General features: G+C 38.0%; 11 protein-coding genes across 23 annotated transcripts; 5 read left to right on the top strand and 6 right to left on the bottom strand.

Annotated features, from left to right (window-relative positions):
* Window positions 1–2,547: 2,547 nt before the first annotated feature.
* Window positions 2,548–10,376, top strand: RB195_016758 (uncharacterized protein; the record flags this gene model as incomplete). 2 transcript variants are annotated; one of them, XM_064183443.1, is made up of 9 exons in its annotated part: window positions 2,548–2,593; window positions 6,067–6,209; window positions 6,270–6,440; window positions 6,876–6,964; window positions 8,151–8,343; window positions 9,017–9,090; window positions 9,144–9,259; window positions 9,332–9,456; window positions 10,206–10,376. In XM_064183443.1, 9 exons carry the CDS (start codon window positions 2,548–2,550, stop codon window positions 10,374–10,376), a joined length of 1,128 nt encoding a protein of 375 aa, XP_064039324.1. The 2 variants fall into 2 exon arrangements, with proteins under 2 accessions (XP_064039324.1, XP_064039325.1); XM_064183444.1 differs by lacking the exon at window positions 2,548–2,593 and adding an exon at window positions 5,481–5,547.
* Window positions 10,377–12,171: 1,795 nt separating this feature from the next.
* RB195_016759 (uncharacterized protein) lies at window positions 12,172–12,941 on the bottom strand (the record flags this gene model as incomplete). Its single annotated transcript, XM_064183445.1, has 4 exons — window positions 12,172–12,250; window positions 12,409–12,506; window positions 12,701–12,809; window positions 12,898–12,941. The coding sequence occupies 4 exons, from the start codon at window positions 12,939–12,941 to the stop codon at window positions 12,172–12,174; spliced, it is 330 nt and encodes a 109-aa protein (XP_064039326.1).
* Window positions 12,942–13,040: 99 nt separating this feature from the next.
* RB195_016760 (uncharacterized protein) lies at window positions 13,041–17,158 on the top strand (the record flags this gene model as incomplete). Of its 2 annotated transcripts, XM_064183446.1 has the most annotated exons (8): window positions 13,041–13,074; window positions 13,760–13,768; window positions 13,825–13,895; window positions 14,697–14,816; window positions 14,887–14,991; window positions 16,414–16,514; window positions 16,971–17,058; window positions 17,126–17,158. In XM_064183446.1, 8 exons carry the CDS (start codon window positions 13,041–13,043, stop codon window positions 17,156–17,158), a joined length of 561 nt encoding a protein of 186 aa, XP_064039327.1. The 2 variants fall into 2 exon arrangements, with proteins under 2 accessions (XP_064039327.1, XP_013296148.2); XM_013440694.2 differs by lacking the exons at window positions 13,041–13,074; window positions 13,760–13,768 and having other exon boundaries at window positions 13,827–13,895.
* A 1,403-nt stretch (window positions 17,159–18,561) lies between these two features.
* RB195_016761 (uncharacterized protein) lies at window positions 18,562–18,864 on the bottom strand (the record flags this gene model as incomplete). The annotated part of the gene is made up of 1 exon (XM_064183447.1): window positions 18,562–18,864. The coding sequence occupies one exon, from the start codon at window positions 18,862–18,864 to the stop codon at window positions 18,562–18,564; it is 303 nt and encodes a 100-aa protein (XP_064039328.1).
* A 3,422-nt stretch (window positions 18,865–22,286) lies between these two features.
* RB195_016762 (uncharacterized protein) lies at window positions 22,287–26,672 on the top strand (the record flags this gene model as incomplete). Of its 2 annotated transcripts, XM_064183448.1 has the most annotated exons (7): window positions 22,287–22,334; window positions 22,452–22,612; window positions 23,189–23,409; window positions 23,519–23,679; window positions 25,042–25,119; window positions 26,277–26,407; window positions 26,519–26,672. In XM_064183448.1, the coding sequence occupies 7 exons, from the start codon at window positions 22,287–22,289 to the stop codon at window positions 26,670–26,672; spliced, it is 954 nt and encodes a 317-aa protein (XP_064039329.1). The 2 variants fall into 2 exon arrangements, with proteins under 2 accessions (XP_064039329.1, XP_064039330.1); XM_064183449.1 differs by lacking the exon at window positions 22,287–22,334 and having other exon boundaries at window positions 22,542–22,612.
* A 386-nt stretch (window positions 26,673–27,058) lies between these two features.
* RB195_016763 (uncharacterized protein) lies at window positions 27,059–42,604 on the bottom strand (the record flags this gene model as incomplete). 2 transcript variants are annotated; one of them, XM_064183450.1, is made up of 12 exons in its annotated part: window positions 27,059–27,210; window positions 27,312–27,395; window positions 27,919–28,035; window positions 28,431–28,493; window positions 31,523–31,671; window positions 31,802–31,861; window positions 39,570–39,715; window positions 40,348–40,488; window positions 40,716–40,777; window positions 40,932–41,074; window positions 41,139–41,214; window positions 42,577–42,604. In XM_064183450.1, the coding sequence occupies 12 exons, from the start codon at window positions 42,602–42,604 to the stop codon at window positions 27,059–27,061; spliced, it is 1,221 nt and encodes a 406-aa protein (XP_064039331.1). The 2 variants fall into 2 exon arrangements, with proteins under 2 accessions (XP_064039331.1, XP_064039332.1); XM_064183451.1 differs by lacking the exons at window positions 39,570–39,715; window positions 40,348–40,488; window positions 40,716–40,777; ... (1 more) ...; window positions 41,139–41,214; window positions 42,577–42,604 and adding an exon at window positions 31,350–31,414 and having other exon boundaries at window positions 31,603–31,671; window positions 31,802–31,845.
* RB195_016764 (uncharacterized protein) lies at window positions 38,628–40,163 on the top strand (the record flags this gene model as incomplete). Its single annotated transcript, XM_064183452.1, has 3 exons — window positions 38,628–38,664; window positions 38,783–38,883; window positions 40,074–40,163. 3 exons carry the CDS (start codon window positions 38,628–38,630, stop codon window positions 40,161–40,163), a joined length of 228 nt encoding a protein of 75 aa, XP_064039333.1.
* RB195_016765 (uncharacterized protein) lies at window positions 39,760–67,352 on the top strand (the record flags this gene model as incomplete). Of its 4 annotated transcripts, XM_064183455.1 has the most annotated exons (23): window positions 39,760–39,841; window positions 40,074–40,186; window positions 42,757–42,765; window positions 43,003–43,021; window positions 45,228–45,387; window positions 45,450–45,607; window positions 45,709–45,860; window positions 47,080–47,205; window positions 47,266–47,331; window positions 55,719–55,776; window positions 56,526–56,540; window positions 56,582–56,595; window positions 58,049–58,183; window positions 63,583–63,666; window positions 63,790–63,900; window positions 64,059–64,158; window positions 64,660–64,814; window positions 65,142–65,237; window positions 66,072–66,202; window positions 66,264–66,352; window positions 66,502–66,568; window positions 66,990–67,107; window positions 67,329–67,352. In XM_064183455.1, 23 exons carry the CDS (start codon window positions 39,760–39,762, stop codon window positions 67,350–67,352), a joined length of 2,082 nt encoding a protein of 693 aa, XP_064039334.1. The 4 variants fall into 4 exon arrangements, with proteins under 4 accessions (XP_064039334.1, XP_064039335.1, XP_064039336.1 ...); XM_064183456.1 differs by lacking the exons at window positions 39,760–39,841; window positions 40,074–40,186; window positions 42,757–42,765; window positions 43,003–43,021 and adding an exon at window positions 42,772–42,820; XM_064183454.1 differs by lacking the exons at window positions 39,760–39,841; window positions 40,074–40,186; window positions 42,757–42,765; ... (7 more) ...; window positions 56,526–56,540; window positions 56,582–56,595 and having other exon boundaries at window positions 58,055–58,183.
* A 781-nt stretch (window positions 67,353–68,133) lies between these two features.
* Window positions 68,134–75,122, bottom strand: RB195_016766 (uncharacterized protein; the record flags this gene model as incomplete). Its single annotated transcript, XM_064183457.1, has 12 exons — window positions 68,134–68,301; window positions 68,833–68,883; window positions 68,952–69,019; window positions 69,282–69,378; window positions 69,464–69,615; window positions 70,309–70,388; window positions 71,029–71,182; window positions 71,461–71,605; window positions 72,912–73,022; window positions 73,081–73,223; window positions 73,320–73,427; window positions 74,948–75,122. The coding sequence occupies 12 exons, from the start codon at window positions 75,120–75,122 to the stop codon at window positions 68,134–68,136; spliced, it is 1,452 nt and encodes a 483-aa protein (XP_064039338.1).
* A 7,998-nt stretch (window positions 75,123–83,120) lies between these two features.
* Window positions 83,121–83,482, bottom strand: RB195_016767 (uncharacterized protein; the record flags this gene model as incomplete). The annotated part of the gene is made up of 2 exons (XM_013445073.1): window positions 83,121–83,220; window positions 83,376–83,482. The coding sequence occupies 2 exons, from the start codon at window positions 83,480–83,482 to the stop codon at window positions 83,121–83,123; spliced, it is 207 nt and encodes a 68-aa protein (XP_013300527.1).
* A 44-nt stretch (window positions 83,483–83,526) lies between these two features.
* Window positions 83,527–124,103, bottom strand: RB195_016768 (uncharacterized protein; the record flags this gene model as incomplete). Of its 6 annotated transcripts, XM_064183461.1 has the most annotated exons (45): window positions 83,527–83,655; window positions 83,716–83,829; window positions 84,239–84,338; window positions 84,632–84,723; window positions 84,829–84,916; window positions 86,768–86,894; window positions 87,101–87,225; window positions 87,294–87,380; window positions 87,460–87,638; window positions 87,782–87,898; window positions 88,745–88,939; window positions 88,998–89,143; window positions 89,213–89,336; window positions 89,736–89,849; window positions 90,106–90,204; window positions 91,114–91,217; window positions 91,272–91,460; window positions 91,521–91,671; window positions 91,763–91,836; window positions 93,986–94,252; window positions 94,350–94,479; window positions 94,536–94,724; window positions 95,495–95,641; window positions 95,706–95,791; window positions 97,606–97,702; window positions 97,786–97,992; window positions 98,276–98,437; window positions 98,508–98,651; window positions 108,148–108,212; window positions 109,111–109,276; window positions 109,350–109,406; window positions 109,473–109,579; window positions 111,654–111,816; window positions 113,665–113,778; window positions 113,867–114,031; window positions 114,307–114,404; window positions 114,469–114,683; window positions 115,917–116,005; window positions 116,102–116,306; window positions 116,442–116,596; window positions 116,715–116,826; window positions 118,293–118,414; window positions 118,893–119,065; window positions 120,392–120,671; window positions 123,076–123,276. In XM_064183461.1, 45 exons carry the CDS (start codon window positions 123,274–123,276, stop codon window positions 83,527–83,529), a joined length of 6,270 nt encoding a protein of 2,089 aa, XP_064039339.1. The 6 variants fall into 6 exon arrangements, with proteins under 6 accessions (XP_064039339.1, XP_064039340.1, XP_064039341.1 ...); XM_064183458.1 differs by lacking the exons at window positions 108,148–108,212; window positions 109,111–109,276; window positions 109,350–109,406; ... (12 more) ...; window positions 120,392–120,671; window positions 123,076–123,276 and adding an exon at window positions 100,831–100,872; XM_064183460.1 differs by lacking the exons at window positions 108,148–108,212; window positions 109,111–109,276; window positions 109,350–109,406; ... (12 more) ...; window positions 120,392–120,671; window positions 123,076–123,276 and having other exon boundaries at window positions 98,522–98,527.
* Window positions 124,104–144,179: the final 20,076 nt, after the last annotated feature.

Here is a 144,179-nt window from a genome sequence, read left to right on the forward strand (position 1 = left end):
CGGAAATACATGTCCACTAGTTTTAACATAGGAAATGTCGGGTAAAATGGGTTGGGGGTTGATACTCAGTGCGCCCTTATTTCTCGAAACAAATAATCAAATCAATCGGATCCCCTAGGCCTAAACATTAGTCTTAGAGGATCTATGACATATAAGCAAAAGTTACTATGAGAAAAAAGTAAGTTAGAGCGTCGGGAAATAAGGGCACCAGTGAGTGCCCCCACACCCTAACTACATTTTTCTCGGAAATGTCTATCAAGTAAATAGGTCCCACAACGTATTACCATCTCAGCTAGACCAAATAATATTGGACAGTAAAGGTTGAGAAAGAAGTTTTTTTTTTTTTCATTTCCATCATGGTTTTCCTCACAACCACAAATATAGTGGAGCATGCACAGGTAGCATCATGATTTACGCCATCATAATTCGTTTCGGAGATAACTCACTGTTCCTCCGAGTCTAAGGTCAAGGTTGTTTGTTGTATTCTTCACGAGAGTTATGTTCACTGGCTGAGCGTGGTTTCTTCTCGGTGAACAAATTGCATTTCCAATGGTCGTCGCGTAAATTATGATTTGTACTATTTGTCACATTAGGTTTCTTTGTTATCACCTTGTATGAATGATAAAAACACCGAGTAGTTGGCGTTATGATTCTTCTTTTTGTAATGTTTGAATGATTGTTTTTATTCTTTTTTTTTCAATTAAACTGCAGTAAACTTGCGTATTATGACTACCTTTCAGTCTTGTTCAATTATTTCCCTGAAAAAAAAAAACCGTTAGAGTTTCCAAGGGATTCTGGTCACAGCTCACTAGACACCACACATCTCACATCATTAATCAAACATCCACTGCTGACACAATTCTTCCCTACGTTCTTCTTCTTTTTTTCATTTTGTTGCACTTTTCCCCTTCTGGAATTTTGTTCATAGCACATTTCGATGTGCTCAAAGAACACTCAAATTTTCCACTCGTATCAGGTTTGTAGATGTCAGTTTTGTTATAACCAAATTTCCATTTCCAGTATTTAAAGGGTTCTCTTAACTGCTCTCTGCTCTATTTACTTAGAAGTTCACTTAACTTTGCAATAATTTCACTGCCTTTGTTTTCTAACGTTACTGTAACTGTAAATCTGTTTCTATTCACCATCTGAGGGCCTAACCCTTCCAAACGTAGGTTTATAGAGGAAAAATGTTGTTGGGGCGTGGGGGACGCTCAGTGGTGCCCTTATTTCTCAACGCTCTTACTTTTTTCTCATAGTAACTTTTGCTTACATGTCATAGATCCTATAAGACTAATGCTTAGGCCTTAGGGCCTCGATTGATTTAATTATTTTCTTCGGGAACAAGGGCACCACTAAGTGGTTCCCCTCCCAACTACATTTTATTCGGTTTATAGAATAAATAGTTTTTGTAAATTGGACTCTTTGCGTCTTTCATACGCCTTTTTATTCATTTTGTCATAGGTGAAATTTTATCGCGTTTGGACACAACGAGATTACTTAAAAACACATATTTTAAGATGTTTGTGTAGTAACTGACGATGTTTACATAATATCGGACATTTGATGGTGACACTTACACTTATAAAACATACGTTTGAAAAAAAAACCAGCACAGAAAGAGTTACATTAAAAATTTAAAAAGAAAAAACAAAGCACAACATTAGGAAATGACCAAACACATCATTGAACAGGCAATTAAAGATGAAAAATTACAAAAATTCGTTGTGTTGTCATGTGAAATTGTATCAGATTATGTTATGTAATTCCATGTTATGCGATTATGACATAACATCGAATGGTAGCTAAATGTAGCTGTTCCTCATACTCATGAAAGCTGTCCAGTAAGAAAAGAAACGAAGTGAAATCGAAAAATAAATAAAAAGTGAGATTAACAAATGTGTGATTGATAGTCGTGATCTCTCGAGAATCATTGGTAAATCTAAAAAAAAATCATATTTAAATATATAAAAGGATGAGAAATCGTTTTCCCGAGAAAAATATTGCATTGCATAAAAAAGGCAACATTTGTTCACGGTGATTCTGTAACAGGGTCAAAACAACATGAAGTACGGTGCAGTTACGTAAACGGTTGCGCTCGAAGCGTGCGGGGGAGAGTAACGGTTGGAATCGAGGCAGGACCATCGCGACCTGTAGCGAGGAATAGTGCGATCAAGGGTCCCCCTAGATTCCGACCGCTACGCTCCACCGCAACGCTTCGAGTGCAACCGCTTACGCAACTGTACCTTTCTTCATGTCGTTTTGACCCTACTATATGTCCCGCACATAATCAATACGATCTCTCTTGCCATATCCGCACGAGGATTTGGCACGTCCCATTTCTCACAAGAAGAGAAATCAGTCGAATTCTTTTCTGTGTCTCCTCGTCACTTTTCGGCATCTTCTTTCAGCCGTTTATCTTTGTCATCGGTGATGTTGTGTTGTTGCGAAGTGTTGTGAGGTAGCGTGCTGAGGTTGTGAGTGATTGTCGATCGTCACCCCTTATAGAGACGATCGAAACAGTCCGTCTAAAATTTATTCGTCATTGCAATGACATCGCGTTCGGTTATTGGCGATTCGGTTGCTGATTTCTTTGGTAAGTCCTATTTACTGTCGTGTTCTCTGCTGTTAAATGTGCAATAACCTTATACTTATTTTTAGTAATCTAAGGGAAAAAAATCTGTAGTTTCTGTAATTTTTTTGAACAATTACTTTAATTCCTTTGCTATGCTACATTATGCGCATTCCTATGCTATTGTGGATTTCGCTCCTTTTGTAATCAGTTGGTCAAACCAGTTGAACGAAAATTCATTAATTCGACGGGAATAAAGTGTGTTAAAGCTGGACTTGTTAACGCTCCAAAAAAAGAACATGAATTCCTGAATAATGTTCCTGAGGATGTGAAAAGCGCCTAGAGAACAGCAAAGGACATTGAAATATTCCTTTTGGAACTTGATTTAGAAAAAACGGGTCGAAACGATCTGAAGCCTGGTGAGGTTGATGCACTCGAGGCGCCGCCGTCGAGCCAGAGGTTGCCGTCGTCTTGGGACCATCGTGTCCTCTGCACCCCAACTGCAATTATCATTTTGACCTGAGTGTTGGAATGGTGTAATGAGTGCTGTGAAATCCAATCAATAGGTTTCTGGAAATCTGTAGTAGTGTTCTCAAAAGGAACGTAACTTCTAGTTAGGAACGCTTTCATTCCTCAAAATGTTTGTTTTTGACAATCTCCAAGTCTTCTCTTCTTGAAACCTCGGCATTTGAGAGTGTATTTATGTTTTCTTGTTTTGGCAACGAGGTTTTGTTTAATTTTGAAGGTTGTAGTTTATTTGTTTGCTCAACTTTTTTTCATACACTTCTAATATTACAAAGTGGAAAATTTTCCATCTCGAGGTAATACTCAGTTAGCGACGTGAGATCTTCGAAGGAGATCTATTGATCAGATAGACAAAGATCTTTTGTTGTCTATGAGAAGTGATTGATTCTGCTGTTTTTGTCCAATAAAAAAGGGGGAAAGTGTGTTCTCAGAATAAATAAACAAAAATTCACATTTTTGGAATTAACTCTATTCAACGACGATGGGAATAAGTTTGCAATCATTTCGTATCGATGCAATGAGATCTTCCTTTCTCTCTTTTCTTTTTTTGTTCTCTTTCTTCTCTCTCTCTTTTTTTCTGTCTCACTCCTCCTTTTTCCTGCTCTGATTTTGCTACTACTTTTCTGTGTGGCTTGCTAACCATAGCTTTTTTTGCCATTCCTCTTGTAGAACCTTTTCGCTGTTCATTTGTTGATTGTAATCAAGGCTACCTGTTATCTGATTTACATTTTGTTCGAACGGGAAAAGCATGGTGGGCCTGTTTGATGAATGTAGCGATTTGGTTTCGATGTAGGATCATCGCGAATTACAGCGATGAGTGTTGCCAGCAGGGGTTCCACATCAATTCTGATCGCTACGTTCACCGAACCGCTGTGAACGCAGCAACGGACGCAACTGCACCGTGCTTCATATCGTTTTGCCATACCTACCATATTTAATATGCCTACCATATTTAATATTTGTGAATATTTTGAAGTGTTCTTTAGTTCATTAGCGACAGCGTGCTGTTTAGTTCTTGTGAGGCAGGGGACCGAAGCGTTATTTTTGATCTTGGCTCACCACCACCCGTGTGTCTTACTGTTCCTAATGGCAGTGTTTATGCATTGACTCTTCTTTTTTCTTGTTTTTTTTTTTCGTATTGTTCAATCCTTATTCAAAAATATTGGTGCATGAAATGGATTGCGTACATAATTACGTACTGTCCATCACAACTAAATAGATGCGAATCATAGGTCCTACTATTCCCTGTGCGTTTAGAAAAAGGTGAAAAGAGAAGGTGTTTTTAATTGTTTCAAAGTTAATGCTAGATCACTAGATTTTATTGAGCGGATAGATATTTAGTTTATTTATTTATTTATTTATGTGATACAGACTGCGGTGATTTTTTTGCATCTTTTTAATATATTTTTTTTCAGAAGCAAGGCTTGAAGTACTATTGCCTGTTTAGAATTGGGTGATTAAAGAATTTAAATCTCCAGCTGATTATATCGTTTTTGTCCTGATTTCTGTTGTTTAAAGATCGTTTATCAACGCGCCTTGATTTTTGTGTGACATTTAAACGTTTCCTTCCCCCACTATAATCAATCATTGTTTTTCCTCGCGATCTGAACTGTGAATTAGAATTTGCAAGAGTTTCTTCGGCAAGTAAGAAGTTTTTTTTTGAGCAGTAATCACATTTTGTTAGTAGGTATAGTTTGGTCGAAACGACATGAAGCATGGTGCAGTTGCGTAAGCGGCTGCGCTCGAAGCGGCACAGTGGAGATGGCGGTTGGAATCGAGGTGGGACCATCGCAAACTGCAACGACAAAGAGTGGTAGCATAGGTCCCTCTTCGATCCTAACTGCTATGCTCCACCGCACCGCTTTGAGCGCAGCCGCGTACGTAGCTGCACCTTGCTTTATGTCGTTTTAAAGTTTGCTCACCGTGAATATGACGTGACATGGATTTCTCATGGAAAGCTTCTATACAGGGTCGTAAATTGCGGTTTACCACATAGTTCCGCTCGTCTCTCCATGACCGTCGTAAGAAACGGCATGGGAATCGTTTTAGTTCCAACGAGGTGCGTTAGAACGCTAAAACGAAACGCTAGAAAACGAAAAGTTAGAACTCTATGTACACGTTCCGTTCGCTTCAACAATCTGTTCATTAGTTTAACTTGAAAAAGCTTGTGAGGAGACCTTGTTAATCCTCGAAGCCTCGCTCGTTGATGCGGCGCGTGCGTAAGAGTGGCGCGTTGCAATGCAAGACGTCGTAAAAAAAATGGCGGCTTCTAGATCGTTTTTTACAGCGACTACTGAGAGATAAGCGAAACCACCTGGTTTTCCGTAATTTACGACCCTGCATAGAAGCTTTCTATGGAAAATCCATACCACGTCAAATCCATGGTATGCCTTTGATCCTACTATATGTGAGTTTAATTGTGTTGTTCTGTTCATCCGCGTCGGTGCCTTTCTGTCAGGAGCAAGCCTAGTTTTTTTTTTCACTTACGGACTTGTTGTTTTCTTCGGGCTTGTTTTTATCGACGTGTGTTATCGCAACCGATGGTGCTTTGTAGTGCCTGTCATAGTGTCGCTGGGACTTATGTTTGTGCAGTTGACTGCAACTCGTCCGCAGCAATTTCCGCGGAACCTTCTTTGCCCCATTCTTAACAACGAGGCGAAAAGCGGTGCTTACATACACCCAATCAATACTTTGGATTTTTTTGAAGCTATGTAGAAATAGAACAACGGGGAGCAGAGTTATTGTTCCTGTTCTTCTTTTATTTTTTTTTTGATCGCAATCTCAATGACTTCGACATTAGTTGTTTATATTAATCGAAGCCTTTACGCCTCTGTCGTCTTCCACTTACTCTCAAAAACTCCTTCGTTCCTTTCTTTTCTCTACCTAGAAAGTGCACATTAAAATGATTTCCTGTGCTTTTGTGGAATATTCTAGAGATCTGTTGAAAATTTCATCTCAAGAATTTTTTTTAGCGTCGAATTCATCGTCGCGACGTGGGTCTTATATAATAACGGCGATGACTTCTAACGATCTCACCTCGAATGTGTCTGTCCCAAATTCCACAACGAGTAACGAACGCACTAGAAAATTCGGAGCACGGACAAATGCCCTAGAAGTTTGTTATTTGAATGCGGAATACTCGGAACTTCTAAAGATAATATTCGAAACATTACAGACAATTGCTGACGTTGATCTTACGGGTAGGACAGTTCTGATCACTGGGACAACGTCTGGTATCGGAACCGAGACGGCCAGAGCGCTAGCTCTTAAAGGAGCGCATGTCGTTATGGCGAATAGAAATATCGTACTGTCTGAAGCTCTGAAGAATAGGATACTTGTTGAGAAAGTCAGTTTTTTCTTTGCTTTATGAATATTTCGCAATTTCTCTGAAATATTCATTAATTCCATAGCTATGTTTGATAGGTATTGGTAAATTTATATGTGAGACTTTCTAAAAATGTACGAATGAGTCCTTGAACGCGAGATTTCGAAAACTACAAGAATATCACTTGATGAATGTCATAAATAGACGGATCATAACGACTAGGGATCTGGTGCAAATGCGTAAGTCGCTGCGCTCGAAATAGAGCAGTGGAGGTAACTGATGCAATCAATTTTTGGCCTTACTCATCACTCCACCTCAGCTGCAGCCAAAGAGGGTCCCACATCCCGATGGCAACCACTGACTCCACTGCACCACTTTGAGCGTAGCCACCTGCGAAATTACAGTAGTTTTGAGATCGTTTTGACTTGACTATACGACTGCTTTGTAATGTTTTAGCCAGGTGCAAAAGTCGACATGATAATGTGTGATCTCAGTTCACTACAATCAGTGCAAGCAGCAGCGAACGAGTACAAAAGCAAACATTGGTACGTTCCCAAATGTCTAAAGTATTTCTAAGAGTTTTTTTTTCTCGAAATGAAGATTGCAAGAGTCAAACGTGTTTCACATAGGTGAAATTTTAAAGGATTTTGACAACAGACATGATAGATATGTTTACACTTCGACGCAAAACAATCAGCGCTACGCGTCAGCAACATTCCTAGTGTAATTTTCACTTTTTTTTTTGCTCCGCCTAAAATCACAAAACGTTTATCGGTGAAAGTTCGCTTGGAGGCTACTGTAATGTTTCGAAGTTTGAACACAGTCCTAGAGGATTGCTAGTTTGAAGCATTTTGGGCCTTGGTACTACCAATGCTCTTCAGTATCCATCCAATAACTTAATTTCACTGGTATTTTCTACCTGAATTGTCATGATGCCGATTTCTGTCGTAGAGATTTGGATGACCGTAGCTGATCCTCATACTTATAAAGGCTGTCCAGTAAGAAAAAATTCAAGTGAAATTGAAAAAAAGTGAGATTAACAAATGTGTGATTGATAGTCGTGATCTTTCGAACATCGCTGATGAATCTTAAAATATATATATATATATATATTTGGAGTTAAAAGTGGCTGCGAAACCGTTTGTCCGAAAAAAAAAAATGGCATTCCGAAGAAAGAAAAAACAACTGTTGTTTTGATGAATCTATAGTCGGGTCCAAACGACATGAACCTCGGTGCAGTTGCGTAGGTGCGCTCGAAGCGGAGCGGTTCGAATCGGGATGGGACCATCGCGAACTGCAGCGAAGAATGGTGCTAGCGAGGATCCCAATTAAATCCCAACCGCTAAAGTCCACCGCACGGCTAGGAGTGCAGCCGCTCACGCAACACCATCGTGCTTGATTTCGTTTTGACCCTACTATGTACTGTAGAACGCCTGCACAAAGTTTTCCCACCCATTAATTAGATTTTAAAAACATACGATATCTTTATAATTGATTAACGATGTTATAACTATAGACTATTTTATTACCTCTATTACTCAAGTAGATCCAAGTGTTCCTCCAAAATATTTCCAAAATTTTCATCAGTCAGTTACTTATAGTTTTCTTGTGTAAGCAAATGTGAGGAGGTTATGAAGATAACCGTCCACGCAGAACTTTTTTTCTTTGTTCAGAGTTTTTGTTCATTAAGGTATTAGTGACAGACATTGAGATAATGATGATTCGCCTTAGGCCTCTGCATGCGCTCATCCTGAACGCGGGTGTTTTTTCTCCCACTCAAAAGATGACCATTGATGGATTGGAGATGACATTCGGCGTGAATCACGTCGCTCATCAGTACCTCGTCCGTGAACTCTTGCCTCTTCTAAGGCAATCGAATGCCAGAGTTGTTGTCGTCGCATCGACTTCACATTGCCATACGGGGGTGAGTGTTCGTTCGAATCAGTAGCTTGGATGTAAATTTAACTAAGAAAGGTAAGAACCATCAGAACCATTACGTTTTTGACAAAGAGGTCAGTATGGTAACAATTTGACCAGAACTCTCGGATAACCTTTACGCTTGAAAAAGCTACGATATCACAAATAATGGTTCAGCCGAAGCTGAAAATGTTGCAAAGTGTATATTTTTATTTTTATAATTATTTTTATTATATTTTGTCATATATATTATATTTTTATTGTATAATATATATATATTATATTTTATTATTATCGCATTATTTTTACCTTTTTACCAGAAATGTGGTACTTGGATGACGATTTTTTCTTGCGCTTTTAAATCAAACCCTGGAATGGAGAAAAAAAGTGTTAGCATCTAATCGATGTAGGTACACAATGATTTTCACACTGCTAAGCTTCCCATACAGAAAGGGGTGGGGGGAGAAAGATTGTAAAATTAGGCTTTTCTTTCACAGTCCTTCCATACTGTAACTAGAGATACTCCTTCAGATCTTAAATTTTTTTGAACTGGACTTCATACTTAACATGTAAGTCATCAGGATAAAAAGAGAGTTAAAGATAGAATTTAAAAATAACAGTGAGCTTCGTCGTTCATTAATCTATCGTAAGCTGTCAATGTTAGCTGCCTTATATTTCAGCTGAAGGCCGAAATGTCTACAGATGAGAAATTGGCCAAGTTATGCCCAAAGGAGAGCGTAGAGTATGGATGGAGGTACAGGAATTTGAATTTGCTTTTTTTAAACCTGAATAAAAGAATTTTTCCAGGCTTTATGCGTATTCTAAACTATGCAATGTGTTGATGGCTATGAAATTACATCGAGATGAGCATAAGAATGGAATCTCAGTGTATGTCCTTCATCCGGGAACGATGATTGGGACAGGTTCGTTTTTGACCATGAAGGTTAAATGGTTCCGCTGATGAAAGAAATCACAATATTCACTGGAATTTGAAGATATCTCACGAAGTTACGGATTTCTTGGGAAATTCTGGAATTTGATAACAAAACCATTCACGAAGTCACTCGAGCAGGGCGCGGCCACCACCGTCTACTGTGCTGCATCGCCTGAGGTTCACGAGGTGGGGAAGGTCCTAGTGTAATGCAAAAGTTCGTATGGACATTAAAGATCCTTGTAGCGTAGTTCAGAACGCAGCTTCGAATGGAGATCTCTAGCTGCGAGCTGATAACTCATCTTAGATCTTAAAATTTTAGGACTAGTTTTAGACCAGCAGGTCAAATAGTTGTCGATAGAATATCTGTAGCGCAGCTGATCATCTTTTCCCGCCATTTTTTGAGATCTATGCTAGATTGTCCTTTGCTTTGCTGCTAGACTGTCATTTTGTTCATCAGTTCCAGAATAGTTCTTTTCTTTGTGGATTTATTTGCTGGATTGACTTCCTCTTTTCTCATTCCTAAGTATCATTTTCACTTTCACTTTTTTTATTCCTTTCGTTTCCTTCTTTCATTCTTTGCATCTTTCTTTTTCGTTCTCAATTCCCCTAGGTAGAGATGCACGCCATAATCTTTCAACTATTATAGCACTTCCTAAGATGATTTTGATGGTTTTTTTTTCAGAAAGAGCTTGGACGCCAACTTGCGAATAGTATGGGTTGTCAAGATTATTAAGTATGTAAAATAACATCCTTCATTTTTTGTATCGATCTTAGTCGTAGCAAAAAAAAATTGTTGTTGTCCTCTGAACTTTTGGCGCAGCCAGGTACTCACTCGGATGTTTTATATAGAAATTGTTTTCGACTCTTTCCTTTTTCGGACTTATTGACTGTCTTACTTATATTTCATATATCCACAATTTTTTTTTATTGTTAAGGTGAGCGGCAAATATTGGGAGTCATGTTGGGACGACGAGAAGAACTTCGACGAACAACTAGCTAGAGATGAAGAGCTACAAGATGCTCTTTGGGAAAAAACCGACAAGCTACTGGATAAATTTGAATCGGATCGGCAACCGATAAAGACAGTGACCGAAGCTGGGAATTAATGAGGAGCTTCGATGTATTTTATTGAGAGTTCCTAAGAGATTTTAATAATTTTCTGATATCACATTTTGAATGTGTAGTCGCCCATATGTACATTAATGGAGATATCGACTAAGTGCTCTTAACCTTTTTTCTTTTTCCTTCTTTCATCCTGAAATTCTTGTTTTGCATGGAATGATTTTCTTTTCTAAAATTTTTATAAGATACATATTGAAACTGTATTTGTGATAGATTGACTTGTTCATTGGGTTGATGCTAAGAGTTCCCCTCGTTTCTTAAAGTTTTAAATTCAGATGTTACATAAGTATTAATAATTATGTATAATATTTACAAATGATCATAACGTAACTCAATACTAATATCTGCAGATTTCATTATGTATATTAAGATTTATGTTATTTTTTGAGATAAATTTGTTAAAGTTTCAATAGTTTATCCTTCAGTCTTCTATTAGAATACTTACTTGTTTTTGTAAATTTCAAAAAGAAAACATATGCTTGAAACTTAGTAGTTTCACAGGTTTCTCCTGACACAAAGAATGGAATGTCATTTTATGCAGAATGGACAATTTCTATTTGTATTTAACAAAGTATTGAGTGGAGGATGTTGCAGGCTAGCGTATTATTCACTTACTGCATGCTCATTAGCCGATTCATTTGGAATTTATATGTACTTTCAAAACTGTTGATATAATATCCACAGTTCTCAGCCTTCTATTTTTAATTTCTCGTTACCCATTCGATAAACGTTGCATGAAAGTTAGAGAATCAAAAATCGAAAATCTTCCTGACTTGGTTTATTTTTATTATAGATATTGCGTCTTTTTTATTTCTAACTTGAACAAGACCTAGAATGACGCTTTTACTGCCGCTATTATTTTATTATTGTTTAACTTTTAACTTTTAATTGATTTCTAAGTTTTAACAGTGCAGCTTTAACTTTTAATTTAACTTCAACTTTTAATTGCTCAATCTAGTACTAGTAGAAGGTTTTTCTTTATCTTCCTTTCCGCTGCTCCCTTATTCTTTGACCAGTTTTTGATTCTACTGATCTCTCTCAATTTTTCTTTTGAGTGCGTGGATCTTGCCGATGTGGACCGCTGCACATGCATATCCTATCCTTAGTTTGGTCAAAATGGCATGAAGTGCGGTGGAGTAGCGAGGCGGCCAGGTGGAGAAAGCGGTTCGAATCGAGGTGGGACCATCACGAACTACAGCGATGGAAGGTGCTGTCAAGGATCCCCTAACGATCCTAACCGCTGCCGTCCACCACCTCACTGCGACGCAGCCGCTTACGCAACTGCACTGTGCTTCATGTCGTTTTGGCCCGACTATACATAAGTCGCACCAAATATTGATTTCGTTCGTAAATCTTGTCCAGAATGTGCATATGGAATCCGTTAACACGGTATTTACCGACATGATAAGTGGCTTAACAAAAACATCCACCTTGTTCGCTTTATTCATTAAAAAAAACCGAATGGAGACACATTCACGTTTCGAATTCTTCGATTCGTTGTCCGCGAATACGATGAATGTATGTTGCATTCCATGGTTCAGTTTGGAGTTAATGGCTCCAGGACTCTATTCAATTTTGAAATAACTGCTACACTCGTTCGTAATTTGGTGGTGACACATCAGACTTCATTAAACGTTTTTTTAGAACACATCAATAATAAGCGAAGAAGGTATTTCGAAGAATGGGTAATCCCTAAGAAAAATAGAGCATCATGGTTAGTTTATTTGAACAATAGTCAAAACAAATTAGTAGAGGGAAATAAATAAATCCGCGATCGTATCACATAAATGAAGCCCATGGAGGTATGATCGGTTGAGGATTTTGAAGATAACTCATAACGACAGCCGAGACTGATAGCCTGAACAGGGACAACTTTAAGATGATAAAACTGGTTTTGTTCTCGGCAGTCGCAATAGAAACAGTAAAACGTCTCCACCAGAATTAAAAAGAGAAAAGCACGTCTGTGAATATAAGTGGTGTTGAGAATTTCAAATTTTCTACAAATTAAAAACTCACATGAAACTGCTTACGATTTGCTTCGCATCATCTGATGACCTTGTGTTTGCGAAGCTAACGCAAGAACACAAGAGAGCCATCCAAGCACACCATTTCATCTGAAATATGGAATAAAATTGTCCGTCGTTTAATAAGGCGAGCGCTCTGCCAAAATTCCCCTTTCCAATTACGACCACACTTGTGATCAATTGAGATGGGGCCACGATGAAGAAATATAAACAGGAAGAAAAAATAGGAAAACAGAAAAGAAGTCGAGTGGTGAGGTCAAAATTAACGTAACGACGTTCCATACCCTCATCATCAATCCGCACATACTGAAAATCATTCCTAGTACGTTCATATACTCAGGAAGAGGATCGTCACTGACCGCATTGTTCGTCTGCGAGTCTGTAGCTTTGAATCTGAACAATACGGTTAATTAGAGCGTAAAGATTTAATGGTAGATGAAACTCTTAGGATAATTAGAACATTTCCATTGAACTAACAGACCTCACTATTCTATTTGGCCTTCGTGGATCAGGCTGTGATTGCATTGTGGATACGGAATATACCTAAGGCAAGTAGACGTACTGAAAAACACCAATTTTGGAAAGAAACTCTTGAACATGACGCTTTAGCGAGTGAAAAGCTAGATGATGAAAAATAATCAAGAATGGATGATAGAAGGTGCATACTAGTAGTAAATCTAGCTGTGGGAATTTTCAGCACTAGTAAAAAATGAAGAAACGAGAAAAAAAAACAGCAGAGAAATCACTTCAAATCATTCAAATCAAATCACAAGTAGGTAAAATCAGATTTCATACTACCAAAGGGAAGTAAATGTCACTTTATTATAGCTAATGTTTTGTTATAGTTGCCTTCTTCAGGGGTTAGAACAGTTCTGTAGTGCCGTCCTCCCTCCCACCTCTCTTTTCGCCAAAGAACTGGAACTGAACGTTGAAGTCAAGACTAAAATATACCAATTGCTAAGTCGCGAATGAAGCAAAGTCGGATTTTGCCACACGCAAGAATGACAAACGTTTCAAGTCCAAAAATATGCTCCAGAACTCCTCACTGGACCACACTGGACCGATCACGCAGAGGAACAGGTGTTCAGCAGTAGAAAAGAAAGAAGAAGAATAGACCCTAAATAAGGGAGCTTAAGGTGAAAGCTAAAGGATTCCATTGCAAGAGTTGATGCAGATCGAGAGAATTGTTTGAGTGATCGGGTGAACTCTGCGGTCAGCCCAGGACAGCGATCAGAAAAGAGCAATTCTATTCCAATAATTGTTACGGTTTCTGGTTATTTGTGCACTACGTCTTCGGCAACAGAGAGACGTCGATCCATAAATCATCGTCCTCTGGCTTTGAGCTAACGTGTGTCAGTTTGTTTGTGCTTGTTATTATTGAACTTCCGATGAATTACCCCTGTTTCAGGCATGGAAGATTCTTTAGAAGAACGAATAGCTGCTGTGGAAAAGGTTTTGGGTATTGACGACTATTCGGATGTGAGTACGTTGATTAATTTTGCAGATTGGATAGGTTCTTAAAAGTATAGTACCTCTAATGAATGTTGGGTGTCTGTATCTTTTCTCTTTGCATCGCTCTTGAAATAGTAGAATTGTGACTTTTTCCAAGGATGCTACCAAGTCATGGATACGCTTCCTTTAAACTATAATCCTTCCTGACAAATTTCATCAATTTTCAAATATGTCAGTAAAACGGTTACATCTGTCAGCAACTAGGTGGTATGATAATTTGATTTCGGTGTTGGCTTTTTTTGAAAAATTTGCAAATCATTTCGTTATGTTGTAAGCTCTGCTATTAATAAAAACTACAACTCAGGCATAAACCTGGCTTTCGAAGCTACACGCTTTAATGATAAAGTATTTAAAGCGTATTTGATAATTAAGGGTAGTTAAAGCGTAGTTGGGGGACTCAACTCTGCTCTAATTGAACTGTACTCGACCTCCGATTAGAGCGCAATGAAACGTCAATGGAGCGCAAAAGCCGTTCTTGTCAGTCTTTCGATCAGATGCGAACTGATATGGAAAATCCATATCTCAGTCTTGAACGCCGCTTCCCCAACCAAATTTTCGTCACTAAAGACACGTGTTACGAACAACATTATCGGATACTGTTTCAGCAAAGAATTTGGTTGTTTTTATAGCGAAACTACGAATATGCCGATTATTTAGGTGGGTGACCTTCTCTGATAGCACCTTCAAACTGTTGTGTTATTCAGTTTCCACTTTACAAATCAAATATTATGATAAGTCTACGATTCTGAAAAAAAAAGAATTATTTAGGTAAAGAAGGCGGACTTTGACGTTGCTTCATTGCAAGAAAAGATGACGTGCTTAGGCCTTGACCGAGTGATGAAAATACCGTTGTCAAAATTGAAAAAGCTGAAAACTATCACTAACAAGGTTTGTTTCGCTTAGGTTTTTTTTTTCTTGAAAACGGAAATATTTGCAGTAGTTCATGTGTTTTTTGTAGCCGCATACCCAATCATTAACGGAAAGACTGGCTACAATAGAATTTTGCGAGAATCTAATCAGGCAAAGGGCTGAATTGCTGAAGGAATTCGAAGAACGACTTCAGGTATATTGCACTATTTAATATTTGTTTTTTAAACTACTGCCAATGTCAAGTAACGTAAATTTGGCTGTCTAATTCTGCGATCTACGGGGTATTTGCACAATAAGGCTGTCGACTTCGGTTGCTTATTCTAGAGTGCTTTTTATTGCTTGGATCACCTTTAGTCAGCTACTGTGGCCACCACTACTCAGTTACTTACGCCGTGTGAGTGATATCCAACAAACTGGGATCTGCGATTGCTCGCGTCATTGCTGGCGACCATTCGCACTGCAACAAGCAACGCCTTAGTTTTATCAATGCATGGATGAGAGGTCTATCGATTACCTCGTTGCCGGCTCGCGATGCAACTGGATGTGGTTGCGCATCAGATTCTTCGGGCAAAGTTCTCCATTGAACCATGTCCTCCTTTTGACAAGTTGAGAATTCTGTGAAATTCTGCACATCTTAGTGACGAATGTCAACTCGCACTAGTTATTATAGAGAGACGCTTACATGCGAAATTGTCTGGCTGCTCCCGTGGCAAAGACCACCGCACAAAAATGTTCACACGATTCTTCTGAGCATACCTCAAGATTATTTGAGTAGACCGTAGTCATCTAACATATCATGCGAGGATGCTTCTGTTTTATTTGGTTTCTATTTTTGTTAAGTGTTTTATTGCATTAAGGACAGCATATGTATGATCATGGACGACGTTGAGATATCTCCACGAAAAGGTAGAGTTAGAGTTTAGACCATGAGTATGAGCGTATTCACGCTCTATTCTGCTAATCGTCTTCAGAAACGGCGTGGGAAACGTCCTTCATGTTCGAATTTTCTAATAGGTGTCTTGTAACGTGCCACCTTTGACCCCGCTTCCCTCAGCAACCTATGTACCCGTTTTGCTTAAATAAACTATTGAGGGAACCTCACTTGTGACTTGTGTCCGTTTAGATACACCGCCTATAGAGCGGCGGCGCGTTGTAGGGCGCCTCGTAGGAAACTCGAACACGAAGGACGTTTCCCACGCCGTTCCTCAGGACAATTAGTGGAACAGAGCGTGAAGACGCTCATACTCATGATCTAAACTCTTAACCCTATCTTTTCGCGGAGAGGTCTCAACATCGTCAATTTCTTTGTATGCTGCCCTTAACCATGGATTTTGAAAAGTGAAGAAGTGTCGCCTAGTTATCGCAATGAAGTCTCGGATGTTGGAACTAACAGGCAAGAAGCAGCTTAAAGTAGACCTGAAAAAAAAAACTAGGTAACGAGAAGAAATGGACTGATACAGAAAAGGGGTCACAGCGGCGGTGATCATTGAGGATCAGTTATGGGAGAAGAGTCCAACCTTCTAAGGCGTGACTTTTTTCTGCTCTTTTTCATTTAGCTTATTTTGTTTAGCCCCATTTATTGAACTAGAAATATTTTCCTCTGTAATTTTTGAAGGTGGTGCTGAACGCTGAGAAGATTGGTTTGGTTCCTCAACAAGAAGCTCAACTAGATGGAATTCAATCAGACATCCAAAAAGGCTTGGATGAGTGGAAACAGTGAGCTTTTCTGGACATTCATCTTATATGTACAGTCTATAAGGCAGTTTTTATTCTATGGGTTGCCCAACGTCATTTGTATAGTTGTGTCAAAACGACATGAAGCACGCTGCGCTTGCGTAGGCGGGTGCGCTCCAAACGACGGGGTGGAGATGGTGGTTGTAATCGGGACGGGACCATCGCGGTGACCAACTGCAGCGATGGGACGTGGTAGCGAGGGCCCTGGCTCGATAATAACCGCTACGCTCTACCGCATCGCTTCGAGCGGTGCCGCTTACGCAACTACACGGTGCTTCACGTCTGCGTTTTGACTCGACTATATAGAGAGACACAGTTGCGTCGTGAGGGTGTGATGCGACGAACTCGCAATAAACGTATTATGGGATGTATTCGGACTGTTGGTTTTGCTGCCCAATTCTTTTTTGTTTTTTCTTTTTGTTTCGAGAGCTCTTTTAGGTACACATTGGATCTGGAGAATTTTAAAACGGAATATTTCTCTGTCATAGCAGCATTGCAAGAGCGTCTTGGAGAGTTGGAGAGAATGGTAAGGTATTATTGTTCTTCATCATTTTTGTGATTGATCTGAAATGTATAGCGTTCAATTTTTGTAGGTCACAGCACTTGAAAACGAAACAGAAGCATAATCATCTGTAGATATCACTGTAATTAATTGTATATCTTCGTGTCGCTAGTATCCAATGTAAACAAAGAGTTCGATGCGCATTATTCGTATTTCGTTTTTGCACTTGGATAGTTTATAATAATGTTAATATATAGCAGCACAATTGGTCGTATGCTTATGCAAAATCCGCAAAATGACGTGTATCTGCACTTGTACTCGTTGATGTCTCTTTTTGGCTAGGAAATTCTATGGAGCTGCATCATGTGTTTAGATTCAAATTCAACTGACGATGTTTTTCTGGTTTTACTACGCTTTTTAAATTCAAAATCAGGACAGTATATGCTTTTGAGTTATTATAAGTTGCTTATCGATATTGCATGGCCATAGTACGGTTACGAAGGGAAATAGTAGGCTGAAGATTCGTTCGAAATATAGTATGATTAGTCATTGAATTCAATTTTATGGATGTGATGGCATTTTAATAAAATAGTCTTCTCGATTTGTTGAGAACATCGTATGTATTTCGTATGTGTATGTGTTTCGCCAGTCTGTGTAGCATCTAAGTTACTAGAAACCATAGGAGAATCAGATGTTAAAGACATTTTTGTTGAATAATTTTGTAAAATATGCGTTTAAAAGTCGGTTAAGCAGAGATGGTACGTAAGAAAATTCCAGAGTTAGTTCGAAAAATAATAGGTTCTGAGTGAAATTGATGTCTGGGTACAGGAATATTACGCCCAAATAGGGTGATTCTGTCAGGATTTTCTTTTTTTTTAAATCTTTTTTTCTTAGATGGAAAGTAGACTAGATAATAAACCACAATATTTCTATTACAAGTGCGAAGATCATATTTGCATGTATTTATATGATGCTAAGCATCAACACAAGTAAAAGTTTTTTCTTTTTTTCAACACTTAAAGTTTATTCGGCTTTTTTTCCTGCTTGAACTGTTTGTTGTGTTAGCTCTCTATTCTATTTCGTTTTTTTTTTCTGTTTTTTTTTTGTGTTTGCGATCTGATCGCGAGAGCGATATCAAAGACATCCTAGACTTCTCTGGAAGATCCAAAAAGTGAATGGTAATGATTTTTTTGATAAACCACTAAATGTACAAGAAAGCAATAGGCTGAAATGCGATAAGTAGTTGTTGTAGTAGGCGATGGTCGCTTTAATTCTAGATCATTCATGACCTACGACTAGCAACTCGTCCTTCGTGCTTATAATTAAGCTGATTGCATGCATGCACCTGCATACACAAGTTCTTTCATGTGGTTTGTAGTGAACAGAAATATTTCACTAATACTGTAGTGAACGCTCACGTATTGTTGGAGGACTTGTTTTGGGCTTCGGTAGTTGACGGTCTCGTATTATGTGACACGCGGGATATTACTTAGCAACTTTATTCAGCACCACCTCAAGCTTGAGTAATTAAACGCGGCCCACCGATGTTTCCTGATTTTGCACTCCAGGGTCCGGATATACTTGTACTCCTGTTTGAGTTCTCATTTTCGTCGTCAAGACGTGTTTTTGCATCTCAAGACGCGCGAGAAATGTTTCCGTTTTGGAAAGAAGCGTGTTGACTTTTTCGATGTGTTCCGAAACGCGCTTTTCTTCTTCACCTCCTGGTGGCATTTCTATGCTGTCGACAGTTTCGGCAAACGCGTAAATGGCGTTTTGGAGAGAAGTTTGTACAGTGTGAATATATACTAACGCTGAGTCTATTTCGCACATTTTTGCCGTGAAATCTCCGTCCACGGAGGAGTTTCACCCAGACTGGCATAATTTTTCAGGGCGTCGGCTAGCACATTAAATTGGCGAGTCACGACCTCTTTCCGGATTTTGAGAGAAGTTGCCATTGAGAATGTGGATGTACAGATCTATTGTGGCAATGAAAGATAGTAATTGTTAACAACGAGTAGACGATGACTGATGATAATTGCACCGATGGATTCACTGCTCACAATATTAGTGAAGTTGCTCCGAGATTTTATAGATAAGTAATAGTAATAACCAAAGGAATCGGAAGCGTTAGCATGCAAATTCACAGTGCAACTTGTCTTAGTGCTAACAGCTTAAGCATTTATTTTAAAATTTCGAAAACAGCTGTGAAATTCTGGCAGGCCACCTATCTCCTCACAATGCAGAACTATTCTGACACGAGGTAGAACTCTTCGTAAAAACATTTCACTGTCCAGCAGAATTTCAAAAACAGCTCTGAAATTCTGGCTGGATGCCTGCCTGGAATGTGTTAATAGTTTTCACAAAAAAGCGTTTTATCAAGAATTCCCATTAATGTTTATGAAGATGAAAATATCTACAGTTTTTTCGGTGTGTTACAAGAAAAATGTTTTTTTTTCTCTGCAGTCTGATTTTTTATTGTAGATTTGTATTTTGTTTCTTTTTTTTGTTTTTTTTTTGTTCCTTTTTCTGTCAATTGCGTTGAAATATCTCATTAGGTTCAGGAAGGGCGATTAACTGAATCAAAAACCAGTTAATTTTTCTATTCCAGATAATCAATCATTCATAAAACTCATTTTTTTCCTTCATTTCGGAACCTAATCCAAGAGATAAGTTTCTTTCAACGTTTTTGATTCGAACACATATCATTCTGATGCCTGATGAGCCTATTGATAATTGGATTGAAGCGGATTAATTAGCTATGACGTATAGATTACTGGGAGGACGTGAAGAAGGAACTTTTTTTTCAGATTTTGCGTATTTCTTATTAGCGAAGAGATTAGTTTAGTCTCAGTAAAATTTAGTTAGAGTTACTTAGATTTATACACCTGTGAATAGAACGCGTGAATTTCTTTAGCTGTGATTCATTTAGTTTAAAAAATGTGCATTCATGTGCGAAATTGGATCCGTAAATATTATTTTTTTTTACGTAGAACTGTAATACGCAGAAAGTTTCTTGGAAGCGTAAGTTGGTTGATCCTCCTCGCTGTGAGCTACAATTTTCCATCTTTTTTTCCACTGCTTTCTCACTTTCTTCGTTTTTAAAAATCATAAATAGAAGTATTTACTATGGATGAAAAAAAAATTTACAGGATTAACGGATAAAAGCCTATCTATACTACTGTTTTGTTATTGTTTTCTTACGTTTTAAAGCAATGAGAAGATGGAAGTTTAGAGAGGATTTTTTTTTTTTGAATCAAGAGAAAATGATGAGGGAAATTGGGCAAAATCATTGAAAACACACCTTAATAGGAATGTGTTTTGAAAAACCGTACATCACAAAAAGTTCTACATTCTCTCCAAAGTAGTAATAGTAGTAGTAGTAGGAGTAGTAGTAAGTTCTTTAATGTGTATACACTTTTCGAGATGTACAATTGTTCAAAACACATTTAAGGAGTACTTTCAGTATTTTGTCCATTTTCCTATCATTTTCACTTGATTCACAAAACTTTCTTTGTTAAATTCTTTCTTAAATCTTTTTATTGCTTTATATCATTAATATATCACATATATGCATGTTTATAAGTTGTGCCAGAAAAATATCGGAAAGAAGTTGAGCTGCGCTGTGGTTTGGTTGTTATCTGGTCATAGCTACGTAGTAGAACGTAGAACTCAATGTTTATTCGCCGCTGACAGATGAAATTGAAAAATCAGGCGCCTAATGTCCGTGGTAGCAGAGATTGAGCAGTTAATTGTATAGTTTCACTCCTTCTAATGAGATTCTAATGACTTTGAATGAAACGAAAAAATTCATATGAAAAATTTTACTTCAACATCAATTCCAGTTTTTTTTTCTAGCTTTACTTATAAACTTACATATCTATAATATATTAGTGAACTCCGCAGAAATTTTCTTCGAAGAACAGGAGAGGAAAAAAAATGAAGAAGGCAATGGAAAGGAAAACGGTGGCATGGATGTGTAATTGGTTACGATGAGCTAATAAATAGAATAAAATTATTTGAAATTATTATTATTATTGTTATTATTATTATTATTATTATTATTATTATTATTTTTCCTATTCTTTTATTCCATAAATTATTTAAATAATTGTATTATTTATACATTATTTACCATTATTTATATTATTTGAAGATTTATTAAGTATTACTAAATATTATTAAGTCCATTATTATTATTATTATTATTATTATTATTATTATTATTATTATTATTATTATTATTATTATTATTATTATTATTATTATTATTATTATTTCCAAATTCAAATTTCATTTCAAAGACAGATATTTTAATAACATAGATAAAGTTAGAGGACCAAAGAAGGATGCTGTGGAGTCTTATTCGGAAAAAAAGAATTTCCAGGAACTCAAAAAATTTTTTCTTTGACCCACTCTCGCGGATATAAAGCTTATTGTGCTGTTTACCAGCATGCACCTGCAATGTGTGCAATCGTTGATTTCTCCAGTTCTTGCATGAGTATAATTTTTTTCCCCTGATCGTCATAACGTCGTAACGCAATTATTAGGTGATTATATGGTTAGTGCGATAAATAGTACCTCAAGACTCGTTCCTATAATCCTACGTACAAAGGCCTCATAGCAGCTTTTCTGCATGGAAATTTAATTCAATTTCCTTTTTTTGCTCTTTTTTTTAAAGAAATAATATTTTAAAATCCCTACTGAACTGAACGTGGTTCATGTTTATGTTTAACGGTTCCTTCATACCGTTTTTTGGTTTACTCTTTATACTGATGTTTACTATTTTGTAGTTTTACTTCAATTTTCTTTTTTTTCTCATTTCTTTAAGATTTTTTTTTAAATTTCAAAGATCAAGAAGCTGTAAATTCTCACGTTCAAAGGTCCTCTCATGCGTTTTCAATTTACTATATATATATTACTGTTTACTGTTTTGTTGATTTTACCACATGTACTACTGTTTACTTGTTTTTTTTACTGTTTATCATATCTAACTATACTATAACATCCGTTATATGTGTAATAAAAAATTTGAAAAATATGAATGAAAAAATATACGAGTAATATGAATATGAAAATAAAATATGAAGCAGTCATTAATTCTTCCTCCTTTCATTTTTATTCATTTTTTTGCACGTATTTTTCTACACGCTTTTTTTTACATTTTTACATGTTCCTACTGTTGACCTTGTTGTTTTACTGTTTTTGACCGTAACTCCCGTAACTCTTTAATTTTTTTTTCTCGTAGGTGAGCAATGAAAGAAGAAGTGGAGAATAATATTGCGATGATATGTTGTGGAATTGTGCGTAAGAATCATTTTTTTTCGATTTTTTATGCAAAGACTTAAGAAATTCTGGTCGTGTGGAGATCAAACCTGGAAAATGTTGACCTACTGAAATCGATTTTCCCTCTGATTCAGCTCGGTGTGGTCGGATTATTTGTGAATGGCTCTTGTGTATGGTTAACTGTGATGATTAAATCGCTTAACACATCTTTCGGGTATTTAACGATGTTTCATTCCTTATCAAACGGCCTTCTAGTATCGTCCTATATATTTTGGGTTGCACCATGTATTTTCTTGTGAGTTTTCCACGTTTTTTTTTCAGCATAAATACAATAACATTAATGGGAATTTGTTAAAATATGACAATTTGTTATTTCTTTTGATTTTCAATTTATTAGAAAACTTTATTTTGAAGAAATTTCCATGGTCTTCCACTTCCAGTGAAAATCAAAAGTTTCAAATGATCCTTAGTACTTTTTCGTTTAAATATTGTTTGTATTTACGTAGCGTTTGTATTTATTTTATTTTTCTTGTATTTTTTTCTTCCTTATTTACTTGTTCTTTTTTCCACAAATATGTGTGCACTACTCATATTTATTTATTTATTTATTTATTTACTTATCTATTTATTTATTCATAGATATTGCAGTGCATATTTCCGTATACACACTTGTTTTTGGTTGATTGGTACTAGAACTTAATATTGCTATGTACTATACTAGGATTTATCAATTTTTTTTTAAATATTGATTGTGTTTATTTTTGCATTTTTCAATATCATCATGCATTTAAATACATTAAATAACATTATAAATAAAAAATAAGAAAATTTGGAAAATCGGCGCTAAGCACGCTTTATTACGGCGATTCAGCGATTTCTCCTCTTTGTTCGCCGTGAATCGATCCGTTGGTCAAATGACGATAATCGCTCAAGCTGGTTCATATTTTTCAATGTTACTACTGTCGTTGAATCGTTTCGTTTGCGTTTTTGCGCCCACACGATACATGGATTTTTTCACGAATAAATCAACTTTTATTTATATATCTATAATTACTATTATTTGTCTCGGCTATGGTTGTGTTTATTTTGAAGGTGAGTTGAGACGTTTAGAACATTGACGAATGAGAAATTTCCATTGGAAAAAAGAGCACAAGGATGCGGTCCCATGTGGAAATTTGGCGAAATGATTGATCTATTTCAGCTCCATGTTTTTTCATTTTTGATCGATCAACGCTAGAATTTACGTTCAGCGCAAGTTCATGTGGACAAATTCTTTCGAAATTTATGGATTTTTGGTTTGGTATATCCTTATTTTCGCTTGTCTGCTGCCTCGATATATTGACACTTATTAAATTGAGATTGGTTGGTTTGATTTCTTTTTTCTGTTATTTTGTTTTATGTTTTATGTTACACATCCCATCATGAGCTTATGGATCATTGATTGATTTCGACATGATCCCCTTTGGTGCTGATCACATGCGGTATTTGTCATGGCTCTTAATCCCTTTAATAAAAATGGACGAGAAAAAATGTTGGTATCTTAGATCCGATGACTTATGGATGGATTAGTTGCTGAAAATCAATCTCTTAATCTATCGATCGATTTTTTTATTGGATTAAATTTTGGCTCTAAATTACGATGTCGGCGTCAATCTTTTCTGCTAATATCCCAGTATTTGTAGGATTCGATTGGTCCCTTACTTGAAATAAGGAAATCAATGCCGATCGGCGAATAAGAATCCAAAAATGGCGTTATAACCGTGTGCACCCACGGGTTACTGTAGAAGTGCCGCCAGCAACCAGAAACTCTGCAGAATTTCACTAAATATACGTGTTAGAAGCTATCACAGAAGTTTCTTTCCAGCTTTCCTTTAAAAATTTTCTTTTTTTTTTGCTCAACAACCGAGATATTTCAATCAACAGTGTGGTCATCAAAATTGTCGATGATCATTCGATCAATCAAATAAACTGTTGATCTCTCTGGCCCAGATCTTGGATAAGTATGAGTTGAAAAAGTGATTGATCGTGGATGGGAACTCTTAGGACAATCAAGCCAGAATATTCAGTGGATTGCTCTTCTTCCTATTTCGTGAAATTGGAGCATATGCTGCTAAGGTTTCCTGAAGAGTGTATTGATCCACATCTTCTCCACCGTAAACTATCGATTAAGGTCGCTGATTGTTCGAATGAGTCGACATTTATCGTCGCAATCTTGTTTGAGAGCACTTTAGCTTTCTCACCCTCTTTTAATGTATTTTTAAGGAAATAAAGTCTTAAGGAACGCTTATTCGCTGCAAGCTGTCTCGTCTTGGTCACTTCGATCACGTCACCCTCGATCTTTTCTTTTTATGGAATAAAATATCCGGAAAAATCTTTTGGTGCTAATGTACGTACGTGCGTTGGATGAAAAGATGGTCGTGATATCCTTCCTTCTTTTTATTTTGGGCTTGGGATAACTTTGGGTTTTGCTTGGCGATCCAAAAATACGCTCTGTTTCTACGTTAGGTTTCACAAAAACCCGGGAATACTATTCGATTACGGTATTGATTCGATCACCAGTGGACAAAAGAGTTCTACCGGTTCTTATTTGATCCATCTTCGAATATTTGTCCCATTTTATCATTTCATTCGCTTTTTTTTAAAGTGGAGATCATGAATCTGAATGATATAAAATATTCAAATATAGTCCGTCACCTTATTTGATTATAAGAAAAGAAATTTCAGGTGATCAGAGACAGAAACGTACAATTAATGTATGGATCTACGAATCGATTCAAAAAGGATTTGCGCCTGTTTGCTCAGGTGAGAATGGATACTGCCGTTGATTTTTAACACAGTCAGTAATCGAAGCCAGAAATTACCAATTAAATTTTGCTCTTTCAATTTTTCTCAGAGATCCAGAGCACCTATTTAAGCTTAAATAAAGATTTGTTCCTTCCTTATTGCACCTACGCTAAATTCTACCAACTCTACGTGTATTTCTGTACTTCCGTGTTCTATACTTCGCGTATTTCTTTTTTTGTACTAGTATTTCCATATTATCCTAATTCTACTTGGAGTTGCGACAGTTTTCCTGTCTTTGGACGCAGCATACCACGAAATTGACGGCCTTGAAGAGGAGATGGTGTTACGGGTGTTAGATCATGAATACGAGCACAAAAACGCTTCATTTCCTCTAATAATTCTAAAAAGCGGCGTGGGAAATGGTCGTGGCGATCGAATTTTCCTACGAAAGACCTAGTGACGTATTATGAATGTCTGTGAGAGCAGCCATACACGTTGCATTTTGAAGCGGACGGTAGAGACAGATTCAGTAACCCGTTGACCGTCCCCTCGCCAAAAGGCGCGGCGTACACCTGCCTGCGCTCGCAGATGTGGAGCGTCAGTCGGTGCCTCGTAGGAAACTTCGATCGCCAAGGTCGTTTTCGACGCTGTTAATAAATATGAAAAAAAACATGAATGTAAAAATATGCAATAAATATGAATATTTTATAATATGTGATAAATATGAAAAAATATGAATATAAAAAATATAAAATAAATGTGAAATAAACAAATATGGAAGTTTGGTATGATCGCACTCATACTCATGATCCGTATACCTATTTCAATCATTCATTGTGGATAGATTCCAAAAATCGTCAATTTCGCGGTATGCTGCCTTTACGACTCTTAATATTACGTTGATTACTATCTTTTTCTCGAACCACTTCAAAAATTAACAACTTTTATCGTACAAAACCAAGAAAAAAAAAGAAATTGTGAAAAAAAGGGGATCTAGCCAAAGTGTACAGAATTGATCCGGACACATTTTTCCCATTTCTTAGCCGAAAAATCGATACCTTGTTCGAGAGAACTCGATCGTTCAACGTGGAAAAATCCGCGAATTTTCGAGAAAAAGAGCTAAATGGTTGGTAAAAAGAAAAAAACGCTTGCACACTAATTCCACATTGTTTCAGACAATCTGTACGACAATTCTATTTTCATTCACCGTTGTTTGTTTTCATTATATTTCAACTAATTTTGTTGATCGATTCACACGTTTTTGCTCTACAACGCTGATCTGGGGGATCAATCACACTGGTGCCGGGTTCGTTGTTACGTCGGAAGACACACGACTTTTCTCCCTTATTTTTTTTTTGAACGATTTATTTTGAATTTTAGTGTTTTTTTTCTTGTGTTTTAAAAGATTTCTCTCCAGAATCATTGTGGCCGTTTTCAATAATGAAATTCGACGTAATATCTTCCGGCCGCTACGGTCAAAATATTCCTCTTCGGCGGTGGTGACCTCTGTTGTTCTGCATCGTACGAGAACCACCATCAATCGTAGAGTGTCCACCGTCCAGAGAAGCTAATACGGTTTTTTTTCACGCCGGAAAAAAAATCCTTTTAAAGGATTTTATCCGGTAATATTTTTCTTCAGTGTTCTAGGTAAAGTCACTTCAATTTATTATTATTTTTTTATTTTGTCAACTAGTTGCTCAAATTACTTCCAAAGAATTATTCCTGCTCCGAAATAATTAGGAATTTCTAGTTTTTTTGTTGATTTTTGATAGTTCGTTCTAGGAAATAGTTTCTGAAAACCTCTCTGTCTCATTTCAATCAATTTTTCTCTTGAATCGATTCATATGAAATGCGTTTACTTAAGTATTCGCATATTGTGTCATACTATCAGCATATTTACATACAATTATTATCATCGAATGTATGTGCATCATTGAGTGTTATTGTGTGACTTTTCCTACTTCTTCCCGATTGGGCCAACCGGGGCTACTGGACCAACGGGGCCAACAGCACCCATGGGACCCATGGGACCCATCGGCAATCCATTTGCTATGCAACGACCGAGGTAGCAGTTCATTCCGGGTGGACAGGAAACGCCGTTTTGACAAGCTGCAAAGAGAAAAGTATTTTATTTAAAGTTATCTGTTCAGGCTCCAATTTATCAAAACAAAAAGAGGTGTTTTGTTTTATTTGTTTACTTATACACTTACCAAAAGTGCTTGACATCGCGTTTTGCATGCAGACACCTCCGATACAGTACTGACCAACTGGACAAATCGCACCAGTCAAACACGCTTAACATTCTCATTTTGTTGTGGGTGAAATCAACTATAGGCGCCATCACTTATGTTTACCCGGGCGACCGCGATGTGTGTTCGGCGCGCGCCAGGGTAGAGTGCGCAGAGTGCAAAGAGGAGAGAGAAAGAGAGAAAGAAAGGAAAAAAGAAAACGTTGAAGAGATGAGGTTGCGCTTGTTTGCTATGAAACGAGAATCTCTTTGCGTGTTGTCAGCCATAGATGCTATTGGAGATGCGTCGCGGTCATCCGAATAAACATAAGTCCGAGTGAATAAGCATATTTTTGGCGCAAAAATATGCTTATATAAAATGAAAAATAAAAGTAAAAATAGAAGGAAAATACGAATATGATCAAAACTGGTTGCATTCTGTTTTTGAATTTTGTTGATTTCTTTGTTATTAGGTGAAGTATTAAGAGAAAACTGACTCGATAATAAAAGGATGTAAAATGATCTGCTTAAAATGTGAAATCTTTCTCCTTTTTTCCTTTTTTTTTTCCTTTTTAGAAGAAGATACTCACTAGTTTGTGTTGGAACGGTTTGACTTCCGCTGTATGCCACATTGCTTCGGGTGCAGAATCCGTTCACACATATTTGACCGTTGAAGCATTGCTGCATTAAATTGCATGGTTGTGTGCCTAAACAGATTTTGTACACATTTATAGGAGCCATCAGGGACTACCATGCGTACGGGATTAGGGGAGCACACAAAACTGGGGAGGGTGGTCCTACACAGAAAAGCGTACGAATTACTGCAGAGGCGTCGCGGTCTTTTGGGCTAGGATAAGTGACCATGCATACTCAAAAAGTCCCTAATACTTATAGCTTACCGACTATTATTAATCCCAATGTCTTATTATTAAGCAAATTTTCTGATAATAAGGATATTTAGAAAGTTCAGATAAGTATACAGCAGATAAATATTTTGAAAACTTTACCTAGGAGTAGCTCTGATTTTTTGAGAATATTATTCTTCTCCTTTTAGCCTCACAGATCAGTTCACTAGTTTTTAAAAGAGTGAAAATTGACATACCGCTAACGATTCCCGTCCCTAGAGGGCCGTAGGCTCCAACTCCTATTCCGGCTCCATACAAACCTATAATATAAAATAAAACAAATTAATGAACTAAATAAATTGTTGCAATATAAGAATATGGTCGTTTAAACATTGAGTTCCTTTCTGGATTATGTTTCTCCCTATAAAATCAGCTTGTAAGGGATCGTTCACAGTGATTTCTTTGTAGCACCAGTCTGATCATATCTCTAGCGAAATTCCTGGCAATTTTCATTAGTCTTAAGCCGGTATTAGTTATCTATAATGGTACATGTGTTCATTCGTGCGAATGCGTTCGACTCGGGCAGCATTCCAGGAGCAAAAAACATGCATCAAGCAGAAGGAGCTGCGCTGCGCCGCGGATGCGTCGCGGTCGATTAGTGGCACGCGATTGTTATCGATTATAAGTAATTTGGAGTAACAATGTAATTTCTGTTTTATTTTGTGAAGATTTCTTTCCAAGGATTTTTGTTCATAAATCTTCCATCCGCTTCGTTCTATGAAAGCAGGGTTCTCTGTGAGAAATAAGAGTAGTGCAGAAAATAGTAACTTACTTAGATTTTATTATTATTTTTTATTTATTTCAATTTCTTTCTATTTCAATTTCAATTTTTTATTTCAATTTATTTGTTAGTTTTATCAAGTAATTTTTACTATTTTCGTTAGCAAATTTAGCGCAGGTTCCTTTTTTTTTGTGAAGAAACATACCGACCCCTTAGTCGCAGTTAATCAACCCAGTCTGCCACAAGGCTCAATGATCATATCCGTCGATTTCGTACTATCCTATCTTTCCAGTCAGGATCCAGATCCACATCCGGTTTTGATCTCGATAAATGCACATCGATGTCACTTCGCTACGAAGCTTCGCTTTCGGATTACGTAATTTTTTCCGCTATTAACCACATCGTAACTAGTCAAACTGGCCGCTTGATTCGTATTCGTAGTTGCGCAATACGGTAATTATCTCGCATTACGCCATATATACGTATACATATATGTCAAGAGAAAAAAATGAGAGATCAACGGTTCCATTGGATGAAATTTCCGGATACTTCCAGCTGGCTTGACGCATGAATCCTGGCGTTTTTTAAGCGAAGATTTTGGATGAAAAATTAAATATTTTGTATCCAATGAGTTCTATGTTATTTAAAAGGATAAAGTCGCCGGCTTATCAATCCACTTGGGATCCACCAACGCGTTTTACTGGAATTCGTGATCGTTGAGGTTTTGGAACGCGTGTTGGCCTTTAGAATAACTTGCAAGGGCCAGCCGATGATCAAGTCAGTGTTTTTATTCCCCCAGACAGGTATGGTACCAATTGATCGACCCTGAAGGGGTGAAAGGCTTGGTTGGCGCTGGGGCGGTTTCGAACCATCGACCGTGTGGTTACAGCACACCTCTAATCGACTCATCCAAACCTGCCCCTTATCTTATTTGATAGAGGATTATATGTTCTACAAAATAGTGGGTTTGGCTTTTTTTCATGCTGATATACTTTCTGTCCTTTTCAGGTCACTAAAATTGTCAAGTTGACAAAAAAGAGCATTTCGGACAACTTCTACTTTTTGTGTCTAATTGTTTGGGTGCCTAAACCACTAATTCAGCCGAATAGCCGGCTATTTCAACCTCAAAAACATCGCATCGCAGCGGTGGCTCCGGATTCAGTTCGGTGAGGAGCGCCTGAATCAGTTTATCCACGCGAAAATCCACGACGATAAGCGACGGGGGAATTGTCAGTGATAACGTGGAATGCTCCCACGGTACCTTAGAGCGTCACGTTCACCTGATGGAGACGTAAACTAAACTGAACCCAAGGGCTTATGAGCGGCAACCCCATAGGATCTAGGTCACGGAGTTCCCATGACAACGCCGGATTTTGTGCGTCAACCTATAGTCAGGTCAAAATGACATGAAGCACGGTGCAGTTGCGTAAGCGGTTGCGCTCGAAGCGATGTGGTTGAAATCGAGATGGGACCCTTCGCAAACTGCAGCAATGAACGATAGTAGCAGTGGTCCTCATTCGATCCTAATCGCTTACACAAATGCACCGCGCTTCATGCCGTTTTGACTCTAGTATGTGTATGCATAGACGTTGAACCATGCTGCTTCTTCTTTTCAGGACCAGAAAACAAATATACCGTTTCCACCATTAACTAGGTGGTCGATCTGATCACAATAATTTCAAAAACGATTTCTTAGTGGCCAAACAAGGTTGTGAAGTGAATATGGACAGGATCTAGAGTTTTTCTTGAATACTTTCTTTTTCCTTTCTTTTATTCATCAAGGAAAAAAATATATGATTTCATGTCAACGCAAATCCACGCCGGTTTCACATCATTTCACTTCTGATTGAAGTTTGTTTTAAGCGAACATCTTGAAGAGCATTCAAATTCAAACCATGAGTAAATAAACTGCTTTTTGAGACTAAAACAGCTCAAATTTAAGTTTTGAGTAGTTATCCACTATTAAATTTTCGAGTCTATTTTAACATTTTTGAAACCAGAACTGCTCAATAATTGATCTCAACCAGTCAATTTTTATAGACTTATAGATTTTTATAGATATATTTTTTTTCTCTCCTTCTTTCTTTTTCTTTCATTCTACAGCTCATAAAAATTCAAAAAAAAAGTTGGACCAAACACCACAAAGAGAAAATAATGCAATTGTTTGTTGTTACGTAAATCAAATAGGGTAGCGAGAAATAATTGCTCGATAAAATGTGACCATGAGCCGGGAAAAATAGCGCTGTCGATGCGATGCGATATTGTAGTCAATTATGTACGTAACGCACTATGAACTTATCGATCGATCGATCGATGATCGATGATCGGTGATCCGTGAAAGACCTCAAAAAATTCGAATGAAAACGCTCTGCACACCCCTCTGTGAACCTCTTACCTCTGCTTCCACCGAGGCCGTATAGGGAAGCGGCTGAGGTAAGAGCACCGAGACCGCCGAGACCTCTAAAAAAAACGGATGATTTTCAGGTAAAAACGAAAAAAAGAACAGGAAAAAAAAACTTGAAATTGGAAATAACGAGGAAGACTCTTGAAAAAGAGAAAAATCTCAACTTGCACTCGTCATTCCACCCGTACTTATACAATTCCCATTCCAACAGTATTGTCCGAAAGGACAGGAAATATAGCGACACATGTCCGATTCACCGTAACCGGATAACGCATTGTATAAGGAGCTACCGAGAAATTGTGCAGTGGTTAGGCTAAAAATCGGTTTAAAAATAAATTTAGAAAATAAAAATCGATGAATTTTCGTGGAAAATATAAATAGGAAAATGGTCCATGGACTAGAAAAGAAATTTTCCACTATGACCACATGGCCTGAACGTTAACCTCAGAATCGTCAGATGTCCTATGAACGCTGGCGTTCCTCGCATTTTATTGATTCGAGACCTGAATGAAGTATGATGCAATTAAGAGATGAGGACTGGTTTATTTTCAATCCGGAGAACTTTTCAAGATAATTATACCGTCATGAAACGTCAATGAGTTATGGAGGTTAAGGTAGCATTATTCGGAATGAAGGTTTCGTGAAAAAAAATCGAGAAAAAAGTTCGGAATCGGAGAATCGTACGCACCGCAAAAAACGTCAGAGTGGTTGTAGTGCTCAGAGACTTGAAATAAAATTTAGTGATGGTGGAGAAAATAAAAAAATAGAACAAAACAATATTAGAAACAAAATAAAAAATGCAGAAAATGTAAAATTACAAAACAATAAAATAATAAAACAATAAAAATAGGAAAGAACCCTCCTCTATTTACTACTTATTGACGATTTCTACACAACCGCAGGATTAGATTCGTTTCATTTCATTTTAGGTTTTTTTTTTGTCGTGGCTGCCCTTTATGTCTATCCAAGTAAATAACCAAGTAAATAAACATAAAAACAAAACATACTGTATTTATTTACTGATTTATTATTTATTTATTATTTATTATTCTTCATTTATTTATTCCGTTCGTTCAAGAGGAAATTCCTATCGAAATCGTTCTTTTTTTTCTAGATACATATATTGGATAATTTATTCTCTTTCATTCTCACATTATACCGTAGTCTCACCTAGGTAAAAGGCTGAACAACGACCGGTTTCGGCAAATCCGGATGACCGTTATCGAGGTGGATTTCGCAGTTAACGTTCGTAAACATAGTACACGATTACTTTTAGCGATTTTTATTCAATTAAAAAAATTTTTGCATTTTTCTTGTAGAGTGTTTTTACAGTACGCCTACATTCGCATTGACGCTTTGGAAAAGTCAAACAGTGTTTATTCTTTTTACAAAATTTAATAGTATAAATAAGAAAGTAATATAAAAAGGTGGACTAGAGCTCTGTCGATAAAAACCTATGTGGGTGTTCTGGGAATAAGCATGGGAGATTAAATTGTTGAGTTTTCTCATACAATTTCGAATTTCGTCGAAATTTTTCAAAGAAAAAAAAACGGTTCTGCGTAGAACAAATTCTAAAGTAAAAAATAAATTACAAAATTAATTGTTCCTGTGGAAAGCAGGGAATTGATGAAAAATTCTTAGTTCAAGCTTCTCCCGACTTTAAAAGGGAATGAACGCCTGTAAAAATAACATAGCACCACAATTCAATACATAGTTCTTTGAAGCATGAGGAAATGGAGAACACTTATCGATCGGATGATCTACGAAATAAAACGTGAATGATTGTAATAAGTTCAATTTCGAGGAATGAGTTTAATTTTAATTTTTTTTTGAATTTAGAACTAGGAAACGAAACGCTAGAATAGGTGAACTGTTGTTTTTTTTTTGAATTTTATTTATTTATTCACTCACATCAATGGTGCACCAAAATAAAAGAAAAAAACACTTATCTGTGTCAGAACATTAAAAAAATAAGCAATCTTATTATCAATGGAGAAGTTTCATGATAAAAGAATGGGTTTAAAAATTTTATTGCTTCAATTTTCACTTCAGTTTTCTGCTTTTTACTCGTGACTGGATTTGGTGTGGGAAATTTCTAGATTTCGGAGAAGTAGGTATAAATTAGATCTTCACCAACAATATTTATACCTCTGTATAACAGCAGAGGAAATAAAAATAGTAGAAATAATGTAATATGTGAGTACTGTAACCAGTAAGATTAATTTAAGCGATCAGAACCCCCTGTACATCACGTTAGAAACAAATACATAGATGGCTTGATTACGGTATAACTAAGGGTATTACTACGGTATTATTGGTGATTACAAAGTTGAAAGGAGGTCAAGTACTAAAAATCTCCTTTAGGAAAATAAATAAAATAAATAAAAATAGGAACAGCGTCATATCCACACGACCGAAATAAAATTAACTGGTAAACCGAGAATCACGCACGCTCCACGATTGTTCACCGATTTACTGAACTGGCCGGGCACGCGGTGGGCGGACTGGTTTTATAGGTAGACGTAGAAAAATAGATGGGCAAGTACTTTGGAAAAATGTTGAAGTTCGGCTACGATTTGGTCCTACAGCGAAAGAGATACGGTAGGGAAAGCATGGCGATCTACTACTTTTCTGTTTTTTTTTTCGGGATTAATCTCATACGGAAGTTAGGAGGATACTGTAGAAATATTTCTTACGATTACGGAATCATTTGGCTAAAGTTTTCAGCAATGTGACCTACTCAGATTTGGTTTTTTTTCATAACAGGTCTAGCTGATAATTTCACTTTTTTTTTGTATTAAGGTGAAAAATTAAATGAATTTTCCAAATACGAAGGTAACAAGATCACAAAGTATTTGAGAGAATCAATAATTTTTCTTAGAAAAAAAAAGTACTACGAAGGGGAGTTACCTTATTTTCTAACATATTTGTTGGACTTCTTACTGTAATGCATAATTGAGCGTATTTTTTATTTAAATAATTCACGAAACTCGAAGAAAATGAGCAAAGATTTATTGAGCACACGTGCAAATATCAAAAACAACAGGTTAAGAAAATTAAAAGCAAAAAAAAGAAAAATAGTAACAACGGTGCTTCACTCATTCAGTTCATCGTAAGTTAATTTTATTCGTATTTCTAGCCGCACTAGGCCCATCCCATTGTTGCTGCAAATTTCTGAAGTAAACATCGCAATCATCAGCAGTGATTTTTCGCTCCACTAACGTCGTTATTGGACGTACGCGAACCAATTTGCCTGAAAATCAGGATTCCGTCCATGGTACACATTCCTTATGAGAACCTAAAAATTGCCGCCCACGGACGAAATATTAACGACATATTAATTCTAGGGGATGCTATGATTTATTGCTCTAAGCTAAAGATACATAGAGAAATCGTTAATCGCAGAGAAATAGTCACCGGGACTTATGTTTATGTGAGCGACCGCAACGTGTGCCTTTTGATTGGCCCTCCCTCTCTGTCTCTCTCTACCTGTCCTACACTCTTCGCATCGCTTCAATCGATTCCGCATCGCGTCGGGATGAACATAAGTACTTCATTTATGTAATATTTCCTAGTCATTAAGGTCTTCCTTATCATTTCCCGGCATTTTTGAGTTTTACGTTTATTATTAATTATTAATTATTAATTTACTTACTACCGCTAGATTTCAACGCACATTTCACCTTTATTTATTTTGTATAAATTTACTAATCGTATTTACTTTAATAAGTTTACATATTTACTTCATATCCTACTTTTTATTGAGGCAATTAGTGCGTGCAGAGACTTTTCTAAAATCTCTTTATTACTTGCTCTTTGCTTATTATTACTTTTCATTGATTGTTTGTTGTTTACTCTGTATTTGGACAAACATCTGAAAATTACTAAAAGCAAAGTTAAACAACACTTTTTAAGAGGAACTTGTTATTTTTCCGCCAATCCCTTTCGTTGCGATCTGTTCTAAGAGCGTTTAGGTGCCCCAAATCTTATTGATTAGTAATCGATCCAAAAAGTTGTGCAAAATTGATGCGCTCGAGAACTTTACTGATCCGAAGAAGCGGTTGAGGTTAATGGAAAACTGTTCATTCTTCAGGTCTTCAGGTCTTAATCTTTCCTCAATAGTTAAGGATAAAAGAAATTGGTGACTAGGTAGAATAATGGTTAAGATCAAAGCTGTTCTTGATCTACCCCGTCAATATTTGGCGGGTTCTCGCGGTGTGCTGCGCCGGATTCTCACACCCCGACACCGCTGTGCCGCGCCGCTGGTTTCCTCTTTATATTTTACCTCCTTGTCTTTATTTATAAGTCAAGGAATGAGTAAATTAATTCTGCATCCTATTCTTTTCCTCCTTTCTTTGCTTTTGGTCGAGTTTGAGCTCTCGTCTCATTGGGATGCATTGATTTTCACATGTAAGATCAGCATCTTCACATCTTGAATTGTTGTTGGGAAATCTTTCGTGGACGTTGGGTCCTGTTGTCTTCTTGTTCATGGTTTGGATGATATCGATTTTAGGGCGGTACGGGTAAGAATACGAAAAACGCTCCGCTCCTTGTTTTGTTCGATGGATTAAAGGCATCACCCCATGATTCTGAAGTGGTACGGGTTCCAGGTGGAGTATTCGTATACGGGATCGTAGATTATGAAGACAAGGGTGATCCCGTCCATTTCTTCTTAACTGCCGTGAGAAACGGCCCGGAAGACGCGGCTTCGGGTGTGTTGTTTTGTGTTGCGCTGTTTTCTACAAGGAGTTCGATTGGAGCGCTCCAGCCTTGTGCACGCGCCGCATCTTCCGGTCCGTTTTTTACGGTAATTAGCAAGAAATGGACGGAATCACCTCCATCTCCCATCCCGTATACGAATACTCCACCTAAAATCTGCACCACCTCAGATTCGTGGGGAGATGCCTTTAAAGGTGTACGGATTGAGTATTCGTATATGGTATCGTAGATTATGGAAAGAATTGTCCATTTCTTCCTAATTGCCGTAAAAACGGCCGGGAAGATACGGGTTCGGACGTTTCTTACGGCAAGTAGAAAGAAATGGATGGAATCACCCCCTTATACTCCTCCCGTAGTACCCCAGATTCGTGGGGTGATGCCTTTAAGAGGGGGTGCGTGCATCAGGTGTCTGGCGTTAAACAATCCACTTGGGATGCCCCACCACTGTCGTTCACTTCAATTCACAATCGTTTGGGGTTTACGAACGTGTAACTGACCTATACAATGACTTGCGGTGGCTAGCCGATGTTTTTATCTTCCCAGACAAGTTTGGTACCAATTTATCGACCTCGGAGGGATGAAAGGCTTGGTGAGCACTAAAGCGGATTCGAACCTCAGATCGATCGTGCAGACACAGCGAGACTACTTGCCGACTGCGCCACATCCGCTCACGCATCAGGAGGAACTCGAGTTAATTGAATGCGACCGACAAGACAAGACAAAAGAAGACTAGTTAAGAAAAGTTAAGACAAGTTATGACAGAAAGCTTGACAAGAATGATCTAGAATCTCTAAAATGCAATGAAATGAGTAACCAGAGACAGCTTGAAGCCAACCTTCTACTCGCAGGAAAAGAAATTTATCATATACATATACTCCAAATATACTTCTTATATTCTTCTCCGTAACTTAAAGCGAGACATTTCACGGCGGTACTCGTTGATAGTGGTTGTAGTGACATAACTATTAGGTTCCAATTCTTCTTTGGAATCCGTCATTCCGTCCTTAAAGGCGTCACCTCACGAATCTGATGTGGTACGGGTTTCAGGTGGCTTATGTCTATGCGGGGTCGTAGATTATGGGGAGAAGTGTGATTCCGTCCATTTCTTCCAAATTGCCGTAAAAAACTCGTTGTGGAAAATAGCGCCCGGAACGTTTGAAGCTGTATCTTCCGGGCCGTTTTTTACGGCAATTAGGAGGAAATGGACGGAATCACCCTCCTTCCCATAGCCAATGACCCCGCTTAGGCATAACCCACCTGGAACCCGCACCACCCCAGATTCGTAGCCTTTAACAAAAGCCATAGTTATGGCGAACCTCTAGAGTAGTCCTTCCTCCCATGGATTTTTGGACCGATCATGGTGAAGCTTTTGTATGTAATTTAACAAATGAGCAAACTTTAAAAGGATAATGGATAAAGTCAAAGGGGCGTAATTACAATCCACTTGGGATGTTCGACCTAGCGAACGATACGCCACATGGAACCAAAGAATTTTCAAGAAATTAGATAGATTTCCATAGTTGTGGGAATTCTGCCATGGATTATTAGACAGGGTAAGAGTGAAATCTCCGACTAGGCCTCTGTCAATATGAAAAGCCCTCGTATGTTCGTATGTTTACCTGGGCTGCCGCGTCGCGACATTTCGGCTGCGATGTGTGCACAGCGCTGGCGCTACTTTCTACAACGACTTCGGTTGGGGTGCTGGCGCGACGTAGAAAGTAGCGCCCCGGAACGCTCGAAGCTGCATCTTCCGGGCCGTTTTTTTTTAGGGCAATTATTAACAAATGGACAGAATCACCCTATTCTGCAAATCTACGACCCCGTTTAAGTATAACCCACTTGAAACGAGCAGCACCGCAGATTCGTGGAATGATGCCTTTAATCTTTCGTCGGCGGATTCAATCCCAAAATTTGAAATGTGTCGATTAGTTTGTGTTAACTTGTCTTTACTTGTCTTGTCTTGTAGGTTGTATCCAATTATAGTAGGGTCAAAACGACATGAAGCACGGTGCAATTACGTACGCTGCTGCGCTCGAGGCGGTGCTGTGGATCGTAGCGGTTAGGGGCGCACTGGGACCCTTGCAGGCACCACCCATCGCTGCAGTTTGCGATGGCCCCATCTCGGTTCCACTTGATGACTCCACCTCACCGTTTCGAGCGCGCACGCAAATGCACAATGCTCCGTGTCGTCTTGATCCAACTATAGCCGAGGTACCTCCTGAGCGCTTCCACCCCCATTCAGAGAGTGGTTAATAAAAGAGGTATAGAATGATGTTATTGTTCTATCACTCTTTTGTTAACCAGACTCTGATGTTTTGACATGTTATCCTACCGTAATTTTTCGCGTATCCTTCTCCTTCATGTATTGGATAACTCGCATCATATGCGGTTTGGTTTGCGCTGTTGCAGCACTTAAGTTTGCTCGGATGACCGCGACGCGTATACGGAATCAACTAATTCTATTGTTGTAAATTTAAACTCTAGAAATAAGCACGAATATTTGACAACATCTCAATATGTACATTCCTTAACATTAATGAGCAGACGGAGATGCGTGAATTGCAGTGGACGCGTCGCGGTAAACGAGGTAAACATGATTCGACGCATGCACTTTTGCGTCATACCGTTTTTCTATAGTTTCGGATAGAAGAATCCGCAGTGCATCGTCATTATTGTTTGTAGAAAATATAATTTACTTATTACAGATTGGCTAATCGTAAAAACAAGGCGGTTTTTTGGAGGAAAATGCGGACCCACCAAATACTGGCATTGTTCTGGCGATGTTTTTGTAGGTGTCATCGCTGAGGTAAGCAATTATCGGTATAGAAGTTGCATATCTGAAATCCTATCCATTTGAATGCTTTCTCGTTTCTTCTCTGCAACTATTATGTGTTGTAAAATTACGGATTTATAGAAAAGCTCGCTTTTCTTTAAAAAGAACGTCTTAAAAATTATTCTTCTAACTTTTAATGGTGCTTTTTTTCCCCCTTTCAGCTATTTTTAAACACTCCTGTATGCTAGTGGACTTAACTTGCAGTGCTGGCTTGACAATAGCCTTTCACAAAGGGGAAAAAAGCACCATTAAAAGTTAGAAGGATAATTTTTGACGCGTTTTTTTTAGGAAAGTTGACAAAAATTAGTAATACAGCTATTATTTATTAAGTATTATTTATTAAGTATTAGTAGTAGCGAAGATCACTGAGGTTTATGAGCACAATGCATTTTTTCTTGCCATTTCACGGATACTGAAATGTAGCACTGTTGCTAGAACTATTCCGTACGTTCCCTGGAGAAAAACCTATCTTCAAAAAGATTTGTTATTTTATTGTTTATTTTGTTAATTTTGTTTATTTTGTTATCCATTCAAAGCTGCGTATTTTATGCGTTCTCAATTCCGTTAAGCCTTTTAATTGCTACCGAAATGGTTTTCTTTTCTTTTCTTTTTTTTATTGTGGAAGGATCGGATATTAAATTAAAGTTTTCCAAACTCACACTGCAAGAGTGATGTTGAAAAAAGCATCGTAGTAGTGTGCAACGATATCGCTGTAGAAGTGAAGCCATTTGATTCGAACACCAGTGTAGAGAATTAGGCCGAGAATGTTCAGCAAACCACACATGATGATTATGTTTCGCAGCAACTAAATATAGTGAGCAATCAGGTTTCACATAGTCAATGTGGCGTATGTTCATCTGGACAACCACGACGCGTTTGCAGCGACGCAACTACTGCGGCGATGCGCAGTTGATTAATGGTCAAGCTGTGGGTAGGGGAGGGATGGGAGTGTGTGCATGTGGATAAGCATGTGTGCATTCATGTATGTGAAGCGTGGAAACTGTTCGCATTTGCTGCGGATACGTTGCGGTCGTTCCTGCAAACATGAGTCCCAGGACCTGGAAGACCTAAAATTAGACATGACACTGTGACAGCATAATCATTGAGTTCCTCATGCGTTCATTGTTCGTTGGAAGCTACAGCAACTCTTAATTTCCCTTCAGAGTTACATTTCCTGGAAATTCACTGTCTTTTTTCTGACAACAAATCAAATCCTCTGGAGGCGTTCGTGGCGCATCAACCTACTACAATGATAGCGCATCTTCGCATAGCTCAGGTAATTTCTTGCTAATTTCCTATTGTTTTAATACTTACATGCGCCTATTTGCAGTGACAAAATAGTGAGTGCTTAGATTTTTCTTCGTCACGCTTTTTTTTGCCTGACGCATTCAGGGCTTGTGATAACAACATAAAATAAAAAGCAATAGGCAAACTTACTTTCATCGACCGCAAATTTTCGTTCAGTTGAAAACGGATACTTAACGTATAGTGCATTGTTAACGTGCCGCAACTAATCTTGTGGTCTTCGCTTAGTCGTCGATAGCGACGTTGATTCTTGTAGAGTAGAAGTAAGAATAACTGAAAAATTGAGATTTTATAGCATTGTGATCGTAGCCAGTGTATTTTTTTCCTATGAGTATAAAAGCTGCACATAGCACGTATGGACTTATTTTTGCTCGGACAACCGCAACGCCTCGCTATTCCCCCACTGGTCGCAGGAACGCGCTTCGCGGTTGTCCAGGTGAACATAAGAACTCCGTCTGCTATAACTTCAACGAGGAATGCGTTAAAAGAGAAATGCTTACGGATGTTGCAATAACACTTGACGGGACGATGATACCAATGGCAATAACCGATGGGATTATTTCTGTAATAAAAAAGGAACCAGTGTGCTGTAACAGAGTCACCGAGGGCAAATTAAATTAATGTTAAATTTAAGTTTTTTAAAATTAAATCGGGTAAATTCGATAGGCCTGATTCTATCTCTAATCTCGAACTCTAAAGTACACCAAAGAACATACCATAAACCGCAGTAGGTACTAGTAGAGCCGATATTGTTACAGTAAAAACGCTTAACGTTATTCCGATATATCGTCTAGGTTTGCGTTCATAGTCAGCAACAAGAACGGTGGCAAAACACCTTTCGATAAAAATGTTGGTGATTCTAAAATACTTTTGAGGGAAGTCACTCGAAATCAATTTCAAAAGCTCAATGGCAAGAAGCTTACCCGTTACAAACTACCCCCATATAGTACGATCGACAAAATGTGCACCAAAGAACCACGGGATCAGATTCAAAAGTGCCTGAAAAGGAAACTTTTTAGGGAGAAAATAGTCGGCATCATTTGTTGACAAAGAATCTTGTGCTGCATATTGCTGTCAGTAGTCAGTGAGAAAATTAACCTCTATCAGAGTTATTTTCTTTCGTGTTTGCATTCTAGGAGTTCTCATATGGACCCTAGGAATTTTTGTGCTTGAAATTGCGACACTTCTCTGTTTCGCCTTTTTTTCCTGTGTTTAAGAGGATGAGTGAGTTGCTGCGTTGCGGTTGCCTAAGCAAACACAGCTGCCTGCAACTATGGACTCTGATCCCAGTGCGATTTTTGTCCTGTGGCAACTTCTTCCTAGAATGGATTTACGCTTTTGTTATCATTTGAAGTTAACGGTGAAGTTTACTAATCTCATCAGAGAGATCGTAGATTTATGTCATGCGAAAATTTTTTTGAAAGGATGACGATGAGCTTTTGCGTACGATATTTTGCAAAAATACGCTATGTGTTGATTCTAAAGTAGAGAACTGTGCACTATTGGTGGTAATCTCGGAAAACGTGAAGAAATCTCTAATCTTTCAGTCTTTCAAACGACAGGGTTTCTTCTTTTTTTTCGGAAAAAATCACCTACTATGGCATAAATTAGTTATAATTATGGCATTATTGCTAAATTGATAGTCTTTTTCTGCACAAATATCTCAACTTGCTCAATAAAACAAATTTGCACCCACCCTGAACAGGAATTAGCTTTAGTTGAAAAGAAATCAAACCAGCACGCGAGAAAAGAGACATATAATATTGTGATAGTACTACAATAATTAACAGTCGAAGATTCCAATGAAACGGTGCTTGAACGGCTACATATAAGGCAGCAGCGAATAGAAATATGCTCATAAAGAGCAAAATTGATTCAAGTAAGGATAAACTGCATAAGATACAATAATTAACAGTGTCGATTCCGGTCCAATTTCTTAAGAGCAGAATCATTCCTTAGTGCTTTTTAATACCGTTGATCTAGACTATAAGTGAACGTTGTGGATTTACCTGAAAGTGATTGTTGTAGAGCAGCGTGAGGAAATAATGTGTTTATTTATTCATTTATTTATTGTATTGCGCTCAATGGCGCACCAGGAAGGACATGGCAAGGACAAATTCAGGACAAATACAGTAAATGCATAGTGAAAAGACGGGAAAAACAGTACAAATGACCAAGGATCAGTTCCGATTTTTTTTCTGCGATCAGTTATGATTCCGTTCTAGGTGATTTAGTACTCGAACAGGCATTTCAAGCAGACAGCTCTTGCCAAACAGCGAAAAGGCGTGCGCTGCGGCTGAGGCGTCGCGTCCATCCGGTTGAACACGTACGGAGTCGACTATAGCAGGCTGATCAACGGACCTCTAGCCTCTTTTTCGAACACAGCCATGGCTGAACGGACAAAAAAAATGCACGCCACGGAAAAAAGACTTCCTGGACATTTTCCTTTGTCAAATTTTTTTTTCTTTTTTCTTCGTAAATGTATAGTCATGAAAAGAAAATTTGTGCTGAATTTCTGATCTCGTTAGTTAGTTATTCCAGACTACATTGGTATAAATGAACGACGAAGTGCGTACAACATTGGAACAGAAATCACTGAACTTCAGTGAGTTCTGCTAGTTAATTCTGATTACTTTGCAGGTGGAACGAGGCCAGGTGAATAGTAGTCTCATTAATATTTTGCGCTGAATCTACGCAACTTTGTATCACTCTCCATAACGAAGCATTACCTAGCCGAAAATTGTCATTCAAGCATGGGAAAAAGCATTCAGATTGGACAAATTGTAGAGAAACCGACGATCTGAAGGTAAGGTCTCCTTCTCAGAGATACTGCACGGTATTCAATTATTTGAGAAATTTTACGTTGATATCCCTGCATTCGATCTAATTTACGAAAAAAATCGAATTTTAATTAGCTAATCTAATAAAGGATAATATATCTATGTAGATTATACATAACAAACAACTATAATATATGGGTGGGTGTAGCGCAGGTGATGTAGCCGATGGTTCGAAACCGCTCTTGTGCAAACCAAGGCTTTTATCCCTCCGAGGGCAAACAAATCAATACCAGACTCGTCTGGGAGGTTAGAAACATTGACTTGATACATCGGCTAACCTTCGAAAACCACTCTGTAAGATAGTTATACTTTCGTAAACCTCAAGTGCTTCTGAATTAAAAGCATCATCCCACGAATCTGAGGTGGTACGGGTTTCGAGTGGAGTATTCGTATACGGAATCGTAGATTATGGAGAGGGGGGTGATTCCGTCCATTTCTTCCTAATTGGCGTAAAAAACGGCCCGGAAGATGCGGCGTGTGCACACGGCTGGCGCGCTCCAATCGAACTCGTTGTGGAAAATAGCGCGCTAGAACGTTCGAAGCCGTATCTTCTGGGTCGTTTTTTGGCAATTAGGAAAAAATGGACGGAGCCCCCCCCCCTCCCTTTCCCCCCCCCCCCTTAAAAAAAACCCCCCCCAAAACCCCCCCCCCCCCAAATTTTGGGGGAAAAAAATTAAATAAAAAAAAAAAAAAAAAGGAAGAAAAAAAAAAAAAAAAACCCCCCCCCCCCCCCCCCCCCCCCCAAAAAAAAAAAATTGCGCAGTGGAGCGTGCGGTTGGTTTTTTTAAGATTCTGCTACCGACAATCTCGTGCGCACCTGCACGCACGAACTTAATTTTGTTATATTAAGCACAAGTAAATAATGGAAATGTTTAGAACCGCATTGAATCGATACTTTTTTCCAAACTACTTTACCTTTTATTCACGATCGTGAACCTATAAAACGATTCTAGTTTAGCCAGTCTAAGAAAAATTCCCATTTCGATTTAGGATCCACTCTTTAGGGAATTAGGAAGAACGAACCGTTGTTGGCCCCAGCAAGTCTCAAGCGGCCAATGATACGATCCTACAGGACGATGTCTGAGTTGAAATAAACGTGGTGGCGCATCCCAAGCGGAATGATAGGGCAGAGACCATATACTTTTTATACTTTTTTTTTTTTTTTAGGCTCTCCCCCCTTTTTTTTTTTTTTTTTATAGATACAATACATGTATAAATTATTAATGAATCGAGCTTGAAAAAAATGAAAACAAGAGAATAGCAATGCACAGTGAAGGAGAATGGGAAATGCTTTCGCTTCTAGCGTCGCAGTCGGCGACGCAAACATAAGTGTCAGTGAGATCTTTGATTTTCGTTTCGTCGATTTTTGATCTTTCACCTAGCTATGGATTTCTCTGGAAACACGTGACAGGCATCATTTTCTGCTAATGCTATGACATTTCCGTTGCGAGGATTCGGATATTGTATCTTTTGTGTGCGACAACGTCGATAATCCGCCGAGATATCCATTCGGAGAAAGCATTCCTCCTCGAATAGATTAGCATTAAGCCTAAAACGATGAGAAGCGGTACTCTATTCAAGACCGCATCGACGTTGATGAATTGGCTTTGACCAGAACCTGTCATCTGTCCGACATTGTGAAGAAATGTTTCTGTTTTTCATCTGTCTGTGTGTTCTACACCCGTCACATCATACGACATTAACACCATGTATCGAATCGACGTCATATACTGCACAAGGTGAAAGGATGATGTTATATGAGGACTCGCCAGTATTTCAAAGGAATATTTTCGTTTTTTATTAACTATATTCATTATTTTGCGTTTTATTAGTTTTTTTATTGATATTATTTTGTATTTTATTAATATTTACTATTTCATCAATGATTAGAAATGTGGAGCTTCCCTGGAGGGCCTATTTTGCCAGGATGAATACCGCGTGCGCGATCAATTGGAGCAGGCTTGGGGGGAGGGCGAGTTGCTGCAGATGCGTCACGGTTGTCTGTGTGGACATAAGGGCCAATTAATGTATTTGTTCGATGTATGTATGGAGTGTAACCCTAATGTTGCACTATTTTATGCCCTTCATAAATATCCAGTTTTCTAACGATTGTATTGACTTTTTATTTGGATGATTTTTAGATCTTTTTTTTTTAATTTAGATGTTTTATAGCTTATAACTCGTCCGAAACGCCTATTGAAGTCGATTGTGCTGAAGGAAGTGAAATTGGTGCCGTAGAAATTCAGGCAATGGGAAAGAAATGGCAAAAAGACGGTCAAGACTCATTTCGAACGAGCAACATGATTTTTGTCGAGAACAATAGAAGCCTAAGGTAAGAATTTCCCTACTTATTGATCCGCTAAACGTTAGCGCAAATGACCATGAGGAGTTTAGGTTCACAACGTTAGCCATGGAAGACAGCGGGGTTTACACTTGTTGTGCGAAACGTTCAGAGAATAATTATAAATGTTTTGATCACTCTTTAAATGTTATACCGGCAATCGATGACGCTACGGATCTTCTTCTGCACAACGATAACAGTACAGGAAGTGGTTAGAATAATTAATTAGAATACAGTAATAATTAATTAGAATACAGTTGATTAGAATACAGTAATCTGGCAATTAATTTCTATTGGTTCTACTTCTTTCAGAAAATAGGACGGAAACCATCTGGAGCGTTACTCTAGCAGATGATCATCTATTAAACGCTCAAGAAGGAGACACTTATTTCGTAAAATTGGTCGACGGGAACACGTCGGACGTTCGTTGTCTTTCGGATACGCACGTGAACTCAATTCTTACGGTATGTTTTCTTTGCAAGAGTCTTTTTTGTATTTTGTGTGTTTTTGTGTATTCTATTCTCACCACCATTCTTGCGATATTCTCCTCTTTTTGTTCCTAAAGTAACGATAACCGAACACTGTTTGTCCGTTATTGTACCAGCAAAGAATGAAGAATTGACACAAGGTATGTTAGGAGCGAACATACAGTTCCATACATAGTTCCATACAAAATTTAAGGACGAAAATAGCTTTCGTACATTGCTTCCACGTAACATAGCTGCACTGCAGTAACTGCTACAGTAATAGTCCTTTCTCTGTGTGGTCCAAGCTTCATCGAGCATGTTACTGACACATGCGAAGGTCACGTCCGTTCTTGAGTTTTGCACACCATGCAGTTACGCAGAGAATAAATATTATTGGGAGACTATCTTATGCTCTATGAGAGTAAATTCAAAATGAATCACACCCAAAAACGTCGAGTAGCTCAAAAAGACCACAGAAACACCAAAGAGGTATACTGTAGTTCTACGGTCTTCGTGCTCGAACCGCCCTATGAAATATTGTCTTTACTCGGTTGATTGCAACGCGATTGCCTCTGCTCAGCGCGCACTTCAGCCTTACCCTCCGTTGCACACCAATCGAAAATGGTCGGCGGTTGTAAATACAAACAAAATCACCGGAGTCTATATTCTCGGACATGTGGGCTTCATAAAACTGACAGTTTCCTAGCTGTCTTAGCGAAATCCTCGAGATTATTTATATAATATGGGCGGCTGTAGCGCCGTCGGTAAGAGGTTCGGAGAGGATATGATCGCATGATCATTTTAAGGTTGGAAATGCTAGAAGTGCCGACAAAATCCTTCATCCTTAAGGGGTCGATAAATTGGTACCACACTTCTGGGAGCATAAAAACACTGACTTCATACATTGGCTAGCCCCCAAAAACCTTGCAAAGTCCCACGTTTTTAAATCTCAAACGATTCTGAATTGAAGTAAACGCGGTAGCGTATCTCACCCTATCTCACCGCATTGATTGACGTCAGACACTTTATCCTTAATCCACCTTTTTTCATGTGATTTGTTTTCTTGGCCGGTTGAAACATCTGACAAAATACATTCATTTCTAATGGTTCCGTATGCTGTTAAAAAGATCAATCAAAGAGACTACTATCAGCGTCAAATCAATCCTACCTGTCCGACGTTTTTCCTAATTAATTGTCTTTGATGTATTTCTTGCAGACTGTAAATAATCCCCACGAATACGGTCATGTTCTGATTCGCAATTTTAACTGCAGTATTCACTGTGGTGGCTACGCATGTAACATCTCTTACACTCATGATGATAACGTAAGCGAAGAAACAGAGGTGAAAGTTCTCGAAATTCCTCGCTAACATCACATCTTGTGTACCTAAAATTATTTTCAGATTCTGTTCACTGTTGTGACGTCATCACGACCAAATATCTATCAAAATGTGCTTGATTACAATGCGGTTGCTGAACTTCTTACACGAACAACCTCTTCAAAATTTTTGGTCGACGTTATTTTTATAATTTTCTTGTGTTTCATGTCGTAAACCGGCGTTGTCCTCCATTTCTTTATCGCGTGAAGCCAATTTGTATCTATCGCTCTTTTTGTTTTTTTTTTGTTCTACAATGCTTTCTTGCTGATTTTTTTTTTGCAGCAGATTTCTGAATTCGTCCAGTTTTAGGAAATAGCATAACATAGCAAACATAGAGTTTGATAGAAAAAAATGACTAGCAGCACCTGAACTTCGCAATGTTCCGTTTATTCATGAGTGTGATCGCTTTTATAGAATAAAGGATTATTTTGCTAGAATGGGGGCGGGTGTAGCGCAGTCGGCAAGTAGTCGCACTGTGTCTGCACATTTCGATCGAAGGTTCGAATCCGCCCCAGGGCTCACCAAGCCTTTCATCCCTCCGAGGTCGATAAATTGGTACCAGACTTGTCTGGGAAGATAAAAACACTGACGCGACACATCGGCTAGCCCCCGCAAGCCATTGTATGGGCCAGTTACACGTTCGTAAACCTCAAACGATTCTGAATTGAAGTGAACGCGGGGGCGCATCCCAAGCGGATTAATCACTGACTCTTTATCCACTTTTATTTTATCCTTTTCTAGAATGAATCTATGCATACAATGCACATTGTAAGAAGTCAAATTCTCAAAGTCATTTCTAAGTAAAAGGTGGAGTTTTTCTTGATTAATTAATCTCCAAATTGCTTTCTCAACTCGTTACGCGTTTTAAATATTATTCTTTTCAAACGTTCACGATGAAGAGTTAATTACAGACAAAAATGAAAGTTTTAACCATTTTTGCTTCTTTTATATGAGGACTCAAAGAAATTCGTCTTCTGAAAGGTAGAAAAGGGGTTTCCATAGCGATCCAAGTGACATTCAATAGTAAACCTGCAGTAATAGATTGTTTTGAGTAATTAAAGTCACCAAAAAACGCTTATGAGAAAGTCAGGTTGCACTTATGTACTTCAATGGTTCCTTTACTTCACATACTGCTTTCCTAACTTTGCTCCAACCATAATTGTTTAATTTTGAATTTATGTTTTCAATACGAAATGTGTTTTGAATAAGCGGCTCTGGAAATCCTTTTTCCACGATTACTCAGTAACAAAAAATTTATTCCTGAAAAGATTTTTGAAGAAAAAAACTACGCCGAATTCGGAGCTGTGCCTTTCTCTGAGAGAGATGGAGAGAGAGAATGGCGTTTTTTAAGGGATATTTCAAAATTTTTTGAGGGGTAATTCAAAAATGAGGCAGAAAAGAAACCTGGAACCATAAGAAAATCTGTCTCTGTTTGAGTGGACTTCACCCAGAGTATTTCCACAGAGTATTTCCTAACTTCAAAATTGTCTCTATTACAAATAAAACAAAAAAAAAAATCCGCGAACTCATGGTCATTTCCCTTGAAAGGATGTGTCTTTGAAGCACATTAGTGGAGCTGATGCATAATGAGGATTAACGAGCGCTATATACCTCTGATCTTCTCCCTTGTTTCAATAAACCTAGCCGCTTTATGAATAATTAGGCCAATTTTCATGTAGTTGTTATTAGAATATAACAGCTCTTCATATAATAGCTAAAATCGTAACAGAAAGTGGAACCGGGTGTTGAGATCGGTAAAGTTTCTTTCGGACTATTTTCAGATGTAGAACACGAGTATAACAACATAGGAAAAGTCAAAATATTCAGGAAAATCCCAAAATCTCCACTTTTCTTTTCTTTTCAAACTTTGCATGTAGTTTTCGAGGAATAAATACACAGGTTGGCCACGAGAAGCAGTTCAAATCGATTTCAATCTTTTCTCTTCTCGAAGACTGCCCATCTATTTTATATGTCGTATCGAAATTTTGGTGAATGGATACCATATTCGTCCCCAGAATGTGAAATATCCACAAATGTAGCCTCGGATAGATAAAAATTTAAAGAAATTGAACAATAGGCAAGTGGCCCTTTCGCGCCTTCACCTTCTCACCTTCGCTGTGTCTGCTGCGCAGTCGATGGTTCGAAACCGCTTTCGGGCAACCAAGTCTTTTATCCCTCAAATAAATACAAAGAAAATAGAATCGATCAATTGTCTGGAAGGATAAAGATACTGACCAGCGGCTAGCTCCAGCGAGTCACTGTATAAATCGTAAACATGCTCAAAAAAGAGCAACTATTCTGGGTCGGAGTCAAACTCGTTGATGGGTCCCAAAGCGAACTGATGAACGCGAAACAATTTCTCTTTTATGGTTTATTTCTTATAGGGAATTAAATGCTCGGGGGAATTTTGTCTGAGATGATGTGTGTGGATGCTCGGCGTTCGCTTTCGATGCTAATTTATCACATCACGATCGCAATAGAAACGCAACTAATTTGTCATTTGCATTTAGCGCATGCCCGCGCGAGCGCGCAATCAACCCGAGTGACCGCTCTCTGCGTTCTCTGCTCGTTCGCCAACCGCGTACGTTCCCTCGCCGTTCTCGTTTGTCTCTCCGCGTGGATCGCCGTTGAATTGAACTCGGTTCATTCGGTTACCGGCGGCTAAGCGCGAACCCTCGCGCAACATCCCGGCCGTGAGTTCTAGGTTTTGAAGTCGTGTTCAGCGGCTGCTAGCGGCGCTTCTCCTTATCCCTCTAGTATCGTGTACCTCTAGACCCCAAAGATCCTAAAGGGGCATAGTCACGTGATCATCGACTTTCTGATTTCTCCTCACTATCATTTGCTTATTATCGTCCAGTTGTATTAGGTTGTACTCGATCTGAGGTAAAGTGTAATTAGTGGAGGGGGTAGAGGAGTTCTATCCTTATTTTTTTTCGTTATTATTTTTTCTGTTCGTTTTTTTTTCTTTCTTGTGAAAGTTCTCTCGCCCTTTTTTCTCTTATTAACCTAAGAATACCATAGATCCTCTTGACAATATTTGGGTTATAGAGCCCCATCTGACTCAATTATTCACTTCCGGAAATAAGATCACGGTTAAAGGCATCACCCCACAACTAGGCGCATTAGTATCGTACGATGGGAGACTTAAAGGTGTCCATTTCTTCCAACTGCCGTAAAAAGGCCCATGATGCTTCGTTTGCGCACTATTTTCTAAGTTCGACTGAGCGCGCCACCTTTGCGGTGCTTTGCCGTTTTTAGATTAGGAACTGCACGATCACCCCTTTATCCCCTCGAACTGTACTTGTACTGAATCGTACTCTAGCCTCTATCAATTCTTTGGAACATTAGTAATCGACGTCGGTATGTGCCTCGGGGGTAGGGCGAAGTGGCCGGAGTTACGGTTTTCCTGAAAACAGATTATTGCGAAATAGTGGTAGCGAAGCTTCAACTATGTTTTTTTGGTATTTTTATTTAGTTTAGTATGTAGTAATTATTTGGTTTCAGTTTTCAAGAAAACCGTAACTCTGACCTCCCTCGTCCCTCCTCCGGGGTACACAGCGACCAATCGACTGAACCGGTGTGTCGATCCGTTCAAGAACGGCACAAAAACCTATGTCTCTATCATCCAGTAAATAATCTCTATCATTGATTGAAGCGAAACATTACTCTGTTGTTTCAAGCAGACATGTATCTTTATGTTTATTTATTATGTGTTTATTTGGTAATATAACAAACATAGTATAATAATATTGGGCGGGTGTGGCGCAGTCGGTTAGAGGTCCGTTGTAGCCACACAGTCGAGGGTTCGAATCCCCTTTAGTGCTCAACAAGCCTTTCATCCCTTTGGGGTCGATAAATTGGTACCAGACTTGTCGAGGAGAATGCTTTGATCATCTGCTGGCCCCCGCAAGTCATTGTATAGGCCAACACGCATTCCAAAACCTCAACGATTACGAATTCCAGTAAAACGCGTTGGCGCATCCCGAGTGGATTGATACGCCAGTGACTTTATCCTTTATCCTTTTAAATAATATTTGATAATTAAAAAGCGAAAATCCAAAAAAGGGGAAAGTATCATCTAAGAATAGCAGGGGAAGTTCGAAAAATGGTTCCGCTAGACACAAGATATCCTCTTTAAGCGTATTAGTCGCACTGTAGCTTTTCGCAGTACCGGAGATCGTATTCGTATTTGCGTTCATACCATGATGAAGCTGAATAAACCACAATAAAATAGATAATCTAGTAATTTCCCCAAGAAGTCACCAATTCAACTCGCTCCGTCACAATATATTTGTTTATGCTCTATATTTCTTCCATATACCAGAAATAGTAGGGGAAAATTGAAAATTCATGCAAAGCTCCCACAGATTTTCCCAAGCTGGGTCTCAGAAATCTCAGAGGAGTCACTTAACCACGGAATCCGCATCTACAGTTCATATCCTTCATATCGGAGAAGGCTCAGCCCTAGCCGTTTGGAGCAGTTTTGGATTTTTTTTCTCGAAAACCGTCCACTAATTAAATTTATGTGCCGAACTGATGCTATACTCGAATCTAAGAGTGTGAAACATCGCCAGAAATGATCCCGATTGGGTTGGAGATTAAGTAAAATGAAAATTAATAGGATGGAGCTATGTTTTCAGCACAACCTCTTCTTTCTCTTTCTCTCCCCTTTGTTTCTACTGTAGTCGAATTAAAACGACGATTGCAAGGGAATCGGATTGCGGGGATGAATTGGTGGGACCCGCTGGAAAAATCGAACTGGGACCTTCAACCACCTTTACTAGACTTGTCCGAGAGGATAAAGGCGCTGACTTGATAAATCCGACTGACTTCTGGATGTCAATTGTACGCCTTCAAAAAAAAAACAACAAACAAACAATAACGTTGACAATAAACAACAAATAGTACTACAAAAAACAATCTACTCTGAAACAAAAATCGAACTCATTGGAGGGTTAGGGTGGTTGATGACGGAGGCACGTGATGAACGGAATATAAACGTAAATGTTAAACACAACTTTTTCAAAGAGAAAACGACACGGTTCGCATCCATAACTAATTGTTTTCGACTCCTAAGTGGTCAATTTGTTTTTATTTGATCGTTTCACCTTTTCGGCACCGGATGGAAATTCTTTGTTATTCAGGAAAAATGTAACATTGAATAAATGAAGCACGGAAGAAAGTAAAAACTTCCTGACCTCGAATCCAGCCACTCCACTCTCTCGTCTCTTTCCCGGGGTTCTCGAAATTTCTTTCAATATCGTGTTATCGTGACGGGACCAATACATCACTTCAGTGTTGTCTCCATGGTCCCCTGTGATTTCAGTGAGAGGAGTGAACGGCCGGCGATTGTTCATCGATGCGAGATTAATGTCATTCGTAATCGAAACCATGGGGGTACACACACATCCGAATTGTCAGTCGGGCTTAAATTCAATGGCTTTGTCTTTCTTTCGCTGTTCTGGAGAGGACCAATTGGTCCTGATACGATTGTCCTGTCTTGTCGCGCTGGATTATGACAATCCGATGGTTTTTTTTTGCCAGATTTGCCCTTTTTGAGTAGATTATATCCATCATATTTTATAAGCGTACTTATTTTCTAATTATCCTAACATATTCCCTTAAAGCTCTAAACTCGTCCATGATTATTCTATCAGGTCGTTTTTCGTTCTTTTTCTCGGCGGAAGAGCTGGTCCTGATACGATCCTGTCGTGTCTTACAACGCAATGATTTGCTTTCTTTCCGCCTGAGACGTTTTTCTTTGGCAGATTGTATCCGTATTATTTTATGAGAGCTAAATACTACGTACATACAATACTGCTATACTAAGTACTATACATACGTCTACTTACATACTTCCTCAGAAATTTTAACTCCTTCGTAATTGTCTTGTTAGTTTATTGTTCGTTATTGTACCTCTTATGTGTCGATTTTTTCAGTGTTTTTTCAAAATTTTGATCGAAAATCATAGCAATAAGAGATGTGTTTATGTTTGCTTAGATGGCCGCGTTGCGGGCTCGATTGGAGCGTGGCAGAGGACTAAGGGGAATATGTTTGTCGCATCATTCTTTCCAAATCTTAAGCTTTATTAGGACTTTCAAGGTGGAGACGTTTCTAACATCACCGCCACTGTTCACTTTTTCCGCTTTAGTCCAAAATTTTCCAGATATGTTGCTGTTTTTGGATCTATAAATGAAATTTTTCGAAGAAAACAAAAAACAGCCACAAATCCATAGTTTTTCTTGGTTTTATTTTTAGTGTTGGAAATATCATTTCTTCCACATTATCTGCATATTTGTAGACCCTAGCGATCGTTCATAAATGTTCCAGTTAGGAGCACGGAATTACGTCACAAAGGCTCGTATCCACTCGTCTCGGGAGGGGTCAACACTTCTTCGTAAAGGATTTGCAGTAATTTCATTTCTCTCGGTGTATTCGTACGCGTCACACGTACACGGCGATTCCTTGGACAAACTCGTACAATTTCCAGAAATTTCCAGAAAATATTCGTATTGTTGTTCCGGTCTTCACAAAGTTGGTTTTATTAAAGATTAACCCAACCTGAAAGGTACAAGGAAACAGCGGTTGAGAAAGTTAGAGAAAAGAAAGTTTCGGGAGAAAATGGTGGAACAGTTTCAAAAATTGAGTTCTGTTCTTTTGCGGTAGATTTTATGGTTTTTTTTTCTTTGTTTCTTACAAGCACTCAAAGACAAAAAACCTCAGAAGTACCTCCGAAAACATTGTGACAAAGAGATGTATCAGTGAAAGACAAAATGCTAAGAACGATGATCGAAGATGATCGAAATGAATTTCGTTCTGCCTTTACTCTTAGGCAGGTTTAATTGGAATTTGCTTCAGGTTATGATGAGAACTTCTACAAAACAAGGATATTCTTTTTTCTTTACGTTGATTCATCGGATCCCTACTGCTTTTTCTAAGCATTAAACTTCAATCATTCGCATAACTCGAACACTTCAACGAAATAACTTGAAATATGATAACTCTCATCGACTTGCTAATTTCGGGTTTCACTCACTTTCATCCACTATTTATGTTCTTAACTTGAGCTGGACACGAGGTTCCCATAATCTTTTGTTCTTGGCTAGCATATAGGGAGTTAACCTGTCTTCGGAGCCTGAAAAGGTAAGATTGAACGCGATTTATCCGCTCGAACGCCCTGGACCCTTAATAAAGCAAATTCTAAGTCTACTGCTGGATAGCTTAGTTACAAATGAGAGTGTAGATCGTACCGTAGTACCGGAGGATTTCCCTGCCGTTCGTAGATATCCGTGGTTCGGTAATATCGTGATCTTATCTCTAAAGTGTTCACCAAGCCTTTCATCCCTCCGGGGTCGATAAATTGGTACCAGACTTGTCCTGGAGGGTAAAAACACTGACTTGACACATTGGGTAGCCCCGGCAAGTCATTGTGCGGACCTGCTACACGTTCGCAAACGTTCTAAAACGATTCTGAATTGAAGTGGAACTGTTGGCGCATCCCAAGCGGATTGATTAACGCCAGAAACTTTCTCCTTTCCTTCCTTTTCCTATCTTCAAAATCTTCTCCGTTATGGCGACGTACCCTATGACCACCCATGAGATTAGACAGATCAATGAGTGTGACAAATGTTACAGTTGAGTCAAAACCACCTAAGCCTGTTGCAACTACATAATCGACTGCTCTCGAAGTGACGCGATGGGACCTTCACCAATCTTTGCACGCCAGTTGGGCCTGGCGAAGGTCCCCCGTCGATCGTAGAGTCGCTTACGCAACTGCACCAAGCTTCCGGGTCGGTTTGACACGGCTGCACTCAGGTGGAACCCATTATCAACTCATAGCAACAGTCTTTTACATGAAACTTTAGATCATAGTGGTGTAAATGTAGAAATATTAACATGTCCAACCAAATTCATTTCAAGATTGACGTTTTTTCAATAATCGCTATTGTTTCCCATGTTTTTCCTGTGTTTCCCATCATTTTCCTCCATTACGCTTTAATTTTCGAATATTTTTGTCTTTCACTTCGATTTTTAGCTTTTTTTCTATTCTTCGCTCTTCTCGTATCTAGCAGAAGCTGACAGCCACGGGACTATTCATCATTTTTTGAGCGTAAGACGAATTCAGGAGTTCTCCATCCGCCTATGTCGATTTTTGGTTCCTTTCCAGATAAGGTTCTAGTTAGATTCTTAGCTCTTAAATGAGGTTTTTTTTGTTGAACAAAACTAACAAATCTTCGTGATCTCATTATCTTACGACACGAATTTCCTTACGGAAGGGAATTGTTTTATCAATGGTGTCCATGTTCGTCTTTCCCTGAATCTTGACATGATTTAATATGTAGTTTTGATTGATTTGCTTGAAGGCGGTAACGACGAAACGTTAGCAGCGTTAGCTGTTAGCTGGTGAAGAAGATGAATACCAGTCTTGATTACGGCTCAGGAAAATCAATCAAAACGGTCTTATCAATATTTGAAAGGCACTGAAATCTATTACTCATACTATTCCTCTGGCGGGTGTGGTGCACTCGGTTAAAGGTCAGTTGTAGCTACACGATCGATGGTTCGAAACTCCCGTAGTGCAAACCAAGCCTTTCATCCCACCAGGGCCGACAAATTGGCACCAGACTTGTCTGGGAAGATAAAAACACTGACTAGATCATCGGCTGGCCTCCGCAAATCGTTGTATAGGCTAACACGCGTTCCGAAACCTCAACGATTATGAGTTGGAGTAAAAACGCGTTGGCGCATCCTAAGAGGATTGATACGCCAGTGATTTTATCTTTTTTTTATCCTTTTAGTGTTTACGGACTCAAAGTCGGGCTGGAGTGACCTGAAAGCTGTTGCAGTCGTGTAGGCGGCACGTGGTGGAGTCGGCGGTTGCTACCGAGTTGGGACCAACGCCAGCTCCACTCGCCTGTGCAGTCCGAGTGGAGCTAGCGATGGTCCCGCCTCGATCGCAACTGCTGGCTACTACTGCTTTGCTTCGGACCGCGTACGCAAATGCACCTGGCTTCAGGTCTTTTTAACTCGACTACAACTCTATTCCTATTCCTCTATACCTATGAAATGGCACTCAGTTAACAGAGGAACGGTTACCTTCTTTGACGTGTTGTTTCTGTCTTGCGGAGTTTTTTTTTTTTCTCGTTTTTTTATTTCGCCTCTTCGTACGTGCAGGAAGACTATCCTTTTAAGTTTTCTTTTTTCCCCTCGGCGTCTTTGCATCAATTGTTACAGCGCAGATGCTTCTTTCCCTTTTTATTCTTTCCCTGAACTTTTCTTTTCAGGCTATGAGAATGATGGTTCTTGTCCTATTTTTACCTATTTAGCTGATGTGCCACAGGAAGAAACGTGAAGGTAAATCAATTCCCTGATACATTATTTTTTAAGTGCTGATTTTTTTGTTATTCTAGCATATTCGGGGATTTAAACCGGTAAAAAGGTTTGTGATTGGAGGTTCGAAGTCAACTAGAGAGAACAATAACATCATTTTTATCAACATTATTATTCACCGAACACATTTCTGCGTTGTTGTGTCCCTAGCAACTCGGCCACATGCCCTCCACCTTTTTCAAAAAGGACTCGCATCGTGATAGTACGAGCAAATATAGGAAAAATAAGTCTCGGCATTCGTAATTATTCTTTGCATTCATGCGATACATTGTAGCAAAAAATGTAACATTTCTTCACTTTTCCCCTTTTCCACTATATTTGTTGTTTTTGGTTAATTTCAATTGAAGCAGTGAATCCTATTATTCTTTCCAGTTGTGCTAAAACCGAGAAAATGTTTGTTGCCAAAATATTGAATAATTAATGGAATGTTTTGTGAATGAGCCAACATGAATATCCAGACAAACAAACTACTTTTAACTAGGAGGGTTCGTTAGTAACATTTTGCCATTACAGCGCCAAAATTCTGCTTGAGTGTTGTTCAGTTGACCAGTATTATTTTGTTGTTGTGCTCCAACAAAGAGTTTTCTGCACCGCAGACAAACAACAACAATCCCTGTTCATTTCGTCCACGATACTTCGAGAATCTGCTTTAACCTCAGAAAAAGTCTTCCTTTGTTGCTTTTGTGATTAACTTTCAAATTGTTTTCGTTAAGTGGATAAAATGCACAAATTGATAACATAAACTACATTGAATAGATAAAATCGCAATTGATCTTTTTTCTTCAAAGAATTAGCTTGAAAAAGGCCATAAGGGCCATATTTGGGGCGAACCAGTAGAGTGGTCCTTCCTCCTATGGATATTTGGATCGCGATCATTGTGAGTCTGCTATGCTCACTTAACAAAAGATGTGATTTGGAAATAAGGAGCAAAGGGTACTGTAATGAAAAAAGGGCTAAAATATTTGACGTAGCTGACGATATGCCACATGGAACCAAAGAGTTTTCAAAAAATTAGGTAATTTTCCATAGTTATTGGAATTTCGTCATGAATTACTAGACAAGGTAAGAGTGAAATCCCAGATTGGGGCACTATCAATATGAAAAGACCCTGTATGTTACGTATGTTTACCTGGGTTGCCGCGACACGATACTTCGGCTGCGGCGCTCGCAGAAAAAGAGTCCCATTGATGTGTTGCGGTCGCTTGCGCAAACATAAGTGCCCTGTTAATATGTCTTTCAAAATAGTTTTAGACTAGCATAAGTAGTGACATTTAGAGTTATAATTACGTAAAAATAACGCTCCTACTATCTTTGGTAGGAATGAGCGCTATGTTTTCTATATGTGATGTCCTATTTATGTTCTTCTTTGTTTATTTTTGCTCATCTTCTTTCACGTTGTTTACTCGAGGATTTTAAGCGAGCAATGGAAGTGCGCGAGACGTTGTTCTCATGTTTCAAGGCGATTTCCGATTTCTCGACCAGCCAATTCCATCTTTCATTCGAGACATTCGTCGCTATAGCAGTTTTTGCTATAGCTGGTCTTGTATTTCTGGTGAGTTGCCAAGAATACCTTTCTTTTATAAAGGAGAAGATTTTTTTGAAGGAGTTTAGTTATTATGTGGTTTACGATTTTTCTGTACTGTATCCTCCATTGCATCACACAATTCTCTCAAATTCTGCAAAGACCTTAGCAATAATTTATGTTTCGGTGGATTTTTAGCGGAGTAATTGAGCTAACTGGAACTTCGAGTTGGGAGCGTGCAGAGGATGATTTGCAAAGGATTCATTTCGTATGCTTAGCGTAGTTCATTAAGAAAAGTACGAGTGCAGTAAAATTAATAGTAGAAAAAGAATTGGAGACACAAAAAAACTGCTTAAAATGTAGAAAAGGGCAGTAAAGAGAAGTATACGTGAGCGAAAATTACATAACCTATGGTGTAGTATTACGTAAACGTTCGCGCTCGAATCGAAGCGTTCATTGCTGTCGGTCGACGATCACTAAAGTATTGCTCGGCTGATACGTCAAGTGGGTGGACCCGCAACGAAGATATTTGCAAGTCACTCGCCAGTTTAGATTCACAGCACTAAGACCGAACATCGGGATGGGAATCCTGTGTCGAATTTGTATCATGTTCAAGTGATCTGCTAGAACTGTGAAGAAGAAAACAGTTCTCAGCGCAAATTTTTCAGACAGCTAATGAAATCACGATTTCTTATGTCATCCTATGTATCGAGATGAATATAGGGTTTGGTAGCAAAGTACGGGAGGTGTTGATCTTCTTGAGAAGGAATGTAGATGACGAAAAACGGCTGGTTAGTGCGCAGGGCGTCACCGTCCTGGATCCTTCTGATCGTAATTCAATTAATTACCAAATGCGAATCAAAAGAGACAGAAAAACAGAAAAAGAAACTAAGGATCAGCTTGATATCCACCATAGTTTTCGCTGTTCATAGAGTCGGATCAAAATAACCAGAGCCCATATCCAATAAAATTCTTCAAGCTGGTTAAACGCACCCTAGGAAAAAAAAGTGCCTTGGTTGGATACATAGTTATAAATTAAAAATTTTTGCCGCAGATAAACGCACTACGCGGAGAAAATGTCTTCCCACTAGCTTTAGCACTGGGAAAATTTCAGCAGCAATCGCCCAGGTCTCGCAGCGAAGCGCCGTTCCACCGAGTTTGCGTGGGCAAACCAGCGAAATAACTGGAGAAAAAAAAGCCCTGATTGTTTCGTTTCTATCCTATCTGTCATCCCAAGGACAGATATACTTATTCTTTGAAGGGCCAGTCTTGTTGTGTAAAATTCAGGCGAAATTCTAGTGAGCTCTGTTCCATCTTGTTTTCCTTTTCTTTTATGGCACACCTGCAGGTGTTTTCAATCAATAAATAAATCAATAAATAGATAAATAAATATACTTGATGCCGGCTCAGAAGCCTATTGAAGCAGCGCAAATTTGGTCTGCAATTGTAATCGAGGTCTTAGTCACAGTGGCTCGACTCTTCTCTGTAGTCATAGTCCTGCAAAGAATGCGCCGCAGAGGTCAAGTAACTAATCTAGGATGAAAGTACGCTCGGCAATCGAACGCAACACGGAAATCGATTTTTTCAACCTTACTGTACCAAAGTTGCGACAACGACGATGTTCCACATACTTGCTAAATGATACATGTTTAAGCTCTCGCGCTAAGTAAACTGCAATAATATTCGTACACTATTTCTTCTTTATTTATTCTTCGAAGGCAAGTTTTTTTTTTGTCGAGCATTTCCTTTATGAACCATAAATTGTTTTGCATCCTTGGAAATTATTCAATTTCATTTCGTTCTATTTCACTTCTTAGCATAGAACGTTAGGTTATGAGAAATGATTGTTTTGCTTTTGGAACAGTACTGTATTTGATTTCTTCACAGTGTTCTTTGCTTCCTTGACGTGTATCCCTCAGATTTGACGAAGTTTGAAAAAATGGCAATTTTTTAGGTAACTGATTCTTGTTGAAGCATTTATCAACTGATTTAGATTTATTTAGATGCGGTTAGATAACGATAGCTGGCGATCTTTTCCACTAAAGCCAAACTTCGCTGAAGCATCCTTTTTCGCTGCTTTTTTTCAAAGTTATTTGCTTGTTTATTTTATGGTTATGCGGTGTGTATGAACCAAGTATGCAGATAACAGGTAACACAAATATTAGCACAATACATTACACAATTAAAAAAATTGGTAGTGCATAAATACGTTACTCAATACAACCCAAAAAAGCCTCTAGTTACTTATTTCCTTAAGGAATCCGCCAGTAGTCTTCTTAAACAGTGAAAGCTTAGTGGGAGTGGGTAGCTTCCTGAACATAATTGCGTATGTTTATGAATTAATTGAACTAATTCAAATAACTGAAAATACGATGAAATATCATGATAATATGTTGTCGATCACTTAAAACTCGCTGTTTGTCTGCCGATGGTTGTTACAATTTGAGTTCTAGAAGAACTTAGTGGATCAGAGACGAGGAATTCTTTGGCTGTTGTTTTTAACAACGGCAGTCACAATTAAAGCGAGAAGTGGAGAGAGCGAGAGTGTTTCACTGTTTGCATTTAGAAAAAAAAACCCACAACACCTAATATTTGGCAAATGTGGTCGGAAAGACGCAAGTAGTTAAGAAAAAAAAAGGAAGTTACATGTATAATTTACATGTAAAATTACATAAGGTAATCAATCAATTAACAACCTCGTTGGCAGCTGATCAAAAATCAATATATGGAAGACGTTCATAAAGCTAGAGACTTAGAAATTTTGCCATCTCCAATTTCTGTTGTACGCATTTAGGAGTTCAGCATATAGATTTCTTTTTGTCGTTTTGGAATGATTTTTTTTCGTTTTCAAAGAACAAATTTGTTATTACGTCCCTCTTTTTGAGAAACTTGTTGGACTGTCTCATAATTACATCATTTTTTTCCTGGTGTACTCATTAATCGAGTCTGTTCCGCTGGGCTTTACCCTTCTCGAAAATCCAATAAACTTTGTTTTCCGGGCGCCGTTATAGAAGATGAAGAAAGGCTTCCGTCTTCGTCCTCATTTCTTCAAAAGCCTATGTGGTAGGGTGAAGCCAAGTCGCCGCGCAATCTGTATGATTTACTCGGAAGAGTTAGTTGTCAGTTCGGCTGCTATTAATCCGCTGACTCGTCCGGCTTTGTTTTTCTTTTCTGGTTCATCGATGGTTATGGCGAAGCGAAGGCGGCTTGCCTTGTCGCTTGAAGTGTGCGGGACTGCCGTCGGGTTTGTTGTGCCCCGTTTGGGGCCGTCGCTCTTTCTCTCTCACCGCTTTAGTTCATCTCATGGGAATTTCACGCATGTGTTTGCTCGAGTTTCAACATTGCCATTCTCTATTTAAATTGCCAATGTTCACCATTTCAGGATTTGCCACAGTTTTTTGATTTGAGGAGTTTATTTTCTACGTTTTGGTATTTGTTCGAATGTGTTTTTGTGTGTATTTCTAATCAAATTACTTTTTTCCTTGAATTTGAACTTTTTTACTCCATGGAGTAGCATATACACGCTCAAAGTTCCAAGTATTGAAGGGGATTTCTTTCAGGATGAAACTGCTTATAATTTAGTCTATTACCTTAGGTTTGCTATTAAAGATCTTCATTCTTTCCTGTTTATTGATTGACTCCCTGGTCATCCCTGCATACCTCCGTGCACACATACTTGATTTATTGTGCACAAAAACCTTCGAAGTTTTTTTTTCCCGTGAAATTGTTCTTTTTCAATCGCGCAACTTCGTATTTAAGCCGGGATTTCTGCATGCTATGCATGGATCGAAAGGCTGTCCGAGTTGCGGCGAGAATCTCGCCATTTATTCCCTCTTAAAGTGCATCCATCTCATTTAGCTTAGCTGACACATTAATCACATGGCGTATGTTCTCCACGTGCTGTTTTTAAACCATCTCTCTATGGATTTTTGCAGTTTTCATCCTCAAACGGGCATCTCAACGCCTTTGACTCTCAAAGTCAAATTCTTTTTTTTTCTTGTCAATATTTGTCAAATTAATCTAAAACTAGACGTATTATAAATGGCGCCGATTTGTATTCGACTTGCCCTCAATGAATATTCGAACGTTCGTTTAATTTACAGATGGTAGGTATTATCATGCATTTATGAAACATGCCTTTGCCGTGATATATTTGTTTGCGAAAGTGCATTTCATTTAATTTCATTTATGCATGCTTTGTGCACGCGGTGCTACTATTGGGTTACTGTTGGGTCCCGATCCGATATTGCATCCATGCAGGGAATATTGTTTAATGGGCTAAACTTTTCAAATAAAAATCGTTGCAGCTGCATATAATTTTACTTTTCATTATTGTTGTAAGCTCCATAGAATACTACTTTCATCGTTTTTTTTTTTGAGAAACTTTTCATTTTCTCTATCAGATATGTATTTCACGCCATTCTAGCATTCGAAGATTCCGGTAAGCTTCAAGATGCACTTTTCAGTCAGTCGAGAAAAGATTTATTGCACTGTTGAGACTCTAACTCTATGTATACTTGATTTATTCCATGACAGCGTTTCTGCAGAGCCAAGAAACGGTGGCTGTATCCCTTTGAGATTCAAATTTTATCAAATTTTGTTTGTGAAGTTATTCGAAGAATTACCGACAGCTAGACGTCAATCAAATCTAATTCTGGGTGCCACATTAGCATTTGACACGCGCCACCACTAAATGCATTTGTGATTCATAGCGAGGACGCGTATGCGTTGCGCCACTGCTAAAAGATGGGACATTCGCGTGTGCTGTAGAAGTTGTAGTCGGTTCAAAACGACATGAATCACGAGTGTACCTGCGGTGCATTTGCGTACTCGCGTGAAACGTCCCAGCGGATGCAGCAGTTGCAACCGAGGCGTGCGTGCCTCATGTCGTTTTGATCCTAGTGTGTGTAAGCTCGAAAAGAGCTGACTACTAGCAGACATATTCCATTTTGCAACTATGTCGAACTGCAAAACGAAATCATAGCGAAGCGTGTTTGTTGAGATCACCAACGCACAGAAATGATTCATTTAAAGAAAAAATCCTACCACTTCTCGATTCCGAGAACTATAGTAGGGGTAAAACGAAGTGAACCCCGATGCAGTTGCTTAGGCGGCTGCGTTCGAAGCGGTGCGATCGAATGTAGCGGTCAGGATCGAAGAAGGACCGTTGTTTGAGCCATTCCTCGCCGCACTTCGCGATGATGGTCCTAACTTCATTCCAACCGCAGTCTCCACCGCACCGGTGAGAGGGCCGCTGCTTACGCTACTGCACCGTGCTTTTTTTTGTTTCAAGTCGACTATACGTGTTCTCTTAAACTTTACTTTTGAAGAAAAGTTTCCAATCCTGTTCATCTGTATTCAATAGCTCTGTACTATTTTCTGCATCTATTGGAGCCTCTGCTTTTAGGTGTACATACTTTTTTCCTTAGGTCTGTGTGCCTGTCATGTTTTGTTGCTCACGGTCGAAAAAGAAGCCAGGGAGTCCATACACACGGCGTGAAGTGATATGTAAAGTTAGTACAATAAACAGTACGTGATTGTAATTACCTTAATTGCCTTCTCTGCTTTTGTGGTGTAATTGTTGCTGAAGAGAATATAGCTGCAAAGATTTTTGTGAGAAAAAGAGAACACTTCAGAAGGGACTTTTTGCGTTGATGTTAGCACGAGTTGATGAATTCGACACCTTGACACCGCTCATCGTAACGCCAACAACGCAACCTACTGAACTCACACCTCAGCTACCTAGAGTTAGTGATCGGCAATGTTGTGCATAAATGTGATTCTAAACTCGATTTTGTGTTTAAGTATTAGAAACGAACACCACACCCGTTCTAGATTAGATGAATTATCTTTAACATGTATTTACTACCAAGTGTTATTTCTTCCTCCATGTTTTTTTTTCTAGCCTACTTTGCCTGTCTCACTAACTACATCGGAGAGCCCACCTCCTCCACGAAGATCAAGTCATGGGAAGACGTTGATTGTGCCTTTGAATGCAAGTCGATGTACGTGCATTTATTCTATTTGGATAGTTTTCTTCCCTGATGTTTTTATAGTTTATAGTTTTTTATTTGTTGGCACTTTTTCCTTTCATCTTTGTTTCTTTTCGATAGACCGCACAATGAATAAACGACAGATTGTGCCAAAGACGACGCATGAGTGGTGATAGTCATCTATGTCGTTCAGCTGTCAGTTTCCCAGCAGATTCGGCTGGGTCTTCGTAGTAGTTACGTGAAAATCGCTGACTAACCAATATAGGGGTAACTTAGTTGACGGCTTTTTTATATGAAGTCCGTGTTGGATTTTCGACTCGATTTTTCTATAGAAAAAACAGTTAGAGTTAAATGGGAAGTCAGAATGAAAGCTACGTGGTTAAGAGCTTATCAGTAAATATCACAATCCAGTATATTTTTTTCTTTGCAGGGCGTCCAAAACGCTGCACTATTTCTAGTTACTTTTTAAAGGCGTATTCTGCTATTCTATGAAATTACTAGATCTGTTTTAAGATCGAACGCCGGTTCCTCCGATGCTTGGCACTCCCGACAGTCGTATAACGTCATTCGAAGGAGGTACTACGAAAAGCTGCGCTACTATTCCTGAAGATGATGAAGATGAGTCGTCAAGTTGTGAAAGAATTGAAGACCTTATTTCTATTGACAGGGTTAGTTTGATGGTTCCATATACTGTACTTGTGTCGTTAAAGTGGTGAATTGCGGGAGCTGTGACGTCTTTTTCGTCGCACTTTGTCTACGTATCGTATTGGATTGAACACATTTCTGTGCACTTACTAATTTTGTTATTTCATTCCGAAGTGATTAAAGCAGACTAAAATGTGCTTCCAGCTGCATCATTTCTTTTTGTTTTACGAACTGCATCAACAAATTATTGATTATTGTTCAACTAGTTGTCCATGAACATCTAGCGATTTTTCGTTTCTTTCAATCTTATGGCGGGGTTTTTTAAAATGTTGTCAGTTGGTTTGTTTCAGACAACAACCTCTGTTTCTGAGCAGAAATCTCATCGAGGATTCATCTCACATTCATCCTACAATCTCATTCTTCCTGTTCCTCCTCCGGACTTTCAGGTTGAGTTTTGTACTGTACTCAATGATTTTTTTACTCCTTTCATAATCTGGTTTTTGAAAGAAAGGTCCGCGTTATGGCGGGAAGTGATGGATTTTGATCCTGACAGTGAAGATGAAGTACACATTGAGTTGAATTGAGGAAATACCAGTTAGGGATTTACTAAATCAGTTTTCAGTCTTCATCCACAGTTTCATCTACACAGGTGAGTAGCCGGAAATTTGTGATAAAGTGGTTGTAGCCTCTTAATGGGAATACAGCGGCGTTATGAGAAGTTGCCTTAAATTTCGAATGTTGATGCAAATTCGAATTTTCGAAAACTGCACATGAAGCTTTTGAGACGTTTTTGTTTGAATTTCTCATAACGCTATGCAATAGTTCTTAAAAGCTTGTGTACAGTCACGTAGTCAATATCCATATTGTGTTTGGTTTATGAAAGCGGTAAAAGATGATTCGATATTATTAGAAGAGTACGGTATCAAATGCTGTCCGCAACAACTGCACTGAATTGATTATATACTACGAGTGTAAAGGTACCTTCATAACATCACCACTAACGTCACCACTTTCTTGCTCTGCACTCACTCTTTTTTTTTTCGTAATATTGAGAAATAATGGTAGTAGGTGAAAAAAGGCCTTGGAAGTGAGGTGATTAGGTGTTGATTAGATTAAGAAGCTTATCATTATCAATGCGCAAATATTTGCTAACTTAGAAGTTTTTTTTTCTGACTTCAGCAAAATTGTGCTCTTGACATTTTTTTAACCAAAACTTTCTTTAAATAACTTCTACCTATTTGGTGTATCTAAATTTGTTATGTATAAAAATTGTTTTCTAGATCCCTGCACCATCTTATTCGCCCCCATCGGTGCCCTCAAGTCAATCACGGCAACCGCAAATAACGAATGTTGCAACTCGCCATATAGAAAGCCCAGAGGAACCAAGTCGTTGCACGAATAGCACAGGAAGGTGAGAGCTCTTATGCTGTTGTAGTTTCCTCGTTCAATTGCTGCTTTTACCTTCATTTTAGTCCTAACTCTACCGGATCACCGATTGACACGACTGGTTCAATTAGTGACAGTTTCTATATCAATAGTGATGTAATTTCATCAACAAATGGTGCGTTGAGTTGATCTATTCAGGTTCCATTTTGGATGAAAAGAAATGCCTTGAATCTGTTCATAATAAGAGGAGTTCAAACTTGCTTCTACTCTTTATATGGTACGATAAATCAATTGTGCATATCTCCCTCATTCTTTATAGTTCAGGATCTCAAATTGCGGATGAAAATGGTTGTGCTGAGTCGGAAGTTCAATCGAAATATCAGCTGCATAGGTAGTCTTTTCTTTTTCATAGGTAGTTTTTTTTCTTACTTCGTTACTGAAATGTGGAAACTGCTTGTACTCACACTTTCGTCATTTTACTCCACGGAACATTCCAGTCTCTAAAGTCTCTAAGGAACTTTATCCTTCAGTTCCTCAGAGGTTCTATCTGAAAGGTTCATTTCTTTTCATTGTTCCCTTTCCGTTACTAGCCGCATTCCAGTCACTCTGGGTCCCATCAAAACACTTCAGTTAGTACTTGACCACTCCCAATTGTCCACCATTAACTGACAGTGTGAGACGCCATCGATCAGTGGGTATAATCGCGGTGCGGCAAACAACGAAAAGGCAACCATGGCAAGGATGCCAGCCACGTTTCGTTTAAATGACACAATTTTGTTTACCTTTTCTTTAAGTAAAAACTTTTGTTGTAGGATCGAAGAGGAATCGGAGGGTTTGGATGACGGTCACCGATTAGTGCGGACAGTTTTCAGCCAAAACAGTTTGGACGGGGAACGTAATTTCGTCATACCTCGAAGTATCTCAGAGCAGGTAGTGCAATCATATATATCTCTTCCTTGCGTTGGTTTTGTTCTAATATAACTCGTGTTATATAAAATAAAATATTTATGCTAAAATATTTATGAAAAATCCTCAAACGCTCTCTTTTTGAAGTGGTTTGGGTACCGTAATTTAGCTGGTGACTTGTTATGAGCAGCAACTAAAATTCCAAAGAGAGCTAAGATCTATTTTCTACTTTTTCCTGTTTTCAGTTTGAGTTGATGCGACGAAAATGAAGTGCAATGTCGTTGTTGTGATGGACGAGTTACTGCCTTATTATATGTGCTACTTTGCTACCATTTTGTTAATTTATATGTGCTTCGAGCACAATAAAAGCTTCTATTACGTGCAGTTTATGTTGGTCTCTATATGAAATTGATGAGTTTTTGCTGACTTGCTGTTATATGCATCAATTTCGTCAATAATTAAATTTGTGTTGAATGAGAGAGTGTTTAAATTTGTCTACAGTTAGTTTTTTTTACCCGAAACAGAGAATTCCTTCGATGTAATTAAAGTTGTAGTACAGTAACCAGTGAATGGAGTTAGGAATAATTTAGAAGTTTTGAAAAATCTTAATCAAAATTAATAATTGTTTCTTTTTCCGTTTGGAGCTTGTTCAAAGGGTGGAAATACGACATAGTTAAGCAGTCATAACCTTGGACATATTGTAGCATAAGGAATATGAAAGAAATCTTTATCATTGAACCCGTTACCAATGACGTTTCACTCGAAGATCTATTTAAAACATTTTTTCAGTTGTATGAGCAGGGCGAAACAATAGATAGGTAGATTATTAGGTAGGAATTAGTAGCCAATAAAGAGCTAGAACAGATTTCAACGGTACCCACCTAATGTTGGGTACTGAGCTCATCTGAGAATGCACTACAATCATTTTTCCTCCGCATTAACGTTAAAGAGCATGAGCATGTATGAATCAATAATCTGGTGCTGGATAACTGAGAAAACCCAGCAAAAACCGGTGAATGCTGCGCTTTTTTTTTCTGAACGACTCGAACGTCAACGATGTGATCTCCTGGATAGAACCGTGTCCTGTTCGTTCTGTGGGAGAACGTCAGCCGCACGAAGATTCACTTTTCCAAAACTGCCACCGTACACATCCTTGTTCGCTTTCATGAATGTGGCAATCGAATGAATAGTGATGTTGTTCACCCATTCGGCGGGGATCTGAAAAAAAAAAACCATCGTGATGATTTTAACACCACATAACACCTATAGTGTCAAAATTAGTACTGAAGATGGGTTTAAATAATAACATCAGTGTTAGCCCACAAAAAAATCAATGAGTTAGCTTGCATTGGTTCTTTTTAGGAGTTACTTTCAATTAGTTTTTGGTTAACATCGACTTCACTAAACGAAACCTCAGCTTTGAATGTTTTGATGCGAATTATTACCTTCTTTTGTATGATTAAAGAGATCAAAAGTGGAAAAAAAGTAAAATGGGTACATGGTAAGAAAAGTAAAACGGGTACATGCTTCCACAACTCCTAATTTGCCTGTTTTGAGAACTATTCGGGAAATTTTGTGTTTTTTTAATTTCACGTTTCTGAAATATAAAGTAGAAGCGTGAGATATTAGTAAAGGAAAAAAATCTGTGACCAGACTTCTTACTGTTTTCTTCGGTCACAGTAATATTCGTATTTCGTTAAATTTCTATGGTTTATTCATGCTCTGTTTCAAAAAGTGAATTTTACTCACCTCGTCTTTGTCGGTCTCCTTGGCATTTTCTTCTTTTGCTCCATTTTCAACCTTAATTACTTGCTGTTTTGACTGATTTTAAGCTTTCAGTTTATCCAATTCTTTACGATGAAACTTACTTCGCCGCTTGAAGGCTGTTTTCCTTCCCAGTAGTTATCGATTCTGTTCTCGATAACGGTAAGCATTCCTAGAATTTAAATTGTAACAAACAGAAAAACTATAATATAAATGCGTACTTTCTCGGAGTATTTAACAGTCGGATCAAATCGACTTGACTCATGGTGTAAACTATGCGATTACGCTTGGGATGGTACCTTCGGTCAACTCCGACAGATTGCAGAGTTGAGCAAAGGTCCCATTGTGCCAGAACGAACGCAGCCGTTTGCATAATTACACCACAAGTGAGGTCGACTCGACCTGATGGTACTTAAGTCCTAAAAAGCACTTACCAAATGCTCCATTTTCCACTGTAAGATATGTCATCCTGTTGACAACCTTTAGAATTGGCAAACCGAGGAAGAACAGGATGGAGACAATAGGTGCGAACTAAAGAAGTTGATAAAGGGTATAAAGTAACTGTCGAGCAGCAAGTATCGTTGAAAATTAGTTAATAAGCATACTATGCACTTACCGTAGCATTATTTGGCATAACGTCGCCAAGACCGATCGTAGTAAATGACATGTAAGAAAAGTAAAACGAATGGAACCAATCCAGACCAGTACCAGGCGGACCAGAAAATGCATCCAAATAGTAGATGAACACCGTGCTGACGGCAAGGAATGCTGAAACTTGTCTTTTGAATTTCTCCTCACTAATTGTGCTAGATGTATATTGGTTTGTAGCATGAACGATAGTTAGTGTTTTTATCCGAATGACCTTTAAAATTGTGTTTTTGTTTTTTTTTTCACAGACAAATACCGATGCTTTTCTGCAAGTTTGCGTCTCGGAGCCCTCAAAATCTAGTGGCGACCCCTTCCTGTCTTCATTATTCTAGTAAGCAGAGGAGCTATCTGTAATTATAAGGGGTGTACATGTGCAAGTTGAAGTTATTAAAAGACGGCTATCACATAAGGTACCGTTTTCTTAGGATTTTTTTTTTTTTGCGCAGGAGGTCGGAGAAGAAAAGAAAGTACAATCGGTTAAAACCCCATGAAGCACGGTGCAGTTGCGTAAGCGGCTGCGCTTGAAGCGGTGCGACAGAGGTAGCGATTGGAATCGAGGTGGGATCATCGCGAACTGCAGCAATGAATGGTGCTAGCAAGCAAGGGTCCTCAGCAGATCCTAACCGTCCTGCTCCACCTCACCGCTTTGAGCGCAGCCGCATGCACAAGTGCACCGTGCTTCATGTCACTTTGACTATACTATAGCTCCGTTGTGACAAAAGTGTCTTAGTTGCTCGCATCGTAGATGATGTTCGTTGAATGCTAGCAAGTACTAAGCCTAAAAATGTAATCTTAGTTGATTTTAGAACCCACCTATCATTATGAGAACACTGATAACTATCGGAAGACGAATCACTTCATTTGGTTTTTCTGATTTCGTTCCACGCCATCTTCTGAAACAATAATCTTCACAATATATACAGCAAGCCTCGCGTTTTATATGATGTGTTTAGATTAGATGTGTTTAGATTAAAGGTGGTTCTTTACAGTTATCCTACATTAGATAGCATAAGAAATGGGTAAAATGAATCTTCACGACTTAGATATAAATCACCCAAAGGTGCTTAGCTGTTCCCATGATGTTAGAACAGGGAAATGACGGATTTAAAGGCGTCACCCCACGAATCTGAGGTGGTGCAGATTTCAGGTGAAGTATTCGTATGGAAGTACGAAGTACGTAGTACGGGATGGAAGACTATGGAGAGGGGGGGTGATTCCGTCCATTTCTTCCTAATTGCCGTAAAAAACGGCCCGGAAGATGCGGCGCCGCACAAGGCTGGCGCGCTCCAGTCGAACTCCCTGTAGAAAATAGTGCGCCAAAACGCCTGGAGCCGTATCTTCCGGGCCGTTTTTTACGGCAATTAGGAAGAAATGGACGGAATCACCCCCTCTCCATAGTCTCCTATCCCGTATACGAATACTCCACCTGAAATCCGTACCACCTCAGATTCGTAGAGTGATGCCTTTAAGAATCTCCGATAAAAGCTGGCTACGAGGACGGACGTGGACGAAGTTACAAAGAAAATTGTTCACCTGTACTTCAGAAGAATCCTTGCATAGACCTTTGTAATCGCAAGTAGACCCCATTGTCCAAGGTCACGAATCACCACCAAAGTCACTGGGACGAATATGAACCCGTATATGATGACAAACCATTGACCGGGTCGCGTTTCAGGTGCAATTGATCCTGAAGATCACGTGATTTTCATGCATTTACGGTCTCTGCGTCGATTTGACTTCTTTCTATCTAGTGTTATCGCATAAGAATAAAACTATTTGCCAGACGATTGAATTTTATGCACTCGTTAAATGTCGCTGTACGTTGTAATACTTTAAATTGCGTCAAATCAACAGTCCTACGTAACAGCGGCCATAAATCACTAGCAGACGTCACTATTATGTTTTTTGAGTCATTTCATGAACTTTTCCTCTTACTTATTTTCAAATAATCGGATCCCTACGTACCGTATCCAGTTGTTGTGTACACATTCATCGCAAAGAAGAAACTGCTTCCGTAAGTCCATTTGTAGTTGTTTTCTGGATCAGCAGATCGATAAAATGTTGACCACTTGTACGTGCCTTCGACGTCCAACATCTCTATGTATGCTGCCTGAATTCGCATTCATTTCGGTTTCTGTTCACTCGTTTACAGTCGGTTGAAAACGACCTTAATTGTCTTGCAATTGTAAACGCAATTACACTTGAGTTGACGCGATGGGACCCTCGCTCAACTTTTGTGGCTGATTGAAGATAGCGAGGGTAGGTTGGTTGCAACAAAACTCAAGGCTTTTTGATCCGACTGTATTCATGAATTACATCGTGCCCCAATGATTTCGGTCAATCTCAATCTTACGCGAAATTGCGGCATGTTCGTATTCTGGATAAATTTTAACGTGGATTTTGCTCGCCAAGAATGTCTTTTGGATGTTCCAGGTATTGATTGGGAAATTTTTTTTCGACATATCTCATACTTTACCAACATTTAGATGGAGTTGTAGTCGATTATGCTTAAATTGATTTTTGTGTCCTCGCGGGCTGACAAGAACGTTTCCGCAGCGATTTTTGCAGTTCATGTGCTTGACGCGCACACTATGCTCTCTACCCTGCTCTAATCGAACAGCTATAGGTGTCCTCTTGGCGAACGTAAGTTCTTGCGCATTTATATGCCCGCCCCCAACTTCAGGATTCGGGGAAAATGTAATTGGGGAGGGGAGGGGGAGCACTTGCTGGCGCCCTTATTTCTCGACGCTGTAACTTATTTTTTCTATTAGCAACTTTAGCTTACATGTCATAGATCCTCTAAGAGTAATGCTTAGGCCTTAAGGCCCCGATTGATGCAGTCATTTACTTCGAAAAATAAGGGTGCCAGTGAGTGCCATCCCTCCAACTACATTTTACGCAACGATTCTTCTGATAAATATTTTTACAAGTATTTTTTTGTAGCGGTTAGAGGTTCCGTTGTCTGCATGATCGATCGAATGTTCGCCCTAGTGCTCACCAAGCCTTTCATCCTTCCGGGGTCGATAAATTGGTACCAGACTCGTCTGGGAGGATAAACTAAATGAACACTGACGCGACACATCGCCCCCGCAAATCATTGTATGGGCTAGACAGGCGTTCGTAAACCCCAAACGATTCTGAATTGAGGTGATCGTGGGGGCGCATCCCAAGCGGATTGATTAACGCCAGAAACTTTATCCTTTTATCCTTTTATCCTTTAATGTGTTATTACCACTATTATCATTGTTATTATTTATTTATTTATTTGTTATTAGAGCATGTAATTATGAGTGGAACCTCTTACTACGTTTCCTTCTCAGTCAGTAATTTTCACTAGGAGTTTATAAGTGTGCTGGTAACAGAATTTGAAATGATTTTCGATATAAATGAAATGGAAAATGTTTTGAGAAGAGTACCTTAACATCCTCGGCCATCTCTTCGACTGTTTTGTTCTCCGCAACTGCATTCAGATATTCAGCAAGTTGCTGTAGTCGATCGTCGAGTTTTTCTTTCCTTTCAGCGACAACCTAGAATGAAGTTCACTTTATATTACTGTAAGAAACCTTAATATTTTATATCACATACCATACGTTCATGAGGAGTTTCCAAATAATAAAATACTACTGCTCCAAGAAATGTGTAAGCAGTAAGAATAAGTAGAAGAATAATGTGACTAAGTCCAATTCTTTTGTGAAGATGTGACATCCAATAGAAGGAATCGGTGAATTCTACGAATAAATTACAGTGATTAAAATGGTTGATTTGTTAGAGAATTTTTGTAGCAACATTTGAAAAAATATGCTTAACGGAATAGATTTTCTTACTTCTTTCTGTTGACGTTGGTGTTGGCATCAAAGGTGCTGGCGGTTGAGTTTTTGAGATTTGCCTCTCAATCATGGCGATTGTACCGTGCGGTGGGTGAAGATGGCGATCTTAACCACGTCGATTAGCTATTATTGTCAAGGTTCAGTGTTATTTTTGTTGTGGATTCAGATTTTCTGGATTTTAAACAAAGCGATGGTAGCTAAGTGTGAAGAAATAATTTATTGGGTTTTGGCTGAGTTGTTGCGGAAAAAAAACTGATTTTTTTTTCCGCTTTTTCTGCGTCGCTCAGCGGAAAAGTCACTTCTATTGACAGAAAAAACCATTCTGCATGGATTATTTACTCGAATATGACTTTCTTTTTTTTTAATTTTACATATTATGAAGCATAAATAACATCTAATAGTGAGAATTCTAAAAAAGTTTGCGAAAAACAATTTTTTTAGCGCGTAGTATTTGACACAAAATAGGAGTGTTTGGTCCCACAACTGATATGTGTTAAGGTCGCCACTCATGTTTACCCCGGTGACCGCGACGCGTTGCGGAAATGCCGCATTTTCTTTGTCTAGCGTGCACTTTATTTGTTTGCGTTACTGCCCTCATCAAACGTGCAAAACGATCATCCGGGAAAATATAATCATTGACGCTTTTTCGATTTTGAGAATAATAAAAATAATATAAGGAAATTGATGAAGAAGGAACCATAGGAGAGAGTGGGAAGCAGGAACCTGGGCCCACTTATTCAATATTTGTCTTTTTGAGGATAAATACGACTGAAACGAAACCGTTGGTGACTTCTTCTTTCCATTGCTATCCAAGATTATTTGGTTAGAGTCGGGTCAAAACGACATAAAGGACGGTGCAGCTGCGTGAGCGGTTGCGCTCGAAGCGGCGCGGTATGGATAGCAGTTGGAATCGACGTGGAACCATGGCGAACCGTAGCAATGAACGGTGCTAGAATTGGTCCTCACTTCGCCGCCCAACCACTACGCTGCAGCGCATCGCTTCGTGCGCAACCGCTTGCGCAATTGCACCGTGTTTCATGCCATTTTGACTCTACTATAGTCGCGTCAATACGACATGAAACACGAGTGTAGTTGATGTGCATTTGCGTACGCGCTCGAAACGGCGCTGTGGAGGCAGCAGTTGGAACCGAGGTGGGCCCGTCGCCAACTGCAGCGATGGGTCATGCCAGCAAGGATTTCACCACGCACCTAACCACTACGTTCCACCGAACCGCCTCGAAAGAAGCCGCGTACGCATTTGCGTACGTGTTTCATGTCGTTTTGACCCTACTATACATATGTTTTGCTTACGCAGATCTCGGTGCAACGGCACTTCGTTACGGAATCTAACCATTTGTTGCGGAATCATTCCAACGCTAGGACGAGTGATAACGCATTTCCGTCGCGTGATGCGTTTGTTCGCGGACAATTTTCTTCTGGATAACAATATGTGCAATCAAGTCACTTTTTCGGCTGGAACACGTTCATCCAACCGGAAAAAAGTTATTCGATTCGGGCTCTGGTGTGTATTCTGTGTATATGGTTGAAAGTTGCAGGAAATGGGAATTTCTGAACATTTTTGAAGCATGGAAACATCTGAAATGTTTCGAAGTTACCGAAGTTACCTGATCGCCGATTCTTCTCGTAGGAGTGCAGCGTTAACTGTTCGTCACCATTTTCTTTTCGTTTCTCGTCAACATTCGGTTCAATTTGGGCTATACCGGATGGACCCTGAGCATTCTTCAGGATTGACTTTTGCGTCTCCTCATGTGTTTCGGAGTTCATTCGACTCCTTGTCATTCCTAGAATTTTGAGTAGTTAGGAAAGTTTTAAGTAAGAAAAAGGTGACTAGAAATGAGGCCAATGGGATTATACCGTAGTCAGTTAAATAATCAATATAAATGAAGATTTAGTGTATGTAAAGTAGACAGAAAAAGAATTTATCGCCTGCAAACGAAGAACAAGTTCTATACCGTCATAATAATCGGCTGTCATAATAGATTACTGTAATGTCAGATGAGTTCTGTAATTAATTAATTACGGAACTCATCTGACAGAAATTTGTGTACAGGGCGAACAGTGAGGGCGGAGGAGTTAAGGTTGTTTACTAATACGTAGCAGTTGACGAAAGGTTACTCGAAAAATATTCCTAAAAAAACCTCTTATTTGTATTTATTTGGACGTATTTGAACGTATTGTTTATTTATTTGTTTATTTATTACGCTCAACAGTGTGTTAAAATGATGTGGCTAAGACGAATAGAAAACAAATCCAGCACAAATTCATTAGGAAAAGACAGAAGAAGAAAACAACGAGCATTTTTAGATGAATGCGTGGAAATTGACGGAAAGTTTCCCTTAATATTCTTGGGTACGTGTAGGGTGTACATAGTGAAATGGGCGGAGTTTGACGGGTGAACCCGAAAGTGTCTGGAGCTCCTCCTATTCCTCGGCCATTAACCGGTATGACCGAGAGAACATGTCGCGGAGACCAGAAATCGAATCCCTATGGATTTCACATGTAGTTGCACGGGGTTCGTGGTCCTGAGAAGAAGTCTCAGATACAAAATTCCGCTTCAGTGGAGTGCAGTGAACTTAAACAAAAACTAAAATTTGTACATAACGGACTCAACGAAATCTTGCTTGTAAAATTCCGCTAAAATGGAGTGCTGTGGACTCGAAAGATGAATATAGCGAACTCAACGGTGTTCCTCGACGGTTCTTCCCCCTCCGCCGTCCAGCAACCATTTTTTTGAAGTGAGTCATTAATTAATTTGTGAAGTAGAACAAAGAAATCATGACGTACTCGTGATTTGATCGTTATCGCTTACAGCCCCATGCTTTTTATTTTAATTTATTTCTTCATTTACTTTTATTCTAATTTTAATTTCATTAGTCATTGGTTTTCACACGAAATATTACGCAGAATATAGTATTATTTAGTTGACTGCTTGCGTCGAATCCAACAATCCAGCAGATTTCTTTTTTAATTAAAAATTCTAATGTTTTTCCGAAACAAAAGGCGTCAAGACTTGCAAATGAAAGAATTTAGTATCAGTATAAGAATGAGCACTAACTCTAGGGAACAAAAATGTAAAATGGACAAATTTACCACCGTATTCGGAACAAAAAAAATTTCTTGGTGATTTTTATTTTTTTTTCATAGTTTGAAATTCAGCTGTTGAACACTACTGGATACATATTTTCAATTATCAACCTTTTGATTTTTTTGTTTAATTCATTTTATTAGATTGTAAAAATTTAGAATGCGACCTTTTAGTGAAAATTTAATGGAAGAAAGAACAATGAGTGATGTGAAGCGTAACAGTAGGTCTTCTTTGGAAAATAATGTGGTCTATTTCGAACATCCTTTAGCTCAAATCAAACCACAACCAACGGCTCCAGGTCCCAAGGAACGTTGACAGAATGCTCTTATCCTTCTAACGTTTTAAAACTTCACAAAAAGCTCAGTTGAAAGAAATTGACATGGATTGGAACAGTATGTATTTCAATAGAAAATTATACAGAATGAACTCTTCCTTTACCGTAATCGGAGCAAAAAAAAGGACATTTTGATGTTTTTTTTCGTTTTGTCTTTTTTGTGTCATATCTTGGTAGTTCCTAGTTGTTATCTTATTACCTTTTTTTGAAGTAAATTCTGTTCATTCGTCATTATTTTGACGTCAACGCACATCACCTGTTTCATTTATTCATTTATTCATTCATTCGTTCATTTATCATGTTTTCATCACATATCTTCTCAACGCTGTTACGTAGTTGAACTCACTAGCGAATAAAATGAACAGTGCTATGACGTGATCGACTGAAAGAACTGGTTCCATCCATCTGTCTGCGGCGTTTCTTTGACCGCAACGCTCCCGATGGTAGCTGGAGAGAACGTAATCCATCCATCTACCGTATGCTGCTATACAAATTTTTTTATGTGTAATGTTTAGCGGTTTTATCGTAATCGTACAGTCGAATAAAGCCGTTATCGGTGATATTCCAGTTTTTGTCAGGACATAAAGAAAAGAACAGGCTTTTTTTTATTTGTTTTTGTTGTAGGTAATTACTGGAAAGGCGAATGTTTCATGTTTTGTTTTCATCTCAAAATAGAATGTCGAAAATGTAGTTGGTGCATTTTTTCCCCCCGATCGTATCAAGAGTTTTCCGGTGAAAAGAATTAGACGAGACTGTACAAAGGGTGAAAATATTCATGCTGGACATTACTGCTAAAAATTATTACTAGTTATATGAAAATGTAAGGAAGACAGACCTTGTATCAGTTGCCACAGCTTTTTTAAAGCCACTTTTGAATGTACGTCTAATTATTCACTCCTATTTTTCTATCTAGGATTTCGATCTACAGTAACCAATTATCACTACTGTAGTGCATTTTGGAGAACCTGGATTTTTGTGCAGGAATGATATTTTATAGAAACTTTCCACTTTGTGAAAATGGTAAACAATATTGTAATAGTCAATACAGAAATAGTTTTGTCTAAACTTGCGATCCATCCATTATAAAAAAATATTTTATCTACGAAATTTATCATTGTTTGAGTAAAATTTATACAAATACAGATAGTACACACAGCTCATACACATCTGAAATCAATGCTGGATACAAGATAGATGAGATTTTCTGGGATCTATGAGAAGTTCGCCTCTGAGTCGAACTGTAAGGAAGAAAAAAATCAAGAAATAAATCTGAAATCGTTGATAAGAAATAAAGCTTTTGTGTCAATTATACGAAGCGAAAACTAAGAAAAAAAAGGAAAACAATAAAAAGAACGACAATACAAAAGTACAGTAAAGCAATAAAAACCTAGAAATTTTCCATTATCAACAGACTTCTTTGTTTGATTTCTCTATAACGAGAAATTTCTTTCTCTATTGGGAATGTAGCAGAGGAAAAGAGACATAAATACAAAAATTTGCACTAATCTTCTATCAATGTCTAGACGAACAATGATTTTGTGCGCGGATGTCAGCGATAGCTGTAACGATGACGGGACCTCTTTGATGTGGGTCACCTCAAAATTCTCCAGTTGAGCCTTCGTCTATGTCTCGAAGTACAGCGTAAGCTTGCTGAAACACTTAAAGTTTAAAAAAAAATTGAATTTTGCACATAAATGGTTGCTGAGCTTATTTCATGTGTATGGAGTGTTCAGTTTTAAAATGAAATAATAAAATTGAAAATAAATAACATTTAAAAACAAGAGAACATGGTAGATTTACATTATTTTTATTTTTTATAGAAGAATCTGCGCCCGAATTTGTAAAAATTCTGCATTTACACAACTATCTCAGAACTATTTACTGGTGAAAGATTAAAATCTGATTTGAATTGGACTTATATTAAATGGTTCGAATGTTCTCCTGTCTTGAAACCTCGGCATATTCTGTCTATGTTTTGTGATAGTGTGCCTGCGAAGTTTTTAGATGGAACTCTTTATTTACCTGACGTTTCTGCTTTTTCACCGTCTTCAGAGGCCTAAATAGAGGATGAATGGAGCAATGTGAAATGCGTTACACTGGTTCACGGAACAGAAATATCGGCAAGGAAGACGTTGGAGGCGTTTTGGATTCTTAAAAGAAACCCTTCAATGAAGGGTAGGAATGTATGCTTGTCGATAACGAATGAGTTCTTGCCACTTGTACCGCTCTGTGACCTATAACCGCCTGATATTCTGTGTGTAGATCAAATAATCTATGTCGTCGCTGGTGATCTACACGCAGTAATACTCATTCGCTGGTACACTGAGTGACAAGTGCGTGTAACCAGCCGCGCCACATCCGGTGGAGCAACACGTAAGACCACCATTTTCAATGTAGATGGGTTCCTGTTTTCACTACCCTGAATCATTATCGAAACACTGACCCAGGGTAGTGTGGCACTTGACCGGACAAACGTAGCATTGCTCCAGTCATCCTCTACTTAGGCCTCTGAAGACGGCGAAAAAGCCGAAACGTCAGGCAAATAAAGAGTTTCATATTAAATACTTTATAATATTACACGATGTATGAAATCGTGAAATATTACACGATGTATGAAATCGTGAAATATTATGATTTTTTCCTGTTTAGGCAAAGAAGAAAAAAATTAGACATTTCACCTTTACGTAATGTTTCATCGTTGACACGCTTATTTTCGTGCCGGGATCATTAGCCGCATTAGCGATTCTTTGAGCAAATTTGTTGATCATCTTATCCAGTCTTAGTCGTCTTTCCTCCGTATTCTGTGAAAGTATTAACGAATGTTTTATCTTAGTAATAAGATATTTCTAGAAAGACGAACGCTTTGCTCTCTGCTGAAGTCGAAATAGGAGAAAATTAGTGCCCCAAGAAACGAGTAGCACATAAAAACAAATAAACATCGCATATGTTTGATGTTCCCCTCGTATTTCATCTGAAAATTCGTAAATTTACGAAAACGGCAACATTAGCAGGATACTGTAGTATAATTTGCGTGGGAAATGTTCTAAAAGTACGACTAGATGGTGTGGTTGCACACACTGGTTAGGCATTAGTATTACAGTACGAAATTATTCCCATAAGCGTTATATCAATTTTGATTAGAAAAGAATAAACGTGTCGTAGTAATTAATGACAGCTATTATAGTGACGGATCCTCACACGCGATGACGTGCGCTACGGTGGAGGTCGGCCGCTGAGCGCAATGACGTGCGTCTGATTGCGACGGGATCAGTAATTGTCGCATCTGTTCAATATATTTATATGTGTTGTTTTCCGGCTCTGATCTTTTCGTCGTCTCATGTCGGACGTCGCGGTCGGTCTTGATACGTCATCGCCGTTCATATCATCGAATAACCGTTAGATCAAGGCCCGTAGTAAACCCCCAGCGAAGCGAGTTCACGAACTGATTGGATGGATAGTTGTACCATTAACTATCTTACGTCGAACGTAATTCGCGCAGTGAAGAGGGCTAGGTAAGAGTTATTTCTATTCAACAAAAGTTTAGCGTTGTTTTCGTCTTTGCAGTTAAAGCCATCACCCAAGGAATCTGGGGTGATGCGGGTTTCAGGTGGGTTTTGCCTATACGAGGTTGTAGATTATGGGGAGGAGGGTGATGCCGTCCATTTCTTCGTAATTCCCGCAAAAAACGGTCCGGAAGATGCGGCTTCGAGCGTTACGGGGCGCTATTTTCTATATTGTATCTGTTTTTGGTTCTTTTTTTGTAATCCTTTTTTCTTCCTAGATTTGTGCTTGTACGACTATCGAGTCACAGAGAGGAATAGTGAAGAAGGAAACGGTTCTGGAGAAAGATTAATTGATGTGGTCAAGTTAATACTGTATTAAGTGACGAAATGTTGACAAGTTCGTAAACGTTCTTTGCTTTCTAGCAAACTATTTTTTTTTCTATTAGAAAACACCGCCACCTTTTCTTTGTTGTTTGTACTCTTTATGTAGGCTTGTGTATTCCTCTTTTTCTAGATTTTTGATTGTGATTTGTATGTTTCTTTCTTCTTGAGTTATGATTCTACGACCACCACAGAAAACGATCATGATGAAAACGAAATGAACATGTACGAGACTTGTAACAGTTACCAATCCATAAAATCTATCTGACATATCCTGCTTTCCAATAAAACATACAACCGTCTCCAGTGAAAGAGTGGATCCTAAATCGGAATGGGAGTTTTTCTTAGACTGCCTAAACTAGAATTTTTTACTGTTAGATCCAGAAAGTGAATGGCCTCAAGTAAAAGCTGTGTGAGAGTAGTTAGCAAAAAAACCGATTCAAAGGGAATCTAAGCATTTCCATTATTTACTTCTTCTTAATATAACAAGCGAGCTACTTGCACATCTGAATACATGTACTACTTGTCATTGTAGATGGTAATCGATCTCGAATCATTAAAATATATTAAATAATATGAAAGATAATGATATATATGATATCGTATTGCTAATGTATTATTACTAAAAATTATGTTATCTAGCAGAAGTATAGTCGGGTCAGAACGACATGAAGCACTGAGAGTTGCGTAAGCGGCTGCACTTGGAAGCTGTGCGGTGGAGACAGCGGTTGGAATCGAGGTGGGACCATGGTGAATTGCAAAGATGGGTGGCGGTAGCGAAGATCCTTACACGGTTCCAGTCGCTATGCTCCACCGCTCCGTTTCGAGCGCAGCCGCTTGCGCAATTGTCCCTGCTTCACGTCGTTTTGACTCAACTATATTTTTCTTTACGACAAAGCAGTCTTAGACTGGTTCCAGGAGCAAATAAGTAAATTCTAAGAAGAGTTTTAGGAGTAAAACCAACGGCAAAACTAATGGGAAAGGATTCTACTCAGTACTCATTTTATGCACTAATATTCGTGTATTATTATACGAAAAAAAACGTGAAAAGCACGAATAAAAGAGGTCCGGGAAGTTCTCCGTAATCACGTGTTGTTTGTCTGTTGCTTTACAAGGTACTTTTCTGTATTTTACTGACTATATGGTCCGTTAAAACGTCTATTTCATTATTTTATTTCCTTCTGGTTCATTTGGGATCAAAAACAGCGATTATTGCGCGTCTCGAACCGATATGTCGTCCGAGATGCCTCCGATTGCCACGCCCAGTACCGTAACTCTCCACCTGCGCGCAAGCAACTCACCAGAGGGATCACCACGGGCCCAAATCTATCGACCGATTGATTTATTGCTTACATAACGAGATTGAACTAGTACAAAGTGGCGCATTAGTTTTTACGTTTGGAACAGTTTTGTTTCTGACGTTGTTCATTATTTTTATTTGTATTATTATTATTATTTATTTCTGCACAGCTATCGACGTTCTCTACACGAACAACAATACATTTATGATTGTTCACCGTGTTTTCTCTTTTATGTCTTTCAGTTGTGTTGATCCACTGATCACATCGATACTTACCAAATCGACGGCTCATAGATAGCAAGGATTGTTTGTTCCCGGGTTTTTCCTTCTGTCAAATTTCCGTCTTAGTGAATTCCTTACAGACAACGGATCCTTCTCCCCAAAAAAGCAACTTCTCCATTTCTCCGTGAACCCGTGATCGGGCTATTCTTTTGACCGCTTCCTTTTTACTTTTACTCCCTATTTTTTTCAGTATTTACTCACACTTCGAAAAATTGCGGAATGAAAATAAGCTGAAATTTTTCGAAGTGCAAGTGAAACTCAAAGAAGTTACATATGTAGTCATGTGAAAAAGTTATGTGAGAAATATTGTACATATTGTCGGGTCCAAACAGAATGAATCTCGGCGTAGTTGCGTAGGTGGCTGCGCTCGAAGCGATGCGCTGAAGCGTAGCGGTTAGGATTGAGGAGGTGCCCTCGCCAGAAACAATCGTCGCTACAGTCTGCGATGATCCCACTTCGATTTCAACCGCTATCTTCATCGTGCTGCGTCGAGCGCAGCCGCTTACGCAACTGCACCGCAGTGCTATATGTCATGTTGACACGACTACAACTGTGGGATAAGGCTTAAACAACTTCTTTTGGATAGCCAGATGTATCCTGCGAAGTTAATTTTCGAGACTTTAGGAATCCCATTTTGAGTGATCAGTTAGCAGTCAAATCGTTCCAGAATTCAGAACGTTCAGTAGTATAAAATAACCTTCAATGCATTCATTTGAAATCTCATAAAACCTTCCACAGAACGAAAACACAGCTGTTCTGACAAAGTCGATTTGTACCTCGCAATCGTTTATTCTACAGGAAATTCTATCTACAAGAATTGATGGACGTACAAAGTTTACAACAGTTTGGCACCGGTATACACGAATTGGGATCAATGAATGATGGAATGTCTTCACCAAGGCTGTCGCCGTCTATCGTCACCAGCCACGACCATTTTCTTCTCTTGTACAGCATAGTTCTCGTCTATAGCAGGGATGTGTGATCCAAATGTTCTGGAATATTCATATTATTTCAGTTTACATATGATACGAAGCTTGTTTTCCGCTTCATAGAAGTGTTGGATACATTCGTTTTATCCACATTGAAGCGCTAAATAACTCCAAAATACGTTTTGCTTATGAAGAAGTTACACAAACCACAAACTAACCGTGTTGAGATCATCGGCGATATCGTCATGGGCCGAATCGGAGGTCTATTTAACGCATTCGCTATCGTGACATCATCTTCTCGAAGCTTTTTCTCGCGTTGGAACATAAAAATGGAAGATATCCAGAGTTAAGGATCAACAAAATCAAATACTACCTGCTTCTATAATGGCATATCATGAAAGCGAATATCATGAACACCAATGTTAACAACAAAGCAAATGTGCAGAGCACGTATGCAACAGGAGGGATTGACTGATAGGTGACTGGTGAGGACGTTACCTAAGAACTTTTGCGTTGGGAGAATTCCAAGATGATCAAGTTTTTTGACGGATGACATACCTGTGCTCTAGTCATGCTTGGTATTCGATCGCCCATCGCAGAACGGCGTTTGTCTGCAATCGCGATAGCTCTCTCTGCTGGGATTATCTCGGATGTTGTGCGATTCACTAACACCTATAATATACCAGTGAAGAGAATGATAATCACATTTCTACACAGTTCATGACTGTTCATGTGATCACGCTTAATTTCCTGCAGTAATACAGAAAAGACGTATGAAACACCTTTGAGTGAACCCGTTACCCCAACGATGCAAGCTGTTACGCAATAGAACGAGAGCAACTCCTACGCGTAAAAAGTTGCATAGTTGAGAATATGGGATCAAACAGGAAAGTGTATTCTTTCGTTTTTTTTTTCTGGAATACGAGAAAAAACCAGAGGAGTTAAGCATGATCATGCCTATATTCACCACCATCCACCATCTACTCTTATAGGTATGCGAACAAAAAAAAAATTGTAATACGCTGTCATCAAAAGAAGAAACATGAAAAATTGAACGAAAACTACAAAAAAGAGGACTAACCAAACGTAAATCAGTGACATCATAGATCAGATTTCCCTCTTCGTGATGGTATTGCAGATCTTTGATCATGGCGGTGAGACCAGTTGCATTAGAAATGGTGCTGAAATCACACTGGATAAAAGTGTGGGTCCTAGTGAAGGGCAAGAAAAGATTTTGGAGAAAGTGTGACTAAAATTCCAGATGTTACGCCTCAATAAGATGCTGTCACTATCGCATTCCACGAGACAAGTTGAGTTGTGCTCGAAACGACCTGGTGGATGCGAGGCAAGTGTAAAAGTCGAAAAGCAATGGTTGATGGGACCCCAGCATCAGGAAATTTCCTTCCACACTGCTCTTATCATGTCCATACACATCTCTGTACAATGGCAATGTGCAAAGGTTATGCTCACTAACCTCGTTACAGTAGAAATCTTGTCGTACGTCAATGCTGCGAACGGTACAGGTAGTTCCATGCGGACTACGTCACTGTCATCATGGATGTAGACCTGAGGGAAAACTCATGTGCTCTACAAATGTTCGTCCTTATCGGTAAAGCGTTAAAGCCGATCAAAGGATTGTTTGTAGGAGACCATGGGAGCAATTGTCCTAACCTTTATTATGCATTGGTCCTTATGTGCATCTGCTTGTAGAGTATCCATGGACTCAAGAAGAAGGTGAAACACTCCTCCCACAAATTCACTGGAATTGATTTCATAAGTAATTGGGAAAGCATAAAACAAGCAAAATTGACGAACACAAACTCAAAATGGACTCAACGAGAAGTTCTATTTACTGAAAGACAATTTTGATGAAAGTTTTAAGTGTATTCGGCGCTGAATGATTTCAAGTGGACTGATACCGCACGTCTGCCGCAACGTGTACTCTATTTCTGGTTGACACACTCGCATCCTTGTACCTTTCCTCAACTAGAACCCACAATCATTCATGTTTGAACATATTCCGGGCCAAATTAAAAATCATCGAGAAAAAAAGAAACATCTTTTGTGTAGTTACGTAAACGCACAGTACGGGCAGAAAACTATTTACTGCTTAGCATCGCAACTCAAACAACCGATGGTCCGCTAACATCAGCTTTACAGCTAGCAAGGCTCTAAGGAAGCGATGACGCCGTAACGTTAGCCAGTATAAAAATCAATAAAGATTTTGGTTCTGCTCAAACAATGTAATGCACGATTCAACTCCACAATGCCAAGATTCAAAAAAGTTCGATTTTGGGACTTACTTACTGACCACTGATTCAATACTATGTAAGATGTGTGAGAAGACATGAGTTACTTTTTACTCGAAAAGGCGAAATAGATGACGAAGGAGGATGGTGGAATATGGAAGAGTAAGAGATGGAGAATTACGAAGGAGTTAAGGAGAAAGGATACAGGCAATGTATAGCAGGGACAAAACGACATGAAGCATTGTGATGTTGCGTAAGCGGCTGCACTCGAAACGGCGCGGTGGAGCTCAGCGGTTTGGGTTGTGTAAGTATCCTTGCTACCGCCATACATCTCTGCAGTTCGCCATGGTCCCACTCCGATTACAACCGCTGTCTCTACCGCACCGCTTCGAGCGCAGCCGTTTACGCAACTGTTCGTGCTTCGCTTCGTCTTGACCCGACTAAAGACACCGTGTACGCATATTTGAACAGCATTACGAATAAAATATGTTATAAAAAGTTTATGCTTATTGGACAATTTTGTTTAAAGGCATCACACCACGAATCTGGGGTGGTGCGGTTTGGGGTTAGGGGGGGGGGGTTTAAATTTTTAAGGATTAGGAAGAATGGACGGAATCCCCCCTTTCCGTAGTCTCCCTCCTGTTCGAATATCATTGAAGGGGGGGGCTATGCGGAGCCGTAGATGATGGAGAGAAGGGTGATTGCGTCCATTTCTTCCTAATTGCCGTAAGAAAACGCCCGAAAGATGCGGCTTCGAGCGTTCCGGGGCGCCATTTTCCGCAACGAGTTCGATTGGAGCGCGCCAGCCTCGTGCACGCGCCGCGTCTTCCGGGCCGTTTTTTACGGCAATCAAGAAGAAATGGACGGAATCGCCCTCCTTTCCATAATCGACGACCCCGTATAGGAACTCTTCACCTGAAATTCGTACCACCCGAGATTCGTGGGGTGATGCTTTTAAGAAAAACCATCTTTCAATTACTTGAATAGTCTGGATTATCACTGTCTGTTTATTAGAAAGTTGACTTTCTTCCTACCCAATCGCCCTATTCTTCGACTTCGATCCATCATCCTTCATATATTCATACTTTTGTTCTACTATAAAGTTCTGAACTTGGAAAAAGCATCTCGCTTAAGGATTTCTCAGCTTCTTTAGCAGGAGAATAACCCTGTCATCTCATCACTGGAACGTAAAAAAAACGTTTGCTGTAAAAAATTTAGGCAAAATCCCAGTGGGAGATTCGCTTTTTCTTGCTGCTCTTCTTTATAACACACTTATGGGTGTTTCCGGATAAATATAAGAGAGATTAAAGTCTTAAAAAATGGGAAATTCTTATAGAATAAGCTTGTATGGTAACTGTTACCTGACAGAGTTCTCGATTCGTATGACTCCACTGTGTTGATCGACGGAAAACATGTTTTCCATTGTTCTGCTCATGCCATGGTAATCGAAGAGCATTTCCTTGATCCGATAAAACACATCTTTCATATCTAAAAACTTTTTCTTTTTGTACGATATCACGCAAAAGAAATAAAAAATAATAGAAATAAAATAATAGAAATTAGATAGATTTAAAGATAGATTTTAATAGAAATAATAGGAAAAATAATAGAAATTCGAAATAGATTCACGTAGTAATAATTCATAGGTTTCATAACGCATAGACAATACGACCTTTCAATGAATTTACTATTACCGTTTCCTTGTTCAGCTTGATCAGGGTCGAATGCTCGGACTGTCAATATCGGTTCACCCGGAAGTGTATTCTTGCTAACCAAAATATTATAACGGCTTTGTTCAAATAGTGGTCCATTGTCATTTCTAAATTTCTTTTCTAAATTTTATATTCCCTCTATTTCAGGGCAAATATTAAGAAAAAATGAACTAACACGTCTTTTACGATGATATTCAGAGTCATCCATACCACAATTTCATCAACGTCGACGTCTTCGACATTAGAAGCTCCGACTTGTACACTTAAGAAAAAAAAAGTAGAAAAGAAGAAAAAAAAGGACAAATTCATCCTTCACTAGGAAAAAAGCGTTTAGCACCAACGTATAAAAATCCTTTGTCTCTCTATCGAGAGCGGATCCGAGTGCCACCTCTCCTGTAGTGGAATTGACCGTGAACTCCTTTGATACTTCCCGTAATCGATAAAATATCGTCTGTGAAACGTCGACGTCATTAGCTTGCATTGTAGCGATGACGGTCCCGACTGGAGTATCCTCAGGCACCTTTAACAATGTTTAAAAGAAAATTGTTCATTGTAGTACATTGATTCATCCTTTATCCTTTCATTCATTCCTAATCAGTGGTGATTCGTCTGGAAGAGCTCTTCAGCTATCTTTTTTTCATGTATTTATAGTCAAAGAAGCACCTCAACCGTTACGGTGTCCATTGGTGCTTTTAACGGATGATCGTCAACGTCCATCACACGGATCGTGCTACCCATTTGAGTAAATTGATGAGCACCAGCTTGAAGACCAAGCACAAGCTAGAAATGCCAACTATCGCAAGGAACCATGCAACTTTTGGTATACTCATTCTTGTTTTACGTTTTTTCATTCTTTTTTCTTCATTTTGCTTTTTTCACCTTGTTTTGTCCAGTACTAAATTTACCTCAACCCACCACTACCATTTTAATACAGTGTGAAGTATTGATCGGTATTTTTCTTTAGCAGTAATTGTACTTCACATCTAATTAAAGACGGCATATCACAAAAGTGACGATGTTGGAGTCTCTCCGGGAAAAGATACAATTACATTACGAGTATGAGCATGATAACGGTCAATTCCCCCTAACCGTCCTGAAAAACGGCGTGGGAAACGGCTTTCGTGTACGAGTTTCCCTACGAGACATTTTATAACGCCTCCTTTGTGGAGACGGTCTCCTCAGCAGCTTATTTAGTGGTTTTACTTGATGAGGCTGCTAGGGGAACGTCATTGATTATTGCCACACGTTCGCAGACAAAGCGCGAGTACTGGGGTGTAACCGTTACTGGGTAGGAAAACTAGTACTGAAATGCTATTTCTCACGCTGTTTCTCAGGAGGAATTGGGCGTAATCACGTTGATACTCACGATCTACTCCTATTTCTTTCCTGGACGAATCCTGGAGTAATCATTAAATTCGTGGTATGCTGCCGCTAAGGGGATTCTTGGTCAAACGATCGTTGCACGCGCTCCAATAAGGTAAGCGCAGCGTGGAGAACGAAGATGTGTGTGCACACGCGAGGGAAAGAAAATGCGCGAGTCGCTGCGGACGTGTCACGGTCCCACGAGCAAACACAAGCGCCGGGTATGTATTTACAGAAGAAAAAGCCGCTATTTATCGTACTTACCGGATGTATCGCTTGTTTCTCATAGTCGAATGAAATTCGACTCCTGATCACTCCATTGCTAGTGTCAATTGAAGCGATTTTGGTTTCATTGGTGTACTTATGGGTTGTTGGGTCCCATAACAAGTATTTCATTTCACATTTGGGGTTCAACTGTGACGCTGACACTGTTCCTAGTGTTGCTCCAGGTGGTGCATTCTAAAAATTAAGCTATAATTTATTTTCTGTAGTTCACGTCTTGAAACCGTTCCTTTACCTCTTCAGTGGTAAATTCTATATTTTTATCTGGTGTAAATGAAGGAAGACATTTGTAGGCGGGTAGGATATGCATAATTACATCAGCAGACGCATGATGATCTCCTTTAGTGGCTCGTACCCGAAATTCATACGTTCCAGCATAGCCTGAAACGGAAAACTCAGAAAACGTGTATAGCTTCGCGCAAATATCATGACTCAGATAAAGATCAATACCCAATAATTCTTCTTTCGTGGTAATTCTTCCGTTTCCGTCAATTTCGAGCAAATCTGCGATTACTGTAGCGTCGTTTTGCGTCTCTATGGCGTATTCCACATGTTTGTTGTCACCGTTGAGAAACTGGAAATAAAGTGAGTCCTGGAGAAAGCGACATTAGTTAGCCTAGTTATACTTTTTCGCAAGACTTCTCATTAACATTGCAATGGAGGACGCGTCACGGTCGTCAAGGTAGACATAAGTGTCAGTGTCCATAGAGAGAACATATGTTTTCTCCATGGACATTGGCGCTTATGTTCGCCTCGAAGACCGCGACGCACGCTTCGTTGCAAGGAAGAATGTGCGCGGATGCGACAGAGTGCATGGATTGCGTCGGGCGCGTCACGGTCATCCGGATCAATATAAGTGGAAACAAATGTGTTTTCCTTAAGTGTGAGGAAAGAAAATGAAATAACAACTTCGCGAACCTTCTCAGTATTTTTTGAAACTTTTCTATAAATTACAAAGTCTAAATGTGTTTACCTGTGGATGTAAAACGTATCCGTTCAGCGGTAAATTTTCCATCACTTTTATTTCAAAGGTGCTTCGCTCAAAGGGAATTTCTTCATTTTCGTCCGCAATCACCACAATATGAACCTAAAGAAAAGTAAGTCAGCACATGAAATTTGTAACTAGCGGTAGTATGTTCCTTGAGTTTGATTCCTTCTCAAAGAAAGAAAATTTATTTCCGGTTAGATTTATGTCCTATGACGAAAGATTTATCCATATGTACTCGTTTCTCTTTATTTAAGATACTGTAATTGTTGTCCTTTTTTATACCACAGAAGGAAAAAAGATATTTTCTTTTACTTAAATGATGTTCTATTCTTTTTTAGAGCCGAGATATCGTTACCGGGACTGAGCTTGAGGCTGTTCCATTACCAGCTATGACGACAAAGTTCAATTCAGATCGAGGTACGTTTGCGATAGAGTCCATTAGACGAATCACACCCTTAAATAAGTGGTTTTTTTTTTTCTCTAGACTAAAACAATATTCAAATTGGGACATTAGTCTTAGTGCAACTCTCAGGAAAGTCATGGTCAAATATTCCGTAAATTCAAATTTGTTCATAGGAAAAGAATTAGGAAAGAATACTTACTCGAATCGGATAATATAGTCGGGTCAAAACGACCTAAAGCTTGGTGCTCCTGCGTGAGCGATTGCGCTCAGTGTCGCGATGAAGCTACCGGCTGCGATCGAGATGGGACCCTTATTCATCTTTACAGTTCGATGACAGTTTATGCAATTTGTGTACTTTACTATGATATTTTTGTACGTACTATATTACGGGGTATTACTAGGCTTCTAAACTGGGGTCCCGCCCAGACCGCAACCCCAGCTCAGCTTGGCCGCTGCTTCATGCGCACCCTCTTTTACAACAACATTACCAGTTCTTTTGTGTAGTCGTACAATTTATGTTCTTTACTTTTATATCTTTTATTTATTTTATATAAGTACTACTATTACGGCGTATTACTAGACTTTTAATGTATTATTACGTGCAGTAAATGGTCATCTGACTAATGAAACTCTCTAGATTGCTACCTTCTTCATTTCATGACGTTCCTGCTCCCGGACTAGGTGGTTTGAGGCAATCACGACGGATAATCTCCTACAGGCATAAGAATTTGGATGGGTTACATCAGCGTTTAGGAAAAGAAATAAGCTGGAAAGAAGAGAAAAGGTGGATTATAGCGAGCTGCTGGAGAACAATGCTGCTGCATGGGTTTTTGCTGGATTCCATGGATACGTAGTTAGTCTCAAAGTCCGAAATTCATTGTTTAATATGAGTTCCTGGCTCTAGGTTGGTGAGACCATTTTCTGCCTTCCTTTCTTCAGGATTGAAAATTAGCAACTCACCTTATTATCGATAGCGAAGAAAACTGAATCGACACCGTCAAGATTGTACGATTTCACTTCTTCTCCTCTATTATCCTTTGCTGCTACCACAACTACCGTAGTTCCTGGACGAAGAAAAGCTATTAGTAGGAGTTGTTGAGGTCGACTGAACAACTTGCCTTGCGGATCTGACTTCTTCACTTCTCCTTGATACTCCCGTTCTGCAAACACCGTACGGAGCACACGAGAAGGCAGGACAACCACAGTGAGATTCACTTGAGCACTCTGTTCCCCCTTAAGGTCACTTGCAGTGACCGTAAGTAGCTCCTCATTGAGGTCTTCCAGTGAACGAGTTGTTGTTATGACTCCTAGTGGAACTCAAGGCATTAAGCAGTACTTATGGATTACATCCAGAAAAATTACAACACCTGTCGAGTTATTGATTGTGAAGGCATTTGAAGGTGATTCAATTTCGAAGTTAAAGCTCGAGCCATTCGAAATTACGCTCTGGATTAAAGTTGGAGCGTAGACGAACGTCCCCTCTGCATCGTCTGCAGAAACGTGTACAACTTTAGGAATCTGGAAATTTCTTTTGTAGACTTTGATAGTGGAAGTAGAAAGAAAAAAAAAAAGAAAAAAAGAGCCCCCTTCTGAAATACAATGCACTCACCTTACCGAATCCAAATGGAATTGGGTCTTCTGTTATCATAGGATGTTTTCTCACGATCATCAAATGCTGTACAACTGGAAAAGTTTGCAAATTTCCAATATTACTTCTTGTATTTTAAATAAAGACTCGTTTATATTATTATTTTTTGATTTCCTGAAATATATTTTTCTCAATATTCAAATACGCAATCATCCAGCACAAACATTTTTCTTTTAAACGCAACACATCCACTTTTGCATCAGACTATGGTGCACGTGCGATGCACGGGATGATGTGAGAAGTGCGACGGGGGACAATATGACGACCGGAATGGAATGATCGCTTCTCTATGTTAACATATTGACGAAAAAGTGCGTTTTTAATTTTATCGCTCGTGGGACAGGCACTTTTTTTTGGGTACGATCCACCCACGGGTGGATCGTACCCAAAAAAACCCATGGGCGGGTGTCCAACGTGATACTTTTTCCTTGCACACGATGTCTACAGCATCATGGGATTACTATTAATGCTTTCTTACAAATATCTCCAGAAGTTATTGAAAGGGCAGAAAAAAGGGTTAGAAAGAATACGACCTACTTGTGGGTCGTATCGTCCCACACGGGAAAATACGTACGACCCACCCGTGGGTCGTATCGTCGTCAATGCGTTAAGGTTTTTCTTCAAAGGAAATCTTCTTCATCAACTCACAAGAATTTTGGGCAGAGATGAATGAATAAGCTTCTTCCTAATGATTTTCAACATTTCCTGCCCGGATATTTTCGGCTTGTCGCAAATGATCCTTAGCCACTATCCAGCAACATTTATCAGGTTGGATGAACGCACTCAGCTGGATAAATGAACTACGGTCGGATTTCTATCCAATGGAAATTTGCCTTTGGTTAAATGCACCACAAACGAAAATACATATCCACTCGCTTTGGCATTGGAAATATTTATCCAGCAAACGTCTGGGTCTCGCAACGAAGTACCACTGCTTCGAGTTTGTGCCATCAAAGAAACCAAATAATATTGGCTAGCACCGTTAGAATAAGAAGTCCCCGATCACTTCATTTTCATTGTATTTATCCTGCCAGGAGCTAGAACACTGGTTACGGGCTCTGGCGTAGCTATTCATATGAATACTTATCGCAAGGTTCAATCTTCTCAGACATTGGAATTTCGAGTTGTGAGGCCATTTTCAAATACACTAGCTAGCAGAACTCTCGCCTTGCGAGGATGGGACAAAGCTCGTATTCAATGGAAACGAAACCATCGGTGATTCCTTTTCCTACCGTCCTATCAGTATTATTTGGTTGGTTCGTTGACACCAACTCGGTGCACGGCATTTCGCAGCTGGATCTTACTAATACTTTTAACGCCGAACCGAATAGCAACGTATTTCCGCTCCTTTTTTTTCGCCGCTTTTGATGCGTTTTTCCGAGGACATATTTTTTTGGATAGCAATGTGTGAAGGCAAGACACATTTTCCGGTAGAGAACGTTTGTAAAACTGGAGAAATTTTATTAGATATGGGCTCAGGAAACAACTACCCTAATAAACGACGGAAAGAATGAGCTTGAGATGTATGGACATTCACTTAACCTACTATTCTGTCTGTTTTTCACCTAACTATTGTTTGTGTCCTGCAATAATGTCATAATCGACGTGATGAGAGGGGTTCGTCATGGGGGCACAATCTCTCCCAGAATATTCAGTGCCACTCTCGAGAACGCGAAGCGAGGATTGGAATGAGATAACATGGGAAAGGAAATTGACGGCCGGGATTTACATATCTTTGTTTCGCTGACAACACCGTTCATGATGGACATCAAGTTTCAATCAAACGGAACGAATGCTAATTGAATTCGATGGAACATGTAAAAAGATCGGTCTTCAGCTGAACCTGATCAGGGAGATATTCAAAAGGAACGGATAGGTTTCTAACGCTCTATGCACGCTGAAGGGAAGAAATATATCTGAATGCTCCACCTATGTACATCAAAATCAGAAATTGAGTATGATGAACGATCTGACCCCCGAACTGGGCTTAAAAAAACTGTTTTTGTCTTCCTTTTCCTTAATCGCATTTGGATCGGCGACGTCCTCTCCCTCCATTTTCTACAATGCCCACACAAAACAGTTTTGTGCTTTGTTGTTTTGTGGCCATTTATTTGGTGTTTGCTGCACAGCATAAAGTTGACTACGGTAGTATACAAACAATAAGAAAACAAGCTATAAAATTACCTGAAACGGATGGCTCTGTTATATGTGCAAGATCCTGAGCAAATAATCGAATGCTCACGGAAACCAACGGTTGGTCAAAGAGTAGCGTATTGAGCACCAGATCTGCTTTTCTGCCATTCATTTGAACTTTGAACATTTCTGTGCTCAAATTCTTTGCCTCGGATCCATTTAAGAACATCCCTGAGATCGATTGTATGGATAGTTGCATTGCGGCATCGTCATCTTCGTCGGTCAATTCGAAGTTGACCACTGTTGTTCCACGTTTACCTAAATTTACCTAAATTTACATGCGAACATGTTTGAAGTCATAAGGACTAATTACTATTTAATGCTTGAAGCGTTATCGTATACTTATGGTACTTACTTGCGCTTAGTACGCCTGTTCTTTGTGTAGGTCCTATAACCTTCACTGGATATGAGTTTATTCCGTCAACAGCAATATCAACCCATGCAGTTGCAACCAAAAATTGTCCTCCGGTAGTTCGAGCAGAAATCTAGGCGGAACACGTTTTCTGGGAGTTTTACATCATTTTAGGAACGAGGACGGTACCAGAATGGTGAAATTTCGTGCGTCCTTTTCCGGTTCCCTGTCATAGTAAAGTATTCCACTGTCATCTATCCTTATTGCTCCTTGCGCTCCTTCAGCGATATCGTAATGTACCGTATTAGTACCGGCATCTGCTACTTCTACTGATCCGATTAAAGTTTGTCCAGGAGAAACAGTAAACGCATAGGTTTCCTGAAAGGAATCCAATTATCTGTCTTGGTATTAAATAGTGGTAAGTTGAAGCAATATTAATATAATGCACATATTTTTTCGTATGAATAAAAGCACTTATGGAAAGGCGAATGGACATCTTACTTTAGTTCCAAGAAATTCACATCTAAAGAAATGAGTTTTAAAAGAATTTTTATTCGATACGGATTAACTTTTTTATATATAATTATATTATACATTATCATATATTATGTATTATATTAGTTCAAAAGTCGACCTTATACCTTCCCTCCTTTACAGCTGTGAAATTTGAGCTAAAAGAAGCAAGGATCTCAAAACGCTAGAGATAGCCCTCGGCAAATGATGAAAAGAATGCTTGGTGTAACTCCTCTCATGCATCCTACGAAGATGTGGATGAAAAATACTGCAAAACTCCCAGATATCAGGGTTAGAGCGGTTGAAAGAAAATGGACGAGGGCCAGAAAGATGTGGGTCGCATTGGCCGACAAAAAAAAAGATGGAGAGGCTCGTTCGATCGGAGTTTGGAGAAACATGGATGCAAACCGCCAATTCTGATATGAACAGATGGAGAGGAACCATGCAACTTCACATTGTAACATTGTGATATTTTTGAACAAATAAATAAATAGAATATGAAAAATATAAATGTAAATAATGCAAAACTATAGACCTCTTCCATCTTTTCTCTCCCTTTTTCTTCCATAAAATTCATTTTCTTGTACAAAAAGAGTCTTCATTTGTTTCCATCCAAAATAACGTTAAGCGAATACCTTAGCGAATCTGAATCCTTTCAAATTTTTCGCTGCTCGAGTTAGCGTGACTTTAACTGTTGTTTTGATCGTTGCTTTCCCATCATTCGCCAACACTGTGATATTCAGCTGTGAGCCTTGTCCACCCATTGTAAGGAATTCAGGATGCTGAAAATAATGTTCCTTTCCATATTTTTATTGCATAAAACACAATTCTAAGAAAATTACACACTTGGACCATGAGAACACCGCTTTTTGGATGGATAGAAAAAAGTCCAGTATTATCTTCTAGCGAGTACGTGACATCTCCCATGGCACCTAGGAAAAATTGAATAGACAAATGAATTTGCAACGAAAAATGAAGAACGCCATTCATTGACACAAATATTTTAGTGTTTCCAACATTTTATTTTCTATTTTCTTAAAATCTGACTGCGTCGCGCTGTACAAATGCGTAATGAGCAAAAAAATGTGGTCTTTCCAGCAGTTTTCCAAATTATCGGATATTTTTTGCAGTAATCACATGAAATAAGCCGCTACGATACTGTAGCACTTATGTATGGACAATAAACACACATCTATTATTTCTAATAACTTTATCCAATTTTAAATTTCTAACGGTAGCTTTATAGTTGGGTCAACGTAAAAACTGCAGCGATGATTAGTGCTAGCAAGCGATACTGTAACCCTAGGTGTGGTGCTCAAAAGTTCTTCTGTAAGTAAAGGTTTCAAAAACACTCTTGAAGGAAATTTCTGAAATGGCCACTGTCGGGTTTGCTGCTTTCATTTTCTCACTAAGGATCATTCAGAACTTTTAATCTTTTCGACTCCGACACTTCCTATCATCAGAAGGATTCTAAGTGAAAAAATTTCAATTCGATAATCCACCGGTTCTTTTTGTAAGTGAGGAACTTTTAAACTCCGTGGGGTAGAATAACCGCAGCTATGTATGTCTTCAAGGAGGACCGCGCCGCGTCTCGTCTACAGCACTTCCTCTGAGCAGCAGACACTATCTCCCTCGGGCTTTATCTTAATGACGAAGGGGGAACTACTCACTAACTTTTAGTGAAGATATAAGATGATTAATTGAGAATCTCTAAGTCTTCTCTTAAAAATTCGGCACTGTGAACTTCTTTGAACACTGTGGACTGAACTGGTTAATGTTTCTTTGTTTTGCTTGCGAGGTTTTGGTGAAAGTTTATTTATGGCTTAACGTTTTGACAGCCTCATCTTTTCCAAAGGCTAGGAATTGGTTTGAGATTTTTTGTTGCTATAGATATTCCAAAAACTCCTCCTCCTTCCTTGTCTACTCTTAGAATAATACGTAAGTTCGGCATCCTTCAGTTTCCCATGGTATGAGTGTCAGTGTCTCTGGAGTGCAATGTCATTCATGTGGGGAACTGAACTGAAAGAATGCTAAACTTACTTATCAAAGAACATTTGGTTAGTACAACTCGTGGAAGTTCCTTGACACCATTAGGGCGGCACAAGAATGGAAAACATGTTGGAAATGAGTGAAGAACAAAAAAAGCACAAGAATGGAAAACATGTTGGAAATGAGTGATGAAACAAAGCGCACGATATTAGCCCCCGAGAAACAAATATCTGCCGATAATAAGATAATAAGAAGCTTCCTGAATTTCCGACAAGAATCCATTCATGGATGACAAAAACCAGTGCTCATCAATTACTAACGACTTTATGCCACTCTGCGACTTGTAAGATTGTCCCACATGCAGTTCCTTAACACTATCCAGACACCAGTGCTTGAGGACACTACACAGTGCGTAGATCTCATTTGCCTTAGTGGCAATCTGTAAGAACGCGGTGGTTCACCAAACCCTGCTAATCGGTGAGGCTGGACAGATTGTTTTTCCTTTTCTGAGTTCTTGCGTGGTGTACTTGGAATGATACTGAGTCTTGGCACTTGGAGAGCAGGGATTTGATGGGATATGCACAGCCTTCAAAAACTCGAGCCATTTTCAGGCCTTTAATAGAGACGAGATTGTACAAACGTCAATCCATAAATAGACGTTTCAACAAAACCTCATTGTAAAACAAGAAAACATTAATTCTATATTGAAAATATTGCTATTCATCGTTGGTATCGCTCACATTCCCGTGCAACTCACCAGTTGTCATTGCTTTCATTGCTTTTTCAAAAATTCCACTCTCCTCTTGAATGACCGCCTCATATGGTGAATCCAGGAACGCAAATTTATGATCTTTCTAGAACAAAACAAAAAAAAACTTCTAAACAAAAAAAAAAACAGTTATGGATGTTGTTGACTACAAATCTGTCAAAAACAAACCAGTGTGGTGAAGCTGAGGGTGGCGATCTGTTGCGACTTTTTATTTGTAGCCAAAAGAAGAAGTGTGAACGTTTGTGGCGTAGCGCATTTATTTTCGCAAGGAATTGCTGTCACGTAGATCAACTGTCCCTCATTTTTCACGCTGAATCGATCCGATAACGATCCGATAAGCGAGAATTTAGTGCCATGCGGTGGATCTGTTTTTAGCTGTAAATAGAAAATCTAAGGTTGTTTGTTTTTGGGGAAATGGAGACAACAGCATAAGTAGACAAGTATTGACTAAGAAGGCTAAATTCTATTTTAAGATCACCTAAAAATACAAGAATGGACGAATTTCCTGGAAAACAGTTATGCGCAGTCGCTTGGATGGCAATGAAAAGTGGAACATGGGGTTTGCAAAGAATGCACGTGTTGCATCGGCCGCGTAGCGGCTGCCCAGAAGAACATAAGTGCCGGCGAGTGTGTGTGTGTACTAGAAGGTAGGTGATACCTTGACTATCGCTATTTCTCTTTCTTCAAAATTGTGTTCCAAGATGAGTTCGTAGTTTTCCTTCTCAAATGGTGGTACATCTTGAGGGCTGTCGTCGGGAAAAGTCTTCACTTCAATTGGTACCTCATGCTCATCCCCTGAGAGTAGTCCCAAAGCTTCCAGCTTAAAACATACAATAATGCAAGTTAACAAAACAGCACACAAAGAAAAGTTACCTTAAAAATTCACTTACTTTGAGTTTCTCACCTCCATTGCTTCGTAGTTTTTGTGGGTCCAATACAAATAAATGAATCGGTGAATTCGGTGCCGCAATGGCAGGGGAGATTTCGATCGTTTCTGATGGTGGATCGAGCGATAATGCCACATCATCACTATCCTGAAAAGTGATAAGAAAATGGGAAGGAACGAGGACAGAGCAGTTTGACGCAGACTAATCCTTATTTTTGTGGATTTTGTTTTATGTTTCAAGCCCATGGATCAGGATTGACTGGACTTATTAGCTGAAGCCGAAAATGAAGCAGTTTATTCCCATAGGCGAAAGGAGGAAATAAGTCAAAGTTACTTTCGGTGCCTCACAACAGGTGGGCAAAAATGGGTGGCTCACTGGTGTCCCACGCAGCAATTTATGGCCACAAATGCGCGATTCATCAGTGTCGCACTCAGAAACTCATCGCCGAGAATGCGTGGTTGATTTGAGAACTTTCGCGATAAATAATCCCTTAAAATGCTTGGCTCACAGTCATCTGACGGGGTAACTGCTGGTCAAAAAAATGAGTGTGTCACCGGTGTCTCACGTGGTAAAATCGCAGCCAAAAATGCTTAGTTCTCCGATATCTTACTTGATAGTAGTGGTAAAAAAGAATTCAAAGAAAAAAGAAAGAAAAGTAAAGAAACCCTTTTCCTAACGCAACGCGTTCTCGAAAAATTCGTGTGTTATCGATTTGTAACGTGGTGCGCAGTGGTCAAAAAATGCGAGTGTCATCGGTGTCTCGCAACCACTGATGGTCAGAATGTGTATTAGCTTATAAGTTCCAATTTTTTCTGTTTTTTTTTTTGGTTTTATGAAAAAGTAAGACGTTTTGTCATGGTCATATTAAGGAACTTTCCCCTCTCTCGCTCCCTATTTCGATTAAAGCTGGAAGAAGTCTCAGAGATTTAAAATAAATTCCCTGCCAGAATAATTTCGCATTGAATTTATTTTAAATTTATCGGCCCGTCACACTAATTGCCGATCGTACCGGTTGAAGTGGAGGAGCTGGGAATACGGCGATAAACACGAAAAATCGAATTTGAAAAGAGAATGGATACAAGATTTAAGTAAAAAAGTTCATCTCAGATGCACTTATTTCTCCTTTTCAAGTTCAATTAAAATGGAAAAACAATCGTTGAAAGTGTGTTTATCGCAATTCTTCCGGGTTCTCACAGTGGAAAGGTGAAAAATCTCCAAGGATTCGTCAAGGGTATAACACAACGTAGTTGTACCCGCTCAACAACCGCATAAACCTTAGTAATTGCTTAATTTAATGTTTTTTTTTTAAAATGAAATAATTGTTTTTATACACATTATGGGTGAGATTATGCCCGTTCTTTAACTTATGTCGAATTAGCGACAGATTTCCGGCACAACCCTATTTATCAAGATCGTCCCGTTAGCAATTTGACCTTGAAACAGTTTTCGTTGGTCTATATAGTGATATTTCAAGGTATTTTAAATATGCTAAGTAGTTACGTTTTAATTAATTAACTAATTAATTAAGTTATTTAGTTATTGGACTACGAAAATGTGTTCGATCGAAACTTTGCAGTGATCTCTGACCTTCGTTGCGTGGTTTCTTAACACTTAACACGCTTACGATGACCTGATTCATTGCTGGGTCACACATTTTTGTCCATAAGTTGCTGTGACGTGACCCGCGTATGGGTCACAGTTTAAAATGTGATTTTTTTTGTCGAAAATATAAAGGGTTCCGGTGTTTTTCATTAGACCCTTAAGAGAAATCGTTGCAATTTAGTAATCAGCTTAAAATCCATTTTTCAAAGGCACATGGAGCTTGTTTACAAACGCTGAATCAACAGCTAGTCCTTTTTAAATGATATTTATTAATAACTCATCGAAAAGGACTTAATTAGATCCTGAACCTTAGGAAACACAAAGATTTATCCTGGTAATGTTAAACGATTTTGAGCTGCTCTGAACGAAGGTCTTTCTTCGAAGGAAAGAAAGAAAGAAAGAAAGAGAGGAAGAAAGAAAGAAAGAAAGAAAAAAGAAAGAGAGGGATTAAGAAGGGAGGAGAGAAGAGAAGAGAGGAATAAATAGAAAAGTTACGATGTTTTCATGTGGAATATCATTCCTTCATCACTCCAAGCTTTCTCACGGATTTTCTTGGGAGAGAGTTTGGATGAGAAACACAAACATATTGTAAGATTAAATTATAGCGAGGAAATGGTAACGTGAAAATAAAACTAAATAATGAAGATGATTACTCGTTTCTGGCTCCTTTATTACACACAAACGGGAAAAAGAAATGAAAATCCGTTGAAATCCGAAAACTAACCTCTAAAACGGTGAAACGGGAGATCGGCCAATAGTTCATCATGAGGTTTGGCGTTCGGATGGATATATAACGTTCTAACTGGGACATCAAGTAGATCTAAATGCAAAAAATTTTATTATGGATGGTTGCAGAGTGAGAAATAAATACAAAATGACAATCGCAATGGATTTTGGGTTAAAAATAAATATAAATATTATAAATAAATGTAATATAAATAATGAATGAAAATCAGTTTAAGTTAATTACAGACGTCTTCAAGTTGAGTTAATTCGTTACCAGAAAAAAATAAACAATTTAAACTGAAATCTCCGCGAAGATCGCAAGATCTCTTTGGAAATTCCGTGGCGCATAATTGCTAAACAATTGATGTTCACTGTTTCAAACTCAAAATAAATATGTAATTTCTAACTTTAATCACTAGCCTAAGCACATAAATAAAAAAATATCTGTTTACCTAAATATTTATCACTTATCAAAGATGAGCTTCAAAACAAAAAAAAAAAAACTAGTTACAGTTCCAAAAAACGGGAAAATAAGAAAAAAAATAGAAAAGTATTAGACATGAAAAGTAGGGGTGACCCTAGCTACATAGTATTCCGGATGTAATGAGAACAGAAATACAATTTTTGGGGAAAAGATTTATTGGCCAGGTATATCCGAGAGATTTTGTGCAGAAAGATATCGATAATCGATAAATGAATCCTAAACTAAACGAAGTTGAAAAAAAATTGAAAGATTAGAAATTGAATTGAAATTTAAATTGGATGAAGTGGTGTATTTACATTTTGCATTTTGTAGTAGAGAAAAAGGTTACTTCGCAATTCACCCTAGAACAGATGAATAATCCGTAAATTTAAATTTATTAAGCTGCGATTTTATTTATTTAGAAATAAGTCGATTATTTTGTCATATACTGTACTATGCCACCATGATATCATGCTATTTTTTGATTTCATTTTTTTTTTATCTTAACCTCTTTTAAATTCTGGATCAAATTGACCTGTCGAGCCTTTCCGGGGAAACTCCTTGCATTCGATTTTAACAGAATTTTACTAAGCTTATACCTAAGAGATTAGAACATTTTTTTTACAACACAAAAATCAGCAAAATTCATCTTTTTTTGTTTGCAATGGTTTTCGTTGAAATCCGCTGAATCAAAACATAATGTTGGTCATTGAAAAGAATCTTTTCCGTCTGAAAAAAAGTTTAGAAGTCCTTGAAATTATCCGACGGCATTTCACAGTTACACTCTAAAGAATCGCAAAATGCGAAGTGACAAAGATACGAAATGGAGGTGACCTTCACCTACTCTACGAGAGAAACTCCAATGGTTAACACCATTAATTGAAGTGGATTAAAGCTGGATCCGGAGGAATTTCTCTAGATTCTCTTCAGCAGTAGATATACGGGGTTTAATACGCAAAGATCACAACGACACACAAAAAAGAAACCGATTACAAATCCAAAAAAAAAACCAAAGAATCAGTAACGTCCCAGGTATCAATTCATCAAACGACGCAACCCTTTACGCTCAAGCCTCGGAGAATATTATTCAGAGAATATTATCGAAAATTCTCCCAAGCGCTGCTTCCAATTGACAGTTCTCATTCGGAAAATCATTTCAGTTTCTGATCTTCTGGATTATTCCCTCCAGGTGCTTTTGAAACGGAAGCTACCGGATACTGGGGTAAAAACAGTAGCAGTCGATACCCGTTCACGCCCCCTCTAATAAAATGTCATTAAAAATTTGATTTTTGACAGGCCAACTAATTTTTGAACAAAACTTTATAGTAGGAAAAACTTTTCTCGAGTTACACTTTTCTTAGTGTATGTGTATCTTTCCATTCACAGCGATTCTGCACGAAGATAATGCGTAAAAAAAAGTAAAAATAACAGAAAAAAAGTCCTAATTCGTGGTCTAGATAAAGTCTCCGTGAGCGGATTCGTAAAGATTCGCCTTTTTTGACTTAAGATTTACCATCAAATTGATTCCATAATATTTTTTTCCGCGTTCTAAGAAGAAGAAAGGGATGGAAGATAAGCTTCACGGCGTTGATCAATCCTTTCGGGATGCGTCAACGCTCTCCACCTCAATTCAGAATCGTTTGAGGACTATGAAAACTGGCTTGAAACTGGCGAAAGCTTGCGCGGTCGGCGGTCGGCAATGTTTCAAGCCAGTGTTTTTATCCTCTCGAATAAGTCTGGTACTGATTTACGGATATCGGAGCGATTAAAGGTCTGGAACCATCGACTGTGTAGTTACGGCGGAACTACCGCACATTCTGACTACATTCACCGCTTAAAAACAATGGGAAGGAAGTTCTTATTCAAATAGCAATACTTATGAGAGACGTTAAAAAAAACTATGGACGAGTTAGTTCGTTTAATAATATATATTTTAATATTTAATTACGTTTAATAATATTTCATAATATTCATATTTATGGTGACCGTAGCCTAGTGTATGGTAATCCCACGTTTATACTTTGCAACCGTTAGTGATGCGATCCCCATTTCTAACAGGTATTGACCGCGCGCGAGTCGACTGTGGCCTGCGACTGCGATCGCTCCGCCCGTAATCAATACCTATCAAAAGTGAAGCAGCAATCGCCAACGGCGACGGAGCAGACAGCGACATTTTGAATGGGCATAATCGCTAGAGTTTTGTAAGATGTACTTATGGTAGCGGTAGATCACAGGGGTAGAAGTAATCAAAAGGACTTAGCGTTCACTGTTCAGACGTAAATTGCTTCGTCTCAACTACTCAGTCTCAATTATTCTCATATGGAAGGCTGAAGTAATCGGATATTTACAAAATAAACACTGTTAACCACCGCCATCACACAATGTAGAACGAAATGCCAGCGTTTCTGAATAAAACAAAAGTCTTGGCGAAATTCTAGTGAGTTCTGCTGTTTCTTGCTGTTTTTTTTTTCTGTTTTATGACACACCTATGGGTATTTTCAAATGAATAAACAAATAATAAACATTTTTAAAGAGCAAAAAAAAGTGGGGGAACTAGAGCTTCAAAATTAGGGAGCACTTGAATCCAGCGAATTTTTCTCCGACTTTGTTGTAAGCTGGAGGCAAAGTCAGGAAAAAAGTTTGTATAAAGAAACGATTGAAAGACGATACAAATAGAATGCAAAACGTGTAAATTTTGATTTGAATCCACCAAAGAGTGGAGCATAGAAGCGTACCTTTAGCTGTGCTTCGTTCGACGATGCTAATTACAGTAAGCCATAACAATTCACGATAATAGCAGCGTTGTCGCATGTTCGGATGGTATGTTCCGCACTCACGAAAGAGCGCTGCGACTCTCCCGCTATTTTTTCGCCCCCCATCGACTTCTCCTTCAGTTAGAAACGGGGTCACCTCAACAAGGCGACAACTTGTGTCGAACACACACACACACACCCTATCGAAACGGGTAATCATAACGAATAGCGCGAATGAAGATCGCGTATTTGTCACCAATGTCAACCATTGGATTGGGGACCTACTGGTGTGGTCCCTAAAAAATCGAACACAAAATAAAAGCACTCCAGTTTTTTTCCCGTGTCCTGTCGCCATGGATTTCAATTCAATCTGGATTTCTAATCATCCTTTTTACAATTCTTATTATCTCTATATAGATGTGCTTTTCATGCACTTCTCGAACTTCTCTGGAAACGAAGAAACTACGCACCGTTGATGGGTCACCAGCGAGGTCAGGAAAAAAAATCTCTTGACCCTTAAAGTCGATTTTCCGGGGAAGCATTGTCTTATTTTATTCCGTTTTTATTTATTCCTCATTTGATTCCAGAGAATTCTGCCCTTTCAATTCAGAACTTGTAAAAATTGCACGAAAAATTTGCTCTGAACTGTACCCATTTCTCCAAATTACGCCCGCACGTATCTAACATCGAGGATTACGTGAAACGTGAAACACGTGTGAATCACGCTTTAAAATGTGGTTTTTCTTCTACAGATAATCAGGAGTACCATACCGTGTAAAGTATTTGTGGATTAAAACAGGTTGCTGCGGCGTGTAATACATTAATAGGCAAAGAAAGGACTTTTAAGGTTAGGTTAGGTTTAAGAAAATTAAGGATAATAAATGAATGCTTACTACCTTTCGTTTATTATCCTTAATTTTCAAAAGCGCACCTATTCTTCCCTGTGCCAATTCAAGCGTGAAAATGCGCATTACGATCAAAGTGTTCGCATTTGCGGACGAATCTCTCAGGATCATCAATCACGACCGCATTAAACAAACTCATTCGTGAAGATTTCCAAATTCTACTGTAATAGAAGCAAGGAAATTGTGAAAAGGACCGAACTTTCATGAACTCTGAGGCGCTTTCATCCTTCCAAACAAGAAAGGCCATTTGGTAGCTATAAAGGGTGCTTATCGTTAGGTATCCGCAGCCTCCGCGACAATCTATCCTTAGGGGAAACGACTGGCAACGGCTATCGTTAATTGCTCTGCGCAGCAGTTAATAGCGTCAGCGGAGCATTGCGCTGCGTTCGCCTTACGCCCCGCCCATCACGTCGTTCATCTTCAACCCTCATCGCCTAATAAGGTGCGAAACATGCCTCGCAAGGGCACGTTATCTCTGGTATTGCTTCTGTACGGAGTATCGATCGCTTAAGTACAGAGATACATCGAACGATTGCACACGAAATCCCAGAAATAGAAAATAATAGTGTTTTATTTATGTAAAACAAACAAATCGAAACTTTTAAAAACTACTGCAGTATATTACATGGATTTAATAGTGTGTATAAATACAAATATACATCTATATCTTCTATACAGTTTTTTCAACCACACATCTACATCATTCAAGAACCAGGTTCTCGGTTCTGCACCTTTTGACTTTTATTTTGGAATGTTTTCATTTTTCAGCTTCATTTATGTTTTCTGTTGTTTTTTTTCTTGTACGAATCTTCTACGTTCTTTCTTCATTTTTAGCATTTTCATTTCCTAAGTCTTTTTCCACTTGCTACGTTGGTATTTTTTCGACCTTTGAACATTCCTAGAAGTAAACTCTATCACTTAAATGCAATACAAACACGGCACATGACCTCAGTGACGTGGTGATGGATGGGCGTGGCTTGCTGATCATAGGTGGACTAAGATATGCCTGCTCTGGCCTACCGACAGCCTCTTCTGCAGTCACTTATTCGGATGCAGATAATATGCTACGTAACTGGGTACCTAACTACCCTCCCCTCCCCCAGCTAAGAACGACTTTTTTTGCGCTATAAATGAGTTCGAATGCAGTCCCATTAGAGCAGTGTTGAGTCTTTGAAGTCTATGAAGCCTTCCTGGATTCTCCTGAGGTCTCAAGCTTGAGAATAATGCAAAATTTTAACATTGAAATGAAGAAAGTTCAAATTTTACATCTTAGAATAGTGATTTTACCAGTCACGAACTGGATAGCGACATAGATCCTCAAATTTACCATACTACTCCAGGAGAGCAATAATTGTCAGATGTGAAAGAAATAGAAATGAAAAAGAGGAAATCTTCGCAAACTGAGTCTTAAGACCTGGAACTGCGCTGACTTTTCGAACTCATTGATGTCCCCACCAACGGTACGTGGTTCTTCAGGAAGTTAAAGAAATCCAGAAGAAGTACATGAAGATAAAGTAAAAATTCCGCTAAGCATGGATGGAAAAACAAAATGATTTCAAATCCATGGTAACCAACGACCAAACCAAGGGAGGAAAACTCGTCCACCTCGTTCGAGATCACATATGTATGTTTTTAGAGCACGTAATTATCATTTGATCTAGTCATATCTTTTCAAAGATAACATTTTTTTTACTGTTTGCTTTATAATTGTGGTATATAACCATTATTTATGTCCATTTATTCTTTACTAAGGGTATATTCAGTCCTTACATAATTTAATTATTCATGACGTGATCGAGTAGAGAAATTTCATATGTAATATTTTTTTGCATTATTCCAGTTCATTCCATTCTATTTAACTTGAACAACAAAATTTCTCAGTTATTCACGATCAAAAACGTTTCTCAATCATTTTTGAAGCGAAAAAAAATTCTCTCAACTTTATTCAAATCAAATAAATATCAAATGACAACATAAAAAAGAAGTTGCAAAAAAAACCTATACAAGAGATCCTGAACATTAGAAGGACCGGACATTAATATAACATACAGCGGTCATCATGTATTTTCAAAAAAAGAATTACGTTCTGAAGAGGATTTACAGGGTTGGAAGAAAAAGATTGAAACAAACATAAATACTCGTAACAATTCAGTGAATAGTGAAATTTAATAAGAGGAAAAGGAAAAAGAGGATGAGGAGGACAAATAAATCATCAAATAAATCGGAATGAGTCAGCAGGAGGGCAGGAAGATTTCCTTTTTTACACTTACGAGGATTCGTTCATTTTTTGTAAACCTCAAACGACCTCTACCGTTGACAGCGAGCTGATTTCACCTTTTGATCTTCATTCTTGCCTGATTTCTTTGCTACTAAGTATTTTTTCCTTAGAAAATATTTTGACAAATAAAAAAATCCTCCAAATACTGGAAACAGCACCAATACTAAACAAGTGGTTTTTGATACCACGAAATTGACGATGTTGAGTCTCTCCAAGAAAAGAAAACGGTGCAGGTTACGGTAGATTCTAACACATAAGGAAGTTTCAACTCGTACAAGGTGAGAGTCAGAGCAATTTATTTATTTCGTGGATCGCTTGGATGGCTTAGCTGGATCTAATCATCTAAGAAAATCTCTCAGCTTCCTTCTCTTCACTGAGAATGACAAATCGTTCAACTGGTAAAACAAATCACGTAAGAAGAGCTGTGGGTACCGTATCTTTAGATCGTGAGTGAAGTTATGAGCAAGTACTCCTTTTTCGTATATTTTGCGCTGTTTTCCCGCGCTAAAACGACGAAAACAATTAATTTTTCAAAAAGAGACGGACTCGTTACGGTAGAACCATATGGCCACCACCTAGCTAAGCATCAACTGTTCAAAAATCAGAATTTTTTTGGTTCTCTGACCCTACCTTTGCTAGAATTCCCAATGAAATCTTCTACGGTGCTGTTACAATCATCGCTTAAAGCAAAAACAATAACTGCCTACGGATCGTTACGATATTCAGCTCAGCTAAACCTGAATCTTCACCTAAACCTATTTGGGGGAGGTGTTCTTCCTAATTCGATATTATGTTTCAATTGTGGACGACCATTCGCTTGTTCCGGTGCTATCGGGGCCACCTTCGAGAAGTTCCAAAAATCCTTACTCAGCTTGTTAAAAAGTTTTTCAGTTTGATAGAAACTCTCCTTTCGTACCACGGAACTACGATTTGAGGAACGCTCCGATAGCTCACTGGCTTCAGTGACCCTTGACGATGTCACTAAAAAAATCGTTTATTTAAGCGAATTTCGATTTTTCGTAACTGACAATTGCTATTGCGTGAGTTAGTTTTTTTTTTCCAAAATATGTCTCATTTCCTTTTTTAGTACGTTTTAGCTGAACTCTCATTATAAAATCCTTCAAGGCAGAATATCACGAAATTGACGATGTTGGGATCTCTCTACGAAAAGATGGGTTCAAGGATGTAGATCACGAGTACGATTATTTGTAACATTACACTAAACTCCCCCATTTGTTCCAAAGTGTGTAACGGAATGTGAACTGGTGCTGTCGGGCGAATTTTTCCTTACAAGGCACCGAAAAACACAAGCGTATAGAATTCGCACCTTGCGGAAGTTCCGCAACCTCAGATAATGACTTGCATGCAGACTTACATGTTCTAACATGTTCTTACTTGTTTCGGAGATATGAGGCTCCAATCGTTGGATGCCCTGGAGGGGAAATTTGTTGTATACTTGTAACTTTCTTAGCCCGAATTTCTCAAACAAGTAGGAACATGTTAGAACATGTAAGCCTACAAGCAATTCGTCTTCCAGAGGTTCTGGAACTTTCGCAAGGCGCGAACTGACTCTCTCGGCCGCTGGCGGATGCGGCACGTGCGCGCGTATTCGCAGATATGGCACGTATCTAGGTGCCTCGTGGAGAAATTCCATCGCCAGGATCATCTCCCACGTCGTTTTCCGGGACAGCTAGGGGGAATTGAGCGTGGTAGCGCTCATACTTGTGGTCCACACCATAACCCTACCTTCTCGTTAAGAAATTCGTAAAGACCGTGATATGCTGTTTTCAAATAGAATTCCATATCAGTGCACTAGGAACTAATTACATATAGATGAACGTTACTTATAAATTCTGTAAATGCGTCAAAAGTTACCAACTGTCGTCTTTTCGCCTTGTGACCGCAGTCAGTATAACTGGCATAACCACTAAGCCATGAAACATCCCCAACGAACAGACAACAACGATTGTTTTCATGAAGACAAGCACCATGTAGGATGGTTTTAGAAGTGGTGGTGCGATCGCCAAAATTGTCGACAATCCTACCTGTAATGTATGATTATTTGATAAACGTTTTCTTTTTTTTTTCAAAGGAACTGGGTTATAAACACTTCCAAACCTGCATCAAAGGCCAACCAATACAGGCCAGCGCGTCCTCTACTCGTAAGGCCGGATCCTAAATTCCGAAATTCAGATCGGTTTGTGAAAAATCGGAAATCGTAGAGTGCGAAAATCATCATGCCTGCTGTTTAGATTTGTAAAAATGATAAGCAAAATGGCTAGTGAAGTCGACTGAAAAACCGACAGCCATCAACAGGGCGGCCATAGATAGCGGATCCAGGTCGATTCCTGTGGGAATAACGTAAATAAGTAAATTTCAACACTATTAATCCAGGAAAGTTAACAGTACTATTATAGTTAACTATAACATTTTCAATCTCCGAGCCCTCTCTTCTTGAAACCTCGGCGTTGTAAACTAACTAAACTGGAGTCTCCGATCTCTCTTTTTTTAAAACATTGGCACTGTGTATAGGATTCGAAATCTAGCAACCAACCTCGAAATACGAATAAAACAACGAGAATTCCACATGAAGTTAGAAATTCCCTTGGCGTTCTAACGTGCTTCGTAGGAACTAAAACGGTTCCCACGCTGCTTTTTACGACGATCAGGTGAGGATGAGCAGAGCCACGCTTGTTCTCGTAAATAACAACCCGAATTCTACGTTTTCCCGAAGGTTTCTGTGTTGTGTCATTTTCCCGATACGCTGCCTTTAACCGCAGCAACACGACGCGATTTTTCAAGAGCGCAATTGTGAGATGATGTTGTGTTGGTGAACTTCCCAAACGACAGCATCGTAATAGACTAACTAGTTCGTAATAGACTTTACAATACGCGATGTATGTCGGAATGTCGCGTTGGTTGCGCATGCACTAAGATTGAAGATAGAAGTCATCAACCAAATAGAATGTCTAACGTGCAATGCTGTTTATATGGGAAAACTAGAAGAATGCTGAAATTGCTCATCAAAGAACATTTTAGTACTTTGGCAAAAGGCGTGAAAGTTCGATGATACCATTAGGCGGCAGAAATATGAGACGTGATGGGAAGCTGTTTGAAATCTGCTAGGAAGACATTAAAAGCATTTTGGATTTCCACCAGGAGTCTATCCATTGATAACAAAAATGAGTGTTTATCTATTACTGATGACTTAATGTCGTTCATAACGCTCTGTGAGCTATGAGATTGTCCCACATGCAGTTCCCTAAAAGCATCACCCCACGAATCTGAGGTGGTACGGATTTCAGGTGGAGTATTCGTATACGGGATAGTAGATTATGGAGAGGGGAGTGCTTCCGTCTATTTCTTCCTGATTGTCGTAAAAAATGGCCCGGAAGAAACGGCTTCGGGCGTTCTGGCGCACTATTTTCTACAAAGGGTTCGACTGGAGCGCGCCAGCCTTGTGGACGCGCCGCATCTTCCGGGCCGTTTTTTACGACAATTAGGAAGAAATGGACGGAATCACCCTTCTCTCCATAATCTACTATGCCGTATACTCCACCTGAAATCCGTACCACCTCAGATTCGTGGGGTGATGCCTTTAACATTATCCAGACACCAATACGTAACGATACTGCACAGTGTGTAGATGTTATTCGTCTTAGGTGACAATCTGTAGGAACGCGATGGCTCACTAGCTCCGAAACAGGGCGAGACTGGTCGGTTTGTTTTCTTTTTGAAGGTCTTGCGTGGTGTACTTAGAACAATATCGAGACTTGGCAAAGAGAAAAGATGAGTTTAATGGGATATGCATAGCATCAAAGACCTTGGACCATTTTAAGGTCTTAAAGACGAGATTGTCACTAGTAGGATTTCGCCAGAACCTCCAGTCCTGGGCGAAACAAGAGAACATATATTATCATTTTTTATTTTAACACCAGCGCAGTCACTTTTGCAACATTTGTCGCGCATTCTGGTCACCTTTCTCTCGCGCATGGAAAGAGACTAGGAATGGAAAAACTACATTACCAGTCACATCAATTGGGAATAAAACTAGTAATATTAAAATAATACATTAATAATTAATTAGAAATTATGAGGATAATGGCGAACCAGAGGAATAGCGCACTGATGCAAAACCAAACTAAAGCGTTCATTTTAAATCTAATAATCTAAATGTTTTTTTTCGCTTTTTTCTTTTTTCATTCTCAAAATTAAAATTAGAAAGGAATTGATAGAGTTAAATTTAAAATCCAATTTAAAATCCATTATTTCAAGATTGGTTCAAATTTTCGAATCCTTCGCTTATGATATGGAATAGAAGTGTGACTACGCATTTTTAAAGTGCATCAGCTAAAATAACAGTAGCATCTACTGATGTTAGGATTAATTCCGGCTGTTCCTTCTCCTTTAAATGAAACTTACCCCACAAACTAAGCAGTCCGAGTATGCCAACCGTTATCGATAGGACAGAGAAACAGGCGGTAATTATACATGCTAAATTCGGAATAAATACGAAGCATGCGATAGCGGTACAGAGTAGAGCCGCTCCCATAGAACTCCATACTGTCGAGTCAATAGCAAGTGTCTGTAAAATTTTTGCATAATTACTATTTTTGTTCAAAACCTCCTTCAGAACGTCAATTTTTCACATAATAAAATATAGATGTCATTGACATACGGGAATTTCTCTACTCTTCGTCAGACGGATAAAATAAATGACCGATAATAGGATCATTGGTGAAAAATGTATTTTTTCTTCTGGTTTCCTTAATTAAAGTCATCACCTCACGAATCTGAGGTGGTATGGATTTCAGGTGGAGTATTCAAATACGGGATCGTAGATTATGGAGAGGTGGGTGATTCCGTCCATTTCTTGCTAATTGGCGTAAAAAAACAGCCCAGAAGATGCGGCGTGTGCACACGGCTGGCGCGCTCCAATCGGACTCGTTGTAGAAAATAGCGCGCCGGAACGCTCAAAGCCGAATCTTCTGGGCCATTTTTTACGGGAATTAGGAAGAAATAAACGGAATCACCCCCCTCTCCTTAGTCTACGATATATCCGTATACGGATACTCCACCTGAAATCCGTGCCACCTCAGATTCGTGGAGTGATGCCTTTAAGACAAACTAAAGACAGCGTATCACGAAATTGACATGGCACGGAAACACCAGGGGAACCGTAGAATTCAGGTTGTAGATTATAGAAACCAATGTGGCTGCATTCATCTTCCCCTTCCTGTGATCGTAAAAACGGTGAAAGACGGTGTTCTTCCCTACTAAGTCAGTTGTAACGCTCCACATTGCAGACGTGCCGCATCAACGTGCGAGCGGTCGAAGATCAATGAGGTCTCCTCTGCTGCCTATTCAAGTAAAACCAACGAAAAGGCCGGTGAGAGGACCAGAGCGTGTACATGTGTACGTGTTCTAACGTACCTCGTAGGAATAAATGTTGTTCCCACATCGACGATTAGGGAAGGTTGGGCGGAGCCACCCTCATTTCCGTTGTCTACAACTCGAACTCTACGGTTTCCCTTACGTTTCCGTGCTACGTTAATTCTGTGATACGCTCTCTTTAAGTGTTGTCCCCAGTGACTTCTGATTAAAAATTAGAAAGTGCGTCGGTGAAATTTGGCGAAATGTGAACGATTTCCTTGGCGTACGATAAAAATTGCCGATTAACAAAATGTTCTCTAGTCCGCCAAAATTGTAATTTGAAAACAACGGAAAGAAAAAAAAACAATTGAAAACAGCGGAAAGAGTCAAGAGTTATTTTTTTAAAGGAAAAAGAGAAGCAGCCAGAGAAAGCGCTCGAAGGACTTTTCAGTGTATGGTTTTCTTCAATAATAAATCGGGAATGGGACGTAGTTTGTAAGTATCACATTGAAATCAATCAATAGAAATCAGTTGTCAGAAGAGCACTAGAGGTCTCAATTGTTCCAACGATACAACTTTGCACACCCAAAAAATTGTACGTAATGGAGTCCCACGAAATGGATTTCATTATTTTAGGAGATGCTTTATTGGGTAATGTCAGCCGTTCAACACTTTATAAGTATTCATCCTGCGAGTTTAAAGGGTGTAAAGAGTTGTCTCGTTGGGTGAACTGAAGCTCAGGCTGCTTTTGATGCCTCTGATTCTTAGATTTTTTGAAGAATTTTTTTCTTCGTAATTCTGCTGCCATTACTAAAAACACACGTTCCGAAAACAATGCACTGGTGGAAAGAAATTAGAAAATAGCAGAAATTCTTAAATTCAATTGAATGGGGTAAATGATGATAATGAAAATTCCAGGAATATCTCGACATTACCTACAAATTAAATGGTGGTCCTTCTTTTAAATTTCACTACCGTAACTGTTTATCTCTCGTGGGGATACCCTACTAATTTCAATTATTTGTTTTCACGAAATCAAATCAAATCAACAAACTCCTACCTGATCCACAAATGGTGAATGATCCGAGTAAGCATAAACCTGATAGTCAGGATATTTAGCAGCTATACGTCGCCAATCTTTCACTGCTGGTATCAGTTCGTGATATTTGATGTGCTGAGAATATGTACAGTTTTTTTTTGCGAAAAAAACAAAAAAAAATATTAGTTAAAAGAAAAAAATGAATTAAAAAATGACTGCTTACATCGTGGAAATTTGTCATGAAGAAAAACGATGTGATACATTTTGGATCATTTTCCAAACATGCAGTCTCATTATATTTCACAAATGAGGACAAATAGAAATAGGTGGCCGACTTGAAAAATGTCGGCATTTCAGCGTAGGTGAATTCGTCGGTTTCACCATAAAACTGAAATAATATAAGATAATGAAAAAGTAGCGTAGAATATACAATAACTAAAATAATATATAAATAATTATTAAAATAAAGTAAAATCATGTTAAGATTTGAAAATTGAAAAAATTGAATTGGAATTTGAAATTTTGAAATGAAATGAAACCATGTTAAGATTTGAAAATTTAGATTTTAAGATTTTCAAATTTAAAATGTAAAATATAGAATATTTCAATTGTAGACGTTTCAAAATATCTATCAAATAAAGATTAAAATATCGTATCTCTTACATTTAAAAAATCTTCATAGGCTTGAATCCAGAAAAAAGTGCTCTCGGATCCATAGCTGTACGTGGCGTTCTCGAAATCTGCCACAATTCGTTTAATCGCTGGAAAAAGAACGCCGGTTGTTATTGTGACACATTTCGGAACAAATGTTGACATCACACATACTTGCAAGCCTTTGGGGATCTCTTAAATCTCCAGGATTCATTACAAAGACACTAATCGGTTGCATATTCTTCAATGAAGATTCAAAAGTGTCCTGGAATGATTGCAGGTACGAATCGGGAAGCGCCATTTTCTCGATGGTGATCAGTGTTCGTAGTTGCATTATTCCAACTGTACTAGCATAGTAATAGCAGCCCATAATCACCACCAATATAATCCTGGAAAAAAGGATATAACTTGGCAAAAAGAAAAGGAGAAAGAAAGAAGGGAGGGAAATGAGGAAAAATACGTGGGATCAAGCTGAAAGGTTAACTTCAAATTTTTTATGGGCTCCAGGAACTCAAAAGTTCATTCGCAAAATGTTTTTAGAATTTAGATTCATTTGAGGTTGGAAAAAAGAAGAAAAAAATGATTTAGTTTAGAATTTTTAGAATTTTCAAGGATTTATTTCTTTTGGTGCCTTAATTCACTTAGATATCGCTTATTTGTTCAAATTGTAGTCCAAAGGATCAAGTAAATAAAACGTACAGCATTTGTTAACCCTTTCTGGATGCATCTACGAGTTCTTCTCCGTTCCAGAATCTTTTGAGGTTTATGAACCCATGTCCAGCCCAAACATAGGGTTTTCGGGGGCGAGCCAATGTGTCAAGTCAATGTTTTTATCCTCCCCGACAATTCTGGTAGCAATTTATCTACCCAGGAACGATGAAAGACGTGGTCACGAAAATTTATTATGGATCTAGCTTTCCAATGCTTATTTCCGTATAAAATACGTAACAGCTGAGTGATTTGGAAAAAAAAAGAGGATGAGGTCTAGTTCAGGAAATACTACCGACTACCGTTTTGCCGCTACATAGGTGCAAGGGAAATTGCGATGCTACGTTTTTTTTTAAGCGGAAATTCCGTTTATTCTTTATTTATTTCTATTTCCTTATTTATTATTTATTTATTCTATTTTTATTCTAGGCTTAGAAACAGGTTACGGTAGATGTGAAATATCATAGTCGCCGCTGGTGGGAAAAACCTTTTTTTTTGAGGATAAGCCAAGATAAAAACTTTTTTGCGCGTGCGTGTAGTTATGGACGTATCCTTATATCTGTGAGTTCAGCGTACGCACTGAAAATATCTTGAAACGTGAAAAATTCGAATAAAAATATCTGTACTGTCCATTTTTTTTTTTAGCTTTCCACGAAAGAACGGTTCCGGTCCTATCGTTGCTAGGGGGTCCAAAGAATATATACGCAAAGCTCTCCAAGATAGTTATTTCTTTCCAATTTTATGAGGAAAACAATAAGAAAAATTTGTTCTCTAAAATCTTGAAAATTGGAGCAGACCCCCGTAGATCATCAGAAAAATTCTATCAGAAAAATCCTTATGAACCACCCGAAAATTGAGACGTCTGAAGGCTTCCGAGAAATTTTTAGAAGATCATATCACCCAAACTCACTAACCTTGCAAACCAGGTACATATAAATCGCGAATAATGTCGTATTACGATGTTCTGCAGCCATACAACACGCTCAACAAGAACAGAACGTGCCTAGAACGTGCACAATGTAGAGTTTGAACGGAAAACAACGTTAACGTCATGAGAAAAATGCGGTAAATTCTTGGAAAAACTTTCAACGCAAGTAACCTTTGGATTTGCTTTTTTCCAACACAAGAAACTCTGTAATCCATTTCGTTCACGATATCCGCTAGCTGCAAGAACAGCGCTGAACATGATCAGCTGATAGAAGAAGCAGATAGTGATCGCTATGGCCGAATAGAGCGAGAACGAACGAACTGCCGGCGTTTGTGACATCATTCCGATAAAAAATGCCATTGCATTCGTTATGGAACTGTAAAACACCAATTTTAGTGAGTTCAAATCCATAACTTTTGATCACCTCACTATTTTACATTACATATACGCACATAATAAATCCATAGAGTTTCAACATGAATCGGGTTTTTTTTCTGGACAAAAAAGGTACCTGATAAGTATACTAGGTCCAGATTCTTCTAGTGTTATTGCCATTCGTTCCGGGACCTCATCATCTGCACTTGTTCGATCCCAAGCGCGAAGAATTATGAAAACATCATCTACTCCAACGGAAAGTACGAGGAAAAATGCGGCAACGATGATCGACTGTAATGTTTTCCGAAAAATTCAAAGATTTTTCGTCTCATTTCATCAAAGCAAAAAAAAAGTTTCCCGTGATATTTTTTTTGAATCGATTTGAAATTATTGATAAATTCAGGATCACCTGGAATTTCCATCCGCACCAACATAAAAGACCAGTAGTAGAGAGTAGGGCGAGTAACGGAATTAGACAACCAACAAGCGATTCCCACGGTTTTGCACGTGAAGGATCACGTCTGTGAATATAAAAAATGATTACGGTAGCGGATGACCTTTATTGGTGGAATTAGGCAGGGAGAAAATAAATCCGGTGCTTTTTTAAGCTATGACTAAATGAAAAATTCAATTTGATTACATCTATGAAATTTATGTACTTCTTCCACATTTTAGATGTAAACAGCTAATCAATAAAGGAATAATTTTCAAGATTTTTTTAGTTTTTTTCCTTTTCCTCCTATTTTTTTTGGATGTGTCACGTGTTGTTTAGAAAGGAAGAAAAGCTATGTATGCCTGCTGATGCTATGATTCTGATCTACGCGAAAAAATTCTTTGCTGCAGAATTCTACAGCAATTTTTCTTCAAAAGCAACCTATCTTTTTTCTTTTCTCTTTTTTTCGCTCCATTTTACTTTCCATCTTTTTTTTCGCAGGTTACCTTAATGTTACAGGTTCCATCTCTCTCTCTCCCTCTTTTTCATCGCACCGAAATTATTTTCTTCGATACGATGCGATAAAAATTATGACTCAGAATCACAAATTGTAGAGCAGGTTTTTACGCGGCCACGCATGATTAGTGCAAGTTTAATTGATAATGACTTCCTATTTGTACTTTATTTTACTGCCAACTACCAAAAAATAAACATTTTGCGTGATGTTTTGGAATTAGAAATTACAGAACGAGAAAGGACATTATTCTATTATATTAGATAAGAAAAACGTACTAACATCGTGCATTCGGGCAAATTTTTAAAGGACAAATAGGAGCAACAGCTATGGGAAATAACCGGTTCGCTTTGACTCTCTAATATGTTAGTCATTTAGTCAGGTGCTTAGTTGAATAAGTCAGGAACAAACACGCAAGGAAAGGCAAGAAAAAAAAACCCATACAGTTCCTACAAACTACAAAAGTTACAGTCCCTACAAACTACAATTTCAAAATCATGAATTTGACTTTATAGACAAATCTTACTGTTAAAGTTAATTTATAACAAATTGCTTCAAATAAACTAAGAGAACTTCTGTTTGAGAACTGAGTTTTTTCTTTTGAAAAAAAAATCTGAGGTATTTCCTGACCAATTCTTTCGGTAGACGCGGGTAGGATCAAGGGAAATCAAACTTTATTGGAAAAAAATAAAATTCAATTAAAAAAATAAAGTTAGAAAACATAAAAGTTCTTGCTCATATTATTATTATCTGTTGATATTACAACAAATCATTTCGGCCCAGTAATTAGTGCGTATTTTTCAGCTCTACGACGCAGTGATGAAGATTTTCATCACTCTTCATGAAGATCTAGATACTGAAACATCCAGAAATCTACACTTTTGGCATATTTTTTAAGGGAGTTCTTGCCGTCCTAGTGCCATAAATGTGCTGTTACGATCATCTCCAGATGTTCTGGCAAATTTCTACACAAAATCTGATCAGTATTGATCTTAAGGTACCTCAGTATTGAGTTTGCGCAAAATTTTATCATCACTCACCGAAACGAGAAACACACCACGAAGAGAATCATCGCCAGGACCGACAATGCAATCATCGGTGCTGTTTCTAATCCCATACGTCGTACTTCGGCCGATACCAACGAATCGCCGGTGATTTCACACTGGAAATAAAAACTGAAAATGGAAATATACAGAAGAATGCTATTAGATATCAAAAATACAAATAAAATCTAAAAAATAGATGTTAGGTCTAGAAAAATGGTAGTGATCCATGAAAATCTATAGAACATTGAAAAAAATCGTTGATGCACAAACAATTAACATTTATACTCGTACTTAATTTTTACAATTAAACTAGATTAAATTAATTTATTCAACTTATAACTAAACTTATAATTAATAATTATTAATTATCTATTTCTTTCTATTCTATTTCTATTTAAATATTTCTAATTGTCTACTTCTAATCTATTTCTATTTAAACTATTTCAATTTATATAAGTTGAAATTTGAAATTTTAAAGCTTGATCCTAATTTCTTTTTGATGGGTGCTGAATGTGTGTGTGTGTGTGTGTGAAAGAAAAAAACAAAATATTAGCAGCAAAAAAAAAACAAACAAACAAAACACAAGCTACAAACCTTAAAAATGTTGAATCGTTCCTCACGAAACGCTTCTCGTGCAGCAATAACCCATTTATAGATCACATTAGCGTTTTCATACGTGGTCACCAAATAGAACGGTAGAATTGCTGTGGTGAAGGCAGTGATTTGTTTCGTTCCATTTTTTAACGTAATACCGTAAACATTATTCCCTGAAAATTCAAGATTCGTTATAATTTTCTGGATGTCACTACGAGATTTTCGCAATTTTGAGTTCTTTCAATCATTTTTTCTTTGATTTTTGTCAAAGAGTTTTTTGCTAAATATAGAGTTTTTTTCCACATTTCTTTGAAAATAATTTCTCTGTGAATTACTTTAACCTTCTGAATTACTCCAAATTACCCAAAGTAAATCTATAATCAGGCGAGGAAAGCACTAAATGCAGAACAAGTTGTAAATTACATTCACGTGTAAAAAAAACAGCCAAAAAACCTAGCAATCGTAGAAATCGTAGAAGAAAACCATTAGCACTCAAAACGAGCAACGAATCTCAACGAGTTCTTCAATTCAAGAAAAAAAAAACGAAAGGAAAAGAAATAGCACTTTAGGAATTTTTCTAAAATCTCGTACTAAGTGAATCATGGACAATTTCGATTACTCGTAAGTACACGATAACCACAAGTTTTTTTCCCCTCAAAGGTTGCAATACTTGCTGAAACGAGAACTATTCTTCTTTTTTTTCGGTGCTGTGCAACCAAAGGACATCACCGTTACAGTTACTTAAATAATATTACAATATACAAATTAACATTACAATAGTTATACCTTTTCTTTGAAACTTGGCTAACTTTACAGCACCGATACCGTAAATAATATTACAGTACCCACACTACTCTTCTTGGGACCTGACTAACTTTTAATGCTAAGAGGGGAAGAAAAATATCGGCTTGGCATCCAGCAGTAACGCAATTGCTCTTTCAGGAGAAAAAAAAATCAGAAATAGCAAAAAAAAAAGAAATTGTTAAAAGTATATACATTGAATAAAAAGACGAGAAATCTCACTACAGTAACTCTCCTAACATCCATTTTTATCAAATTTCCTTCAAATATGCTTTTTCAGGAAGTTCAGCAACAATATAAGGCCTTTATGAGGGGATTGAACAAAGTGTAGCAAAATTTTATAAGATTTTTTTTCCTTAACCTAGGAACCGTGTCGTCCAGAAGAGTCAAATGCGGAATCGCAGAGCACCGCGACCTCCAGACTGCAAGTTTTGCATTTTGACCAGTAATATCACGTCTTCATGATGGGACTAGTGGGAGTAGATCAAAAGTTTATAAGATTTTTTTTAAACCTAAAAATGGCCAATGTACACTTTAAGATTCAAAGAGTCAAGTGAGCAATCGCAGAGCATCGCGATCTCCGAAATATATAATCGCACCACATCGCGATTTCTAGTCCAAATCACCTCCCGAGGCTCTAAGAAATTACACTGGCAGAATTTTTTTCTTTTGATAAGGAGTATCAAATTCAAACTTACCAATAAAAGCTTGCGTGCCAAAGATTTCCACTTGTGGATACGTGTACGTGGATGGATTTTCCGGATCGTACAACTTCAAAAATGCTAAGAAAGCTGTGTTCAACTCGCAATACGGTTCGCATAGATCTCGAAACTCGTATGATTTTCCTCGAAATTCGACGGTAACGTTGTCTTGAAGTGTTTTCGTGAGTTCAATGAGGCGATGTCGATGCGTCTCGCGAAGAAGTGATCCGCCATCCGTGGCGAATACCATCACATACGATGGATCCAATGTTCCATTCTGTAAAGAGCAGAATAATAAGTAGTTCTGAGAATTTGATGACGTCTCCTACGTCAAAGGTCAGACTGTACCATCTGTACGGTAAGATTGAATCTGTTACAGTATTCTGCTTTTCACGCTCAAGCTCATACTACGGTATTTGTTAAAGCTACGTCAATTTATGCTCAATTACTGCAACTTCGAGGCAAACTTTTCCAGATACATATAAAAGATGCTATGCGAAAAAATTTATTATTTAATATTTATTTTTATTTATTTATTTATTTATTATTTATCTATTTATTTATTATTCATAATTTGAAAAAAAAATTAAAAAATGTATAAAATGTAAAAAAAAACCAAAGATGTATAAAATGTATAATGTGAAATATTCCACATGAATAGAAAGTATCAAAGATGAACGATGTCTTTCTCTTCGACTCAAGTTCTCATTTTGTTTATTACTCATTTATGAGCACCTCTGTTCGGCGAAAATGAACGAACAAAATTCGGCGAAAACTGGTCCTTTGAGTTCAAGTGACGTGAACCTTTATTGTACTTTTTTTCTTGTCAAAAATAAATATGCGTTCATTCTCGGCGAGTTCTTGTAAAGGTCATTCTCTCGACCTATTATTCACTGGGTACTTACAGGTAATGTAGTGGTATACGAGGCAGTTGTTCGAGGTTCATATCGAGCCAAAATCGATCGATTATCGATAATGTTCTTGAGAAAGTTCAAATAACGGAGAATGAGACGTCACTAAGAGTAATACTTCCACTAATGGGGTGTTTTTGAGAAATGTTTGTATCAGTAACAGTAAATTTTTACACAAATAGTCATTCCAGTTCTGAATTGATCGATAACTCTAGAATTTTCTAGTGGTTTCTATCGAAAGGACCGGACGGGGAATTCTCTAAAACAACTAGTTAATTCTATCTTTTATGATGAGAAATCCGTCATCAGCCCATTGAATTTTCGGGAAAACATAGTCGTTGAAGAGGTCACGAGAATATTTATCGCTACGTGATTTATTCTGTATACAAAGAGAAAAAAAAATACAGAAACGCAAAAGCACGTACGTAACCGGACTTCGCAAACGTGAACAACAAATTCAATTCGAGAAAAAAACAATCAGATTCAGGAGAAAGAATCGATTAGTGGTAGGTCAAAAAGGATAACAAGAATAGTTAGACCTAGACGAGTCGATTTTGATCAGTTTTCATCTTCAACTATGTACGCTAGAACAAAAATCTAATATTTCTTATATATTTATTTTTCTTTTTTATTTATTTTTCTTATTTGTATATTGTATTTTGTATCGTATATATATATATATATATATATTTGCATTTTTTATGACTTCTTAAATCTTGACATGTCGTACACTAAGCTTGTCTTATTGATTGGAATTGATCTTCATTAACAATCCATATTTTCCTTTTTGAAATAGTTGAAGTATAATTTTTATTTCTTTTTCGAAATAATAGTATAGTCAAATATAATATAATAATATAATAAAATTAATATAATAATAAAATATATCAATATAGTAGAAACGTGAAGAAGAAGTAGGACGTATTTTGAAGAAGTTACTGGGGAGAATTATCTTTTAATTTTTCTCTTTGAGAACAAAATAAAATTTCTTAGAAATGCTCATTTCGTATTCACCACGAATCTCTTCTTTTCTTTTCTTTGCGGATCAAAAATCGGCTGTAAGAGAAGAAAAATTCTCCGTCATTGGTTAATTATGGGAATTGTTATAGGATCACATCACATTAAAAGAGGAAAATTATTGGAAGGGAAACCTCTTGCGGCAACGAAGAGGTTTGCAGGTGAACAAAGCGAATGGCGAAGTTAACGGCATAAAAACGAGCACATTGGAAAGATAATAGATGTTGAAAAAACAACTACATAACGTCTTCATGGAAGCAAAGGAAACGAGTTGCTCGGGATTTTCAAATTTGAATTTGAATTGAACTTTTATTCCATAAATAATGCGACTTTTTTCAACTTGCTTATGTCATCGTTTGCTGCAAATAACATTGCCAGTAGTAAAATAGAGCATATTTCAGGTTAAAAAGAAATTTTTAGCCGATCATTTCAATTTTCATGAATGAAAAATATCGAAAAACAGATTTTTTCGGAGAATGTTCAAGTACCCTCAATAAATGAAACAAAAAAAAAATCAGAACTTTCAGAAGAACAGAATTTTCTGACCATGAAAAGGAAGGGTGATGCAGAAAATAAGTTATCTACATATTCCACTAAAAATTGTTTAAAATATTCATTACTAATTAATTCTGACTTTATTTTTACTTTATTATTTTTAATTTTAAATCACTATCAAAAGTTATTAGTTATTATTAGGAAAATCGGACAAAAGCGCAGATATTTACTGAAACGACGAAAAATCCACTAACATACCTGATTCAGGAACGATTTTGCCACCTCGTACTCTTTTCGACTTGGGCTATCCATCGGTGAATATTCGGTTCGAACACTATTCACCTCTTCGAATCGGACAAATCCAACGCTAAGCACTACACATACAGTTAAACATAGCGATATCACCGTGTAGGGGGTACGTCCGACAACTCGTCCTAAGCCGGCGAAAAATTCGGCCATACGTCGTTCGAAGAATTTCTTGAATAACATTGTCGTTGTGATAACGAGGATTAATTTCAATGATGGGACGGAAAAATTTGTGGTCAGATCGGCTGCGAAGTAGTAGGATGTGCGCTTAAGGTGAGCACCGCAGAGACACGAAGCAGGCAATCCTCGTCCAAACACACCTGAAAACACAGGGATTCCTTTCGGTGCGGAATTTGAACGAACGAGCGAACGAACGAGCGGAAATGTCGCTGAATGAGTGCGAAGATGTGGGTGGGCGGGCGGTACGACCGATGCCGACGGAAATTTTCGTATTTAATCGTTGCTCCTACATACATATGTATATATGCATGGAGATGATAAAAACAGTTTTGTCACGTTATTCGGCCAAATTCGAATTGTTTTGGATTATTCCGGAGCAAAAGTTTTTCTAACGAATTCAATGAACACAACCAATGCATCATATGTATATGCGTGTGTGTTTCGTACGGGAGAAAAACCGGTAAAATTTCAAATGCGATCAATAATAGCGGAAAAAGTCGTGAATAACTAAGTGTATAGTGAAAAGTGCATGAAAATTTCTTAAAACTAGATTTAATTTTAAATTAACTCCTTCTCCTTAACGAACATTCACACTCCTATCCAAAAAATAAACATGTAACACCTTAAAATCAGACATCAGAAAAAATCCTAGATTTCTCCGTATCTTCCCATATTTTTATTTACAAAAAAAAAGAAAAAAGGCTTGAAAATCTGCGAATGCAGTTTTTCTTTGTTTGCTCTGTAGGAGAAAAAAAATCCTGGGAAAAGAGAATTCTGGAAAACTACTAACTATGTACCATGAACCTGAGTGTCGAAAGAAAACCCGGATCGACGATGATCGAAGAAAATGAAAAGAACATTTGAGTTTTGTGGAAAAAGCAGCAAAATTTCATTTATTTCCCTGGAATATTTCAAGACGAATTTTTCCACTCCCCATTTTTTTTGCTTTCTCTTTCCACGAAAAATCAAATGAATATATTTATTTATTTTCTGCTTCACGGTCCTGTTTGAATAGAACCGTTTATACTGGAAATAATAGAAAGCGATAGCTAATCCTTAGAATCATGCTACTCAATAAAATTTGAAGAAGAGAAAAAAATAATCCACAAAAATCCTTTTAAGAAAAGATTGTGAAGAATTATTCGGTTAGATATTTATCTTTTTTATCTTTATTTATTTTATTTTTTATATATTATTTCTACACATATTTATATTTATTTTATATAATTAATTAATTAGATGCTTTTGCCTAAGCACGGGATAGATTCAATAAATAAAAAATAGTATTCTAAATATGTTTAAAACAACTAATGTGAGAAACACCAGAACATTGTACACTACGTTTTTCTTTTACATCCTTGCTGCAAAAAAAAATGCTCCATGCTTTTTACTTACAATTTCTTGCATTAAATTATTACAATTACATTATTATATGAAAAATTACAGCTACAACTTTAAAATATTTCATATTCAATAGAGACCGCGCTAATTAATCTTTGATAGTACGTTTTACTTTTCTATCTACTTACATTTACTGTTATTATCAATTTCCGGTGTTTACTGGATTTTTCCGAAGAGTTTATTGGGGAATTCTTGCAAAAATTTCTATTTCTTTTCTAATTTCTTTTGTTTACGAGTTGTGTAAGGAAGCACGTGTCAACGAAACACTTCGGTAATTGATAGAGAAACGAAAACTCGAGAATTCCCCTTTCCAGCACATCGGTAATTTATGATTTGATTTGATCGAACACTTTTTTGTATTTCGCGCCAATATTCTAATTGGAATCGATCAAATCAAGTGGAACGACGAATCCGGAAGAGCTGAACCGAAGAAGGTTGCACAAATCTTTCATTTAAACCTGATATTGGAGGGAAAAAAACATCCAGACGTTCTGCAACAACACAAATCCTATCGCAAGCACAAAAGCGCTTGTAGATCGCTTTTTCAACTTTAGAAAATTAACTTTAGAAAATTTTGGCCACAAATGGCCAACGAGAAGAAAATTCCGGCAGAAAAATGTGTAGAAAATTTCTGCAGTGGATTTTCGCAGCACAGATGACGATGACTGCAAATATAATCAAGAGCTGGTAGATGAGAAGAAGTCTGAGAAAATTTTTCACAAAAAAAAACACTGGTAGAAAAATTTCGGCTGAAAACGGTTTGAAAATTTCTACAAAAGTGAATTGTCGTTGCAGACAATAACCGAAAACGTAATCGTCACTGGTCGGCAGGAAATAAATGGCATCTGAAGACAAGAATTTTATGAGACGATTCTATTACTGTGTTCGACTATAATTCTGCTGGATCGTCTATAATTTAAGTGAAATTCTTTGACGTTTATGGATCGCTGAACAGAAGTTAGTGGATTCATATTAAACGAGAACAAAATGTTCCAATTTTATAGGGGCCCGCATTTATTGGTTTGCCAAAAAATCAGTCGATTCATCGATCTGGTTTGGTTTTGCAAGAACAGATGTGCATTTTTCTATCTCCCCTTTTCTGATGACTACCGCAGTTTCATCGATCTTCACTGGAAAAACTTCACTTGAAACGCCTTCCGCGTAAGAAAGTGAAGTAAAGTGTAAAATTACTGAAATAATTCCATGTTTGAGCGACAAACCGCCGTTTGCAGCGAATTTGAATGTTAGATTTCAAAAAAAAAGTAGAATAGTAGAATAATATAGAATAAAATAATAGTAGAATAATAATAATGACATTAATAGAACATACATGAAATAAATGCTACAAATAGATTAGATAAAAAATACGCTCAGCGTTGTCCCTATCTGAAATCATAAGAGCATATAAATTCGACTAAATTCATTATTGTAATCAAATTTTCAAATCAAATCCATTTTTAATATTTAAAAACAGGAGACTGTAAGAGTATGAAGAGAATATTTATTTATTTATTTATTTATTTATCTATTTTAGAACATACAAAATAAATACTACAAATATTAGATAACAAATACTCTTAGTTCTTATCTGAAATCATAAGAGCATATAACTTCGACTAAATTCACTATTATAACCAAATTTCGAATAATTCTATATTTGTACATTTTTATATTTACAAATAGAGGACTGTTAAAGTATGGCGAAAATATTTATTTATTTATTTACATATTTATTCATTCATATACACCAATGATGCACCAAAAGAAGGAAAAAACACATTTGTCTGAGCCAGATCAATTTAAAAAAAAAAGAAAAAAAATCGGAAAAATCTTAATATCAGAGAAAAATTAACCTAATTTAATGTTAATGTAATTTCTTAGTGATCCTTTATCACTTTTGGACGGGAATCCACATTTCTGCGCTGGTGGCTGCTCGGGGGACCGACTCGTATTTGAACATTAGAGAAAAAAAAAGAAAGGAAAAAAAACTTATTTGTCTGAGTCAGATCAAATCAATTAAAAAAAGGAAAAATTCGGAAACCTCAATATCAGAGAAATATTAACATAATTTATTGTCTAATTTAAAAAAAAAATCAAATTAAAAAAATAAAATTGAAAAAAAATTACATTTAGATTAATCAAATTTACTAGAGATCTTTTATCACTTTTGGACGGGAATCCGTATTTTTTATTACGCTCGTGGCTGCACGAAGGATCGAATCGAATTTGAACACTGGAGAAAAAATTGCAGATAATAAATTAAAAATAAATATATCTAAGAAGTAATAATTACTTTCGGAGTTTTTTTTTACCTGATATGTATCAGTACAATAAAGTTTCGAATAATGTTTTTTGTTTATTGTTCTTAATTTACAAACAGGAGGCGGTAAGATGGCGAAAAAAATAGTAATCGGATTTGATGTTAGTGTAGTTTAATATTAATCCATCATTAATTTTATCAAATTTAATAAAATTTAATTAATCAAATTTAATATTCATCTAATATTAATTTTATTAATTCATTTTAATAGTTATCTATTACTGACTAAGAAATTAATCGTTCCGTTCTCATTGCAAAATAACAATCCTGAATGTTTTTCTCCAACCTGTACTTATATCAATTAAACGGAGAATTTGGAGAATTTAATTGCATAAACCGGTTTTGAGAGAAAACCCGAAATGTTCATTAATTGGTGGAATGATTGTTCGTTTTCTTAAAAATTAAAAATGCAACTAGAACAAGATTTGGGGGAATTTCATTCAAAAAAAAAAACTTGGAATTTTTTGTACAGCTTTCTTCTGATGAGAAGAGAAAACGTGGGCGAAAGTTTCAATTTCTCTAGATATAATTTTCTATAGAATTAATTTTTTCTTTGGTCAATTAATTTTTAGGTCCACTTTTCTAATTAAAGTCGTCTTTTAATCGATATTTTTAGATAGGTTTAATTTTTGGTATGTGTGATAGAGAAATTATCGGTAAGGTTAGTCCCGTGCCAGAATTTTCAATTGTTTTTTTTTTGAGATGAGGAAATTCCCGCCCATATCCTCTAATACAAAAGGCCAGGCGGTTTTCACCGAAACAGTGGTGTACGGCACCACCGCGGACCGGAACACTTTTTTGATACAAGAGAATATTTTTTTAATAATTGCATAGGCAAAAAATTTCCCCTAGTCAATGTCCGTGATACGTTTGCGGTGCATTTCGGAGTCCTTATTTTTATAATTAATTAATTATGACGATGATTAATTATGATAATTAAGCCAATTTATTTACTATTTTATTCCAAGATGCTCCAATCCATCCCAAAAAAAGAAAGGAACGAGGGGTATGAACTCCGATCGGTTAGTCCCAAAAAATGCAACTCTTCTCTTTATTGTTTCTATCTTCACCTCTTCGAGTTTAAAACTAAAACCACTTCAGTTGGGTCCCATCAAGAACGTCCGATGGCCGTATCGAATATACTATATTTGTCTCGGGGATGGTAAACTGGTAAACACATTTGGAAACAAAACCATCGCTGACTTCTTTTTCCAGTACTGCAATCCAATATTCAGTGTCAAGTGTGCAGTGTTAGGATTTTTTCAACAGAGAGGTCGTATAAGGGATGAAAAAATGAAAAAAAAGGGAAAGGATCAGGAAGAGAGCAAAGATGAACGGAGGAGAACGACGCTCACAGTAAAATCGATCCAATACAATCTTGCACCGGTGTAGAGACAGATTTTTTTTTATTTGTTTGAAAACGAAATTTTTGTTCCCAGCTTTCCCAGTCATTCTGAAGCTTACATAGCTGAAAAAATGGTAAATTTTTTTTTCATATTTTTAGATCATGTCAACCAGCTTTTGAGCTGACCAGAAGATAAAAATTTGCAACCAAGGATTTTTATTGATGTTCTATTTCAAAGGTTTCGAAAAAATTTTACGGCAGCAGAATTTTTTTTCACCGCGCTATCGTAATTGTGGAACGAAAAAAGTGCGAAATTTTGCATTTCCGATTGCGCGCTAAAATGTCTGTAAAATGTCTGTGACCTCGAACAGTGTTCAATAACTCAACTCGTACTTTATTTTAAAAAAATAACTCAGTTTAAAACTTTTGAGAGAGAAGCACTTCTCCTAACAGATTTCAGAATTATGGTAAATTTTTGGCTACTACGTGAGCGGTTATCATAGGAGGAATCAGGTTAAATGGGGAGGATCTACATATTTTCAGTTTTTTAGAAAAAAATTTTCAAAAGGGTCTTTAATAGGAGAGTTATCCCAACTGGTTGTTTAGATGACTGATCATCACTTTTTTTAGTTCTCGATCAGACATATTACACTAGGGGAATTCTTCGAAAATTGTTTTTTTGTTTTCCTGGTTACTAAACATGTTTATTTCAAATGTCATCGAATTTCAAGATAATGTACCCGCCTAACTCTGTCACTATTACCTGATTCTTTTGCTCACACAAACTCACAATGCAACGGTGACTTCGTTGTGGGACCCCGAGCCGTTTGTTTGCCGTGAACGATTCCCGTGCTAAAACGAGTGAAGTGGACGTAAATACTTTCGCTGCATGATGAGGAGAACGGTAAGAAGATTTTTTCCTTATTTAAAATTCTTTTCAACTAGCTCTTGGGATAACCAAAAGATCAAAATTTGCAATCAGCGGTTTTCATAGATGTTCTATCCAGGAAATATGGAGGTGGATTTTTTGGTAGAACAAGATTTTTTTTCATTTTCGCTGCATGATCGTTTCGTTTGTCAACGGGGAAATTTTTATTCGGCAGCAATATATCCAAATGGGGCACACACACACATTTTTCCGCTGGAGCACCTTTATCCACAAGTGGAAGAAAAATGTATTGGATAACCAGGCTCAGGAATATCTGAACGATTCTGATTTTAGCGAGATCCCTCCCGCCGACTATTCGATTTACGCTTGAACAGTTCCAATACCAGCGTCATGCTGTGTGCAAATCCGAAAAATCCGGTGCACTAAAAATTTCAGCTACAGCTGACGGCGAAACATAAAATTCAATTCATGGATTTCAACAGACGTAATCCGTAATCGACTTTTGGCGCCACGAATTCAAAACTGGATCACGTATGGGGTACGAGAATACCGTTTTTAGCTACGAAAGCAAGTAACGTAAACTCTTACGTATGATCATATGTTTGTTGAAAAAAAAATTAGAAACTTTTGAAATGTGTTTGAATTAAAAACGAAACAACGTGATTGGTACATAAACTGGTAACTGATTGTTCATTATCTTAAAATTCGATGACATCTGAAATAAAAATGTTTAGTAACCAGGAAAACAAAAAACAATTCCTCGAAGAATTCCCCTAGTGTAATATGTCTGATCGAGAACTAAAAAAAAGTGATCAGTCATCTAAACAACTAGTTTTCTTTTTCCGTTGAAAACTCTTTTTAAAAAAAAGTGTGTAAATAGATTAAACAAATATTAATTCAAAAAATCGAAAAAATTTCTTATTTTTTGGATCAACTAAAAAAATAAATAAAAGAAGAATGCGAAGTTATGGCTATAAATATTTAGATGAAAGTAGAAAAAATATGCAGAATAAAAAAGAGGAAAATCAGTGAGTGTAGGATTGAGGTAAGAGAAGAGATAATAGTTATTAGTTACGTTTCATTATTTGCTAAGCCCAGAGTTCAGAAACTGAAATTAAGGTTTTAAGAAAAAATTTAAAAAAACCAAAAGGTTTTTTTTTACAATCAGCTGAAGGAAATTTCTCAGGAATGAACGTTCCGACTACGAACTCTGGTCTGGTCTGCATAAAACGATGAATTGAAGGATTTTTTGATGAAAGTTTGAATGATACAAAACGTTTTGAAATCAACACCATTAGATGAATCTCTTTCTCCTGGAAAAAAACATTTCCACATGATATTTGAAGAAATTTTCCATAAATCACAGAAAAATGAGCTATTTATAAAATCACATGTAAAGGTTTTCATCTTTACAGGTCTAAAATTGATGGCAGCTGAGAAATATTATAGAAAAAATTGGAAAAATTCATAGGACAAAGACCGTCCTCGATTGTGTTGTGGCGATAGAAGTCAAACCTAATTTGTTAACGATTTATAAATTGCCAAAAAATCACAAAAATCAATCACAGAAAAAAATCACGATATAAGTAATTTATAACACCAAAGTTGTATGTAACTTTAGCTGCGAAAAAAACAACAACAGAAAATCCTGTATTGAGCTAGAAAATCGAGAGACAAAGTTACTTTACAGAAAATAGTTTTCTTGCAGATTTTTTAAGGAAATAATTTTTAAGCTACTAACATCGACAGTTGCAGCGGATTAAAAAGGTTACTTTAGTCAATTTTTCAACATTTTGAAAGTTACTACAGATATTATGATATTATTTGAAAAAAAAATCTCGATAAATCCTAGAAAAAAACTATTTGTAAAATCACGTAAAAAATTACTACAGATATTTTCAAAAAATATATTCACATCAAAAATCATATATCCTTGTGGTGCAATTATCTCGGACTCAGCCTTGCTACTAAGTAGCTGAAGATGATTTTTTCAAAAGTATTTTAGTGGTAGGTTCTAAGAGTTCTAATTATATCTAATCGATAAAGCACACCCCCACAAATCAATAAATCGATTGGCGCTCAGATATATAATGATAGAGGTCAATTTGAGGCGAGGTATGAAGAAAAAACGGAAACGAAAGCGAAAACGTGTACAGTCGGCACGGTCATTCTTCGCCAGCAGACCGTTTTTTCTCTTTTTCCGGCGAAGAATTGCCGTGCCGAGTGTACACGTGGTCCGGACGTTAGAACGATGAACGATGATAGCTAGATGTCGTAAAAGTAGTGTCAGATAGCTTGTGGAACGTGAAAGTTTTTCACTTCGACTAAACTCTTACGCCTCTCATCCGCGAAAACGTAATTATGCGGCGGTGGCCGCCAACGCAGCGTAAGAGCAGCTGGCTGCCGCCGGCGGCCCAGCAGAAATCAAGTCGGACGGCGGCGGTAGCGCTTACGTTACGCGCTATTGCGGTTGGATTAGCCTCTTGTGGTGGAGCGCAAAGCGCCGATGCTGCTATTCATCCCTCGAATATGCGAATTCGAGTCACAATCTGCGTCCGATTTTGTCTCTTCGCCTCTTAAAATAAACGAGTGACGGTGTTGACTTCGCAGCAACAGATACGGTCACACTCGAAAAATTTCTTGCACTTTCACGAGTTGTTTTCTTTTTTCCGCGTCGAACAACAGATTAAAAGAAATGATAAAAGGTGACCTAACGGAAAAAAACGAAATGATGGAAAGTGAAGTAACCAGTTGCTGTAAATGTGTATAGAAATTCGTATTCAGATGTAGTGCGCAGATTTCTTTCCTGCGTTTTGTGCACTGCAAAAGTGAAGATTTCATTTAGTACCAAAATTTTCCATGTCTAAAGGCACGACCTGGATCTTCGCCTTCCTGGCTAAAAATATTTCAAACCGTAAAATCAAAAATGATCCATTGCGTGAAAACTTTTTGAGAATTCCGTTAACTTACCGAAGACAGCACCTTTTTTTGCGTACGTGGAAAAATTTAATCAACAAGTTTGCTAGTTATATTTGTGTTATTTTCGAAGATGATAAACCTAACAAATACAGAAAAAAATCCTCAAAAATAAGGCAATCATGAAAAATAACCGCTAGGAAGAGAATGATTCAATGGCGAGCTGTATTTTCCTATTCGACCAAAAAAAAGGCGTTGTCAAAGCGTTAAAGAAGTCCACGTAGGAGACGAACCTCCTTTCCAATATGAGACCTTCAGAATCGTTTTGTGGCACGTTAGTCTGCCTACACACAGAGAACTTATCACTTATCATTAACTTTAAAAAATCCATCACTCACTTATTTCCCCGTCGAAGATCGTCTGAAATTTGTTTTTATATTTATGCACGAGTGAATAGTCCAAAAAAGAAAATATTGAAGCCTAATTCAATTTTCTCCCCGAAACAACCTCTTTAAATTGATTTGTTGCATTTTCTCACAGTGGCGCTCTAACGTTTCTAAAAATAGTAGCTGAAATTTTCTCCAGGAAAAAAAAATTACGTCTACAGTTGAAGCCGTCTCCTTATCCAAACAAATCCACTCAGTTTTGGAAATAGTGGAAAAAATCGCTGAGGGAATCCACCTTGATCTTTGACGAAACTTTCACCGACGACTCCACAGGAATGCGCTGTTGGAGCGAAAGGATATAGGATAGAGATTAGAACCATGTTCAATGGTAAATTAAAACCATTGAAAAAAACCCAAAAGTTCTCCGAGAATCCATGAATTTTATGTGTCAAAATACCTTCAGGTGAATAAATTTTGGAAAAAAAAGTTTGGATCGACTTTGCAAAATAAAAGTATTTCATAGAACAGCTGTATATGTTCACTGAAAATATTTTATGTGGTCACTTTGAATATTATTTAAGAATTAATAATAATAAAATAATAATAGTAAGTGAGTGAATAATAATATTAATAACAATAAATCAATCAATAAATGATAATCGAATAACAATTTAATAATTCTTAACAGGAAGTTTCTTCTAGCAAACATTTCATGGATCAATTATTCGCTGAATCTTCAAGTGTCCTTGTTTATCAGTTCAATATGTTCGCCAAATTGACGGAGCAAAATCCAGTTACAAAATTCCAATCGAATTTTTCTGTTCTATACTTTTCCAGGGCGTTATCCGAAAAAAAAAACCGAGCATGGGCAAAAATTATTTCGTAGAACATCTGTGCCATACTATCAACAAGTCTTCAGAGCAAGAAACAAAAAAACCGAATTTTTTGCAAAAATCGATAATAAGGAAAACTCTACGTACATTAGTATAAGAGTTCCATGTAATCGGAGAAATCTAAAGGATTAACATCATAAGGAAAAATTTGGACGTTGTAGAAATTTCGTGGGAAACGTGAAATATCCTCTTACGATGGAGGGATTCCCGCACTTGGGGGATTTTACGATGGTTCTCCGGTCCGAGAGTTTTTTGTGTGGTAAAAATTAGCACTTTGAACATGGTGAAAAAGACATGGACGTGTGTTTTTCCACCGAGGAAAATTCAAAAATAAATACCGTATCGTAAATAAGCCTTAGTTGGGGGATTTTCTTTCCCAGTTCAGCTTAAAATCGGTATTCAGAACTCTCTTGTGTTTATTTTCACTAAGTGCACTAGACTGGACTAATCTAACCTGCTTCTTTCAATAAAAATTATATCAAAAAATATATACACACTAGAAAGTATGTACTCAATAATACTAAATCATAAAATTAACATAAATAAATATAGTAATATAAATAAATAACTAAATTACAAAACAAACGTAAATAAATGTAGTAATATAAATAAATAACTAAATATATAGCACTAAATATATGTATTAAAAAATACAGAAATATGTAATAAATAAAAATGTGAATGTATAATAAATAAAATCCTAATAATATGTAGAATATAATACAATATAATAGACGCATATAAAACATAAATATGTATAATAAAAAGTAAAAGTATTTCGGTGAATCATTGATTGTGGATAACTCGTCCGCAATCGAGAAACGCTGCTAGGCGATATTAAGGATGGCGAGTCGGTGTTGCAGGAAAGAGGATTTTTTAAGATTAAATGGGTCCCATTTCAAAATCTTTTAATGGAAAAATGGGGATGATTTAGAAAGACTTTTGAGAAAAAAGTCTTTTTCAGGCGATGTAAGCTCTCTAATAAAAATGCGTGAACAAAATTCCTTTAGTGAACTCATTTTTTTTTCAACAAAAAAGTATCGCTCATTAATTACTGTAAAAGATAATTAATCCAGAAATTTCTTGCATCAAAAAAAAAAAAATCAAAACTGCGACATTTCTGTGAAGTTTTAGAGTGACGCAGAGAATCCTGTACATCGTTTTGTGGTGGTGATGGCAGAATGTGGTGGCAGGTGGGTGTGATGTGCGGTCATACCGCAGCTAGTTTGACGATGAAACAGTGTGCTTACCGCTTGTTCTTCTGTTCTTATACGAAGCAATTTTCGCGCCGGCACAAAACAGGTAATAGGTTTTCAAACTAGCCGTTGCACTTCGGCCAAAACTTTTGGACGACAACGCTGTCCGTGTCCTTCGTTATTTATTGTCCGTGTCTGATCTATCTAATGGATCGTACAAACTACAATTCATGAAAACTAATTCAACTAATGTGATCAGTAGTTGTACAGTAATTTTTGTTCGAAACCAATCTATAGAAATTAGTGCTAATGTTTTCCTTAACATCACCGACGTGCATTCGGACTGGGACATGAAAAAAGTCAAAGACTAATTGGGTATGACTAATTAGGCATGCGGGGCGGGTGTAGCGCAATCGGTGAGAGGTTCCGCTGTGATTACATGATCGATAAACGATTCTTAATCCCCCCGCTGCCAACCAAGCCTTTCTTCCCTTCGGAGTCGATAAATTGGTGCCAGACTTTTCTGGGAGGATAAAAACGCTGACTTGACACATCAGCTAACCCTCGGAGGTTATTTCTGCATGGGCACACCAGACACGCATCCGTAAAGTCTGAACTATCCTGAATTGAAGTGAACGCGGTGGCGCATCCTTATAGGGATTGATCAGTGCCAGGCACGTTATCCTTCAACTTCTAACTTGGCGTGGGAAAAATATGGGAATTGCTGGTGTTGTGTGAACAAACACCTAAACCTAAAGTCCCGGTTAAAAAAGCCGCATCTATGGTGTAATGTGGCGTAAGCAGCTAGGGTGGGACCCACGCGGCTCTTAACCACGCTGTTCGTTGAACTGCGACAGTAACAAGAGCTAGTTTTTCTTTTCCAGGCGAAGTTTGTCGAGGGTCCCAGTATGTACAAACGTGCACTATTTCAGTGTCGGAAAAGAAGAAACTTTCTTTCTGATTTCACATAAATGTTTTTTTTTGCCTTAGGCGTGCATTTGTCGGAATAAACGTGAAAATTTTGTCCAAAGAAAGAACTTCGGAAAAATTAGGTGGGAAATCCTTGTGTTACCCATCTAAGCATCATATTATGCGCTATTCAATGCCCTCTTAGATTGCCATCTTTACTCGCCCACTTTGAAATAAAAAAGATAGGAATAGTTAAATTAGCCGTAATCTTTGTATTCTGTTCTTCAAAGAGAGTTCGCCCACGGAGGATCCGGATAAAATGCGCCGAATGTCCGCATAAGCTGCAACATTCTTGGAATATCGCTTCCGGATGAATTCGGCAGAGTTTCGCGCGGACTGCGAACGAAGACATTTTTTTTTCAAAAAAAAATTTTTTTCCAAACTCAGGCGGGTTCTCGCCGATACTTCAGCACAGTCTGGCTGAGCCAATCGATGATTGCAAGATCTATTTCCTCTTTTTACATCTCTACATTAAAAAAAAATCCGCATGTATTTTTCCTGTATTTCCAGGTTTTACCAAATTGTATCGGTGCTCTTTTTGGCAACCGTGTGATGCCACAGTGTCAAACTTCGGAATTTTCACCAGTTTCCTCCCTTTAACCTGCATATTTTTTTCCTTAATTTCTTAGATATTAACTGGATATTCAGTAGAAGTTTGCCGAATGTTTATCCGTAAAGAATCCGCCGATGACGTTCCAGCAATACTGCAACAGGTCATTAATATTCCCGAAACATAGAAACCGAACGTCATGGACTGTCAATTTGTCTTCTTGTTTGCAAAACCAGTCGTACGCGTACGAACTTAAGATGTTTTGTACCTGGACCAAGTACCGTACATCACGCGTACTTTGAAGGATTTCACGTCACCAATTTCGCGGTATACGGAAGAAAGTATGGTCCGGTCAGAACAACCTTAAACCTGGTATTGTGTCTCTAGAAAATGTAACGACCTTAAAAGAAAGCGTGTAAAAGACGTTGCAGGTCATAGATGTTGTAGGGTCAGAACGAACCATTGGCGTGGTGTAAGCCGGTTGTGGAAGAAGCGATGCTGTGTAGCCAGCGGCTGCGATTCAGGTGGGACCATCGACAGTTGGGAAGCCCAAGCATATAGCAACGGTCCCACCCCAATCGCAACCGCGCCGCTTCGAGAAGAGCTTCTCCTCTCCTCCCAAAAAAAAAGAAAAAGAAAAATCTTGGTGTGCCGACTCGAGGCAGGCAAGAGGTACCGCCTGCTCTGAACCATCATCCGAGGATCCCCGCTAATGCCAACCAAGCCGTTTATCCCTTTGGGCTCGATAAACTGGTGCCAGACTTGCCTCGGAGGGTAAAAACACTGACTTGTCACATCGACTATCTCCTGGTCTTTGTACGAGTCTTTGTACGGCTAGTCTTTGTACGGCTCAACATCTGTTCGTTAACCTCAAATGATTCTGAATTGAGGTGGACGCGGAGGGGCATCCTAACCGGATTGACTAACGCCAGACACCTTATCCTTTTTATCCTTCATGACAACTTGACCGATCGGACAATGGTCCGAAGCTAAAATTTGGAGGATTATAACTGAACGCCTCTAAGTCAGAATACCACCTAGTCAAGGTAGCAATAACTTTGTTCCGCTGCTTTCCGTGGTCGTCAAATGTGCCAAACCTCGTGGCATACAAGAGTCACCTAAAGTACTTTGCAAAAATTCCACGTTTAGGCGCATATGGTCGGTTGAACACTCCTTTCGCCACATAAATTCCAATCGGCCACAGAATTGAACTGGTGTGAAATGAGCAATAGAACTGGCAATTCCACGATAATTACCCGGTAACGACTGTCTCTGAATCTTCTCATGTTGAATACGTAGCTACTATTGATTCGCTCGAGCTGTGCAAAATCCGATATTGATCTTTATTGACACCTAATGTTTCAATGTTATCGCCTTCGTTGGGCCTTGATAAGGTCGAAGGCAGAAGTGATTTATCCTTGCATTTATGTTTTGTTGTTATGCCAACGAGGTTTAGGTGAAACTTTTTTATTGGCCTTACGTTTCAACAAACTCGTCGTTATCAAAGGCCTGAAAATAGTTCGAGGTCTTTGATGCCATTCATATCCCATCAAGCTCCTCCTCTCTTCTCGTCAAGCCTCGATATTTTTTCTAAGTACATCACACAAGAACTTCAAAAGGAAAACAAACTGACCAGTTTCACCGACTAGCGGTGTTGGTAAACAACCGCGTTCTTAAGGATTGTCATCAATGCGAATGGGATCTACGCACTGTGCAGTATCCTTAACTGTTGATGTCTGGATAACGTTATGGAACTGCATGTGGGGCAACTCGTAGCTCACAGAGTGTTACGAACGACATTAAAGGCATTATACCACGAATCTGGGGTGGTAGGGATTTCCCGTGGAGTATTCGTACACGGGACCGTAGATTACAACTATTTTCTACAACGAGTTCGATTGGAGCGCGCCAGCCTTGTGCACGCGCCGCATTTTCCGGACCGTTTTTTACGGCAGTTAGGAAGAAATGGACGGAATCACCCACCTCTCCATAATCTACAATCCCGTGTACGAATACTCCACCTGAAATCCGTACCACCTCAGATTCGTGAGGTGATGCCTTTAAGTCATCAGTAATGGATAAGCCATTCATTTTTGTTATCAATGTATAGATTCCTGATGGAAATCCAAGATGTTTCTAATGTCTTCCTAGCAGATTTCAAACAGCTTCCCATCACGTCTCATATTTGAGCCGCCTCATGGTATCATCGAACTTCCACGCCTTTTGCCAAAGTACTAAAAGGTTCGTTGATGAGCAACTTCAGCATTCTTCTACTTTTTCCAGCATAAACAGCACTGCACGTTAGACATTCTATTTGGTAGTTGACTCCGATCCTCGTGCAATCTTTAGTCTTACTGCATAGGCAACCAACACAACATTATAAGATATATATTATAATATTAATCTAAACGACTATAAAATATGCTAAACATTCATCAGTCCTACTATCTTTGCATCTTTACTTTTTTCCGAAGTTGCTAGCAAGGGCAGTGCAGTATGGAATAAGGTCGATTTTATTTTTAAGTTTAAATACATAATGAGGAGATCTCTAACAATTTAGCACTCGTGTAGTCATTCGTTTTCTCTCCAGTAATTTTATTTACTTCATCCATGGATTAAAAAAAAGGAAGGTCCTTCATATGGCCAGGAAGAAATCCCATAACTTCGTTAAAATCTGTGTTTTTATTCAGATGGGGAACTTAATAGAAAGGAATTTTTCGCAAAATTGAAGCAAATCGAAGAACGTTTATAAAATGTGTTATTACACAAAACATCTTTATACGCGTGCGTGAATCCTATCATAAAAAAACACATCGTAGGCAATCTCTTAAGCTTTGCTTGAGGTCAAATACACAAATTTTCAATTTTCAGTTAACAAATTGATGACAATATCAGGCCAGAGTGGATTCTGTGTAATTAGGTGTATAGGACGTAATTAAAAGATAAAAGGATAAAGTCACTGGCGTATCAATCCACTCGGGATGCGCCAACGCGTTTTACTGGAATTCGTAATCGTTGAGGTTTTTTGGAACACGTGTTGGCCTATACACTGACTTGCGGGAGCCAGCCGATGATCAAGTCAGCGTTTTTATCCTCCCAGACAAGTCTGGGAGAGCCAATTTATCGACCCCGGAGGGATGAAAGGCTTGGTTTGCACCAGAGCGGTTTCGAACCCTCGACCGTGTGGCTACAACGGACCGACTACGCCACACCCGCCCCTTAGGACGTAATTAGCGGATTGTAATACGTAATTACGTACGAAGATCTATTAAAGGTATCACCCCACGAATCTGAGGTGGTACGGATTTCAGGTGGAGTATTCGTATACGGGATAGTAGATTATGGAGAGGTGGGTGATTCCGTCCAATTCTTTCTAATTGCCGTAAAAGTGGGCCGGAAGATGCGGCGTGTACACACGGCTGACGCGCTCCAATCGAACTCGTTGTAGAAAATAGCGCGCCGGAACGCTCGAAGCCGTATCTTCCGGGCCGTTTTCTGCGGGAATTAGGAAGAAATGAACGGAATCACCCTCCTCCCCATAATCTACAACCCCGTTAACGAATACTCCACCGGAAATTCTGAACTACTCCAGATTCGTGGGGTGATCTCTTTAATCCACTATTTATGCGAAAAAAAGTGATGAGAAGCTACCGAAAACCAATGGAGAAGAGTTCGTCAGGAAATACTTGCACGGAGAACTAAACGAACCACCTTTTCAGCGCTCCGCCCTTTTTTTCCCTCACCTTCGTCGCCCTCTCCCATAAATTAAAAACCCCGGTCGTCAATGTGTTTAGTATGAGTAATGCAGTGGGTGTTTTTACATTATCGTTACAATCATTCGCCGAATAATCATGGGAAACTTGTTCTGGAGATAACAAACAAATATCGAGATCAGTGATGACAATTTTTTGTTCTTCTCGAAAAATCGATGTTGTTTACTTCGACACAACACGTTTGTCCGTTTAGAACGAATGAAACAAAAACAAACAAAAAGTGGGCAATGACGAGTATGTAGGAGGAATTTTCCCAGTGAAACAAATTGTAAGTGAAACAATAAAATTTTATAAGGTTTCAAAGAGTGGTAAACGGAGCCGAAGAAAAAATTTTTATGGAAACTTTTAGACAACTACCGTCACCTATCCTTCAAATCCATGAAAGTCCTTATTAATTTGTCTTTTATATCTTTAACCATCGTCTACACGGATCAGACCTCCTGAGAAATTCACTCCGCTTTTTTCTTCTTTTTTCGTTTTTTTTTCTCATCCAAGATTCGAGAAGCGCAAAAAATAATTGTATAGCAAAAAAGACATGGATAAAAAGAATTAATATTCTCCTACGACTCTTCTGGTCTAAAAACTCAAGAAGGACATAGGTTCAGATCCTAATTATGATGATTTTTGTAGGGAAAAACAAAAGTAAAAAAAAAATTAAGCAGGATCTTGAAGTAATGGAAATTTCGTTCTTGCACAAATGCATACAGTAACCAACTTGTAACAAATTACTGTAACTGTGGCAAATCGGAGTACTCAGAAAGCCAATTTAATCGAAAGGAAACATTCAAATGAATCCTATCTGTTTTCTAAGCTACAGGCCACTTGAAAAATTGTCGAAATCTCAAAATAATAATAAAATAATAAAAGGATAGAATTTTTACCTGCGGTTATCTGCGAATCTCAGCAAAATCCAAAATGCAAAGTTTAGTTTCAAGAAAATTCCCGATGTTTCGTGGAAAAAAAAGAAAAAGAAAGTTTTTAGCTCAATAAAAAGCTTATAATTTCTTGGAAATAGAGTTCCTAGGCAAGTGGAAAGGATCAAATCGTAGATTTCTAAGACGATGATGCCTTTTCGCATAGAATCAGCAACTTTTCACAGTAGTAATCAAGGATTGAAGAAAAAACTCACTTCGAAAATAATACGTTGAAGAAAGGGAACAACTTTACAAGCGATTTTTCATAGCTGCCATTTGTAAAGCAAATTTTAAGAGAACGGAAAAGATTTTTTTTCCTGGAAATTTCTAAATCTTGCTTTCTTATCGGAGTTGTCCCAAGTTGTCCCCATCAAAATGCATTTGCACGACGAATTGGTTGGTTCAAGGCGGTCAAAGATGGCATTTGATTTCCCGGTTCAAAAGAAAACGGTTGTCCTTCAATTCCCTTTTCGTTATGAGAGAAAAAAAAAACTGAACAACAAAAGTTTATGGTATGGAAATGGCGTTTATTTCTCTTTTTTTTTGTTGCTACGAAAAGGGTTTGACCTCAAAACAGTCCAATGGTCTTCGAGAATGATTCGGAAAGAATAGAAAATCTGCACATGCAGTTAACATTGCAATTAAATGTGTGCATATTAATAGAAAAAGAAATGTGGATAGCGAAAAAATGAAGGAATACGACGATGCCGTTCACGTCCTCACGTTGTTCACGACGTCAACAAATTGCGATGGGTGTTCTCTGACTTGAAAATAAAAAAAAAACGACCGAACGCTTACTTCTGACTTCACAGGTTCCGTGGACCTTGACACATAAAAAAAAAACAGACAGACGAGTCTGATTTGAGTATTTGAGTTCGAGAAGAAAAATTCGGTCTGCGAAAGCAGAACGGTGCTTTGCGGAGCAAAAGTAGCGGAACCACTTCTACTTTTCTAGTTTACCTATTGTAATGTCGAAAAAAAGGAAGTTAAGAGAAGAGAAGGAAAAAAACCAAGTTAAGTATAGAGCGAAGCGAACCGATTCGAGAAGACTCGTCAGCTCACCGGCAAAAATAACCAGAACTCGAATCATGCAGAATGGATGGCTGTGACTCACAAATTTCGTACTTTCATAGTAAAAACTTGTATCACATATGAGATTACGCATTATTGCATGACTACAGAACACCAAAATAACCCATCCTGATGTTTGTATAGGGAAAAATCTAGAAAAAGAAAGAAAAAGCTAACTGAAGAACAGTTCTGCCAAATTCTATGGGAAAAAATCACCTTAGACAGTAAGTTCCATCGAATTTTTCGTTAATTTTGCATGTTCGATGGAGATTATTACAATTTTCAGATTATTTAGTACTTATTTATTAGAAATTAATTAAAAATTTATTTATTGTGGGGAATCATGTTTGCTCCGAGCGACCGCTGTTCTCACACACACCTTCTCTTGACGAACTGAAGGACTTGACAGATGTGAACAAAAAAAAAAGAGATTTTTTTTCGAACGAATGAGATCGGAACGTAGTAATTGTCCCTCCTCTGCTAGCATTTATTCACTATTGTTAATAAAAAGTTAAAAACTTTTTTTCGGGAAATTTTTGCGTCCATCACATTCGCTGGCGGCTTTACTCATATGTTTTACGCGGATTTTCCTGAAATATTGTATTTACAGTCACTGCGATGCGGCTGCGCCAATCAATAAAATCAGATGAAAATAGAATTAGTGAGTAGCAAGCGGCAAAATACCGTAAAATAAATAAAATCGATGGGATAAACTGATCAACCGTCAAAACAAAATGAAACGAAACTCGGCTTTCCTCGGCACCAGCAATGTCCACACCATCACGACTACAAATTTTGAGCCAAATTTTTGAAAAATAATTAGATCAATGGGGGAAAAATTGCAGAATATTTCCACATGATCATCACTAGAGAAGAAGATGAGAGCAGTCAAGAGCTATTTTAATTCATGAGCAAAAATTTTCTCCTTTTTTCCTGGAGCCACAACACTTATGCAAACTTTTTCTTATGTGGGACATGTGAAAACCAATGAAATAAATGTGTGAGATAATCAGGAAAAAATTGAAATTTTCCAGAAATAACAGTATAAAAAATAAGTCAGAAAAATGAAAGATTTCATTCTACATCGCTGATTGACTGAATCTATCATGAACTAGTGTTCTTGCTAATTTTTATTATACAGTATTAGTAGTATTAATAAAATAATAATAAAAATAGCATTAACAATGAGATCTATTCATCTTATTCTTTTACGCATTGGCTATTTGCATGTCTTTTTTTCCCACATTTGATTTTTTAAAGCAGCATCTGCGCGAAAAAGAAACTTTCAAAGACTGCGATTGCTCTTTTTCCCACATTTGAAAAGAAAATTAATTTTTTTCTTCTAGATTTTATTAGTTTAAGGATAAAGGAAAAGTTTTGGTTCAATCCGCTTGGGTGCCCCCCTTTTTTTTTAAAATTTTTGGGTTTTAAAATTTTTTGCTTAAAAAAAATTTGGGGGGGTTGCCGGTGGGGTAAGTTTTTTTCCCCCCCAAAAAATTTTTACCAATTTTCCCCCCCGGGGGGGGGAAAAAGGGGGGGGGGGGGGGGGGGCGGCCCCCTTTTTTTTAAATAAAAAAAAGATTTTATTAGTACAAATCAAAAATCAACAATGTAATTACCATCATTTTTAGCAAAATCCAACCATCTGATGGGCAAAGCATCAACGGCTTTCTTCCAGAAGGAGAGGGGTTGCGACGATAAAAGGTCGCCGAGTACATTGTGAGGTTTTGGCGTGGTCCTTGAAAGTTTTTTTCGCGCAATTGTTGCTTCGAAAAATCAAAAACATTGGAGAAAAAACATATGCAACGATCCTGTGCTTATGGTCATCAAATTAACTGCTGGAAAAGATAAAAAAAAATAAAAAAAATAATTTAAAAAAATAAAAATAATTTTTCAAACAAAAAAAAAACTTAAAACTCAAAGATCTATACAATTAACTAGTCCCGGAGATAGTTGCAGTCGTTAAGAGAGATTCGAAAAGAAAAAAAAGAGCGAGACCGCGACATCCACAAAAGCAATGATCATAAACGAAAATCAGAGAGAAAACATGTCACTTAAAACAAGCGATTCATGTTGCTTTGCTTTTTTCTTTTATTTGAAAAAAAAAAGAGAAAAACGTCGCATCCAATAGGTATTTCTACTTTTTTTGCGTACGGTTGAGGTTAAACGCAAAAAAAGTTCCGCAGTTGCACTTTTAGGATTGAATGTGCCAGGAACAATAGGTTGATGTGGCTCGACGTGATTACTTACAAC

The sequence above is a fragment of the Necator americanus genome, chromosome II, assembly GCF_031761385.1.
Source record: "Necator americanus strain Aroian chromosome II, whole genome shotgun sequence".
Taxonomy (NCBI): domain Eukaryota; kingdom Metazoa; phylum Nematoda; class Chromadorea; order Rhabditida; family Ancylostomatidae; genus Necator; species Necator americanus.